This window comes from Hemibagrus wyckioides, linkage group LG22 (assembly GCF_019097595.1).
Source record: "Hemibagrus wyckioides isolate EC202008001 linkage group LG22, SWU_Hwy_1.0, whole genome shotgun sequence".
Classification (NCBI taxonomy): Eukaryota; Metazoa; Chordata; class Actinopteri; order Siluriformes; family Bagridae; genus Hemibagrus; species Hemibagrus wyckioides.
Window position 1 is genome coordinate 7,186,842 of NC_080731.1, and position 142,729 is coordinate 7,329,570.

Genomic DNA, 142,729 nt, shown 5'->3' on the forward strand with positions numbered 1-142,729 from the left:
ACATACCAATAAACAATACTTGTTAATTAATATTTGTTAACACAGCAGGATATTTATAGACACAGGATGTTCTAAATATGATTGGATTGTTAATCTTTTACCTGACATATAAACTTAAACAGTGCTCTCGAATGTTCCAGCAGAGATTTTCCCCTGGTGTGGGATGGATGACTAAGACAGTGAGGTTTGCTTGACCACATAAGGCTAGTGGGCCTCTGGAAGCTGTTGTGTCACACCTCTCTTGTTGTATTAATGAGAATGACAGCGAGTCTGGGTGTTTGGATGGAGAGCTGTGTTTGCCTCTGCAACGTTATGTTCTAAATATGGCCCTGTGATCGAGAAGCAAACAGACGGAGACCACACAATAAAAATGCCTTTATATAATACATTATAAACATTTAGATTTGATCTTTTTCCAACAACTTAAATAGATCTGTTGTTGTCGTCTTTTTTTAATCCATGATAATGTCGTTTCACTTTTATTAACTTCCTCATGTTATTGACCTGATAGGTCTTATGACTCCAGAATTATTGGCACCCTTCATAAGGTTTATTGTATAAAATATGCAATCCAAGTTTTAAACTAATTATTTCTTTCATTATGAAATGAAAGGTTTGGTGAGGGTGATCCCATAAAAACATACTTTTTCTAATATCATAGTAGTTACTGCTTTAGAATGGAAAAAAAGGTGTTATAAAATACCCAAACCTATTTTTTTTTTAAACCTATATAAAACCTTAAATATAATATTTCAAGTATCATCCACCATATGTTAATTTGCTAAATATACATCAATCTGTGTTCATTTTAAATATATAATTATTATATTAAGATTAGTCGAACAGGCTGGGGCCTTTCTATGTGGAGTTTGCATGTTCTCTCTGGGTACTCCGGTTTCCTCCCACAGTCCAAAGACATGTACATTAGGTTGATTGGTAATTCTAAATTGCCCATAGGAGTGAGTGTGTGGTTGTTTGTCCATGTGTGGTCCTGCGATGGACTGGTGACCTGTCCAGGGTGTACCCCTGCCTTTCGCCCTATGTGTGCTGGGATAGGCTCCAGCAGACCCCCGTGACCCTAGGAGTCCTAGGAATAAGCGGGTATAGACAATGAATGAATGAATATTAAGATTACTTTTTTATTTAAAGGTAACTTCTTTTTAATTTTTAATAGTTGATTATTATTTAGAGGTAAATCTGACTATTTAAAGTTTACTTTGACTAGTTTACCCGATTTTTTAGGTACACCCTTTAATGGATACAGCATGTTATGTCAGATATAGTATGATACAGTACAGATAAATATGGATTTGTTAGGGGGTTTGTAGTGGCTAAAGTGTTGGACTACTGATCAGAAGGTCCCAGGTCCACCAAGCTGGGCCCTTAACCCTCAATTGCTCTTGTATAAAATGAGAAGTCACTCTGGCGACTGAAAAACGTAGGGGCGTCTGCCAAATGCCAGAAATGTAAATGTAAATTTGTGTGGTTTGTGTGCTAAGTAATCGTTCTGGCGCTCCTCTGCGCCCCCTGCTGGCGGGTTTCTTTCACATCAGGTACATTTTGTCATTCAATCTATGAGGAACATTGACCTTGTTCCTCTGTACACTCTGTACAGAGGACTGTATATTCCTTTAATACAGAGTGAGTGTACAAACTCAGTATAGTAGAAGTACATAGCAGACTGAATGTGAGGAGTAAAGCTTTGATTAGACACTACACTGTAGCACATGGTCATTCTAAGTGCTTTCTCATTTACATATCCTGATCAAACAAGTATTACAGAGTATTAAATGGAAAGGAAGTAGACAAGGGTCTATTACAAAGCGCCCTTTATCCATTGTAATGGAACGAGATACGATGAATTAAAGTGACGCAGGTAAAGCGATAAGCAAGTAATGAAACACAATATGACAAGATGTTATGGAAAAATAGGTGATCAGATGGTGTGATACCATCCTGATGCAAAAGCTTCACTTTTTGTCTGTATCAGAAGCCTTAGAGCGACAGTGTTAGGTGTCAGACACAGGAGGACCCCTTCCGAAACTAAAATCAAGATTTCCTCACAGAAAAATTCAACATTCACACATTTAATCAACAAAAACACATTCAGATCAGTATCTAGAAATGTTTAAATATGTTTATATGGAGCATGTCCATGTTGTTGCTATAGATATTATAGAATTAGATATTATATTATATTATAGAGTTCTACTGAAATATTATATTTTTAATCTTTCCTGGATGGATGGAGACTTTATGGTTTCCTTCCTTTCTACATAATGGCTATATTCTGGAGTCCTTTCAGTCTGACACTGCATTACTTTAGCATTTATTCGTGACATAAACCTATGGACGAATATCAATTTCTGAAAACTCAGCATTAGCAAGATTTTAAATCTATATTTTAAAGATTTTTTAATATATTATTAAATATAAACCCTTCTCTGTAGTGCAAAATGACCTTTGACATCTTCCATACAGCACACACAAAACAAAATTGCCCTTTTCACCATCACAGCCATATATATATATATATATATATGAGAGAGAGAGAGAGAGAGAACAGCAAACTCCATTTTACCTGCAGATCAATGATGTCCTGAGATTACAAAATCACAGTGTTCAGTGTTAATCCCCAAAATACTACTAACCTACACTGAGGAAAAACACAATATTTAACCCGCATGCCATCCCTGCAGCCTCAGTTCATTACGCCAAAACAAGAAGCACTTGTAAATAATTAACAGCAATCCTTCCCCATAATTGGAACAAGGTGGCTTGTTTTAGGTCCAGCTGCACATTGTACATTTCCAAGACATACCCCCCCCCCACCCCAATTTAGCCCTGTCCAATTCCTAATGACCACAAGTTTTATTTTAAGACCTGTACCGAATGAACTTTTACAGCACATTCATGGATTACATGTGATGTGATCCTGCTTTCTACCATTACAAATTCTCAGCCATCTAACTCTATTTCATTCTCCATTTAATTTACTCTTTCTGTTTGAAACAATCAAGTATAAAAATAAAACCCCTTTCTTTAATCGTGACCGAGTATATAGATGGGAGATTTAAAAAAAAAAAAAAAAAAAAAAAAGGTGGAAAAATATGATGGACCTTTGGATCAGTGAGTTATAATTCAGCCCTCAGGATTTTAGCATTTGTTTAATAACCACTTAAACAAATTAAATACAATTTATTAAATTGTGATAGAACACAATATACACATACTCTGTAGACATCCGACAGTTTGGGGCCATTTTGTGAACTTTATTATTATTATTATTTTTTTTTTTTTTACATTTTCAAACTTGTAATACATATGCTACATTCATAAAAAATGAAGTAATTAGCAATTACTTTCCCCCCCCATTTTGTAATCTTTCAACAGGCTAGCATTAAATCCTGTTGCTAAAGCTGCTTGTAGAGATTGTGAAGTGAAGAATGAATGAAGCCAGTCTACCAGGTGTATTTATTCATTTCAACAGGCCCCCACCAACAGTACATCAGGATCAAGGTTCTGCAATAATAATCCTTTCACAAACCAGAGCAAAATACAAGCAGCTACATGCTTTTTTTTCCAACAGGTAGAGGAGAGAAGAGGAGGAGGATATATATAAAAAAGGAAAAAAAAAACATCAAAGAAGCACAGAGTCCTAAAAATGTGGAATTTATCAGGGTTTCTTTTTTGTACATGGTGGCCTGTACTGAAGAGCTCAGCCATGTGGTCACATTTTTTTTTCTTTCTTCCAAATTATCCGTAAAGGTCATCGTCGTTGTCCTCGTTGAAGACGTTCCCTCCGCTGCCGCCTGCAGAACCTTGGCTTGGTCCACTTCCACCCTGATTACTGGAAGGGAATCTGAGAGAGAACAAAAAAGAGAGGGCTTCTAAATAACTAGAACAGTGCCGTATTAGTCAGACTGCAGCTGAACATCTCCCAATTGCTTGTTCTTCCACTGGTTACTCATGACACCATTTTTAAAAGAATTACTTCTTGCAAATGAACAGGAAAAAGCGTTTTACCTGAAGCTGCCGAAGCCTCTGCTCTGCTGCAGTGTCTGTGCAAACATCTCGTATTTGCGAATGTCGTTGTCACTGACGGAGCGACGGGCGAAACGCATGGCCTCCTCAAAGTGGTCCTTCCTGATCTCAGGCACTGGGTCGTCCTCCTCCACCTCCTGAGTATAAATGACAGCAGAAGAATGTGCATAACTGATAAAAGCCAAAGATGATCAATGAATTGAAATCACCTTTATAGGCGGGATAAAAAAATAAATAAAAATAAAATGTAACCCACCATGGCAGATGGGTTTGTCTGCCTCTCGCGTTCCCTCCTCATCTCGTTCTCGATAGACTCACGGATAGCCAGTTTACAGGCTCTCTGGCAAATTTCTGTCAAGTCAGCTCCAGAGAAGCCGTTTGTCATCTTGGCCAGGAAGTCCAGGTCTACGTCCTGTGGTCAGAAAATGCAAGGTTATTAAAAAATACATAAATAAATAAAATGCACTCTGACGATGTTTGGAAACGAATGCTCAGTTACTGCTACATTCAGGACATCTTTTAATCTTTTGTGTCACACATTATGAATAAAGCCCGAACAGTTGCTGCTGTTTTAATAACCTTGGCGATTGGAGACTTCCTGAGGTTAGCCTTGAGGATGGCCATGCGGGATTTCTCATCGGGCAGTGGGATGTAGATAAGCTGGTCCAAGCGGCCAGGCCTGAGGATGGCAGGATCGATAATATCTGGTCTGTTGGTGGCACCAATGATGAAGACGTTCTTCTTGCTGGACATGCCATCCATCTCGGTCAGGATCTGGTTAATGACACGGTCAGCTGCTCCACCGCCATCACCAACGCTTCCACCACGGGCTTTAGCAATGGAGTCCAGCTCATCAAAGAAGAGAACGCAGGGGGCAGCTTGACGAGCCTGGGGGAAAGAATTTCATAAAAGATCAATTTTACTACTGTTCTCTAAGGATAAAGTAATTTTATTTGAAATGGTTCAGAATAAAGAGTGCAACAGTAAAACACTTATGAGCTAGAATAACAGATTTGGTTAGGGTTAACTGCTTTAGAACACATTTACCCTCTTGATGCAAGTTTCTCACCTTATCAAAGATTTCACGAACATTAGCCTCAGATTCTCCAAACCACATGGTTAGCAGTTCAGGGCCTTTGATGGAAATGAAGTTGGCCTGGCACTCATTGGCAATGGCCTTGGCCAGGAGGGTTTTACCACAACCTGGCGGCCCATAGAACAACACACCCTTGGATGGAGTCATTCCAAACTTCAGGAATTTATCTGGATGTTCCACTGGGTACTGAAAGAAAAAAGAGGAACATTACATTCCCAGACAAAACAGACAAGGTTATGAGTCTTACAAGCTGCAAGCTAGAGGTAAACTGGCATACCTGCACCAGTTCCTGCAGTTCTCTCTTGACATCATCCAGTCCACCAATATCCTCCCAGGTGATGTTGGGCACCTCAACCACAGTCTCACGCAGGGCTGATGGGTTGCTCTGGCTCAGGGCCCACTGCAAATAAACAACAAAATCTTAAGTTAAGTATTATTCAAGTTAACCATTATTAGACAAATTTCTTGATCATAGACCAGACTACAATACACATTTGTAAAATTAATCTTCATACCCTGAAGTCATCCATGGTGACAGCCAAGGAGTTCATGACCTCTGCGTCAATTGTCTCGTCCTCCAAGTCAATGAGGTCCATCTTCTTGCGAATGGCCTGCAGTGCAGCCTCGGAGCACAGGGCAGCCAAATCAGCACCCACATGACCATGGGTCTCATTGGCAACCTGAAAATCGCACATCACTGATTAGCAGTGAAAGCACCAATTATCTATATAAAACACTGAAACAGATCTTACACAACTGGTGTGTTTAATAGGGTCCAACTGTTTATACCCAAATCCAATCAAAAATAAAACATACAATTACATGCTATGTACTAATAGTGACAATTACTGGGACAAGTGGAAAGATTGTAGTGCATGTTCTTTGATTGTGTACAGTGTTGCATATTTTAAAAAAGCAAAAATTAATCCATCCATCATGGTCAAAATGCTCTAATAGAAACTCAACAGATGGTACGAGGTTACAAAAATGGACAATATAAATTATTGCTTTGAACTGGGCTCAGTTTTCATCCGCCATAAAAATGCCATCAAGCTCTTGGCTTTAAGAAATTCCTTTAAATGGTACTTTTGTGCACCACAGTGACTAAAACATAAATGACTACCCAATATATTCACTCCCTCTGGACAAGACACAAACCTGCTCCAGGTCAACATCATCAGCCAGCTTCATGTTCTTAGTGTGGATCTGCAGGATTTCCAGTCTGCCGGTAGCATCAGGAATGCCAATGTCGACCTCTCTGTCAAAGCGTCCTGTAAGAGAGGGGAATAAAAAAATCATTGACACCCTGCAATAAAATGAAAGCGTTCCAAATTAACAAGGCTATAACAAGGAAATTCAATCCTTTAAAACAACAATTCACTTGAACTGCAGGGCTTGGCATTCAGTCAGAGAGGCGTGAACATAATACAATAAAGGGATGAGGGGAATTTCTTAAAGCGACTGGAAAAGGAAGTTCTGAGTCTACAAACAAAATGATAATCTTTTTACAGAAAATATCCAGCTCTTGAGATTTTAAAAATATCACCAAATTGCACCCAACATTTAACTTTGCTCTGATTCTGTAATATTGTACAATTTGTCAGTCTTGGTCCATGGTACGCAAGGTGATGGAAAATCTTCCAGCAAGCTCACCGAATCTCCTGAGAGCTGGATCAATGCTGTTGGGTCTGTTGGTAGCAGCCATGACGATGACGTGAGCCCGCTGCTTCAGTCCGTCCATCAGGGTGAGCAGCTGAGACACGATGCGCCTCTCTACTTCACCGTGAGTCTGAGGAGACGGAGACGGATCAGATTACTGCACCACAGATATGTCCGGTGCTCAATACAGGACCACAAAACCCAGCCCTTTATAGTGACTCAAAGCCAAAAGCCCACAAAACTAGCACATCAAACCATAAAATAGAAATCTAAAATGAATTAATTTGTTTATCTACACACTACTACTGAAAGTACCACGTGCAATACCATACCATGTGCAATATCATTGTGTTCTAGTTTCCTAGCATCTTTTTTCCACTTTGAATACATTTTTATATATAGATTTAATTTATATTTATTTTTCTTGTAATCTGAAGCAGTCTCTAGCAAAAGAACTTCCTTCAGGATTAATAAAGCTCTATATTCTCTCAGTGTTATTACTGAATGTTTATTTCATGAGCAGTGAAGGCAGTAATTAGTCCAACGTTACAGTTTCTCACCTTCTCTCTCTTGGGTGCAATAGCATCCAATTCATCAATGAAGATGATGGCAGGAGCGTTCTTCTCAGCTTCTTCGAAAGCTTTACGCAGATTGCTCTCAGACTCACCAGCCAGTTTGCTCATAATTTCAGGTCCTACGGAGGAGAGAACATAGGGATATTGCGATATCTACAGAAGAAATTCCTTAAAATTAGGACTTCAATGTTCATAATGTTGTACCGTTGATCAGGAAGAAGAATGCTCCAGTTTCGTTTGCGACAGCACGAGCGATCAGAGTTTTTCCAGTTCCAGGGGGTCCGTACAGAAGAATACCACGGGGAGGCTGAATTACAAAATACATCAGTTAATAAAAAAAAATCACTCAAATCCAAGATCGAATATATTTCTTAAAATACTCAATCCCTTACTTTCACACCAATGGCCTTGAAGAGTGCTGGGTGTCTGAGTGGTAGCTCCACCATTTCTTTGATTTGAGCCAGCTGCTTCCTCACACCTCCAATGTCATCATAGCCTACTTCATTCAGGGATTCTTCTTCATCCTGTCGACACAAATCATATTTATATTTAATTCAGCTCTTATGTGCTTTTAAAGATCATCAGAAATGCACATCATATTCCACCACAGCATTGAAAAACAACCTTACCATACATAACACGCAAAAACGCCCAAGAAAAGTACGTGTGTGAATTTGGCAACGATAAGGCCACAGAGATTTAAAAACCTGTGTCCAGATTTGGCTTATCATTTTCAGTTTCCTAGTACTGGTTAAATGTAGCAGTACAATAAAAATGACAAGACAGAGCTGGGTTCAGACCTTTGATCCATTGCCTACCGAGATATATGATCTGGTAGTAGGTGTGTAACCAGTTTCCTGTAAAAGCCCACACCCACAAAGCAGTTCCTACATTATAATATTAAAATCTCATTTGTGCTTAAGACAGATATTGGTTAGACATTCTGATTCAATGAGCCTGGACTACTGTGGTTAAAATACTGTTACTTTCAGTACCAGTAATGTGTTCAACACTGCTCTAAAAAAAAAATCCTTGTGTAATAATATCGTGTGAACATATTTCAACGTTTCCCAGATAAAAAAAAACAAAAAACAGATCTTCCTGCGCAGCATAATGAAATCAGGGATAATTTTTCATTTCCATTTAATGCAAAATGTTCAGATTTGAGACAGTCGAGTACCTGGGGTGCAGTCTAAAAACTATACAGCAGAATCAGCATTACACCAATCTTCAAGCATGAGAATGCCCACACAGAAGAAACTGATGTCACAGCAAATATATATATATATATATAGGTTTTGCGGCATTACACATTTTCCTACCCGTCTTTTTATTATTGGTAATATTTTTCAATACTTTTGTTCTTTCTTACTCATCACTTCTACTGAAAGTCAGAATAAGAATTCCCCACATCTCTCCTAAAAACCACAGGGGCTTTGATTCCAGAAGATCTAATGTTAGATTAAAAAATACTAGATATTAATATTAAAATTAGCTGGATCGGCACGTTTCCAAAATCATCAAGATGTTTTAATACAGTGTTTAATATAGATTCAGATCCTGAACTTGCACCACCCCTTACCTCACGCTTAATAGGCTCTCCTTCACAGTGAATGACAGTGTCTGGAGCCACTATACAGTAAGGGCTAGGGTCAGTCTCCACCACTTTAAACTCAACAGCACGCATGCCTCCTCTCACCAGGAAGATATCACCTATTGGCGGAAAAAACCCCACCAGAAAACATCCGATTGTCAGTGTTATGTTAAGAGAAGGCATAAACTCATTCAAATGTATTAAAAAAAAAACAAAAAACATAAAAACATCCATAACTAATGTTTACCTTTACGGATTGGCCGGTAAGCCTCGAGGAAGTAAGGCTTCAGGTACACCTCAAATAAGTTGCCAGTGATTCCCTCCACTGTGTCATCAATGGGCAGAACATGGATGCGCTTCCCATACTTCACATCTGGGCATGGCTGAATGCTAAAACAAACAAAAAAAAATTTAACAAAAGGTTATAAACCTAGAAAAAATTATTCACTAAAGGTTTCAAGTGTAGTATTACAAAACACTAAAACTTTCTGAAGAATCTTTATTAAGAGACAGCGGGGTTACCTGATGACATCTCCGAGACGAACCCTGAGGTTGTTGCGCACCACCCTGTTCATGCGCACTTTCTCATCAGAGCAGCTATCATCGGACAGTACGATGCAAACCGTCTCCCTCCTTTTCTTGCCTTTCAACAGGACGGTGTCCCCCCTGAAAAGCTGAAGCTCGTCCATCTTGGCCTGCAATTGTGAAACGTTGCATCAAAATCAGATTCTCGGTTAACACCTGGACATCCATCTCAGGTGATATGATCACAAGTGGAAAATTCTTACTGTTTACATTCTGTGCTTTCTCCAGTGACTGACTGATCAGATTTCATGACTAAGCATTCTGGTATTTTGTCTGTGAAGGTGGTTAGTAACGTAAGTAAATTTTAGACTAAATCATACTTTTAACAGTGGTCGAAACGGGTTTTTTACTTTATTAGTAAAGGCAGTTTTACCTCATTAAATTTAGACATGACATTTTTTTGTTCTATTGCTGAATCTCAAATGTTCTATCGCTCATAAAAATCAGCAAAACCATCATATAAATACCATAGTGAGAGAATTTTAGAGATTATTAATTAATATTATTGAGCTAAAAGCCATTAAGGATACTGGCTAAATATGTGGTGCTTAAAAAGAAATATTCCTGCAGATTACTGTGGGCAAAAAAACATTTGCACTACAGTTTATGTTTGAAAAAGTAGTAAAGACTCATTATGGTTCAAAATGGTTGAAATACTTAAGATTTTAATTCTATAGCGCACACTTTAATTCTAAAACAAAGCACTTAATATTTTGTGTGTGTTGTATCTTAACTAAGCTGCTGTAACAAGAATTTCCTATCAATCTATCTATGGTAGAAAAGTAGATAAAGGGATAGTGTCACTGTCATTTACTTGCCATTTTAATGAACAAAGACAATTTTATGGGAGAAAGACTATAGGTTGCATCTCAACATGCAGCGATATGATCCTTGTGCATCTCCAAGATACAAGCATTTGACACACATGCACTCTGCTTGTGATCAGATCATAATACCAGGTTTAATCATTTTGAAATTACGACCAAAACGGATTATACAATTGGTCAAGGGTATACCTGAGAGAGGGAGACCACACTGTTATCTTCATTGATGGACTCATCAACAATCAACCTGTTGGGTCTGTTCTTTTGTTTTAGAATGGCAGTAGAAAGGTCATCGTTTTTAGATCTGTTAGAGAAAGGGAACAGGATAAAATATTATTCACATACTAGCCAAAAAACAAGGATAAAAATAAACAAATTGAAGTAAATAAATAAATTTAAAAAAATAGTGGAACCTGGCAGGATCACCAGCATATTTCACTGAAAACGAAAATGAAAGACACGACTATTTATAAATATATAATTTAACCCTTACGCAGTTTCATTCGTCGTTTCACTAAAATGCACAAGCTTAGGTTCATTTCACACAAAAGCAGCTGCGTGAAATCCACATGTGGCACAAACAGGGCCGTTTCTTTATGTAGATCGTGATCGACTCTAGACGTTTCTACACGAGAACTCCGAATCGTTTCAGTGAATCAGATTCTTTTGCTCGGTTCACCGTTAAGAGCCGACTCCCAAACGGATCACTTCCCTTTTTTTGGCCTAAACCGGGATATTTACGGTTGTTGTTCTTTGCCTAATTATTGCTGCTCATCTTCAGTCTAACCCTAGGCTTGTAGTTCATTAATCACCACAAATCAATTAAAATAATTGTTAAAAAGCAAGACACTATAGGCGCGTGTTCACATATTGCAATATGATCCTCTTTGTTACTGTAAATGGATGGAGGTACGTCAAGCTGGCTCATTCACACAGCAGAAATCCTAACATCTCCAATGTTAAGGAAATTACTGATCAAATTACACCACAAGAATACACATCTGGAAACAAAAAAAACAGCTTATACGTGTAGGAGATCTCGTGTATTGATGTGTCGTTCGGGAGCGAGTCGACTCCTTTTTATAAAGCGGACGTTGGGAGTCGACTCCTTAGTGAACGAAACATGAGTAGTTTTTATAAAGAAGTCCCCTACACACCGGGCTGAATGGCGCAGCAAACCTGCTCGGCCTGTCATGTACAGCGGCTATTCACCGCAATAAATCAGTATTGGGATGGCGTATGAATAAACGTGTAACTTGTGTAAAAGGCATTAAACCGTGTTCTACCATACATTTTTAACTACACGCACACATTTCGTAACAGACCCAGAGGCTTCGAGGCCGCTCTGAACAAAACTGTCAACAGCTAGCCAGTGTTAGCATTAGCTACAGTGCTAACGAGCGCATGAATTTGTCATAAATAGCGTGATGTTATTACAGCAACATGAGCGTGCAAATCCTGCTTTAAATACGGACAATTACACTGAACAAGAACAACGAGACATTTTTAATCTACACGCTATATAAAGCAGTACACCTAGCCGATGTCCGCTGCCCGAATGACACAGCAAATGCTTCGTCTGGAGCCGAACATGAGCTACAGAGGCTAACAATAAAGCACAGTGAGATGGAGAAACACTGTGTTTCGTTTAAAAATAGTTAAAGCCTTTACGCCGTTTTAAGTGAAGGGGGTAATTTCGGTAATTTATCGCAATAATCTTGACGCTAAGGGTCGGCACTAGCTACTTGTTGGTAAGTTGTATGGAAAAATAATACAAACGAGTCGAGGCGAATGAGTGAACAAAAAAAACACAGTCTGTGTGACGTGAATATATTGATCAGAAATCATTAAAAATATAAATATGATATGTTGTTTGCCCATTCGGACACACGGCCAAACAATGACTCCTCGGGCTGACATAAACATGCTTAATGCCGGTAGGCCAAAGCCTTACTGAGAGAATGACTCAGTACGCTCTGCTAGCTAGGGAAAAAGAAGCTAATCAAGCTAGCGCATTAACAACGGGCCGTCGCTATGTTTACAGAGAAAATCAAACTCACAAGTTTTAAAAAATGTTATATATATATATATACAAATATAAAGCTTTATTCTAGGCCCTATTTTATGCAAATTAGCTAGCCGCTTTAATTGATCGGTTCTCGCCATCACCAGCTCCCCCTCGCTAGCTCCGGGTTAGCGGCTAAACTGCTGCGACGGTTGCTAACGAACTTGCTAAATAACAATTAAACTACGCACACAAATAACAACACGCTGATTTAGTCGTGTACTTACTCTACGCCCGAAGCCATCCTCCCTGTGAGACGCTATATAAATAATATGTAGAAAAAAACAGTAGGCTTTCTTATAGAGTCAACTCCAACCTTCCGGACAGCACTTTACCCCTGCACTGAATTTCTAAACGTCAGCTTAGCTTGCTAACATCATCTGCGGAAAACCGTTTGCCCGCCCACTGACTGACAGAACAGCCAATTAGAGACACGAGCGTAAGGGTCAAGTAAGAAGAAAAAAAAGAACCAGCCAATCAGCGCCGATTACAGCGCTGAGCCATCACTGGGTCAAGTTCAGAGTGAGTGAGTGGGGATGAAGGTTTCAGGGTTCGGGGTTCAAACATCGCTGCTGAAACACCAAGGACCTAGCACGAAAATACACTATGTCGGCAAAAGTTTTGGGACACCCCTCCAAATCACTGAGGTGTTGCTTTTTCAGAGGCTGGGCTTGAGCCCTTAGTTCCAGTGAGAGAAACTCTTAATGCTTCAGCATACCAAGACATCATGCTCCCAGCTTTGTGGGAACAGTTTGGGGATGACCCCTTCCTCTTACAACATGACTGCACACCAGTGCACAAAGCAAGGTCCATAAAGACATGGATGAGAGAGTTTGGTGTGGAGGAAGCTGACTGACCTGCAGAGTCCTGACCCCAACCCGATAGAACACCTTTGGGATGAATTAGAGCGGAGACTGCGAGTCAGGCCAAAACTGGGACGTCTGCCTTTACATGCACATGAATGTAATATGGAGTTGGCCCACCCTTCGCAGCTATAACAGTTTCAACTCTTCTGGGAAGGCTTTCCACAAGGTTTAGGAGTGTGTTTATGGGAATTTTTTTTTTTTACCATTCCTCTAGTGCATTTGTGAGGTCAGGCACTGATGTTGGACGAGAAGGTCTGGATCGCAGTCTCCACTCTAATTCATCGCAAAGGTGTTCTATCGGGTGGAGGCCTCAATCAAACCAAACTCAATCATCCATGTCTTTATGGACCTTGCTTTGTGCACTGGTGCTCAGTCATGTTGGAACAGGAAGGGTTCGTCCCCAAACTGTTCCCACAAAGTTGGGAACATGAAATTGTCCAGAATGTCTTGCTGAAGTATGCTGAAGCATTAAACGTTCCTTTCACTGGAACGAAGGGCCCAAGCCCAACCCCTGAAAATCAACACCAGAATTCAATGGAGCAGCGTCCCAAAACTTTAAGCAATATGGTGTATATCTAAAATACAGCTTTACGGTTTAAGGGGCAGCAGATGAATTTTTTAAAGCTAATCTATTATCTCCAACTCACCATCAATAATGCAAATAAAATAACAAGCCTGCGCTTGTACTTTTGTCAAGTTGCCTCTTTTTATACATCTTTAACTTTTGATAGAAAGTACACTATATTGCCAAGAATGTGTGAGGACCTGACCACCACACCCATATTTGTTTCTTGTGCAAAAGTTTATAGCAAACAATTATATATATGATGTCTTTGTGTGCCATAGAATTACAATTTCCCATCAGTGAAAGAGGCTTAAATCTGTTCCAACATGACAATGCCCTATGTACAAATTTAGGTATATGAAGACATGGTTTGCCAAGGCTGAGGTGGAAAAAGATGAGTGTCCTATACAGCCCTGGTCTCAACCACACTGAACCCCAGGCCTCCTCCAAAAACAGTGCCTGACCTCACTAATACTCTTGTGCCCCCACATGCTTACAAATCTAGTGGAAATCCTTCCCAGACGGGTGAAGCTTATTATATCAGTAGAATCTGGAATAGGATGTTCATCAAGCACACATGGGTGTGATGGACATGTGTGCGCAGACTTTTGGCCCTGTAGTGTACGTTTATAACTCACTAGCAAGCGTTTCAGTTTTAATAATAATTACAGATAAATGTCATACGGCCTCCTGTACCAAACATAAACTGGCTACTGAAGTTACTTCATAATAAAGGTATGAAATATACATATAATACTTTATACATACACATAGTAAATAGTAACAATAATTACTAAACAGAGAATGAGGTTCAACTTTTTCCATTTTTGATACAATACTTAACAGGTGATAACCAAAACTAGAATTCTGTCATCAGTATAGACCCTTATGATGGGGTCTGTACATTCTCTGATGTAGTATGACCTTTATTCTAAAACCAACAGCCTGTATTGCAAAGTATTTACAATTTTGAAAATCATATATTCCCAAACCCAGGGCTTGTTCCTGAGCCCCCGAGTCAGTGTGTGGTGTTGCATATTATTTCCACCAACGCATAGGTTTCATTTATATTCTCCAGTTTCATGTTGTTTACCAAAAATATTTGCTGGGATGTAGCTCGGATGCATGTATTTGTGGTGTTCTGTGGATGACCAGGATCAATAATAATCAAGCATTACGAAAATGTTCAGAAGGTATAGAATAATGTAATGCAATGTTACTATGTTGTTACAAAACTATTCTGTACAAATTCGTCCATTTTCTTTTGCAGGCTGCTCAGGTCAAAAGATGTAGGATCCTCTTGCCATGTTTGCAGATACAAGGGCAGATCTCTGAAATACAGAGCAAAAAACTAGTAACGCATTGCCTAACATGAAAGTATCAACAAAAACCCAGTACTAAGTCAGTGTTTCATTATTTTGCACTTATGCACAATGTATACATGCACAAATTAGCTTACACTGGTGCTGACGATTGTGTGGAATTAAGTATTTGCGTCCACATGGCTGCTGCTTCCTGCTTGCGGTCCAGCCTCCACAACATCTCCACTAGCCACATTTCAGTGTTCCTGCATCCTGGTGAAATAATATTATCCTGGTGATAATGTTATTTAGAGGCTTTGCAGTAGTACAATGATTTTAGATAATAATAATATATATATATATATATCATATATAAATCAAAATTCCACACATTTATATTGGACAAAGGGGAACATTAAGCCACAAATATATAATGTAGTGAAATTTCTACTGAATTATTATGATGATAATGTTACATAACCTTCTCACAACAAAATGAAACTGAATGTAACATCAGTGGAATGACCGGTATTTCAGTGGAGGAAGAAGTATCTCACCTGGGGTGGCCTGAAGACTGAGTTGAAAGTCCCTTAAAGCTTCTTTCAACTGCCCCCTCTCTACAAAACACACAGCTCTAAAAGCAAGCACTTTTCCTTTTAGAGCTTCCAGGAACATCACTGTGTGATCAACAGCTCCTTCATCACTTCCTGGGTCTTTCACTGTAAGGAACATTTTTTTTTTTTATCATTAAGTGACTATTTTATTAGAAGAAATCTCGTTCATCAATCACCTTATAATGTACACCGTTCAGGCATAACATTATGACCACTGATGATCTCCTCATCATGGCACCTGTTAGTGGGTGGGATATATTAGGCAGCAAGTGAACATTTTGTCCTCAATGTTGATGTGTTAGAAGCAGGAAAAATGGGTAAGCGTAAGGATTTGAGCGAGGGCCAAATTGTGATGGCTAGACGACTAGATCAGAGCATCTCCAAAACTGCAGCTCTTGTGGGGTGTTCCCGGTCTGCGGTGGTCAGTATCTATCGAAAGTGGTCCAAAGAAGGAACAGTGTTGAACCGGACCAACACAATATTAGGAAGGTGGTCATAATGTTATGCCTGATCAGGGTATATTATAAACACACAATATACATTATAATAAACAAATGAGAATAGTGATTTAAATGGTTTATTTAGATCACTATTTACTGGGCACTCAGAAAAGTGAGCTCCATACTGTAAGAGAAGTTGATGAGCTTACTTACCTTTCTGTTTCATGGACACTTTCACCAATTGATTGATTGCTCTGTGAAGTGAATGCACAAAACACGTCATGAATAAGAGAAGCATGAAGCCATAAATGACACAATAACCTTTTCAAAATATGCTTCACCTAGTAAAATTGGTCAATGCCTCTTTAGTATCTTTGAGCTGTAAATGCGCCTGCCCTTGGAGGAAATAAGCAGCTCCAGACCAGAGCACACACTCCATCTTTTCGTCCAGAGCATCAGCTTCCAGCGTCAGAGGTACGAGTTCTCTGGAAACCGTCACGGACGGTGTGATCAACAATCTCTCTGGGATGAGGTCGACAGTTTTAGTGATGACCTCCTCACAAACGGCAAGGGCATCCCAAACTCGTTTGGCTTTCAACAGGGCAAATGCTGCTTCAAGGTAGACCACTGGAATTCTTGGAAATGACAAGCCATCGTCCGCCGGAATCTACATTGTATCAGATATACTGTATATAGAGCATAACATTCAGAAAAATCATAAATGACATCCCTAGAATAAAGAACTTACCTGATTCGAGTCTGACTGTAAAGAAGCCAAGAGGTCGAGATAATATTCAGCGCCTTCTGAAGTTCTGCTGAAAAATTAGAGAATCATTTATAAGAAGATTAAAGAAGGATTCCTTCCCATTCTCTGGTCTTAATGTTAGTGCACTGACCTGTCACTGAGCACACATCTGTGTCCCAGAGTATGTAATATGTGTAGAGGAGATGGAATTTGGCAGATGAAGCTGATCTGTTTACTACCAAGCAGCATATCAGAAGATATCAACGGCACTGTTGATGGATCGCTCTCAGCATGCAACATTACAGCCTGTAGACAGTATAAATAAATACACAAAGTTTTATCTTTATACTGAAGTCACGTGTATGGTTTATAGTAGTTCATCTGTAGTAAGATCACTTACAGAGTGCAGGAGATTCAAGGCCTCTATTTCGGCATTTGTGTTACCCAGCTGTCTGTATATTAATGAGCTCAGATAAAGGGCCCTGTGGCAATTAAAGTCCACTTCTAAGGTCTTTCTGTAACACTGAAGGGCACACTGGGGCTGTTCCTGAAAATACACAAACATTTCTACCCAGATGTTTCACAAACGTTAAGCAAATCTATGAAAAGTTGGCAATCAAAAACCTTCACAATGGATAAAAAAATCATTAAAGTTGTCTTGTCTAGTTGTCATGGTAACCAGGAAAGATTTCTGGTTAATATAACTCCTTAACCTGCTAACCAACCATCCTGGCTAAAATAAAATGTATCATAATTAACACATTTCTGATGTACTAACCCACTGGTGTAACCATAAACTAGAAATCATTCCTTTAGGAAAGACTGCAGACATTTTAAGAGATTATTCATAAAGAAATAACAGATGAGAGTGGAGATCTGGCAGTATAATAACGTCTTACCAGCTTGGCATAGCAAAAGCCTGTGAGCATGTGAACGTGAGCCAAGAGAGCTCTGGGTGAGGGCTGAGTGCTGGCTTCCTGCAAAGCCTCAAGAGCCTCCATATATTTCTCATCCTTCATCTTCTCCACTCCTAAGATATATACGTATATGTTATTATATACCCATATGAGCAGATTACAATTTCTTCTCAGATTTTCACAAGTGGCCACACAGAGTTCAGTCGACATACCATAAGAAATGAAAGTGCACACGTGCAAAAGCTCCTTGAGGTCTTCGGTTGCTAAAGCGACGAGCAGAGAGACGTCTTCTTCGATAGGGAAGGTGAGGCTTCGAGTTTCTGAAAGAAGATCCCCTGATTGTGTGCTCTGTTTCTGGATGAACAAGCAAGATGGTTAAAATATTGCAAACAACAAACCAAACAAACTCCAAACAATTAAACTAAATTAAATAAAGATCTGCGTCCAAGGTAAAGCTAATCATTATTCGGAAACATAGTCTAGTTTATAAATAATTAGACAGGGACATGATTTTATCCATCATATAAAGAGACGAAATGTAAAAGTAAACATCACATCATGTGTGAAATACAGTAGCAGGATATTTAAGGGTTATTGAATATAAATTTCAGGATGACAGTTTCCTGAAACACCCCACCATGTATTCCATTCATCAGTCATCATTTAGATCACGGGACAGATTTCCCCCTTAAGAACAGAAAAAACTGTCCATAGTTGACAACATAGCAGAGAAAATGATCAGGAAACGACCGAGAGAGCTAAAAATGATGAAAGCATTTTTTTAGATCTTCAGAAAGCCTTCCCAAAATCTCTTTTCCAATGATTTTAACAAGCTTTCCTCTGGGATGTGATTAAAGCTATAGGACCTATAGCTAATTAAAATATTTTGAGGAATGCTTTTATTCCACAAGCTGTTGCTTGGATGCAAATCTGATTTTTAAACAAATGGATTTATTCATAGAGAACAGCTCACTGCACCTAATAAGAGATTCAAGCTCCTTTAATTTTTATGTCTCATTTCCTGTTTTTCTGTTCCGTCTCATTTTGTGAAAAGTGTTTCCATGTGTGTTGGTGTATGTAAGTGTTTTTTCCAGTTGTTTTTTTTTGAGGGGGGGGGGGTTGTTGCTGTAAAGCCAACCACATTTCCCCCCCTAAATGGACAATAAACTTATCAGTACATTTGTAGGTTACTGAATAATCCTAGAGATTATACACCAGTCAGCCATAACATTATGACCATTGACAGGTGAAGTGAATAACGCTGATTATCCCCTCATCATGGCAACCAGTTAGTGGGATTGTCCTCAACGCTGATGTGTTAGAAGCAAGCAAAATGGGCAAGCGTAAGGATGGCTAGACGACTGGATCACAGCATCTCCAATACTGCAGCTCTTGTGGAGTGTTCCCGGTCTGCAGTGGTCAGTATCTATCAAAAGTGGTCCAAAGAAGGAACAGTGGTGAACCGGCGACAGGGTCATGGGTGGTCAAGTCTCAGTGATGTGAAGGCTGGCCCGTGTGATCCGATCCAACAGACGAGCTACTGTTGCTCAAATTGCTGAAGAAGTTAATGCTGGTTCTGATAAAAAGGTGTCAGAATACACAGTGCATGAGGGGTCAGGGCTGTTTTGGCAGCAAAAAGGGGGACCAACAAAATTTTAGGCAGGTGGTCATAATGTTATGCCTGGTCTGTGTATATGTTATATAACAAATGGATGTATATTGTAGTTTAAATGTTATAATGACTAACAGTTAACACTGTCCCTTAATTTGCAATGTGAATGGCCATGTCTTCTGTCTTGCCCTATTGCTGTAAGATCTTTTAATAATACATACTTTGTGATTAACTTCCAGAAACAAATGCAGGATTTCCTCGTAGCGCTGTTCTGAGAGCCAGACTGCCCACTGAATCAGCAGAAGTTTGTGGATCCACGGCTCATGAACCGTACCACTGAAAATCTTCAGCACTGCATGCCATAATAGAACCAAATCATAATCGGGGACCTGACGAGGCTTATGAACAGCCTCTAAAGCTAAAAACCACAGGAGAGAACACAAAAAATTATTCAGAAACATAATTCTATTCTGTACGTTACTTTCCAATGACAATAAATATGAGGTTATTACCTCTTATAAGGATATTGGTGATGTAATCCTTTGTCTCATTTGGTGTGCCACAACTCAGGGAAAATAGTAAACTGTTGTATGTAACGGCGATCTCAAGCTTAAGGTGTCCTGTTTGGGCCGGCACACCTGTTGAAGGAATGAAATAATATGTCGGGTTTTAAACATGCTTAGTATGTTGCTGTGCAGGAGTGTGGCCACATGGGTGGCAAAGGAGGACAGATGCTAACCTGGAAATAATGTTTGACAGCCTAATTGTGACTATACTTATGTGTGTAGTTTAATACTGCTTTGCTATTTAATAGAATTAATGAATCAACTCTATGTTAACTCTCAGTGCCGGTCCCAATCCTGGGATTAAATGGGAGGGTTGAGTCAGGAAGGGCATCCGGCATGAAACCTGTGCAAAATCAGAACAGTCGGACCAAATAAGCCGCTGTGGAGACCCCAAAACAGGGAACAGACGAAAGAACAACAACATAATTAATTAAATTGATTTATATCACTGTAGCGCTGCAGGTGTTTTGAGCAATTCCCTTGAATATTAAGAACTTACAATTATTGTCAATTTATTAACAGCTTACGGTCTTGACATGATCATTAAGTTAACACTGTATTAATGCACTGACCAGGAAACAAGTCAGACATTCTGCAAACACAATCGTCTCGGCTCTACCACCCCATGTAAACAAACAAACAAACACCCCTGGTGTCTATCTAACTAGTTAACCTGTTGGCAATTTTACTAAGAACACTACAGAATATAAAATAAAACTGGCACCTTGAACTTTCTGTTGCAGTTTCAGACACTCCGTATAACACTGTTTCCTGATGTCCTGAAGAGGCTGCTGGTGAGTTTCATATTCCTGTAATGAAACAACATTATAGAGCTCCTTATAAAAGTACTACTATACATATCAATCATCTGTCAACGGACAAATCCAAAATGTCTCCCTAGCAAACATGTATGTACTATATAGGGTAGGAAAAGCCATTGTTTCATGACCACTCTAGTGCGCTGATGTAGGGAGCAAGGAGCAATTTGGCATTCGCCCTAATGCAGTTAGCTGAAAGAGCTAATGATACCTTCCACTTTTTGACGATGTTGTTATTCTCTTCGGCCCATCTGTCAACCAGATTCGAAGGCATATCTTTGCAGAATTATCACGATTCAGCGGCAGACTTTTATATTAAAATCCGAGAGTAAATGCAATCATTTCAGCTCATGATTTGAACTTTCCCTCCACTCCTTATGTGGAGCTTCCCTGACTGAGCTCTACTACGCATGCGTTTACGACTGGCGCCGATCCGTCGCACGCGCATGCGCAAATTCGACACGCGGTTACCACAACACAGAATGCAGTGTTTACAAGATAGTGATATTAACGCCCTTTTTTTTTTTTGCTTCCATTAAAAAAAAAATACACTTACAAATAACGGATTAAAAAAAATGAATAGCTCTTGCTTAATTTGGATTATTACAAAACTGAACAATAACAAAGTAGGCCTTAAAATGTCCTTTATAAATAATAAAATAATACTAGTAGTTGCAAAATAATAACAATTATTGTTAAGAGAACAAAATAATCCGTAAAATAAATACATCAAATACACACATGTAAAAACAAAACACCCCTCATATAAATAAACAAGCAAAAATAAAAACATGCAGAGGATGAATTATTCAAGAGACAATTTCAATAATTTACTAACCTGTAAGGCTTTTTTCTAGCTCTGGTGCATGCCATGGATCCTGGAATATCTGCCCAAAGAGTAAAATTGATCAAAATTAAGCAAAATTGTTCTTGTGCATCTCTCCCCAACTAAAAAATGAAATAGAACTGATTTGCAATGATGTCTAATTATCAAATATTACAAATATTTACATCACACCTTTAATATGAAAATATTGGATCATGAATTCAGTTTTTAGAAAAATCATGATATTGTGGCATACACTGAAACAATGATTTTTAAACATAAGTGTTGCCAAAAGTTTTGGGACATCCTTCCAAATCATTAAATGTTGTTTTTCAGGGGTTGTGATTGGCCCATAGTTTCAGTAAAAGGAACTCTTAATGCTTCAGCATACCAAGACATTTTGGACAATTTTATGCTCCCAACTTTGTGGGAACAGTTTGGGGATGACCGCTTCCTGTTCCAACATGACCGCACACCAGTGCACAAACAAGGTCCATAAAGACATGGATGAGTGAGTCTGGTGTGGAGGAACTTGACTGTCCTGCACAGAGTCCTGACTCCAACCCGATAGAACACCTTTGGGATGAATTAGAGCGGAGACTGTGAGCTAGGTCTTCTCATCCAGCATCAGTGCCTGACCTCACAAATGCACTTCTAGAGGAATGGCCAAAAAATCCCATAAACACACTCCTAGACCTTGTAGAAAGTCTTCCCAAAAGAGTTGAAGCTGTTTTAGCTGCAAAGGACGGGACAACTTCATATTACATTCATGTGCATGTAAATGCAGACATCCCAGTTTTGGAATGGCTCATAGTCTTCACGCTAATTCATCCTAGAGGTGTTCTATTTGGTTGAGGTCAGGACTATGTGCAGGCCAGTCAAGTTCCTTTAACTGGAAATAAGGGGACAAGCTCAGCCCCTGAAAAACAACACCTGAATTCAAAGAATTGGAGTTGTGTCCCAAAACCTTTGGCAATATAGTGTGTCTAATAAAAGCCCAAATGACAATATAAAATCAACTAGACTAAACTAGGCTAATAACATAACACTAGAAATTATTTTATTAGAATTATGAGATTTTAAGGCCAGATAGAATATTGGGCAGGTAACATTGCTGCCTCACAGATCCAGGGTCTGTGGTTCAATCCTGATCTTGGGTTGCTGTCTATGTGTGGACTTTTGCATTTTCTCTCTGTGTCCATGTAATTGACTCTGTTCTCTGGTTTCCCAACAATGTGCCATTACATGAATTGGCTAAGAGCTACACTAAATTATTATGTGATTGCATTGTGCTTTGTGATGGACTGGAGTCCTTTTTAGGATTTATTTCCTGCCTCAACACCTTGTGTTCCAGATATCCACCATAAGCCTGACCAGGATAAAGAGGTTACTCAGTTGAATGAGTGAGAATACAAATCTAGGCTGGAGGTTATACTGGACTGCATTTTTGCTATTGAACTGGGTTTTCAGCCTATGCAATGGAACACCATAGCCTGTTTTCTTTTTTTTCTTTTTTAATTAAATATTATAAATAAACATAATATCACAGACAAAATATTGTTTATTTTTTTAAAATAAAATATATATTTAAATTAATTAATTAATTAATTAATCTATTTGCTCACACATGTAAGATTATGTACCAGTCATGAAAAAATAAATTATACCAAAGAATGCTTTGGTATACTTTGGAATGCTGCATATAATAATATACTCATGATAACTTTCATTAATATTACAATAACTTTCTAATAAACTTTTTAAAGGCTTTCTAATTCATTATAAAAGGGTTAATAATAATAATAATAATAATAATTTTATTATTGTTATTATTATTAACAACAACAACAACAATAATAATAATAATTATTATTATTATTATTATTATTTAATAACTTATTAATAACATCAAATATAGCACGAAAACCTAATATTAAGAAGGACTATTTTAAATAAATGAGTAGTGTCTTATTCCATTATTGGCTCCAAGTGACTTCTATTCTGTCCATATCCATTTGAGGGTGAAGATCATTTTGAGAGTGAAAAAAAGCCAAAAAAATATTGTGTTAAAATAACATACAGTGTCCTTATCCAATTTGGGCTCAAAGTGGAACTCACTTCATATGCTATTAATCTTCCTAGATGGATCATTTTGCGAAGGATGTCAATAATTGCGGAGCTGGGAAACACTTAAACACTGCGCCATCATCTTAGGTCCATATGACTCTCTCCACATGACCGAGTGTGTGTGTGTGCCGCAGCATAAACTCCCATCCGACGTCATTTTCTCCCTCTTTCCCCCCTCGAGTGCAGAAGCGGAGGACCGCAGATCCACAGCCTTGGCCGTCTCACACCGGACAGCCCTTCGCCAACATGGTACTGTCATTTTACTGCAGAGAATAGACTTTATCTAGAACTTAGAGAGAAATGCGTGCTGTTTAGCTGTGTCATGCTAATGATTCCTGGTGTCTGCTCTATTTATTATTTTATTTATTCCAGTGACGCAATAACAACCTGCTAGGTCGGTTTTTTTTTTAATATAAATATATATCTTATTTCGTTCGGGGCTGAATTTAATTGGCATCACACCCAGTCCTGTGACGCAGATATATTTCTGGAGAAACCTTGCTATAAATTGGTTTATTAATTTGGGTCATTAAATGTGGCGATTCATGGTAAATAAGGCCGCGACTGTTAACCAGGCTTAATGGCTCCTTTTGGATTGATTGCGCTGTTATTTTTGTGATATGGCCTTCTACCCACATTAAGCGGCATAACGTTACTTAGCGGCGTTATAAATAACACGTTCACGCCCACAGCTCACTGCGGCGCGCGCGTTCGAGTTTCATTGGCACAGAGCCCGTGAGGGATAGATGATGGGTAACACGCAAATCATTCTTTCTTTATGAACGACTCGTTTAAATGAATCGATTCGTAAACGTGGGGAACTGAATATTCTAGAACATTTGGGTATCAAAAGTAAAGGAACGGGGGGGGGGGGGGGGCAGCTGAGACTCAGATCAGTGCAGCAGACCCAGAATTTTTTATTTATTTATTTATTTATATTTCTCAATACTATGGATCATTAGTGCTGTAGATATTAGCCAAAGTCTTGACCCCCTTTTTGAAGATTACTATACTTTATGTCAGTTTTTTGAAGATTAATAATACATGATGTAAATTGGGAAACTCCAGAATACTCTAGAACAGCAGGAGCCCAGGGGAGATAATTGAAGCGTAGGGATCAGAGACACAGGAAGACGTTTTACACTGGGAGTACTGGAATTACAAGCAGCACCCACATGATGTGCACTGTTTATATTATTATTATCATTTTAGCAGCAGTCCTGTAATTTAGGGGTGCAGCACACCCACTTTCTATGGATCCATTTTTAGAAGATGAACAGAACCTGACAACGGGTCATTGTGATGAACTGGTGTTCCATTTAGGGTGTGATAAAGTGGTTACTGTGGATAAAATGACTAAAAATATTACTGAATTTAATGTCTGTAAAATGTAGGGACAAAAACAGGCAGGATAAAAACAGACATGAGATGAATAAGGTTGGAGGCAGTTATAATGAAGATATGCTAATTGATGTTTTATATATATATATATATGTACACATGCTGTCTTTCTCTCAGGTGAACTTCACAGTAGACCAGATCCGTGAGATCATGGACAAAAAGTCCAACATTAGGAACATGTCCGTGATCGCCCATGTGGACCATGGCAAATCCACTCTCACCGACTCTCTAGTGTGCAAGGCAGGCATCATTGCCTCTGCACGAGCTGGTGAGACCAGGTTCACGGACACGAGGAAGGATGAACAGGAGAGGTGCATCACCATCAAGTCAACGTAGGTGTTCATAGTGGCTTCAAAATGTAGCAGCATCCAGTCAGTTTACCATATCTCAATGGTATCTATTGACACTATTTAAAAAAGGACACTCACAATATGTACAAAATATCAAATATTTTTGCTTCTTCAGGAACTAATGAAGTATTGGCAACTGACAAATTGTTCACTAACAGCATACACGCAATATTTAACATCCAAGTCATGAAACGAAAGTAGCGCAAGCCTATACATTTTAAAAGCCATTGTGTATTATCTTCAATGCAGAGCTATCTCTCTGTACTACGAGCTCAGCGACAATGACTTGGCCTTCATCAAGCAGTGCAAGGACGGATCTGGTTTTCTCATAAACCTGATCGACTCTCCGGGTCACGTGGACTTCTCGTCCGAAGTGACGGCAGCTCTGAGAGTTACTGATGGGGCTCTCGTAGTAGTAGACTGTGTATCAGGTATGATGGTACTGGACTTCAGCAGGTCAAATTGAAAAGGGCATTCACAAATCTGACTCTGAAAATGTACCTACATCATCTGGCACACTGAATGCTTTTTATACTAGAAGAATGATTAACTGCAAGTGGAAATTGCTGGAATGTCAGTATTATTTAAGAATATGAGATTTTCTCTTAAAGGAAAATCAAAAAAAAACTCTCAAAAACTCTCCAGCCTTTATCCCACCAAATGTTGTTAAAAGATTGTGCTTGGTAGCTTCCATTTAACAAGCTTTCAATTGCGAAACAAGAAAACGATTAAAGCCATTACATATTGTTCTTCTGGGATGATATTTCTTCAGATTTTAACAGCAATTATGTGTATTCCTCAGGGGTGTGTGTGCAGACCGAGACTGTATTAAGGCAAGCTATTGCCGAACGCATCAAACCAGTCTTGATGATGAACAAGATGGACCGTGCCTTGTTGGAGCTGCAGCTGGATCCGGATGAGCTTTTCCAGACCTTCCAGCGCATCGTAGAGAATGTCAATGTCATCATCTCCACTTACGGCGAAGGAGAACATGGACCAATGGGCAACATTATGGTAACAATCTGGATTTAGACGTTCCATATCTCATCAGCTGTCATCAGTCCTTATTTGTCTTGTGGTGTCTTTTCCATGTTCTGTATTTGCATCTACTACTCTTTGTAAAGAATCCTTGAGATTTGGAATGCCACTATGTGAATGAGTCTTATTTATTCAAACTAATTTGTGCATACGCTTATTATCTTATGTTTTTTTGACTGATTCCAGGTGGACCCTGTTGTTGGTACAGTTGGATTCGGTTCAGGCCTTCATGGCTGGGCTTTTACCCTGAAGCAGTTTGCTGAGATGTATGTAGCTAAGTTTGCTGCCAAAGGCGAAAAGAAGAAAGGAGATGTCTCACCTGAAGAGCGCTGCAAAAAGGTGGAGGAAATGATGAAGAAGCTCTGGGGAGACAAGTAAGTGGAGCAAAAGTTTCTATTCTGTTCTGATCTTCTGAAAAAACTTTGTATAGTAGAAAGGATGAGATTATCCAAAAAGAACTCCACTGAATTGAGATATAATGTTAGAAGTGTAGTAAATGTGGAAAGGATTATTATGCCGTGTGAAATACGTTAAATATATTGTTTTTGATTCCTCAGGTATTTTGATCCTTCCTGTGGAAAATTCAGCAAAACAGCAACCAATGCAGACGGGAAAAAACTCCCACGCACTTTCTGCCAACTTGTGCTGGATCCAATTTTTAAGGTTAGCTTCAGGGGCTTTAACCTGATCAGTTCAACAAGATACATTAATAATAATAAAATACTGATTACCTCTAAAGACATCTGAAACTGGACACTGTGACGCTTTTGGCAAACGCAGCCAAGAAATGTTTTTACAGTCATGCAATGCGGACGCACTTTCCTGGCACCTGCCTTACTGCACAATATCTTGATGACTGGGTAGAAACTGTTCACTTTCTAATCTTTTTAAATGCTGTTTCAAAAGGTCTTTGATGCCATCATGAACTTTAAGAAGGAGGAGACCCAGAAATTGATTGAAAAACTGAACATCAAGCTTGATGCTGAAGATAAGGAGAAAGAAGGAAAACAACTGCTCAAGGTGAGGTCATTTATGATCACTTCTATAATGATTTGAATATTCTGCACATGTATAGGTATGTTTTCAGTGTGCTTATCTGCCATGTACAGGCTGTGATGCGCCGCTGGTTGCCAGCAGGTGATGCTTTGCTCCAAATGATTACCATTCATCTACCTTCACCGGTCACGGCTCAGAGATATCGCTGTGAGCTGCTGTATGAAGGCCCAGGAGATGATGAATCAGCCATGGGTAAGTAGGAATTCAAATATAAAGATAGAAACTCACGCTGATAATTGAAAAACAAAATTGGAGCAACTAATAACTGTTTTATTCTGTCATGAACTTCTTAGGTGTCAAGAACTGTGATCCTAAAGCTCCACTGATGATGTATGTCTCCAAAATGGTACCAACTAGCGACAAGGGCAGGTTCTATGCTTTTGGACGTGTTTTCTCTGGTGTTGTTGCCACAGGCCAGAAGGTGCGCATCATGGGGCCAAACTATACGCCAGGAAAGAAGGAGGACTTGTACTTGAAACCCATTCAGAGGTTTGTTTCCAGGTTATATATCAAATTATCCACCCAAAAAACCCCCAGACTTTTGGGTGCAATAGAAAAGTGTTTGGCCCATCATCGAGAGATGATCTGTGACCTGTAGTATAGGTTCTGAAAATGGCCATGCTTTCTGGGTGGGAGAAATTGCATGCTTTCTTTCCTTTCTCAGTCACAAAGCACTGTGGTATATGGAAGAGGGCAGATAGCATTTAGCTCTGAAGCTGTTACACTGGCCTGTGATGTAGTATTTCGAGAAAAAAAAAAAAGATTTGAAAGCACTCCCCAGTTGGCAGCCATGTGATATGGAGATCTGGTTGGTAGGAGGGAATTAGCAGGTACCTAGGAGAATTAGAAAATATCTCAAAAAACAGACTATAACGCATGATCTTTTTCACTGCAGAACCATCCTGATGATGGGCCGATATGTTGAGCCCATTGAAGACGTGCCATGCGGGAACATCGTCGGTCTGGTTGGCGTTGATCAGTTTTTAGTGAAGACTGGTACCATTACCACCTATGAGCATGCTCACAACATGCGAGTGATGAAGTTCAGCGTTAGTCCTGTAGTGAGAGTGGCTGTGGAGGCCAAGAATCCAGCTGACCTTCCAAAGCTGGTAGAGGGTCTTAAACGTCTGGCCAAGTCTGACCCTATGGTTCAGGTAAGTTTTGAGGGGTTGTAAAGTTGACTCCTGGTTAGACTGAGATCATAATTAGCTCTGGTCATTAGGTGGGGTGGAATGCAGTTTTTTCCCCAGTTGACCACAGTGGAACCATTTTTTAAAAACATTTAACTGTCCCATTAGCAGAGTTAAAAAACATGTGAGTCTCCAAGCTCCTAGAGAGGTAGATATTGTATAAAAGGCGAAAAATAGCTGTTAAAAACTAGCCAAATTCTTGACAGAAACTGTGGCAGTACTATAACTTACATTTCTTTATGTCCTCCAGTGTATCATTGAAGAATCTGGTGAGCACATTGTGGCCGGTGCAGGAGAACTTCATCTGGAAATCTGCCTAAAAGATCTTGAGGAAGATCATGCCTGTATCCCCCTGAAGGTAATGTGACAAAAATGCAAATAATTTACAAATAAACCGACATACAGTGTCATCTGAGTTAATGTTGTGCATTACTTACTACTCATATCCTAGGGGTGTATTACATCATGGCTTTACTTTTATACTACCTCCATATATTAATCCTAAGGTTCACTATTAGATTCATCTAGCACCAACATATTTTTATATCGGATAATGTTAATTGACTTTTGGGTGTCAATTATTCCTTCCAGAAATCAGATCCAGTGGTGTCATATCGTGAAACAGTAAGCGACGATTCTGACCAAGTATGCTTGTCCAAATCTCCTAACAAGCACAACCGTCTGTACATGAAGGCTCGTCCCTTCCCAGATGGCTTGGCTGAGGACGTTGATAAGGGAGACGTGACAGCTAGGCAAGAACTTAAACAGAGAGCTCGCTACCTGGCTGAAAAGTACGAGTGGGAGGTCACAGAGGCTCGTAAGATATGGTGCTTTGGTCCAGACGGTAGCGGACCCAACATTCTTGTGGACATAACGAAGGGGGTACAATATCTGAATGAGATCAAGGATAGTGTGGTGGCTGGCTTCCAGTGGGCAACTAAGGAGGCGAGTAAACCCTAGAAACAGAAACATCTACAGATGGTATGGAGATTGAGTCAAAGCACAGAAATGGTGCCAGTGCAATTTAGTACACTGTAGAGTCAGATAATACTTCATATATCAGTACAATATTTGGACAATGTGCAATTCCTTATATTTTTTAGGGGGCACTTTGCGAGGAGAACATGAGGGCAGTGCGATTTGACATCCATGATGTCACCCTACATGCTGATGCGATACACAGAGGAGGTGGCCAGATCATCCCTACAGCCCGTAGAGTCCTGTATGCCTCAGTGCTGACCGCACAACCACGACTAATGGAGCCCATTTACCTGGTGGAGATTCAGGTAAATGAAACATTTTGTGTGATGATATTCAATAACGGCTGATACAAAGAATTATTATTTAACTATCACCAATAATTTTCACATAACATTCACTAATTGTTAAATGGGTATCATTTCTTTTTTGACAGCTGCTGATTATTTTGGTGTCAAGGGAAAACATAGCTTGACTATCAACGTTTTAATACCATCGTTTATTCTGTAGTGGTGTACGGTGTTAAAGGGGAGGTTGCCAGGGCTTCTTGAAAAGTGCTATTTTTCCTAAACTAGCCTCAAATTATTATTATGTACAGTATATTGCTATAAAAATATCAACGGATATGAGTAGACCCAAATAATGAATAGAGTAATGCATTGTAAACAGAAAGACCAGAGGAAGTTAGTACTCCTTTTGCCATAGAATTAGTTTAAATTATCAATTAAAATTTGTCATGATGCGAGTGCATTACAAAGTAAACGAATAGAAATAAATCTGTATTAAAAATGTTAGAAACAATGTGTTTTAACATTCAAGTCCTAAATAAAGAGAGCAAAATGAAGCACGTTTTTTTATTTTTCTGCAGTAAATTTCCAGTAATCATGAGACCGCTTAAAGTGCACCCACTCCAGTGTAATAATTACTTGAGCAGTTTAACAATCAAACATTTGCTCACCCCTGTTCCCTGTAGTGTCCAGAGCAAGTCGTCGGTGGTATTTACGGTGTCCTGAACAGGAAAAGAGGCCATGTCTTTGAGGAGTCTCAGGTGGCAGGAACACCTATATTTGTTGTGAAGGCTTATCTTCCTGTAAATGAATCATTTGGTAAGTTTATCTTCTAAATACATATACATCTACTATTAAGATGTGCTACAACATTTTAAATGAAATATCCAGTGGCTTTTTGTACAGTGCCAGTTCATCTCATCTTATTATAAAATATCATGGTTGATTCATCTACAGGTTTCACAGCAGACCTGCGGTCCAATACAGGTGGCCAGGCCTTCCCTCAGTGCGTGTTTGACCACTGGCAAATCCTTCCAGGAGACCCATATGATGCTAACAGCAGGCCCGCACAGGTCATAGCTGAAACCCGCAAGCGCAAAGGCCTGAAGGAGGGCATCCCAGCTTTAGACAACTTCCTGGACAAACTGTAATTTCTCTCAGACAAGAGATTAATGAGCATTTAGTGATTTGTTAGCCCCCATTCTTTCAGTGTTGCATATCTTACAAGCCTATATGGGAAGTATATGGAAATATACATTTACATTAAAATAAATAGGATTTCCACACTGTCGATGTTCACAGCAAATAAAAACTGAGCACCTTAATGCTGTGTAAAGTGTGTGTGTGTGTGTAAAAAAATCAATCACACAGCCTTCTAGGTATTCAGATAGACATAATAGACATCATTTACTGCCTTTTGCTGCATATGTTTAAATGGCACAATTTGGGTCAAAAATAAGCATTTTTAGAGTACAATCATTTTAAATCCATACATAATATCATAAATAACTATACGGAATTGCACCCATCTGTTCTCTTCATTCCCACCATCCGAGACTCAAGACTTTAGTACTAGTATCAGTTACTATAATCTCTAGTACAATAACTATGAAAGCGCTCATTTAAATAATTACAGATCTTGTAACAAAAAAATGAACAAAAAGGGATAACTAGGTATAAAAAAAAAAGTTACATAAAAGGGGGATAACCAATAAAAAAAAGTCTGTGGGTAGCAGAATTAAATCCTCTAATGCTTTTATGGCTTACAGGGTTTTGTACTTCAGAACGAGATTAATTCAGATATCTATGAATTTCTATTAAAAGAAAATCCTGAATACTTTTAAACCAACAGTTATTCGATGCTTTCCAAACATTGTGCTATTTTATATATATATATAATAAATAAATAATATTTCATCTGGTGACAGAAATTCATCCCTCTTTTGTTGTGGATTAACTGCCCACTAAAATTATTACCATCAGACACAAAATCTTGGATAGTGAAGATTATGTTTTAAAACCCACGATGTTTACACAGCAAAGATGGACCTGCTTTGTGCTCAGGATCTTCTTGGCATCTGAATCTGAACCATGTACAAGTAGACAAATAACTTGCTACAGTTGTGCTTAATGTACAGTTTCTATGAAGGTTTACAGATCCACTTGGTGACATTTGTACGACATTTTCACAAATCCCCTTACTTTAAGTGAGGAAGGACTCTCACTATCTAAAGGCAGTGAAATGTTAACTGTTGATATTTCGGTAGACATCCACATCTAGAGCACATTATAATCAAATCTCAGTGCGCTTCAGTTCTTTTTTAAAGCCACACCTGAGACAATCGCGTTAAAAAGAACTCTCATAAAAGAGAAGCATCGAGAAAAATCTTCTTACCCTTTCCTTAGTGCTCAGATTGGCACGCTATCGCTTGTTTGACTAAAAGGTTGGAGCATTTTAGGGTCAAGCAACGATGCAGTGCTGTAAAAAAAAAAAGTGATCATGTGCTTTATTACATATTTGAAGGCAGACGTAATTTACTCCGTTAGAAAGAAGACATGGGATCTGTCAACATTGTTGTTCTCTATGAAAGCAATAGCATGTGGCCATTATTTAAAGAGAATTATACGAAGTGAATTAAAAATGCCAGACAATACCATGACTAGCTAGTACATTGGAGCTGGTGCCACAAATTGCTGCCTTTATTGAGACCTGGGCTATTAGCCCTTTATATGTTGGGGTACACTTCTGAACAAGTCCAAAATGAAAGCTGGATTCAGAAAACCCTAATGAAATCAACAGAACCACATTTTGACGGCAAGAGTCCAAAAGCTTAACCAAACCAGGAAACCTGTTTCGCAGTGTACCCCCTCTGGGCATTAAACCTGTTTTGACCATTTTCTACTTTCGGGTCTAAGCACTGATGTGAAACCGGCTTCTGCAGCGCTGTTTTTCAAAAGAAAACGCAAATGGTAATGATACAAAAACACAGTACAGAGGTTTCACAAGGAAGAAAAAAAAAAAACAAACACAAAACATAAAAGATGTCATTGCATCATGGCTTGATTATGTCTCCACCAACCCGAATGGCCCAAAAATAAATGAATCTAAAAATGCAGCTACAAACTGCAGCATGAAATTGCGACCCATACATTATGCAATAAAACAGCTTCATTTAAACGGATACTGATTTGTATGGTATGCCACTCAATACAAAACAAATTATGTACACTCCTGATTTTTTTTTCTTTCTCCAAATATAAAGGTCATCGTTGAGGTTTTGCGGTGATTAATTAAAAAACATGTGGTTTAAATAGTAAAAAGAGGAAAAAGTTCACATACAAATACACGCAGGTCCATAAACTAGTCCCAATGTGTCTAAAGTTCCAGTCCCTCAGTTTTCTCCCAGGCAGAAAGGCATTGGGTATCAGTCACTGTAAAATTAATTCCTCAGAAACAGAAAGACACATTGCTGGGTTTCTGAAAACCATAAGACGCAACCAACTTTGTTATCCATGTGCATATTGGCTACCATATTAGTAAAGAATATTTAACTGCAATTGATGTCAGATACGTGAGTTTTTTTTTTTAAGAAGCACGGTCCGTGGCAGTTTGTTTAGATGATTGGGGAGACACGAAACCATGACTCAATCTAGCGAGATGATATCTGAAAGAGTTGAGGATCCTCCGGTGATGACTCCTGTTTCGTGGCTGGAGCTTCCTCGGTGTGAAGTCGAGTCGTATTGGACAGATGAGGCCATGAGACTGGAGCTGCTGGTGCCACTCTGAATGCTGCTGGACAGATTCTCCAGGAACACAGGGGTTCGGTAATGCTAAAAAAAAAGAATAGCAAGCAAGTTAGAACTAATGTTCCTGTCTAATAATCAGAATATAACGGGAAAAAATACATTATATAAAAAGTTCCTATTTTAACTGTAAGGGTTGTCAGTCAATCAAGACAAAAACATGATATTGATTCAATTAATATATACTTTTTTGGGATAATAGTTTTAAAAAAAATACAATTTGGTATCTAAACTATTTAACCAATTAATTAAAAACAGATTTTTAGTGGATCTGAAACACGTACCTGAGAATCTGCTTGAAGTAGCGAAAATAAGTCAAGACCTGTAAAAGGAAAAAAAGAGTCGTAGTGAGCCAACAAATTTCTAATACAATTACTGCTACACATTATATATATATATATATCTGACCGGATAAAAGAGACAATCGTATAACCTTGCATATCGGTGGGAATTGTAGACAGTGTTGAATGGTGGAATGGAACTGCATAGTCTGCAATGGAGGAAGTTAAGTAAGAAGTGTCCAGCGGCTGGACGTTTGGCACTCGGACTGTTGATGGCTGATAAGTCAAAACCCTGAGAAAAGAAGAAAAAGGAATGATGGACATCCGTTTTATGCTTATTATGATTATGACGCAAAATCATATTCTGTTTTATCATACATACTATGTTTAAAGATCAACAACCATTTGCCTTCCTGGCCAAAAGTCTCACTGGTGAAACACATTATTTGTTTATTGTGATGTATAATTGGCCATTTTCTAAGCTTTACGTATTCAAATACCCAATTCCCTGAACCGATCGTGTCTTAAATAAAAACCTTTATACCCACAACAAAAATAAACATCGACAAAACATCTGGCTATTCTGTATAACAGCTGTATTTTCTATCTTTCTTTCTACATTTTATTAACTCCCTTTGCATGCGTTTAATAGGAACCCAGTACTCCTGGAATTACTATCATACCTATGGATGCTTTAATAAATGCATATTTTGTTCTTTCTAAACTATCTGCCCATTTGAAATGGTGATGCACGTTTAAAATAAATCAATATATATAATCAACTTATAAAAAGGAAGCACTGAAATGAAACTCCAGGCTTAATTCACTGCATTGAAAAGGTCTGCTAATGTTTACATGAATGTACTCTATTTTTGTGTTATATAATTTCTGCTGGTGGCACGGTGGCTTAGGGGGTTAGCACGTTCGTCTCGCACCTCCAGCATCCTGGGTTTGAGTCTCACTCCTGCTCACTGTGAGTTTGCATGTTCTCCCCATGCTTGGTGGGTTTCCTCCCACAGTCCAAAGACATACTTCTAGGCTGATTGGAGAGTGTCCACAGCAAAAATCCGTTTTCCGTTTCAGAAGGACAAAAGCTACCACTAACCCTTTGCTACTATGCACCTCCTCAGTTTTGGACATGTAGACACATCGCCTTTTCAGGGGAGGGTCCGGCTCTGCTTCTTCATCTGACGAGCTTTCGAGTGTCAGGTCGATCACATCAGCTTTTTTCGTACTGCTGGGTTCTGAGTGAGGAACAACCGCACTCGGACGCACAGGGGCAGTGCCTGAAAAATAAAATAGACAATTTAGTGAGAAAGATTAGATGGGACAACGCATAGCAATAAAATCAGACCATTAATAATACTGTATTTATCAATTTTCACTATTCGACCGAACTGCTCACACGGTTTCTTGCCTTTCCCTTTTTTAAATATTCTCTTTGCCTACATGATCTTTCTTTTCTTTCTCCTCTCAGCATAAATCTACAACAGCCAATCATAAAACAAAAAACAAAAGTAAATGATTGACGATTTCATGATTATCAGCTCTACAAAAATAATCCTGCTTGACTCCTTGATACATTTCATGTATAAATAGATTCAATAAGAAATATAATTTCATGTTATTTCTGCCAGCCAGAACACACAAGGTTAACTAGAAAATACATTTTGATGCATGACTTTAAATAACTACAATTACCACTAAAGATATATACACCAATCAGGCATAACATTATGAACACAGGTGACAGGTGAAGTGAAGAACACTGATTATCTCCTTATCATGGAACCTGTTATTGGGGGAGGTTTTTTAGGCAGCAAGTGAACATTTTGCCCTCAAAGTTGTTGTGTTAGAAGCAGGAAAAATGGGCAAGCGTAAGGATTTGAGCGAGTTTGACAAGGGCCAAAATCTGATGGCTAGATGACTGGAACAGAGCATCTCCAAAACTGCAGCTCTTGTGGGGTGTTCATGGTCTGCAGTGGTCAGTATCTAACAAAAGTATCCTTTAAGTCCTTTAAGTATCCTTTAAGTTGTAACTTACAGGACTTAAATTATATCCTGCTAACATCTTAGCCAGATACCACAAAACACCATCAGGGATCTAGTGGAGTCCATGTCTGGGCGAGTCAGGGCTGTTTTGGCAGCAAAAGGGAGACCAACACAATATTAGGCAGGTGGTTATAATGTTATGCCTGATCAATGTATGTAAATTGCTATTTCTTCACCATACAAAAATGAAGAATGAGGATTTCTGAAGAACTGGTGTAACGGTTAAACAAAAGGAACTTACACTCAATTTTGGGTAAACATGGAGATGACACTTTCAGTGTCTCCTTCTTTGGTCTCATTGGGCACCAGGTTCCGTCCTCTTGGAACTTGATTTCGTCCACGTCTGTGCAGTCATTTAATATTTCCATGAAGAGCCTAATAAAGAACATAAGTTAAAAAGTAAAATTTAACAAGCTGAAACGATCTCAAGCGAGCTGTAAACACTGTATGGTTGGGCTAGGTACAGAGGACCGGTACTTACCCATCGATGATCAGACTGTCATATGCAGCTTTCTTGTCACACACGGGGCAGATCCAGGTGGGCTTCTTCTCATTCATTTGCAGGTATAATGCAGCGTCGAAACACTGGAGATGTGAGCAGGTCACTGCTCGACAGGGCACAGTGAGCCGCATTTTTCCAAGCTGGGTGAAATCACAACATATTTATAAAAGAACGATCGGGGTAAAGTAGCATGACTCTATTAAACATACTTTAAATAAAACATTTTCAGGACTTACTGGGCACATAAGTGAGACACGCAAGCTGGTTGTGGCTATTTCACTGTCCGGGTCTGCAGTGAGCTTTTCTTTTACTGACAAAGAGAAAGAAAATATTTATCGTCATAAATAATTCAATTATTTTTTGCCCTTTTTATATTTACTTAAATAACAACCAATAACATATCAACACAACATGCATACAGACGTTGTGTACAGAAAATAAAATCAGTAAATCACAAATACAACCTGACATCAGCATCAGTTTGTCCATTTACAGTTATACTTGGTTTTGAAGATAATTTATGAAAAGGACGCCACATGGCAGTGAACTTAGACCCAGAACCCTTTAAATTCAGTCCATTTTTTCCAAATTCAGGAACTGAAACACATCTCTGGCCCACTGTTTAAAAAAAATGGGGGAAATGACTGTTTCCAATTAAGTAAAATCAAGCACCTTCCCAAAAGAGAAGTAAAGGCAGTCCAATTCAATTTTTGATAAAGTATTGTTTTCACACACACAGTACCAAAGATGGCAGGATCTGCACAAATATCTTTACAGAATATTCTAGAATAAGGTTGAATAATATGTGACCAAAAAACAGGCAGACTAGGACATAGCCAAAACATATGGGCTAATGTAGCAGGGAACTGCACAGGACACATCTTTACCAGCTTGGTCTTGGACAGATGAAGTGTATACATCACTTTAAATTGGATAAGGCAGTGTCTAGCACAAATAGAAGATCCATGAATTCTATAAATAGCCTCAATCCATTCCTTGTCTCTCAGGCTGATATTAAGGTCCAGTTGCCAGGAATCTCTGTGCAGTTACAGAAGTGGATAATAATGATATAAGTTTTGTACATAAGCCAGAGATGGTTCCTCTTCGTTCTGGGTCATCAGGAAAAAGTTAATCAATAGGGTTTTGTTCAGGAAGGGAAAGAAATGAGGAATAATTCAATTATTTTAATCAATAATCACACAGCCACAAAATAATAATGTTTAAACATGGCAATGATAGGAATCCAACCTAGCTTTGTAATGGTTGGCATTTTTTATTTTTTTTACTACAAAGACTTTCCAATAGAAAAAGCGGATCTCACTAAGTGCTCTTGAGTGGTCTGGGTTTCTGATTCCCTTCATTCGTAATCTCTGTAGTAACAAGGGTGATGTCAGCTGCCGTACCAAATACACCGACATGGAATATGTCTGGAAAAAAAATAATAAGAGCAACGTTAGAAAAATGGTAAGAATGTCATAGACGGAATGAGAATAGTGCTAAAGCCGACGAGGGAAACTTACCTTCCCGATTTCAGGTGCCCAAGTGACTGATATCTGATTGGGGACGGCAGACGATAATCTGACAAGAGAGGTGATGTTTAAAGGTCTGCCTGGTCTCTTCTGCTCTACGCCATTCTTAGGAGGTGGCGCATAACCCTGGAACAAAAATAAGCATCTTATAAATACTTAAGACAAAATGTGCAATACCATGTCATCCTCGTTAAACATTACAGTACAAAACTATTTGCATATTAAAGTATCATACAGTCAAATAATATGTTGAAAATCTCAACCTTGTAATTACTCACCGGCAGAGGAAAGAGCTTCCCATTGACTTTGATGCAAAGACTATTGGGATAGTTGTCCTCTTGAGGGCAGCTCGTCTCTGAAAGGCAAAACCTGGCAACAAACTCAAAAGAGTTACTCCACTGTTACCTTGTAAATTTATTTAGAAATAGTAACAATGAGTAATATTACACCGGGCATCTTACCGAAGTTGTATTTGAACCATGTAATCTCTTCTGCCACCAGGAAGGAAATCCCTTTTAACAATGAATAAAAGAGGATGAGAAACATGTGGACTATAAGAAATCGTGTCAAAAGATTCATCAAATCAGGTTCTTACCGTGAAATGCAAACTTCTCGTACTTGCTGTGGGGTCAAGGCAAAAATAAAGTATTTTTCTTGATGAAATCTCTGAACAGTGCTGGCCCCTGCATATAAAAAAAAATCAGAAAAACAAAAACATTTGGTGAAATCTAATTCATCTTGCATGGGATAAACATTTCATGTTTTAAAATGACTCCAACAAGAGTTGGAGTAATTTTTTTTGTACAACTTACAATGTATGTCCTTTATATAATTAAAAAATGTAATGGATGTATAATAAATAAACTCAACACTTCTTTTCAAATAGGAAGTCCAGGCATCCATGAGCTGAAAAGCATTTGCAAATAAGCTATGCAAAATCTGCCCCAGTTCTTTAAAAAAAAATAAAAAAAGGCAAGCACAACTACCTAAACTTGACGGTTTGATCAAAACGTCCAACACGTCATAAAATGGAAGGGACTTCATCTGGACATCCGGGTGGACGGGAGGCATGAGCGGTGTCGGCTGCTGCATGTTCATCCTGGGTTTTGAGTCATGAAACACGGCCGATTTAACGGGCACCACGTTTCGAGCTGAATCTGATGGACTAACTGCAGGAGAAAGGTCGGGACTCACAACTGTAGATCCTTCTTCAGAATGTAGGTACGAATCTATGCTTGACTTTAGCGCTGTCAGTTCGGCAAGACTGTCTAATGTCCTCGGGTATCTCCGGCGATACAGGTCCTTGATTTTGAGCTGCACGGCAGGGCTACAGTCACTCTTGAGCAAATGCAAAGCCCTCAGCAGGAGTTCATGCTTGCGACCACTCTTGTTCCTTCCAGCAAAACCTAGCAATACCTGGAGCTCCGAGACGCGGAAACTTGATATCATATTCTGGGAAACAAAACACAAAGAGCATGCAAATCAATGTGACGAAGCCAGATGGTAAAAAGAGGGGAAATGCCAGTTCCTGTATCATGTCTGTGCACAATCACAATCAGTACTAAAAGAAAAATAGACACGGGATATTCAATAAAGATTAGCAGCAACGTGAATTTAGACTTTATAGTTTAGAGCTATTAAAATAAACCAGTTGATCTGATTTTGATGAAGCGTGTTGCACTTAAAACATGGCTTCACAAATCTTCACAAACCGCTGATAAAAAACAAAACAAAACAAAAACATGTGCATCATGTGTCTAAACAAGTACAGAACAATGATTCTTTCCGACAGATAAATAGAAATTTAAGAGATTCGGTTTCAATCCAGGTTCAAGCTTAACCTGTTTTTCTGCAACACAATTTGAGATTCCTCAAGTCAACCAACCCTTTAGTATATAACAACTACACTTTAATATTTAACAGTATCTCGAAGACCAAGGGAATAACAACTGAAAATAAAACCTGTAAACACTACACATTGGTATTATTTTAATTGAAAGCACATTAACCACATGATCCACATCAATATATTAGATTACATTAATAAAAAAAATTTAAAAAGTACAGAGAGATCTGAAACAATGGCAAGGGAGATCTTTTTGTCAGATAACTTTTTCCTTTTGTCACTGAAATATTTCAACATTTATCTCGTCTAAGCATTAGAAAGTTAAAGTGATATCAGTCTCTAAGCAGTAAAACATACCTGGTTATAAGCGAGCAATAACAATAACAACATTTCTAGCTAGACCCTGCACAAATTAGCTAGCTACAGCCAACGTTTGCATTTATTATAGTCTCGTATTTACTCTTAGACTACAATACATTATAAAACACAAGTTTTAACTTTCTATATATATATATTGAAAAAAAAATGCAAAAGATTACGTACACATATCTCTAAACAGTGTTAGTTAGCTATCGAGCTAAATGACAATGCTAACAGACAATAACAAAAGATTAACCCCAACATTGGCGTACACCCAAGTTGTAAAGCGTTTCCATAATGATAAAAAAAACATTTAACTGACATTATTTCCCACACCATGCACCATGAGAACCGAGCACTAATATCCCCAAAAACGCAGACTGATAAAGACATGTAGCTGAAGCCCAAGCACCTTGATAGCTAGCGAAGCAGCTGGAAGCTAGCAGGCTAGGTGGCTAGTGCTAGCACTTTAGAACAGGTCCGGGCTTCAGAGTGTCGACTCTCTGGCCTACGACTGGGGAACACATATTGACGCTCTTATGACTGCAAATCGATAAAAAACCGACTGTTTATGGGTTTCTATAAGAAATAAAACGATAACATCTAAAGCCTAGCAAATAAAACTTTGTTTTAGACTCCGTCAAAGTGCAAAGCAACGGCCAGCTATCATAACACTTTCGCCTACCCGTAACTCCTCAATATCCGCCATTTTCTGGCTGCGCTCATCCTGACCAAGCGAGATGTTGACCCACGTGACCTGGTCAAGGCCGAGCTCTTTAATGACCAGGCTCGGGTCACAAACTGCTCTTGACTACTTAGAGAAGTGCACTAAAGTAGTAACTTCTACACCTTGCACCCTACTTTACCCCACCTCCAGTCCACCTTTAAAGGAAAAGTCTATCAAGTCTATGAAACACATTAACTGTCTTTATATTGAAGTATTTCTGACGTGGATAGTGATTCTCTTGCTAATTTGGTGTTTGGTGCTGCATTCATTCATTATTACTGTGTTAATAGATGGAAGTTGGCCGAATGTATGTGGACACCTGACCATCACGCCTTCCCCAAACTGTTGCTACGAAGGTGGATGTTCATAATTCTCTAGATCATAATAAGTCAAGTCAAGCAGCTCAGTTCTGGGGATGCCCCTGGACACAATACAGGAGGTGGGAGAAAGGAGGATGGTAATTAAGCTATCATCCGTGCTGGAGAATGACTCTCACCCCCTGTATAACACAGTTACATCTCTGATCAGCTCCTTCAGTGACAGACTGTTACATCCTAAATGTCTGAAGGAGCGATACAGAAGGTCTTTTCTCCCTACTGCTATTAGACTTTACCATCAGAGCTGCCATAGAACCGGCTGCCATAATAAACAATAATACACACTGTTCATACTGATGGTGTGTTCTAGCTGTGAAATAAAACTGTCATCATAATACACCCTGTTTTGTGATATTCTCAACTGTGAATTACAATAATTATAATCCTGTGCAATACAAGAGTGCAATAACAAAAATTTATGATGTGCATAATCCAAGTGCAATTGTTTGTGTGTTTTTTTAATGAAATTATTGTTATTCCTATTTTTCTTCTGTGTTTATATAGATTCCTTTTTTTACTTTGCTCTGCTGTAACGTGGAAATTTCCCCACTGTGGGACGAATAAAGGTTTATCTTATCTTATCTTATCTTATCTTATCTTATCTTATCTTATCTTATCTTATCTTATCTTATCTTATCTTATCTTGTCTTGTCTTATCTTTTATTGTCATTTCAACCACATATAGCTGACACAGTACATAGTGAAATGAGACAAGACAACGTTTCTCCAGGACCTTGGTGCTATATAAAACAACACAGCAACATATAGCTACAGAAACGAAAACAACAACATGGAGTGTTCCTCTAGCTACAGTTCCTCTAACTAGAGGAACTGTAAACTTTCTTATAATATATATATATTTTGTAAACATATACATAAAGCAGCAATAGGTGACAGTTTGAAGTGTGCAAAAATAGCAGTAGCAGCAGGTGAGTTGAAACATTCCTTTGACTTGAACTAAGATTCCCAAACTCTGTTCCAGCATGACAAGGCCCCTGTGCACAAAGTGAGGTCCCAAACTCATGAGTCAGTGGTATCTGAAGTGGTTAAGGCTTTTTGTTGTTGCTCAGAACATCAGGGTTCAAGCCCCAGCACCACCAAACTGCCACTGCTGCTCACTTAAGCAAGGCTCTTAACCCTCCCTGCTCCAGAGGCCCTGTATCATAGCTGCCCCTGCACTCTGACCCCAATTTCCTCAGCTGGGATATGTAAAGAAAAGAATTCCACTGTGCTGTAATGTATGTATGGTGATAATAAAAGCTTCATTTTCTTGAAACTCAAGTTGCCTCCACAAATCCCACAGCCATGCTCCAAAATCTACTGGAAAGCCTTCCCAGAAGTGTGGAGACTGATATGAGTGGACTGAACCTGATTAAAAAAAAAAAAATCATGTTGATACTATAAATTAAATAAAACAATTTATATGAAATTACTAATAAAACTAAAGGAATGGAAAATCTCTCACATTTCCATGACATGTCTGTCAGGATTTTTTGCAAACACTTGATTTGTCCAGCAGAGGGAAGTATAAGAGTGTGTATTAGACAAGCTTCTCTACTTCTGCTTTGACGTTAAAATGAGCTTTGCCTTAAAAGAAATGTCTAGTAAGTACACCCAAACCAATTACATGTTAAAAAAAAAACCTTATGCTTTGCCCCAATAGTCAATTTAAAACAATTCAGAGGTCTACAAGACTGAAGAAATAAACATTTAGACCTCAGACCTTGCCTAAACCAACTGCTTCTCATATAAATCAAGAAATATAGACAAAAAATAAATATTGTAATATGTTTAATAATTGCTACTAAAGAACTGCACTTCTGTTTTTGCCCACTTTCCTGCATGTTTATCAATCCAAAACTCTCCCTCTGTTCATGTCTTCTGTCTATTTATCGGCTCTGGGTCCAGCATTGTTTTTGTAATGGTCAAAGGGCACAATCCCTCATCCATCTTTGTACAATGAACTTGAGAGGTTTGCTGGTGGTGTTAGAAACAAGATCTCGACCTACCACACAGGTTACTACAAAGTTCAACTTGTACTTAAATGAGGTGTAAAAAATATTTTTCAGACAGTATTTGCAAGAATGACAAAAGAATTCTTTCCATTAAAAAAAAAACAAACAAAACAAAACAGATTACTATTAGTGTCACCCAAATGAGGATGAGGTTTCCTTCTGAGCCTGGCAAGTTTTCTTCCTCATATCATCCCAAGGAATTTTAATATTTTAAAATATTAAATAAAATAGTTTAATAATTTATTTTAATAATTTATTCTTATTTCTAGGTATTTAGTTATTATTATTATTTTTTTTAAAAATATTTTTTATTTTCATTTTTTCCCCTCCCCTTTCTCCGTTTCTCTTCTTTTGTAAAGCTGCTTTGAGACAATGTTCATTGTAAAAGGCGCTATACAAAATAAATTGAATTGAATTGAATATTACAATAGATTATTTGTGGAAATTATACCTAAAATACAATAGATTTTAATGATCAAACAACGATAAAATGTCTGGATCCAATCTTAAAATGATGAGTTTACTGACACTGACCTATATGAAATGAAATCTTGTTTTAATGTCCGTTTCCCCCAAAAAGGTTCTCCCCATTTCTTATATTGGGATGTTTAGGATGTTAGTCCGTTACAACACAAGCACGCATTGTAATGCATAAATCCTGAAAGACAAATAGATACTAATTGCTATTATTATTTTCTAATGGTGGAAAAAATGATTAATAAGCTAGTTTATTCTTTGGAAAAAGAGCATTTTACTGTGCCACAAGAACCAAAGTTCAAAAGCAAAGGATTTTTAAATCTCTCTGTAAATGTATTTCTATTACCATGTCTGTCTTTCTTTGCTACACAAATAATGTAATGAGGACTATCTGTTCAACATGATTACTGCTTACAAACCTATTACCCAGGTCTCAGCTCGGTTATTCAATCAAATCTGCTCTAAATTGTATTCTTGAATGTGTTCACTGCTGTATTCATCATTTTAATTCATAATTGTAATGCTATTATACACTGCAACCATGTTAACCAGTCTTTTTTAGGTTATTACACAATAAAATTACCTTCAGGTAATTAATTCAGTAAGTCATGTTACCGATGATGTTAATGTAATAACTATAATCATTAGTTACAAATATTAATACAAACTAACTGGCAATACAATACTGTAAAATATATATATACACGAGGGGAGTTTTGTAATTTCTCTTGAATGAAATTAGGAACTGATTTATTTTAATATCACTTAAAAAGAATGATTTCCATTCAGACCAGCTTTGAAATAGTATTCAGACAATCCCAAGTTTTGGTTGCCTGTCCATGTTAAATAAAACAGTTCATACTCTAATTGAATTCTACCTGATGTAGAAATATTACATTCTGAAGGTGAAGCACATTCGTTGACGGAAAAAACGGAAAAGAATGGGTTAATATCTGAAGAGTTTCAGGTTCTATATGAACTCATGGAACTCAAGTGTCTCCCTAATGCAAGCAACAATTTCAAGGCTCGAAAGCCATATAGTGATTTGTGGCATTTCTTTATTGAGAAAACCACAGATGTAAAAGATTGTGAATCCTTTTAAGGTTCAAAAGCATTAAAGCTAGTGTTGAAGCCTGGGACAGAAAACGAATCCCAGATCACTGTGCAATTAAAACTGTATTTTGTGCATTAATGGTGCTTGGAAACATTACAATGCATGTAGGCTTTCTCATAAATATCTATAAGCTTTTTGAAGATATAAAGCGTCAGTGTATTATATTTCATTAATGTAGATTATTTATTTATAGTTGCAGTTTTTAAATTCATACTTTCATTTCAGATTTTTTGCCATGAGGACGATCCCTCTGTCTTAGAGAGAAATTTGTTCCCGCAAAACTATATTTCCTAATTAAACATCAGCAAACAAATGTTACTCTTGTTATTCTGTAGAGAGTTTTTATGAAATTTTATAAACTAAATCCTTACAAAATCCTTACAGGAGTGATCATTCAACACATCACCTGCCCCATAATCTGAAACTAGCACAGCATCTTACACAATTATTTAATTTCATACCAAATTGGTTTGTACTGTAATATACGTATATTTCATAGAGCCATTTTACCGAACTGATGATAAGTTATAGATAAGACATACTATAGATATGCATAAATTTAATTTCAGTACATTCAGTACATCTAAAATGTAACTTTATTAGGTAGCTTTATTATTTGGCCAATAATTCTTTTACAGCATATTATTGTGCAGGTTTATTACTTGAATTCTTCAGTTACTACAATGAAACAAACTGGAAAATTGTGAATGAGGAGAGTCTATACACCTGAATATCTTGTTCAAACACCAGTTTGGTCTGTGTGTGGTCAAACTGTAGGGCCATATACTTTATTAAAATTATAACACATGTACCCTCATAACACACAGCATTTACTGTAGTCATATTTCAATTAGTTAAATTAAACACACAACAGTTTGGTACTGCATATCAGCTTTCAATAAAGTAGTAATAGATTTTTAAATCATAAATGATTTGTAGTGCACTTAGATTTTTTTTTAGACCTAACAGTGAAATGCCTGGAAGTGTAAAAACTGACCTGTTCTCCTTTTTCAAGTTTTGGTACAATGATTGATAAGGGCACCCAGTATAGCCATTTAAGCCCACAGCCTGGCCAAAGTGCCAGTGGCATCTAATTACACAACTTCCCCTACATGAAATATCTCCTAAAGAAACAGACACACCTGAGGAATTGCCTATATTAACCTTGCCTTCTGTTATTGGCAGCACTTTGACAGAAACAAGACCCCAATTATTGTTAAAATCAAAGCTGCTGCTGTTAAGCTCAGGAATGAGTGTGTGGAAACCCGTGGCCTTAAAGTGGCTTGTTAGGCCGCTTAGCGCTAACTCTGCCGGGACTCTGCCTGTCAACTACCTGTCTCTGCTGGGGTTGTTATTCGAACATAAAATCGAACGTAAAGCCGAATAAGGTGGTTGTTGCATCAGGCATTTTTGCTTCAGTATCAACAACAGCAAAGTGTTAGTGGTGGTTTTGCCATGTATTTGCTTCCCAAAGTTCTCTTACTGCAAATGTTAAAGTTCGAAGCATATTACCACAGTCCTAAATGAAATTAATAACTGATATAGTTGACTTTTTCATTGATTAAAAAGATTTTCTGTTAAACTCATTGGTTCAGCAGCTTTCTTAATAGACATTTTAGGAAACAGAATTAAAATCCCAATAAAGAAATACAACAGAAATAAACACATGTGGGAACAATTTGGGGATGACCCCTTCCTGTTCCAACATGACTGTACACCAGTGCACAAAGCAAGGTCCATAAAGACATGGATGAGAGATTTTGGTGTGGAGGAACTTAACCAGCCTGCACCTCAACCTGATAGAACACCTTTGGGATGAATTAGAGCGGAGACTGCGAGCCAGACCTTCTCGTCCAAGATCAGTGCCTGACCTCACAAATGCGCTACTAGAGGAATGGTCAAATGTATGTAACAGCAGATGTCCCAAAACTTTTGGCAACAAGTCAAGATTCAAATATCACACATGAAATCTCTGCAAATGTTAAACAAGGTGCTGTATTATACAGCGAAGCATGATTTTACATATTGTGTGCAACGAGTACAATAATGGGTAGTGCTCTATAAGTGTTCATTGTATATGTTTATGCATTGCTTCCTTCATTATGAGGAATGGCAATAAAGTTGAATAAAACACGAATTATTCACATGCCTATATTTTGCATTCTGTATTCTCCATTCAGAAGCTATGGGAGAAACAAACTACTCGACATAGATAAATGATGGATAATTGTTTTTAAAAGGCTCATGTGCGTAATAGCTGTAATAACAGACCTTGTTTTCCTATTCAAATATTTACTTCTACCTCCGAGACTCTTTGCTTGAGATTAATGGGATTTTGAGATGTCTGACAGAGTAACAGAGATTGAGAAACAACAGAACAGTTCAAATGAAAGTAAAAAGGTTGCGTATGTTAATATTAACGTTTCAGTTTTTAATCTACTCTAATGTTAGATCTATACTAAAAATATTAGAGACAAAAGGTCAGCGATTGTTGTTTTATGTGTTATTTGAACTAGCTACTAGAAAGGTCATTAGTAATAAAACATGCAACCTTACATATCTCACATCTTTCAATATTTTCAAGATTTTGAGCCATCTATGCACGTAGTCAACGCATCACCAAGGTTTTCTTTTTTTTAATTTCTTATATTAGCATGGGTTTCTGTACCTTGATTAGTTAGAAGCGGACTATAGGCTGCTGATCAAACCACCATTATGTGGTGGAACCACATCCCTTTGTCATGTGGAAAAGCAGTGACCATGAACAAGGGCTTCTATTTGTAAGGCAAAACAGACACATAAGCAAAGCTTAACATGGGGGCAGCTGTGTTTGTATGGATGTCAGCATGTTTGTAGCAATGCATTCATCACCTAGCCTCGTACCTATGGTCTGGCTTTGTGTGCTTTGGTGAATTTGCATTTTAAATGTTTCATGTCATCCACACAATGGCAAATACTGACCTAGTCTAGGTTTCAGATGCCTGGTCTGGAAAAGTACACTGACCTCCAAAAAGGACATTGTGGAGTGTTTGCTAATTTGATCAGGGCTTCAAATTGATAGATATTTGTCATCTTATAGTCAGGGCTTTATTTTAGGTTATAATGACAAGTACTTTCCGATATGTTGCATGTAAAAGGCAGGCCGAAGCAATCACGCAACATTTTATTTTGTCCAATAAACAGACAGCCACATCACTGTGGGCTTTTAAGCAGAACATATGTTAAAAGACTTAACTATTAACATTCCATACTGACAGAAGCGCTTATGGTGAGGTAAGTTCGATTTATGAATGGTCGATGAAGAGACAAGAGAGAATTTATAGTGAATCTGCAACGATCAATGGATTTGACTACATATTCAGTTACTATGGTATTTGTCACCATAGCAATCAAAGATGATCACTGTGATGGAGCAAGGAAAAAAAATTGAAGAAGTAGACTTATCTTAAAGTGTATATATATTTTCATTGTTATTTTTGAGCAATACAGTAAAAGTATAGAAAAGACATGTATTTATTATTTAAACTGTACGAATAAATAAAAATATTTTTTTCTTTCTTCCTGAACTGTAAAGAGTAAAAACACCAGAAGCCACAAATTGTTCATTTCTGATAATAACGTTAAAATTTCAGCAATTACCACTGTTACTCTGACCTGTCATACAGAAGGTCTTCGAGATCGGACAGTGTCCATACATGATGTAATAAACACACTAATTTTAGAAGTCGGGTCATGAACTGTGACCTAGATAGCCGTCAAAATAAATAATTCCCTCAAATTAATAACAGGAACACACCACACTTATTCCTTCTCCACTCAGACATCTTTCATCAGACTACATTTATATACATCAAACTATTCAACACATGGTAAATGTTTATAGGATTGTAGAGTTGTGAGAGTTTAATAAATGAGTGAGCTTTTGGGAAACAGGTACCCGTAGTTACTTTCTAATGGACTTCTCTTGGGTTTCACCTCACATTAAAACTTTGCATATGACAAACACACGTTGACGTTGTTTAACACACAATCTGCTAAGAGCAGTGCTAGATGTGGAGGTTATTAGCGCTTAAAAGCTCTGAATGTCTAGGAAATTGTCTAGCAAATTATTAACCCTAAGAAACAAGGAACTCTTTTCCCTAAAAGGAAGCTATTGTAGTTTTTCAAATAAAACTTGTCCTTCCAAAAATGTCACCACAAGGTCGAAACTGTCATATATTCTTGTCCTTGTCAGGACATTTTGCCCCACACATGTTTACATAATTTTAAATATACTTTCTTTTACAAATGACAAAAATGCTACATTTATGAACGCAGACCAGAAACACGCACCACATGGCCTTTAAAACTTTTTCTTTTAAACCATGGTCTTTTATTTTTTAATATGATATGTCACAAAAGATACATATGTACAAATACCACATATACATATACATGTAGAAATAATGGAGAGAAGCACCTTGAATTGAATGGAATTTTAAACGCTTGTATGAACTTGTGAGTCGAGAGCCTCTAGTGGTCAATAGTAGTACTGCAGGGAGGCTTTTCTATATACTTTACATGTTAATAAAAAAGGTACATTGTCCAAAATTAAACACCATAATTAAAAATATGAAAGGATTTTAAAAAGAAAAAAAAAAAACTTGTCAGTGGCTGAAAATCTAGCTTATAGATTTTTGTTGCTATTGTAGGAAGGGGCATGTACTCCATTAGGAAAGGTTACACAGCAAGCAACAGATATATTATTGATTTGAAAAACTTACTTTAAAAACTTTCTATCATCTTAAAAAATTGAAGCACTTAGTGCATTCTTGTACATCAATTTAACAACCAACTGCCTCATTTCAGCTTACCCTTAATAATATATATATATATATATATTTTTTTTACAAGCCACAATACCCTTATATCTTTGCCCTTTAAATGGTAAATGTAGTAAAGTAAAGAATTTAGTGTATGGAGCATGATGAATTGTGCTCTCAGGTTGCCTTTGAAGTGCTGCTTCCTTTTGCCATCACAATAAATCTCATTGGTGACTTCATCTGACCGAACGCCCAAGGCAGGGCCAATGGCACGTAAAAGCGACTCGATCCAGGCCGGTTTACTTCTAACCTTTTCTCAGGAAAGCTGTTTTTCATTGCAAAGTAGACATATGAACAAACCTTTAGAATATAAGAGAAATGTGTGTGGTCCACAGACTAATTTGTTTTAGTTCCATCAGGTGACTTTGACACATTTTTCTCAGTGTATTTTACAGACACAGATCATGCATGGAGACTATTTAAATGCATTGACATTCCTGAAAAGAAATATTTACATTTCTGGGAATTTGGCAGACACCATTATCTAGAGCAACTTACATTTTATCCCGTTTTGCTTTACAACGGAGCAAGTGAAGGTTAAAAGGCCTGGCTCAAGGTTCCAGCAGCAGCTTGGTGGACCTGGGATTCAAACTCACAACCTTCCAATCAGTAGACCAACACCTTAATCACTAAGCTAATGTAATGGAGCAGGCAATGGCAGTTTTTTGGAAATGTTCTTTCGGAAAATAAACTATATGCTGTTCCATCTTGTGCCATCAGCTAGCATTGTTTAATGAGGATTGATGAGTATTGGTATTTTTATAAGATTTAGCAATTGAAATGACACTTTTTTTTTTTTTGCAACAACTGCACTGGAATTCTAGCAAGCCAATTTGTCTTCAAAGTATATATATATATATGCCTTTCTGTGTGGAGTTTGCATGTTCCCCCCGTGTCTGCGTGGGTTTACTCCGGGTAGTCCGGTTTCCGCCCAAAAACATGTACATAAGGTTGATTGGTGATTCTAAATTGCCCATAGGAGTGTGTGTGAGTGTGTGTGTGATTATCTGTCTATATGTGGCCCTGTGAAGGACTGGTGACCTGTCCAGGGTGTACCCCTGCCTTTCGCCAATGTGTGCTTGGATAGGCTCCAGGAGACCCCAGTGACCCTAATTAGGAATAAAGCGTGTATAGACAATAGATGGATGGATGAAATATGATACATATGTCGACTAAAGCAATACCATTAATCAATGATAGATTAATGAAAAATGTCCTGACTCTAAAAATAGGTTCTTACTCTATTCTGAATGCTTTATGATATGGAAAGCATTATAGTAAAGGTTCTCTCATATCAACCAAATAGCCCGTGAGGGTTTTACGGTACATATAGAGCATAAAAAAGGTCATGCAATTAAACCGAAAGGTTCGTTTTGTAATATTCTTGCTCTAACACAAAGCAACATAAATTCCATGTCACTCATGAGGAATCAGATTAATCTGATACTTATACAGTACATCACCGTGTATTACCGCTCATGATCATTATTTTTCTAGCCCTTAATCACTCTAGCATTTTTAGAGCTTAATCACAGAAGGTCCAGGTAAACAAAACAATGTTGACTGCTATATGTTGCATCCATAATGAACCGAGAGGCCAATTAATTGCTATGGCTGGCTTATTGCAGCACAGATATATGCTGAAGTTGCTAATTGGTATTGACAGAACATGATCCAGTCTTTTCAGATCAGCTGAGCTAATCACCCCTGACAGCTATGAGGTGATTTTGGTGTAGAATTTTACTCCTGGGGTGAAAGTTCATCGTCTAATCAATAGCATTAAGAAAACAGGAAGAGGAGACAAAAGCAGGTGTGATACTTTTTTGCTGAATTAATTAATACAGACATAAGTTTATATAGTGCATATAATCCAAAAAAAAAATAGAAAAATTTAGGAATTATACAACTAAAGGATGTACATGAAATAATACAGTAAAAATAAAATGCAATAAAATTGTATTGTTACTAGTTTTAAGCAGATATGTTTAAAGATGCACTAGCACTAGGATTTTGGTATTTTATCCACAGTTTTACTCGTGCATTAGGATTAGCAGCTCTAAAATGACCTCAGGCATGAGTAATCTGACCCTATTGTCACATGACCACTTTAAGGCACTGGAGGTCTATTTGGGATGCATGATGGATGTAGTGAGCTACAACCTGAGGTCACTTAGCTATCAGATCATATACACAAAGCTATAAATGAATACTGATGGTCTCGCTTGCATCTTGTGTTCGAGTAGTTGATATCTCATTGATTGTCTAATGGTGCTTTATGATCAAAATGCAATCAGAAAAACAAAGAATGAAGGTTGCAGTCTTATATATTCTATATAGGGTAACTTGGTGAAAGGTGCTGATGTTGTAAAAAAAAAGTAGGTAGGGTTTCAACTAATACATTATCAAGAGGTTAGTGGTTAGTCAATCAAATCACCTTGTCTCATTATTTTTAAGAACTAAGGGCCAGATGTACATAGGTCAGGAGGCACAGCTGAATTTCTGGTGATGTATTGACATTGATGAATGTGTTCCTGATGTATGCGACTAGGGTTTCCAGATCTGTGACAACAGCATCCAGACTGACAAGCAGTATTAAAAGGTGTAGCTTCCCTGGGTAGTTGTTTCACTCATGATCTAAAAGGTTCTTTTATTACACATTTTCTCTTTAAAATTAGCCAAAAAATAAAAGCACACTGACAACAAAACGGCTGGTCTAAGCATAAAACAATGTAATAAATAAATAAATAAATAAATAAATAAATAAAAGATACAAACAAACAAATTATTAAAAAATAAAGAAATATAGTATAGTAATATTTATATTATATTTCTTTATATGTAACTCTTACTACAATCAACAACAGTGATCATAAAATATGTGACAAGCTATAACATGCCTATGTGTGGTATCTTTAGGTGATTCATCGCAAATATTCACTATATACAGTATTACGCTATTATTATTATCATATTGCTATTTTCATTTTGAATAAAAAATCGCACAGCTTCAGTTATTTTAGTGAAGCAGAGTACATGATAGTAAACTTGGGCAGCGTTACTCTAGCTTTCAATTTTTGCTGAGTTACAGTGAAGCTTTGAACCATGGTCACTGTTCTCATGATACTTTTGCCCTCCTTTCCCCCCCTCAGTTTGCTTATCTGCCAATATGGATGCCAATATGAATTGCATATCCACTAACTAGTTCCCCATCACATAACAGACACAAGCCTGGGAAGGTGAAGGTCATCACATGCTGTCTTTAAGACACATGATGCATCACAGGGCAGTGTAACACACTCAGAGTCAAGTGCTATCTGTCCTCTGTTTCATACATGAGCTCTCAGACACCCAAAATTGGCAATCTCTGTGATTGGCAGGTGAGAGAGTAAACTATCAATCCACCGAGAGGGTAAGGCTCATTGCTCATTGAAAACCTATATAATCATACTCTATTCAGATTCACTTTAGCATTATATAAGCATTCTGACACAATATTCTGGTTTTTATGAACAATGTCAGCATCTTTTGTCAGGCTTGACTTCCTTTTGCCATTGTTATCAGTATGTATTCCCAAAAAAATCAGTTTTGCACTTTAAAATACAGTACAATGTGACATCATTGTAAAGATATATTATATTCTAAATATGATTTCAGATTGTTTTCAGGCAGATGATGTATATTACAAAGTATATTTTTACACTGTATTTAATGTGCATTATTAGATGCTGAAACACACACACACACACATGCATAAGATATAACTCATAAAACATATACAGGACTGTTTATAAGCCATAAGTGTTTTCTCATGGCCAGCCAGAACAGAGATTGATATCAGTGCCATCTTTGTGAACTAATGCTTTAGTGCATTAGTTAGGAGTAAACTCTCTTCCAGAAGATAATGTGCTAATTGTAAACTCTACAAACACAGCACCAAAGCAAGAAAAATCTCCACCTCTGCTTGTCCTCAACATGGATTGATGGCCTCCTTACTTTATAGTAGCTATATTGATTGTGACGGTGCTCGTCAGTGGTGCATAAAATTAACACTGTGTTATAGGGCATGGATTTCTGTCAGGGTCTGACAAGATAACCCATTATCGGGCCGACGCTGCTAATTTGTTTTTGTTTATTCCGAAACGTAATGTAACACTGCTTGAGCCCTTCTCTTCCACCCATCTCCCCCCCATGATAACTCTATTACCTGCAAAACTCAGGCAAGATCATTGACAGCCACTAATCTTGGCCTGGCTCCTAATTACATCAGGTTCTCAACCCTTAATTAACCAATCTTTACTCCATTTTAGCTGCTTAATGCTGCACACACGCCTGGCATCATTAGTTTAATTACCAGTGTTTGCAGAGTAGGATTTTGACCTTTGTCCTGACAAGTCATCTCTTTCCCTCCTTTGCTTTTCCCTTTTCAGTAGTAATTGCTGATTTTCCTGCCTTAATGCTCAACACATGTGCTTATGTTTTCACCACTTGCCATTTCCACATGAGCAAATTGGGAATTTAATGAGACATTTTGAATGTGAAGAGATAAAATATAGGATTTTATTGTTGATTACGCTTAATAAACACATGATGCTAAGTTAAGAAAAGGCATGGTTATCGTTTCCACCATTAGACTTTAAAAACATTACAGTTTTTAAACATGACATCTGCCAAAACACTTGTCTGTGTTTAGCAATATTAGCTAAGGCTACATAGCTCATAGTTTCTTGGTTGTTTTTAGCATGGTGCTGTGTTTAGCTGCTTTGTTTCGCTCTCCAAAAATAGAAGCTAGGTTTTCTATCAAAGGAATATTATGAAATGTGATTAAATAAACATCCTAACAAACAGTCTAGGTCAGTTTACTGTGTAAAACAGTAGAAAGTCTGATAGTTAGATATCCTTGTTAGGGGTAACCCACTAGCCAGGTTTAGTAGCATGCTAGCAAACAGCTAAATAGGCAGCTAAACAATTGCTAGGCAGCTAAAAAATTGCAAATAGTTATCTTAGCTAATCTTTATTTGTGTTTTTTAAAAAAAAATTAAATAACCACAACCCTGATAAAGGTAAAGTTGAAGATGAATGAATTAATAAATGAATGAAAAATAAGCAAATAGCTGTATTGTGTTTGTATTTCAGTGTAAAAAGACTAAAAAACACTCGACATTGTGTTATATTCTGGAGAGAGAGTGGAGATTTTCACCTCATGGTCACTCTAACATTACTTTTATACCTCTGTTTCAACCTGTTTAGATTTTTTACAATTATAAATCTTTTTAAAAAATTCCATTGCCATTACAGTCATCGGTTTAGTATGAAGAAGAGCAAGGGATTGCTTTTCTGTCATTATAAGTACCTCACATAGTGGTGTGATATGAATTAAAAATACTTACACTATATCACAATGCTTTTAAATGCTTGATTCTGATTGATCAGAAGGTATGATATATGTAATATAGTCGGAATGGAAATGATAGCACTTTTGTTCTAACATGGTTTTTATAATATAGACAACAATATACAATGGCACAAGCTACAAATAAGAGAAATAAGGACATGAAATTGTCTGTGAGGAGGTTAATTTAGCATTGTTGGAAGGAGTGTCCGGGGTCAGTGCTTTGTAACAGTGTTTTCACAAGTTTTCAGCAACTGGTAAGTACTGAGGACTTTCCGCTTTCTTGGAAAGCTCCGTTGTCATTCTTATTAACTTCCAAGAGAGAAAATAAACAGTGATGACAGACTTGTTTTGCGGATGCCTCTCATTATCAAATATAAAAAGAGAAGCGTACAATGTGTTTGTTTTGTGCTGTAGGAGTGGGTGAAAAGCGCTTTAGAATGCTAGTAAGAATAATCAGTGGTGTGGAAATACATTACATTTCCCTTTAACAGCCACGAAGTGTTTTATTCCTTATGTGATTTAATTGCTAAGTCAACTGTAATCAAAGAAATGTGTCCTGAATAAGTGGAATGAATTACATTCACTTACTATTTTGCTTCAGCTAAATGCTAAATCCCTTAAATCTCATATTCCTGACCAGCATTTATTCCTAACTACGTTGTCCATTAGTATGAGTGTAATAACCGAATAGATCATACTAAATAATATATTTACTGTTCACTTAAAGTATCTATCTATCTATCTATCTATCTATCTATCTATCTATCTATCTATCTATCTATCTATCTATCTATCTATCTATCTATCTATCTATCTATCTATCTATCTATCTATCTACTTACACACAGGTTTTTTCCCCCATTATATTCATATACTTTTATTATGAAGTAACGACTACAACACCCAGTTGCTCGATAAAGTTGAAAGTAGTACTTTATTTCTAATTATGCTACAAGTTAATGGCAAAACAAACAAACAAAATCTTTCACCTGTTTTTTTTTTTTGTACTTTTTTTTTTTAACCCCTGAGCACCACAATCCAGCTTTCCCATAATGCACTGGATTATCCAAATAAAATAAAAAGAGGAATAAAAGAAATGTTTTGAAGGAAAAAAAAAGAGATTCTAAAATCTACCATCATAGCATTGTGTACATATTTAACAAAGTAAACATAGTTTTTTGTAAGCACATGAGTGAACCCTTTTCTTTTTTTTTTCTCCTCTTTTCTTTTTAACATTCAACACAATGATTTCATCTCTGTTAACAAGCTTTCTGATGGTGAAACAGTTTCTTTAAAAAAAGCTTTGGTTTTTTGTTTATTTATTTATTTATTTTTTTACAAGAATCACACTGACTCATGTTCTCGTTTCACAGTCGAACAAATACTCCAGAGTTGCACCCACATCTCTGCAGTTTTAGGGGAGATGCGAAGTGACAGCTACGTGAAAACATTGCTGAGAAAATAAAAATAAGAGAAACGTCTGGTAGAGCACGTCGCACCGTGACAGCCACGTGTTCGGCGTTCCACGTATTCCATTCGGTTTTTTTTGTTTGTTTCTGTATGATTTAAACGATAAGATGTCGAGATCTAATCTGATGTTGTGCTAAATTCAGGACACATTTTTTACATTCTTACGGTTATTTTTCAACCAAGGCCTGAACCGAATATATATATAATCATGTTTACTCTGAGCTAATTTCACAGCAAAAATGTGTATGCAATTAAAGGTGGGGAAAAAATAATCTGAGAATCAATGTAAAAATTATATTTACATTTTTTAAAAAAAATTTGTTTATTTAGTATGCTGTAATTGAAATCTTTAGTCTAATTTAAATGTTTCTAGGGCACTTTCAGCTCTCAAATCCCAAAAAGTCTTTCCAGAGAAAATCTTTTGGGGTTTTTGGTGTGACCAGGATTACTGCAGCCTTTCGCAAGGCTATAAAACCTAGCAAATGCAAAAGCCATCCAAATCTAATGCAAAGTGTGTTGAAATTAAAAAAGATCGAGGGCCAATGCTGTTTCATTTCAAACGAAAGAAGTCGCCGTGGCTATCCTTGCGCTAACCTTGACCGTCTTAAGATTTCCACCAACACGCCTCAGGCGAATCGTTTGAACGTCGTGTCACGTGACCTGCATTTGGAAACCACACTTTTGGTCATCTTTAAAACCAACATAATGTTGTTGTTGTGTATGCAAACAGTGATTCAAGTAAACACTGGAATCGAACGATTACAAGAACTCTGCCGATACCACTGCGCATACAGACAGCTTAAAAATCCGAGTAACGTGGATGTTATCACTCGTAGATTTTTCTCACGAAGCTGCAGCAACAGCGTTTTGACGCAGAATAAAAAATTTGTGGTACACAATGATTCCGTTCATTCATATCATTTACAAGCCCGTCACTATTAAATAGCCCAGAATAGATTGTGTACATATAATAAAATCCTTCTGGCATTGTTCTTTTTCCACACACGTATATATATATATATATATATATATATATATATATATATATATATATATATATATATATATATATAAAATAAAAAATGCCACAGACAAAATTAAACAAGCGATTAAAATTACACTGTGTCCAAGCAGAAGTCTTTTTGTCTATGCATCATGTTTGATGTAGAGCCTTAAACGTTACACTTAAAAAACGGGTGATTGTGGTCAGGTTTGTTGGCACAGTCTACAACAAATGAGGTAGATGCGTATTAATATAATTCCCTTCTTTGGTATTATAATAATAATAATAATAATACAAAATAGGAAAACAAACAAAAAAATGTAAAAAAAAAAAAAAAAATCCAGTGATCTGTTGAAACAAAAGCTTTGATTTTCAAGTGGCTTCACAAGAAAAAGCAATGAAATAAAATGAGGTATACCTTGTAATTCATAATCTATTACACGTATGTACAGGTACAATTGTGAGGTATCTGGCTGCATTTTAAAATAAACGTATTTTTCTTTTTCTTTTTTTTTTTAATTGAACCCTGGAGCCTGCTGCAACGATTCAGCCCCCCCCACCCAAAAAAAATGAAAATTATTATAATAATAAATAGAATTTGAAATTATATGCTTTACAAACTTCTGAAAAAAAGAATAACAAAAAAAGAAATAAGAATATCCTCAAATTTCTCCTTAAAGACAAAACTAAAAATGGAGCAAAAGCAAAAAAGTAACAAGAAAAGTAAATCAGAAATCAGACTCAGCTCACAATAAAAGATATATTCTCAACAACTTCTGTCCATCCGGGGGTGAGTTTTGTTTTGTTTTTTTTCCCTACTAACCACACAGGTATACGTTTTCCTCATATCAGGGAGTTGCATTGAAGTGCTCAGCCATTTTTTCCATAATTAATTCCTAACTACACAATCCCGACACATATGACATGATGGCTAATGTAGCTATGAGAAACCTATATTGACAAGAACTACTATCTTTTAATGATATAAAATTGCATTTAATGAACACTTTAGCATTAAACTGAGACAGAGGAGGTGTGAAAGTGAGATAACAGAATATCACCAAATACCACGACGTCTGTTTCAGATATAACTGACTCTTATGATTGTCCCAATATTTTTGGATTATGTGGCGTTCAAGGGGATATTCGTGTCTAATCTATTTCTTTCTCTTTTTTTTTAAACTCTAAAGAAAGAAGTTAAAGCTAGAATCTGACACAGAAAGTACTTCTTATCTCCCTGACTATTTGAGGCCCCCTGTTAAGCGGAATGTGCTTCGTCTACCACTGATATATTCGTTTGTACTTTAGTTTGATAATCCTTACCATTTGCATATTTCAATTTCTGCACAGGCATCATCTAAACATGACGATACTGAGAGAGTATGTGTGTGCACAGTATCACAATGTTATTCATATGCTCTTTGGTATTTTGGTATTAAAGCTAGTCCGATTCACATGGAAAGGTAAAAGGACGATAAAAGGTGGACAAGGTGTATATTCATGTTTCAACAGCAGATAAATTCACGCAAAATTGTGTCCATGGAATATCGTCTCCCTCATCCTTGCTGTTTTCGTACAGTTTCTTGTCTTCTTGGCACTGTTTTCTGGTGAGTCTTCCAAAGAAGTGAGTCCTCAAAGCCTGTGCACTGTACTTGTGTCGCGTATGCTGCCAGGATGAGACGATTTCTCTTTCTTGTGGAAGTTCAGGAGATCGGCATGGATCGGAGGAGGACGTGAAGAAAAGGAAAGAGTGGGAAGTCACCATCAGAGGATACAAAAAAAAACATACAGTCTGGAGAGTTTAGCAGTCTGCCTTGCGTCTTTTGGGGAAAGGGAGCAGGGTTCCGTAGAGTTTGGTGGCTTAAGGCGAGGCAGCCGGTCCGTGCGAGGAGGAAGAGGAGGAAGAGGAGGAGGAGGAGGAAGAGGACGGCTTGCTGTGGTTGATGAGACCGGGGCTGCTGCTCTTTCCCTGAGAGCTGGCATGAAGGTGAGCTCGCTGGCTAGCTGGCATCACAGAGATGGCTGGCTTACGGGCAAACAGGATCCCTGGAGACAGTGCCATAAAGCGTCATCAAGCAGCTTTACTTTACAAATTTACATTGTCATAAATAAATGTAAATAAAATGCTAGTCATGTAAGCTTCATGACTTAGATATTAATAAATACAAGATTAATAAATATTTTTCAGTTAAATTAAAGTATTAGATACAAAGTAATTAAATACATGCAAAATAAATAGAAAAGTGAATATATATATATATATATATATATATATATATATATATATATATATATATATCTTACTTGTAAATATCTATGACTAAATGCAACTGCCATTAAACAATGAATAGGAATTAAAGACTAAGCTTTTATTACACAGACTTGTTCCACATATATCCATATACATATAAAAGAAAAGCTGCTGTTTTAATCTGAACGGTCATTAAACAACAACAGAAAAAAAGGGCAATCCCTAAGTCCAGGCTTAACCTTTGTCTCTTTTCATATAAACTGAGTTGTGCAAATAATGAAATTTAATGTGTGTTGAAAAACATATCCAACTAAATTAAAATCAAACTTAAAATAGACTTTTTTTTAACAAAATCTGTAGTAACACGAACCTATGTTGACATACTGCCTAACATTTTGACCTCCATTCCATCCACATTGGGTTGGACAGCGTGGCATTGGATGAGAAACAGTGATTGATTCACAAAGAAAGAACCTTTAGCTGCGGTCTTTTGCTTCAATTGAAAAAGCCCACTTTAACTCCATGTCCTTTCTAGCAAAAGTTTCCCAGCACTTATAGAGTGCACTCCAATGGGCCATCTCCAGGTAATTACAGTCACTTGTTTGCCAGGCACAAGCACTGTATCCACCTTAAGCAGGGGCTTCTTCCTTTCAGGCACGAAAGACAATAAGCCCCATCGACCTGGCAGCAGCTGGACGCCAATTTCTAGATATTTAACTTTTTTAACTCTATTGGACTTGCCACTTCATTACGATAGATTTTATAGCAAAGACATCAAATTGTGTGGAGGACTAAACGCACGGGGGTGCTGCTATAACTTATTGAATTTCCTGCCCGCAATTACATCAGCAAACGGCCGCTCTATTTACCTGTGTAGACAACTCCATTTATTTCTATTGACATGTTGATGCTGCTAATGCCGTTGGTAGACAGGTTCAATGCAGTCTCTTGTCTGTCATCTGTCAAGAGAGGAGCCGGAGAGAGCAAGGGTGAGAAAAACTCAATATGAGCATTTATAAAAGGAACACAAGAAGCAAGAGGAGCGCGCCGCCAACTATTGGCGATAACTCATGAGTGACAGGATAAGGAGCAGTTTATTAAAAGAGTCCAGAGGGAAGGAGGGGGAGGAAAAAAAAAAAAATACTCAAAAGCATGTCACATCCATTTGAACTTTTCAGTTATCTCAGGAACAGGTACTACACTGAGGGTCTATATTATAAATCACAGGCCCTTTTGAACGCTGGTCTTACTTCGCCCACTCATTAACAACGTTCAAACATCCATTATGTTTTTGATTGCAACCCTGACCCGAGCGAAATTATTTGTTCCGTCGTTTTTTTTTTTTTTTTGCAGCTACATTAAAGTAGGTTTTAATGTCTATCATTTCTCTCCCGTGTGTCATTACGGGGGGACTCCTAAATGTATTTTCAGACATGGTTTGAGCAAATAACATTTAACAATAATCTTTAAATTGCAGAGTGTTTAACTGCATTACATCAAGCTCAAAACGGCGCTATAGAATTACATTCTATTTTCCTCATCATATGGTATATAAAGCACAGCCTGTCATAATGATACAAAAGGAACAGCCGTGCAGAAATACCGTATTACTCACGAGGGAGAGAAAGATGCCGCAATCTTCGAACAGACTCTCTCATTATGAAATGCGTGACTTGAGTGCTAGCTAGACTCTGGCGTTTTTGTCTGTCGTTTAGATTTGACCTGATTTTGTGCAACGTCAAAAATATATTTGGAATGAATTGTATTATGCGCTGTAACATTGGCCGTTTATTCACATCGCGATCGTCTATCCTTTAATCTGCAGAGTCGGAGAAGTCATTCATTCACCGCAGAGACTCCGTAAAGGAAAGTCTTAGGAGGATAATATTACAGTAAACCTATATGCGTGTGTTTTCTGTTAGAATCAGCTCCTTCTTAGTTCCCTCCTGACTCACTCCATATACAGCATGTGAGATTATATTTAAACCTTAACTTATATTTAAACCTTTTACTCATTCACTGAATGGTGCAGTAACATTTATAGGCCTATATCTAAAAATATACGTGAACAGATAAACATTTTCCTGTTTTTAATCCTGAATCATAACTGATACCCAACTCAGGGTGTCAAACTGTATTTCTGCCACGTCAGCATATCTCTAAGCGGTTGTGAAAGGCCAGAAACGTAGGTGATTATGCTTTTTTAACATATTATTATGAGAGCATCTACTCTCTAATTATGGTCATGAGTCAGGTTTATTTTTGTTTCATAATAATGACATGAATCGTATTAATTCGTACCACAGCTTCTTTGCTCTAGCGGTAAAGATAAAATTAAAAGTGAAGGAAAGTGTCTTTATCTCCCACACGTCTTCTCTTCACTCTCCATGATTTCAGTATTTTTGTAGATCGCCACACTGGGTGATGGAAGTCAGTATTTGGAGTCAATCATTACATGAAAGGCTGTTAGCGCCACACATTATGCCACTTTGAAGTATCAGATGCAGCACATATGCATTCATTTAAAGAAATGTTTCAATCCACAAGAGCTTTGTGAGACACTTTTTTAAAACCTGAGTGAAATCGCTCATGTTTAGTTTGTTTTGCTCTTCATATCTACTTGCTCTCCAAGTCCATAAGATCTTTAATAATAATCATCATCATCATTATCATAATAATAATCATACTTCAGTCATTATGGATTATCAGAATCAACAGAATGATGGTGTTTATTTACAGTTCCACGGTCAGATTTTTAAGTAATGCAAGCACTGTATTGCAACACAAGTATCGCAAACTGACAACATCTAAAGTTTCTCATGCTCCCTCATGTTTCACTGACACACACTATCTGCATGTTAATTGTCTTGGTAATTGTGCTGTCGAGCCGATTACTAAGAATAAAACTTTCAGCCCGATCTCTTGGGTGATCCAGCTCCTGTGTGAAGTGTACAATTCATTATAGTTCTGGTCTGTGTGGAATAAGGGTGTGTGTTGGGGTCACCTACGTTACATTTACATTTACATTTACGCCATTTGGCTGATGCCTGGTCCAGAGCGATGTAAAAGAAAAAGTGCTTTCAAGTCTCTATCAAAGAATACATTAACACTGGTTCGGTAGGTGACAGGTTTTTCTCTCTTTTTAAAGATTCCATGGCAGTGAAAGATTTATTTTGTGACACTGACCGATATCTGATGGCTGGGGAATGCTGAGATCTTTTAGTTGCTGTGTAAATTTACTGAAATTGTACTTTACAAATAGTGTAATTATTGTGAAATATGTACTTGATATTTCATACATTTTAGTCCCCCAAATATCATCTTTAAAGAATAATATGGTATAATTAAACTATGGTTCAATTGTGACTGTCCTTACACACACACACACACACACACACATATACACACCCATGTTGTTGAGCTTGATGTTCATCGGCAGCTGGCTGGCCATAGCGAAGAGGTTATGCTGAAGCGCATGCTGCATGATCCTCTGCTGCTCCTCAGCCATCAGCATCACCTTCTTCTCCGGCGGCTCTCCAGCCTCCAGCTTCTCTCTCAACTGCTCGAGGGCAGCCGCCTGCACCACCGCTGCAGCCTGGGCCGCCTGGGCAGCTTGGGCGGCTTGTGCAGCAGCAGCTGTCCCGTGGTGCCCACCCAGGGGCAGGGGGATGCCCATCCGGTTAGTCAGGCAGCTGGAAAGTATGGAGTCTTCTGTGGAAAAGAGTGAAATCTGATGAAGATTTAGGTCTGACTGTGGCACTGGGTTGGGGTTTTAAAAAACAAAGAATAAACAAAAAAATAAATAAATAGAGAAATAAACTGAGGTGTGTTTCCTGTTTTGAGGGCCAACAGGAAAATTAAAGAGTGATGTAAGTCTACATAAGTTTCTTATAGGCAAATAAATAAAAAACTGTTAAGTTTTCATCTTGTACAAATACAAGAGAAGCAAAATCATTGTGATTCCTTTAATGAAGGAAAATAAAATGTTTAAACATTACATTTTGCCTTATTAACAGAGATCCATTAAGAGACGTCTTTGTACAACCGGATAAAATACTGTATATCGTCTACTATATAAATATCTTCATGCACGTGTTATAAAATATGTCACATGCATTTATAAAAAAGTGTTTGCTCTGTATAAAGAAGTATCATGTGGTCATGGGAGTCAAACGCAAAAAGCATGCCCTGTTCTATTTTAACCCGTGTGGTGACAAGCCTATAAATACTGACTGAGCTTAAAAAAAGGCCTTTGATCCTTTCAGGAATCTGTGCGTGTTTGTGTCTTTTTCCATATGGCCACGTTACTGAATCACGTCTCTCTGCCTTCAAATGCTCCCACCGGTGCAATGCGGAAACTGGCAGCTTGGGCAAGAGGAAGTACTGCAAGCTGTTTCCTGTCTGTACTGATGACCACCCAAGCCACAAAGCGCAACAAGCATGAAGACAAGCAGGACACCTCGGCTGGAACATTAGTTTTCCTTCGATTTTTGATAGGATTTGATGGCAACGGGGACTAACACTTACATTTTATTCATAAGTATAAATAAATAGACACCAAGGTCACATGTGGGTTTACAGGTGCTCATAAACAGCCAGAATTTAATTGTTTGATAAGAAATCCTGGAGAATTTATTTAAGATACAGAATTTATTTATACTCTTCAACAGTGAAAATATATATATATACTCATATGTTCATATATATATATATATATATATATATATATATATATATATATATATACTGTTGTATATATGCAGCAGCTTCAATTATATTTTATAAATCTATAATATTCATTAAATAAATTACTCATAAATCCTCCTGGGACATCAATTGCTGCCAGCGATATAAAATAATCAATAAATAAATAATCAATAAGTAATTAATAATGAATGTTATCAATGTCTTTTGCATTGCACAAACTGTTTACGTAATCCTCTCTTGCACAGAGAACCGCACGCAACGTACGAGAAACATTTTACTTTCGTTTCATTTGTTCTCATGAGAATTTATGCTATGGAAAATCGTCCTAATTTATTTTTTTAGCCCTTAAATTTTAGTCTTATTTGTGTATAATACCCATTTAGTTCATTTTTGTCTTTAATTTTTATATTTAATTCTTCCTCGTCTACTTAACTCGCTTCATTCACTCATTCTCACGATTGCTTTCTTTCTCTGCAAGAACACCCATGTGACATATTTTCTTAGTACACACAAAACCCTTTTCACCTTTCTTGATGACGGGTGTGTGGGCCATTTGGCCTCCGTTGGGGGTTCCTATGCTGATGTGGGACATGGGGAGTTTGGGTGAGGGCAGCAGGGTGGGGGTCCCTACAGGCGAGTAGTTGAAAAGGGCTGAGCCGTAACTCTGTCTGCGGCCCTCGCGCCGGTTGCTGTCGATGGCTGCCTGCAGCTCCCCAGGTGAGCTCAGCCCTCGCTTTTCACATTCATATGGATAGAGGTACTTCATATACCTGAGCAGAAGAGGAAGATTTGATCAGTCTTAGTGACAGGAAACAATGCAAACTTTAACATTTCAAGAGCACTGCTGTTTTCCTATGAGGTGAAGTCATGATCAGGTGCAGGATAGTCCTCACATTTGTTTAAAGAAGGCTTTGTTGGAATATAAGAAAATTTGGTAAGGTGATGCTGATGTAAATCTTTCAGAGACGGAAAATTAAAGGAATTTATTTGAGTCTTCCTGTATACAGCACTGTAACCTGACCTTTTTATTAACATTATAATACTATTTCAAAATAAATAAATAAAATAAAATAAAATAAAATAAAATAAAATAAAATAAATAAATAAGGTATTAAATACAAAGCTAACATGTACCAGTTGGCTTTAATGGACATTAAACAACCTTTTTTACTTATATTTATACCCAAAGTAAATTCTGAGCTGATTGAAATTACTTAATTTTGTGGTGCTATTGTGGAGGATTTTTAAAGGAATAATAAAGTAAACTGTCCAAGGAGTGTGATTTGTCTGGATGCTACAAAATGGCTCAGACAAATGTACTACACTATACGATAAATAGTGAATTTAGGCATGATGCTAGATAAGTATTTTAATAAACAGTATAATATAAACAGTCTATTATTATTATTATTACTATATGAAAGGTGGCTACAATACAAATAGAAAAGGAAAAACACTATGAAGCTTTGCTCATGATATCTTTGTCTCTGTGTTATTTTATCTCTTCCACTCACATCATGTCAGATAAAACCCTCTCTGTACTTTAAAGGCAGATCATTGAATCAGACTCTATGTTCAAGAACTGGCTCTTGGTCATCAGTAATTGAAGATATAGGAGGTTATCACACTCACTGGGTCCGGAGAGTGAAAGCTGCACTGGTAATCGAGGTAGGGAGGTTTAGACCTCTGGTAATCTCGCGCCATATTTTCTTATTGATGACTTCCACTAAGCCACCTTTTTCAGTGACAAGCTTGTAGAGAGTGTAGAGATCCAACACCTGCTTGGCCATGATAGGAATCCGATTCACTGGAGTCCCTACAGGAGTGGGACACACACACACAGAGACACACAATATCCACAATCAATGCCATTAACTCCGGCTTATCGATGGGTCTCTCTGCCGCTTACGAGGCCAATCAGTCTGGCATAAGTAAAATGTCCGACAGCCTCGTTCTCTTGGAAAAAAAAAAATCACTTTTACCGCTCAATCAAAAGTCTCCACTGTCTGGTGGAAATGTACAAAAAAAAATGTTCAGGACTTGACAAGACATCAGTCACCATTTGCAATCTATTAAATGGACCAGTGTTATATATTTATATTTTTAATTTTGTGATCCGAAGTGAAGTGGTGTTGCTTCCTTCGTGAATTCTAAGATTACAGCTTGTCTTGAAGTCTTTTAAAGATTTTTGTTAAAAACAAAGTGACAGATCCTATTTTTCAATTCATCTTCGTTCATGTTATCACTTATTTTGCAGCAATAAACAGTCATTCCCTCTGGTTTACCAGCCCCCTTTTTTGCTTCCTCTTGACTTTACTAGGACAAAACGCAATGCAACTTTTCACATTACAGAGAAACCACAAAATCGTGGGTCCCATGTCAGAAAACCTACAGCTTTGGTTACTGGAGACTCCTTTCAAAAATGCTAAATGTCACCCGTTTTAAATCTGTTAATGTCGACCATCTGCCATAAAAGTACTCATATTGGTGGATACCATAGAAACGTAACCATATTGAAATGAGTGCATTACTAACCAATCAGAATGAAGCATTCGACAAATGGTGCGGTAAATGTAATTTAGTCTTCATCTGAACCAGAGTTGACGAAGTGACAGTAGTACTGTTGCAGATTTCCATAATGTATGTTGTAATAATAATTACAACAAACATTAAAAAACATACATTTCAGTGGCTTTTTAACAAATCAGGTCCATGACCTGGAGAGCAAACTCTAATCTTCTAGTCTGAAGAAAAATGTTTGCTTTAATCAAAAACAACAAGTCAAATAGGAATGCGTTATAAATCTCGCCCTGTCTAACGCAGCTATGCATTTTACCTCCTGATTTCCCGAATACAAAAATCCCCTGTGATAATTTGTGCTCACGATTTAATGCCAGGTCATAAAACAGCGAAGAAGAGCAGTGCTTTGTGTGAATTGGAGAGTGGCTGACCTCCAGATAATTAACCTGTATTTTGCTGATAGAGTTCCATTGTGCCCATCGGATTTACCATAATAGCAATCAATACTCTGAGAAATATAGTGCAAACAACAGCAAGCACAGCGCTGGCTATGAAAAGACAGCGGAGAGTAGAGGAATGGTCTACGGTGGTAAAAACACATCAATTAAGCCTTATAATTACGGCTTCATTTTGCCTCTCTGGCATGTGAACTAAGAGACACTATTTAAGTAAATGATTTATCTGCGCTTGTGCACTGAACAATGATGGAATTACATTTAAAGTAGTAGCACCATCTAAAACAATCAATTGCTATTTCTAACTTCTTACTTCGCCCTGAATTGTCCATACATCACGAGCAAACAACTTTTCTCTCTTATGCATTTTTTTTTCTTCTTTGCTTTTTCTTTGCTTTTTTTCTTTCTTTTTTTATTGATTCAAAATTTCAACAGAGGTGAATGTTATGACAAGTCAGAGATGAGGCCATGCCTGTGTGCTTTGTTAAAGCTACTGTGTTACTTTCCACGAAGTTGCATTCATACCGTATTTATAGATACTCATACAACTATACGGTATTAATTCTTAAGCGGTCGCTCTAATGCGGTCTAAGAGCCGAGCATATCGCCCCGGAGGATTAATTCCAGTCTCTAATTTAAGGGTAGGCTTACAATTAAAAGCAAAGAACATCAAACTCAAGCTCTTCTCTTTATCCTCAAAACTCCTTCATAATACGCAGCACCCAAAGATAATCGTTAAAACAATTATTTATCCACAAACACAAAAGACTAATGTAAACGAGTATAGGGCGATAAATAAAAACGGGCTTGACAAAAGCCAGCATCAGGCTGAATCTAAACCCAGACAAGCCCCTTTACAATGAGATTTATGGGCGCTCGATGGCCAAGGTGATGCATGCGGTCTCTCTGATTCCCTGAAAGAGATACAGCGAATAAAAGCCGTAATGAGCTTTTGTCAAGCCAAGCTACCCGATGTGGCTATGCATCATAATGACAATGAATGATTACATGAAGAAAAAAAAAACATGTTCGACCTGAACTCCATCCCCCACCAACCTCTTGTTAATTGCTGCCGCACTAAAAATGTGGAATTGACGAAGCGGTGAAGGGTTTTAGCGATAGTGGTGGGAGTCGGTCATCTCCTCAGCTTTCTTCATCTGTAATGCATTTTCTTCAGACACTCCAGTGAGGTAATGGAAAGGGGATGGGGGAGATGCGTCTGTGCTTACACGCGCTCCCAAAAAACACAGCGTGAGAAACCACCTTGATTCACACATATACTACAGGAAATTGAGGAAACCAGAGGAGCTCATGAACTGAACAAGTCCCATGTGATTTGAGAACAGAAGAACAGAGAGAGAGAGAGAGAGAGAGAGAGAGAGAGGTTTGCCCACTTCCTGAATTAAAAATGAAATCACTTGACAAAGATTTGGTCACTAGTCAAGCGTCAGCTAAACCGAGACAATGTCAGAGATTTCGTTCTTTCTTTCTCTTTCTTTCTTTCTTTCTTTCTTTTTGAAAACTCTGTGCTGTCAAATAAACAAACAGAAACCATATTGACATTACAGCAGGACTCTAACCGCATTCATTTACCTTTGACATGTACTGTCCTTTGTCCCTTGCCGGACAAGGTTATGAGCTATTGTGGGTATTGTATTACTGACAAATTGAATTTGAAAGAAGGTCAGAGCATGTGGTCGAATTTATTTCACAGCCAAAAAAGAACAAACATGCAGAGATGCAAAGCAGGTGTCCATAAATTCACGCTGAGGAAGTGGAGTATGGGTATTGTGTCAACATTTTACTTGACTGAAAGTCGAGGAATTACTCGCTCTTGTCATGTGCTCAAGACATGAAATATGACAAATAAATCTATCTATCTATCTATCTATCTATCTATCTATCTATCTATCTATCTAGTAGACAATTTACACAGACCAATATTACAATGAATTTATGGATTCCAATTGCCCATTATTATATAAATCCTTAATACTTCCATTATTTACATTTTGCACAAATTGTGTTCCTTTTGTGTTCTAGTGCTACGAACTCAGCTCACTTTTTCACAAAACCTTCCCATGCTAAAAAACACATACATATGTAAACACTTCCTGAGGAATTTTAAACCTTATGTCATTTAAGCCATGTATAGACATTTCCTATGATGATGTAATGATTCTTCCTGAAAGATTCATTGTTTCCTGAGATTCTGTTGCTTACTGCCATTATAATTACTTTTCTTAAAATGTCCTTTTTTCACATCATAACTCTTCTCAGGCCAATAGAATACTGCGTGAGCCACTCAATATGTGGTACTTTAACTATAAAATAATGACAAATAAATTGTTTATTAGGTGAAATTCTACCTACAGGGTGAATCACAGTGACACAAAACAAAGCCAAATATGTATGATGTGCACAAAACAGATCTGATGATCTTATTATCTTATTTCCACATAGATCTTTAAAGGACTAATATCAGTTTCAGTCTAATTGAAGAAATAACACTGTAAGTATAACCCTAACTCTAGGATGTGATGCTTCTTATTTCTATATCAAGTGAGTATGGCTGTACATCTCGATTGCTAAAGACCACTGCTTATTGTTAAAACATCTTTTATTTACATTCCCAGCAGCATGGCATTTCCACTTGTGCAATTCAGCTATATATTTTGAAAATACTACAGCCTGAACTGAAGAAAGGCTCTGAGGAAGGAAGGAAATTAGGGGTGAACTTTGACAAACACGGGAACAGCGTGGACTTTCCTGAATTTTCCCGTGCCACAGCTTGAGGAATTACTCTCTCAGCTTTCAACTAGCTTCGCATTCTCCTGTGTTGGCATTCAGGTAATGCAAAAGGTGTTAAACATTGACTCAACATAAAGTGCTGAGGCGGCTCTGGCTCTGGTCAATTTATCGCTAGTGCCTGGTAGAAATCATGAATCACTTTGGGTATTTAGCAGCATACAATGGGCTATAACACCCACATTGTTCCTATTGCTTAAAGATCAGAAGGTGTAAAAGGGTTCATCGCTCCATTTTGGTGTCATGATTGACGTCTGCATTCTTTAGGGTTTAATCTTAAAGATACCTTCAAGAAAGGAGACAATGTGAGGATTTACATGTGCTGTTCAAACACCTTATTCGTCCACATTTCTCCATAATGTCAGTGGAATCAAGACAGATTGTTAGTTTAAGTAGATGACTAACTACATTACTGCACGCTAAAACATCACGTCATACCTGTATTTTTTTTCTATCCACCCTTTGTGTATATAAACATGGGACAATTAATGGAAAATTCCACTCTTAATATCTTACAGGTCAATATTTGTAACACCTTTTGTAGTGTAAAGTTCTTACATCGGGCCTTTTTCACTCTGGTTAACATTTCCCAACATTACCCACGATGCTATTTAACGACATGCTGACAGTGGCACTGGTATCTAAGAAAGTGATGCAGCAGTGCTTTAGTATATCCAGTATAGTATGTCCAGCTGTCATTTCCTCATCTATACCCTCTGCGGAAATGGATCAGCATCCAAAACTTACATCTTCATGCTAAAATCACCATCAACAACATCACACTCGCCAACTCCAGCTAGCCTTGGCGAATCTCTGCTGCTTGAATCTGAGACTTTGAATCCATTGTTAGCTGCCTCCACTATTTCTACACTGGAAATAATCTTTAATATAGCTGGAAAATGCAGAGAGAGAAAATAAACCTGTTTGTATGTTTCAGTATAAACGTATTTAACGTGTTTCAGAGTGGACTCTACCTTTAATGCTAAAACGTTCACCATAAGTTCTCTCTGGAGGATAAGTGAGTGTGTGCGCCCCCTAAAATCATCACTTAAACACAGATCTGTTTGTGTTCGGCTGCCAGCCATTTTGATTTGGAAACAGATACGGCCATCTCAATCCACAAGAGGCTGCGTGACAAACGAATCGTGTGTGGCAGGTTATGATTGATGATGGCAGGGGCTAAGAGACACTAGGAAGGCGAGTGACCTTTGAGCTAGGGCCAGGTCTACAGGGGCCGATAGAGTAAGTTCACTTTCAAGCCGAACACAGCAGGGGATCCTCCGAACGGCATTGATTTTTGATGTGAACCCGACAAACTGAAGCCGGGGAGATTTTTTAATTTTTTTTTTCAAAGGTTTTCATTTTCATATGCAACCTGGCAGTCTTGTAGCTCTGTCATTCCGTCAAGCTAATGAAAAAAATCTGAAAGGCTGGATCTCACACAGAGGTTTTCTTGGATAGTTGGAATTTGAAGCAAATTAAGTGGATAGTTCATTGCTCGCTCTTTTAGAAAGAATGGTTACTCAAGGCGATCTTTTGGATGGATAATACATTTAGTTCCCTCAAAGGTTTCAGCATCCTGATGGAAAAAAATACCTGGAACGACAAGTTAGACTGAAACATGTTCGTACAAATAACACTTTTCTCCTTCACATCATAGAATATTAGCACTTTATTTAACTTGGTCTGTTCCATCACGTTAAATATACTTCTCATGAGCAGTAGTATTTATTAATTATTTCTAACCAATTCAAAGCTGTTTACATCAACACATTAGTTCTAATGTGATTTATCATAAATACTTGTTTTGCTCTTACAGAAAATTGTAAACTGCAAAAAATTTTTATTCTAAATGTAAATGATAAATTGCTAAAAATCTAAAATCAAATTTAATACAATAAAACTGAAATTTAATACACAGGCTTTCAAGGTGTTAAATTTCCCCCATAACTGCTCTGTCAAGCTATAAAACACATCATTTTGTTCTAGAAATTATAGAAATTCTTTACAGCGTACTGTTTTGTTCTAGCTAGTTCTGCAGTAAAGCCTGCACTTACTGAAATCATCATTCAAAAAAAATAAAAAACAAAATAAAAACCTCTACCTCTTCCTTACGTAATCTCCAACCTAATCTCAATCCATCTAATCTCTATCTACTGCATTGTAGACTATTTATCCGGAGACACAATCAGCTCCCTACACAACCAGGGACTAAATTAGAGGTCGGCTTAAGTGAGCTGAGCGCCTCCATTCTAATAATAATAATTATTATAATAATAAATAATGCAACAGAAATATCAATCAATAAAACAAGACTGAAAAATCCTTTAGCAGATTTCAATTTTGTATTATAGCCTACTTTGGGAACGATCGATAAATTTGTGTAATTTTTTTTATTATTTGGGTTACAAATTGTATGTGTGTTGCAATGCTGTTTTATGTGTTATTTTATTTCATGGACCATTATATTTAATGTAGAGCACTTTGGTCAATGCATGATTAAAATTAAGCCCGTAAGGTTGCAAAAAAACATGCTACAATATAATTTCCCCTAAATCAATATGGAAAACTCTATAATATCAAATAATTCACACAAACTGAACTGAACAGATGTTCAGACATGGTGAGCTCTCATGAAAACAGCTCATTCACCAAGACCATTTAACCCCTGTCTATTGTGTACATCATAACAAGCAGTAATATAATCACACCTTCATGCTTATGCTACTTAGATTACACGCTAAAATGTAGCTTATAGAATGTGATACAGCATGAGATCAGATTTTTGTTGTCTAGGCTTCCAAACAGCAAACCCACAGCTCTATCAGAGTTCATGTGCTCGAAGCGTTGATTCAATAATTCTTTAAAGGATAATTCAACTACTGTGATGTATATTAGCGTTACTTCTCAAAGAGGTAAAGGTATCCTGAAAACTTTAAAAATTCTGAGGTAAAACATTTAGAAATCTGTCATGGTGGAAATGAAAATGTTGCACAGTGAAAATGCAAATGGTTCCTGAACTCTCTCACGTCTTGCTGCTAATTTGGTTGATGCTAATTATCGATCATCTGCAACCCAAAGAGAAAGCAAAAGCACAAACCGAAATCAGGAGGAAGAAATACAGTTGGTACTTTCATTGTTTTAGACATTTTTTCAGCACTTCCCCAGCACTTATTTTTAATATATTACATACTTTCTATATTCTACATATTTTTTTTTATTTTAAAGATAAATAACTGTGTCATGCAATGCCTTTGGGAGGATAAGTAAGAAAAGAAAATTAGACATTTTCAGCAAGAAGACAAGACATTTATAGTGTAGTGTCTGGGTCAATTTAAAAAAAAATATATATATATATATATTTTCAGAATTTTCAACATTTTCCAGATGTGCACATGCAGCCTGGTATAAAAGGGTAAATTTATTTTATTTTATTAATTTTTTTCTATTTTTATTTTTCTTTAGGTTTCTTAAGAATCCATTGTTGGTGTTGGTATTGCTTTTCTGTTTTGCTATTTAAATTTCTTTGAGCATTATACACTTTAACTCTAAACTGATCTCTGATACAACCACAGAAACAACACACTTGCTTTACGGGGTACTGGGTGTGTCTTTATTTTTGCATGTCTATCTGTCAGCTGGCTTCCCATTTGCGTGCATTGTTGGTGTTTTTGCTTACTTGGAATTACCTACTTAATAAATAGAGGTGCTGAAGCCAAACGTTTACACCCAGGGTGGCATGAGAATGTAACAGGACCTGCATCTGGTCCCTGTGTGTGTGTGTGTGTGGAAAACTATTAATAGCCTTAGCCATAGGGGGGGATAGATAACAGTTGTGACAACAGCATACAACACCAACTTATCCCTGATGAAAGTGCTCAGTAGATCACTGATTATAGCAAATTCCTGATACAGGGCTTTAAATAAGAGGCTAAACACAGCTTCAGGTTATATTTCCACTCTGATTTTCTTAAGAAAGTTGTGGGTTTTCCTCTGCAAGGATAGCTGAGCTGAATCGCATTTAGCGAGAAAGTCACACATAACGCTGGGGAAATAATAAGTACTTTAAATAATAAGTACTTTAAGTACTACTAATAATAAGTACTTTCAAAATGTTTTTATAGCACTAGTCTACACGTTTGTTTCAGTTCATTCAGATTTGAGAAAATACAATAAATGTAATTCAAAGCAAGTTAAGATTAAGGAATAAATATATTTTTAAAAAACCCCAAAAACTGCAGGTGTTAATTATACTCAGAAATATTGGCTTGGTAGAAGTGTAGTGTAACTAATACTGGCTATGGTTAATCATTTGAATGTGGCAGCTAATCTTGTTCTGTCACACACATCTGAATTTAGCTTTGCTAAGTGTGGCTAAGTATAGCATGAAATCTTAGCCCACTAGCATAAAAAATACTTATGTTGCCAAAGTAAAAACAAAGTGACTGATGACATTTTGTTTGGTGTGTACTTTCGATTCTCAGTGCACACAACATCCTGTCATGTAAAGTTCATCCAGGACATATTTCTTAACCAGGTAATGTCATGAAGAAAATGAATAGCTTTTTTAATTCTTTGCTCTTTCGGCTTTTCATGCTAATGATTATTACATTGAAATGATGCTGTCACTCAACTATCCACCCACAGTATCTATTCATCCAATGTTACTAATGCACAAGAAAATACTTTATAAATCGTTACAGTCACAAAAATTCACCCGACTCGGCATATTAAAAGATACAGAGGTGAGGTTAAAGTTAGGATTGAGATAGAGTTAATGTTTGTACCTTTTCCTTTTATACAACTTTTGTAAACAGTCTAAGAAAATCTAACCAGACTATCCTTGTTAGTTCAATCATGTAGGAATTTCTCATGAGGAAATAAAACACAAAGTTTGCTTTTAGAGAAAATAAGCAACAATGGAGTAGTAACAAAGCTTATTCTTACAAACTGAAGTGGAATACTTTCCCCATGACATCATGTCCCAATCTGTTTACCACAACAATTACAATATCTACAATATCTAATTAATTAAATAGTGATATATATATATATATATATATATATATATTTATAGTTACATATAATGTTGCAGAATGACACTGAAAGGAGCTCCTGTTATCATTAATCATAATCATCAAAACACCATGGAGATCTCTGGAAGATCAATCATGACTGCCCAAAGATGTGTCACACATTCAGCAGAAAACCTATCAGCATGGGAATAGGTCCGACAATATCAACCAGAGCGCCAAAAACCACATATTTTGGAACCTTTGCTTGCAGTAGAGCATGTTTGTGTGGCTGACACACCTTCAATATAACATTTATCTCCCTGCCAACTGTCACTGCTAGAGTACACACGGGTCTTAATTCACACAAGCCACAAAAAAAGGACAGGGTGAACTCGACACGGGAATGTAGTATTGCATGTCAATAACGAACATCGTTCGTGAAAAAGACCGGCCAGATGGCATTCAGTCTCGCCAAACTCACTTGATAAGCAGGTAATTCGAACAGGATAGTTAGTCGAAACACAGCACGCACATCTCCCATCAATCACGCCACACAAAACAAAATTTTAATCTGCTTCATTCTGAGTTGTAAGACTGTGGAAACAAATCTGGACCTGTTCAATAAAGAGCTAAAGGATGATATAATTCCGCGGAATCAACCAGAACATACAAGTCAGCTTAATACTAAAAGACAATGCAGTAAGTTGGTGTAAATGGGTTTCAGCATGATTCAGTCACATACATTAATCATTCAGCCATGTTGTTCCTGGGAAGCTCAAAAATCAATAATATTAATGGACATATATTGAATATTTAATCTATGATATTCAGCAATTGAAGCAGAGACGAGGATGAAGTAACCTGCAAGTGATAAGGAATATATATATATATATAAATATATATATATATATATATATATATATATATAGAGAGAGAGAGAGAGAGAGAGAGAGAAGAATTATATAAGCAGAAACGAGGATGAAGTAATATATTTATTAGTTGCTCTTTCGTATGTTGATTATAAGTAAACTTCACATTTGTTTCTGAATAAAATTTAGAAACATATATTTTTATAATTTGTTTTAGATATGCTAAACAGCACCGATTCATAATTCTACATAATGCTCCAAGTCTTTATTGGGATTATTTAGAAGTCAAATGTATTGAACTGTTCGCCACATTGTTGTACTAATAAGCTATTTTACCTTTCAATCAATTCAATTTTTTATTTATTTATTTATTTTATTTTTAGTTTGGAACAGCTAATTTCTATAGACGTGTAAAGTCCCATAGAAGCTCTTATTTTGTCTTTCTGCATGACCTGATGTGAAAAGATCTGATCCACTCCCACATATTTATGCCGTGGCATCACTAGACAGAGCGACTCCTAACTGCCTATCTCTCTCGGATTAGCCAGTGGCGAAACAAAAACAGTGTAAGCCATAATAAAACCAAGCCCTGCATGCCTGTCATAAAAAATTTTGCCAAAGCACTTGTTTTTTCACTCAACTGTGCAATATGATTTATACATCACACCTGATTTAGTCATCATTAAAGTATGACTGATGGACTAAATAAGTAAAAGGCTGCCTTCAGCAACAGGTTTTTGATTATTTAATTTTCCTAGAAATATAAACGAAGGAACATGGGCACCACCGTATTGCCATATCTATCAGCTCTTTCTTGTTATACTTTAACTGATTAGGATTTCTTTGTTAAATATTTAATTTTAAAGCAAAAATGTACTTTTAGACTTTTACATCATGTCACAGTAGCACTGTGTTTAGTTTAATTTCTGCAAGTGGTTTCAGATATGAATTACACCAGAAGTATCTTAATCCAGCCTAAGAAGGCCATTAGCATGAAGAGGTAGGAACAATGCAGAAAGCAGACGCACTCTTTAAATTGTCAGGGATACAAAGCTGTCATTAATGGATTAAGTAGTGGGCTTCTCGCCGATCGTTCACCTGAAGGAATTCGCAAGACTCTTTTGTCTAAAGGCACTTACTAAATGCTCACGGATCCACCAGAGAGCCGTGTCGAACATGTGCTGAGCACCTTTTCCGATGAGCATGTCCCAACTGATTCATGTAGCCATCTAAATTTTTATGATGCCTGTCCACAGGTTGTGTCAGAGATGTAAAGAGGAGAAAGAATCTGAATTCCAGCTCGAATGGTAATGCTGTAAAACTAAATCCCTGTGACCTCATTCAGTCACTGAGCTATTTTGTGTATTTGCTACTGTTTTATTGCTACTGGAAACATATAACATTCGTGAGCATGCTTTATGTAAGCAAATACCATGGAGCATGATGTTCAAGGAAAATAATCTCAGATAGGATGGTGGGATGCAGCTTGTAGTGAAACAGACTGACTGCTACCATCCCAAGGTTAATTATTTAACCAATAGCAGCACACACTGAAGTGGTTTATTCCTCTTAACCCACAGCAATGATTACAATTTTTAATATTTTATCATATTATTGTTATTGTTTACATCATTTATTCCATTACCAACCTGTCTTTCTTCTCTCTCTCTCTCTCTCTCTCTCGCAATTATTATAAAGAAGAAAAAAAATCGCCAGCCACAGCTTGTCATGTTACTGAAAGCATGATCTCCTCATTCTTAAAGACTTTCCCATGGCGTGACTGCTTCCATAAAGGTTTAATAAATGTCTCCTTACAGAAAGCTTCACCTTTGGTAAATATCAGCCCTTTTTTTCGTTGTTTATTATGTGAAACACCTGCCATACAAGACCCCCCCCCGTATAGGAGCCGTGACTATGGCAACAAAAAAATATATGAACAAACACGCTAATATATAAACCTGAGGTTTAACACTACTGTCAGGACTGCTGTTAACGATAATTAATCAATGTCCAAATAAACGAGTCAAAATAGCTTTAGATTAGAAAGAGTTTACACTTCATATAAGTTTATACTTATAGTTTATACAATAACATCATTTGCACCTATGCATTTAGGATTAAAGCACATTTTATTCCTTCCCCTGTTGTTTTTTTTCACTCATAGGTTGCGTCCTTTCTCAACTAACGTGCCTTAAAGTGCGTATTTCTCCCGTAAAGTGATTGAAGGTAATGCCCACTGAAGCTGCTATCTGAGATAACAAACTTTCTGACAATGTAGTAATTAATTTGTTCACAGGAAGATAATAACAGGATGTTATCCCTCCCCCAAGGTCTTTCCTTCTGGGGCATTTTTCACGCGATCTGAGTACAATTAAAAAAGCAACACGGTGTGTCTGAGCGAGCGGTGAGACAGTAATGGCAGCATTGTTTTATAGATCTCAAACCGAGGCTCACACAGGAAACACAGACGTGGTGTTTCAACATCATCCTCGAACAATTAATCTGAAGTATCTATTGTTCATTCTAGCTATAAGAATGCGCTGGGAGCACTTTTACGACTCTTTGTTTGAATACTTGATGGTAGTTGATAGTTGAGAGCACAATGAATAACACAGTGTTTTATTGCCAATGTTTTATACCGCAATATAATTTGGTAGTATTTTAGTAACAACTGTAACAAACAGCATAAGGGTTGTTTTTTTTTTATTGTGCATTACAGATAGGACAAACTAGTATAGGTCATGTTTCAGTGCTTTGTTAATATGTACAGAGAGCTTCTCTCATGTTCATAGAGACACAGGTACAGGTCTTACCTCTTTTCTGCATGAAGCTGAAGAGATCATCGAGAAATTCTTTTCGTTTCACGTCATCATCGAGCTCATACAACTGTAACAAACCAACAAAAAACAATATAAGGCTTTTTAATTCACCTCACGGAAAGGACAAAACAGTAAAGGTCATGTTTCAGAGCTTCTGTGATGTTTGATAGTTTGTACAGGGAATTTTTTCTGTGCTATGTAATACTTCACAGGAAGCACTAACCGAAACAGACGTTAGGTGCTTGATTAAACATTTTTCTTTTCTAAGACCTCTGTAACCTTTGATCTACGAGTGCAAGACAATAAGACAATGCATATTTGGCGTTATTAAGTGTGTCTATCTTCACTTGGATTAAAACATACAGTGGGTGTGGCTCAATCTCTTAAGCTTGAAGTGGGTCTGGCTTAACTAGAAATTTTATATAACTAAACCCGACCATTCTCCTCTTTAAAAGCACCGGGACGTTCAAAATGGGTTTTAGCCAAAAAAATATGAGCAGACGTGCTGGGGTAGTGTGTTTTTTGTGGTGAAGATTCTTGTCTTTTAATCCCAATGGAACTCATTTTAGTTCCATTTTTACAAAATGTAGGGAAGGTTGGTGAAACCTTATGTAGGGCAGTGCATACTATATAGATTATTTTAAATAGATGGTACAATGTACTGTGTCATAATCAGATAAAATTATTTGTTTAAAACACCTATTATCAAAATTGTCAGGCATTGCTTAACCTCTTACATTTTTATCCCCACCCCATGACACTTAAGACTTTTTTTTTTACGCGACATTCCTCTCAGTATCGGCGCATCCATTATGTCCCCAATTCTGCCCTATTCAACAAATGGCCACCGAGTCGAAGGATTTTTTTTTTTTTTTAAAAGCTGCATCCTGAAAGAGTGGACTGTAACCTGATGGAAATACGCTACTCAACCTTCACTTTCAATAAGTCCCAGTCCATGTTACCGGGGAGTGCAGGTCGATAGATGAAAACAGAAGGATGACCTTTGAAAACAGCAGGGCACATGGAATGAGGCCCCAGAGATAATAACTGATCATTTAGAAGTGTATTAGCTGTCACCAATCTTAAAGGACCAATGCAATCAATTCCTCTGAGAAAAAAATGGCTTCGGAGAGGTACTTTTCAAAGGTGCGGAGAAAAATAATCAAAGAACGGGTCTTTTTCGGAATATGTTAGCAAAGTGCATCACGTCTTAGCAGAACCTATATCTATTCATCAAGCTTTTTGTCTATTCATCGGCATTCATGCAGAAAACAATAGAGATGGTCTGTAATCTGTGCTTGACGTGTCTCTTGTGCCCCAGGGATCAGTGAACCGCAAGTCGCATAAAGGTAACTTGAAAATCCTGCATGTCTTGTTGCCAATGAATAAAAACATTTTTGGGAAATGACTGATGGAAATACAAGTCTGGTCACAAAGCTTTATGGCCACAAATAAATAAAGATAAATAAATAAATCAACGCACAAACAATATTCCTGAGCATCTTATTGTTTATCCTGTAATAAACAACAAATCTGCCTCCGTCTGATTTCTATATCGCGACTAATATGAGCTTGGAGCCAACAGGAGTTAGTGATATATTATTTATGATGGAGGTGATGTTACAGTGACTCTGTTTTTGAGGACAGCAGTTTGGCAGAGATGAAGTAATTACACCACAAGCTTTCAATCCATGTGTCATAATATGTTGGACCGCAATATCCACAACATTGCTTTAAATATTAACCAGTGGAAAATATTGTACATTAGGTGGCAGCTTCCTCTTTCCAGTATCTCATCACGTTTATGTTAAACCAGTGTGCATGAGCAGCTGAAAGGAGAAGATAAGATATCTTTAAGAAGATATTCTGCTCTATTTGATGAGTTTATATAAATTAAAAGAAGGTGTATCGAGACAAAATTTTACAAAATATATATATATATATATATATATATATATATATATATATATATATATATATATATATATATATATATATAAAAAAGATGTAAGATGTTTATTTAGTCAGAAAAGGTCTGTGCTTTTTACCAATACCCATAAACCCCCTGTCAACTTTAAAAAGTACACAGAACACAACAGGGGCACTTGTATAAGTAACGCTTGAGGGCAGCAGGTCTTGATCCAGTCCGAGCGAGCCCCATTGTGACTTGGCCTGTGTGTGTGTGTGTGTGTTTAGAAACGACAAGGCTTTTAAAATTATTCCTCCCAGTCTCCTTTGTCATGGGCTGCTCACTGTGTCAATCTCCTCCAGCTCAAAACTAAATGGTCATGCTCAGACTTGACCTTGAATGGCTGTTGTTCTGTGCATTTAAAAAAAAGTGCATGTAAAGGAAATGACCGCATTCAGAATGTACCAGTTAATTATTTGTAGTGAAATAATAACTTAAGTGGGATTTAGATGGAGTGCTATCTGCTGTTTAAGCAGGCGCTAGGAAATTTGGGTTTATTGTCATTTACTCATGTTCACCTTATATAAGGAATATATAAGGAATTTTCCTTTCCTTTTATTTTACTTTACTTTGTCATTTTTAATTGCACTCACTACATGCTCATGAGAGTTCTTTATTAATATCTGCCAGGATTTCAGTAGAGGGAGCTCTTTACAATACAATACCATATTTTCCTTCATGTAAAAGTGATTTGTGCAACTAACAGATATCAGGACCCAGATATCTATAAGGAGTAGAACAAGTTCTGTATAATACTTAACACCTACACAAGATCCTAGACCAGGCTTCATATTTTGTAACCTATAAGAGGCTGAGTAAAGTAACAGGGTGACATTCTTGGGCCCAGATTTGTTTTTGCCTGTCAGAAACAACTCAAAGCTATAAAGCTGATATGACTTTGAACTAAGTTCAAGCAAACCTCCAGGCGGTCCGAGCCCATCCTGGAACATATCAAAATGGAGCCTGGTCACTCAACACAGAGGGGCTTGTTAACCTAAAAAGTTGGGAATGCCTTCAATTCCACCGACGACCACCCCGGTTTGGACAAGTAGCAACATGCAGGCTTGTCCAAATGTTCATCCCTAGGCACTTTTAAGACCACAAAGTCTCCAGAAGTCACAGCTATACAGTTCAACTCTGCCTTAGTAACATAAACTGCGTATATAGTTAATAATTTGAGATGCTCACGTCATTATGCCAATTTATGTCTTAACCTTAATGATAAGGCTGCTACTTTTGCCCACTGGCTTCAGAAAATAGCATGCCATTAGTTATCAATCAAAACATCTGAATCATCAGTACTCATTATTTCTAATTTCTACCATCATTACTGTAATTGCCCCATATTTTGTGCAGCTTCCCAAGCATGCTATTTTTTTTTCTTCCAAACATTATAAATGCTCTTATCTTTGCCTCCATCAATGTCTTAGAAGAATTTGAATGAGTGATCTGCTCTGGGCTGTGAAAGAAGCTTATTAGAACATTACTGCTTCTTCAGGTTGAATGGTATTGAGTTTTTCATGAAAAAAAAAACCCTGCTGAAGATGAAGTGTTTAATCTGGTCTGGAATATTTACACTGAGAAAAAAAAAACTATCGATTAAGGTACAATTCAGATCTAAACAGCAATCATCTAAAAATACATGGCTGATAATCTCCTGATTTTGTCTTCCGCAACATTCCAAAGGTTGTCTATGAGGTTAAAGGTCACAAAGGGGTCTGTCCGAAAGGATTTTGTACTGACCAGATGCTTTTTAGATGCAAATCTTTATGAACAAGTGCTTACATTTCTGAACGAGTCGTCTGAAAGGCTTTTTCCCTACTGAAAACCTTCATTGTAGTTTGCTACACAGCATCTTTGAGACAAACTGAAGAAATATTCATTTTAAGATTGAATAAAGAAACTACAACAGTAATCATTTTCACTGTATCTTCTTATGACCTCAGAGGTATTACTCACAGTGACCTATGAGTTTTCCTAAACATGACCTGATTAGGCTACTAACACCTGGAGCATGTTAACTAAAAATGCTTCATATGACCTTTCATATAATAACAACTCGGTGCACGAGTTGTATTACTGGTTGTATGACTAAGAACCTGTAATTATAGTTTCCTCTTCACGAAACTCTACTCAGTGCAATTTTACAAAACCGTTCCAGTCAGTCCTCTTCACCCTGATTGCTAATAAGCATCATTTGTGAACAGCAGCCAAGAGGAAAAAAGCCATGACAGCAGAATCAATATCGCAGCCATACTTTCCGAGTGCGCTTCGTGTGGGGCGCTCCATTGATGTGTGTGTGTCTCTCTCTGACAGAGATCTTCTGGGAAACTGCTGGGCTAGGCGTGTGTGTGCGTGCATGCGTGTGTGTGTGTGTGTGTGGTTCTGGTGTAAGGGGGCAAGAGTTAATTAGAGAACAACACGCCTGGTCATGCTGGCACTGCTCCAACTGGCTGAAAGCCAGCTCTACTCCAATTCTTACACACATTTACACACACACACTCACCTTCCTACTACGCCGTGCTGACATAATGAGATATCTAGACAAATATGAAGTGCTTGGCTCGGCTCCTCCTGATAGGATTTGCCCACGTACTTCAGCTGATGGACTGGATTAAGTGGCAGTGTGCTGACCATGTATTGGCATGTCCAAGTGTTATTTTACCGAGGCTTTACACCATGTGCTGTTTTCTTTATTTTTACACCAGAGGGGCTGCATATTTACTTACAGCTGCTGTAACCTAATACCTGTTATTTTTAGAGCTAAATTTTTACAATAACATCCTGTATTGCAAAGTTTAATCATTTCCAATAATTTAATAATTGTGTTGACGACAGGTTGGACATGATTTTACTGAGATATTAAGAGGTTCATAAATGAAAAAGTCAATCAAAACACAAACTAAAGAGCAATCAAACAAACAATATAATAAAATAAAAATAAAAATAAAACCCAGCCCAACAGAGAAAACATAGATCCTTATTGAACACATCCTAGTTGCAGACTGGACATGGTGTATAATTAGGAAATTGAAAGAAATTGCACTATTTGCACAATTTCAGTCTATTGTCTAGTTAGCCTAGCAAAAACAATTTAATGATTTAAAGTTATTTAGATTTTTAAAAAATGTTTATGTGGACTTTTGCATGTTTTAATTTGTTTGTTTGTTTGTTTGCTTATTTAGTTGTTTGCTTGTTTTTCTAAATGTGTTTTGCATTTATGGACCACTTAGCATCTCAGTAAAATTATGTCCAACCTGGCAACCCAGTTTTATTTATTACTTTCCTTTTCATTTTGATGAGTTTCTGAATTTGAATTTTTATTTATTTATTGTGTGTGTGTGTGTGCAGGCTAGTGTTACCTAGTTCAAGAGGTACCAGGGTTCAATGCTTGCTATTGTTAGCTTTAAATTGGAATTTTAATATGAGGTGAAGCTAAGAACAGATTCAAAGTTAAATATATATATAGTAGCTTGCTATTCTTTCGCAGTGGCAACCTAGCTGCCTTCTTTCTTTTACAGTTAAGTAATATAATTGTCTTACAAGGAAGATTTGATTCTACATTTACTAAGCAGACCTCAACCTCAACCTCACATGGCTGTACAATTTGACACAGACCCAAGACCCGTGTCCTAAAATAGATTTATATACATGCCAAAGTTACGGGTTCAACCATGTGGTACGAGACTGGAAGATCATATTGCAACACAACACAACCGTTGGTCAACTTTGGTCCAAAAAAAAAGGTTTATTATTATTTATTATATTCGTGTCATTTGGAGGTCTTTAACAGAGCTGATGCTTTATATTCTACATAAATCACTGTAAAAATGACCACCAACTTTTTTTTTCTTCGCCAGATTTCAGATTTAGTGCTTAATGTCATGAAGTATCCCTTGCTACAGAGGCTTCTGTCTGCTGGTGAAAGCTGATCTCCTTTAACCCTGCATGGTGTTTCTGAATAAAACACAGCACTGATTTATGCCTATTTTTATAACCATTGTTCATCTTAAACTTTCTTACACCTAAACAAATCAGTGCCTATCATGGTCTAGATGCAGAATGAATTAAATATATGTATTAAGAATAAAACAAATGATCACGTTAACTAGAATCGGCTATTTTCTCTCGTTCCACCCCGTTATCGCATATTTCATTAACACTTGTACCTGGAGTCTGGAAGTGTCATAACACAACCTTATGTCAACAAAAATCTATATCACTTAACTCGGGTGCTGTCAGCTTCGTATCCTCACTGACAAAGTGCTCTTTATGACTAGAAAAAACCTTTATGTCATGGTGTCATGACAGTCTTATGTAGCTATATGGACAAGTAAATGCAGGTTACGCAGGTTCCGGGAGGTTCCCCCAGTGTTCCCCCAGGTTCCTGTAATGAACATTATAACGTCCTGCTTTGCATCACGTAGCAGACATACTGTTTCTAGACAAGCGTTAAAAGCTTATCTATTATGAATAGTTTGTTAAAAGGACACGCAAGAATGAGAATAAACAGGTCCACCTTCGCCTTCTCATACGAGTCGGCGTGAAAGCAAAGCGCTATCTCGAAATCCTTCCGCTCGAACACGCATTTTTCCCCCCGTCTCTCTCGTCCTTCACTGATACACATATGGTTCTCATAAACCGGCTTTACCTTTAACTGTGTTAAGGTTTAATGTAAATCAGATCCCAGAGGTTAGCCTCCAGTTTCACCTCATTCATTAAAAAGAAGAAGAAGAAGTAGAAGAAGAAGAAGAAGAAGAAGAAGAAGGGGGGGAAAAAGAAAGTGGATAATTTGACAAAAAATGAGACACTTTAATAGCATGTCCCTGTAGTGTAATTTAAGGATTAAACCTTGAACTACACAGCACTTTCATTTCACTGTTTAATTAAGGCAAGAAAAACAGCAAATCTGTCAGGGCCACTCACTGTGTGTATTATATGCTGCGTGATTGCAGGCCATTCATTTATGTTTACTATAATTCAGCAGTAAGAAACATCCAGTACATTTTAATTCATTCCTGTTTTCCTTAAAGCAATAAAGCAAATTTTATTTATTTTTTTTTTACTAGTTTCCACATTGACCTCAGCTAATGTTCAACTACAGTTGTGAATTTCGGAGTACACGGTTATAGGTAAAAATCTGACCTTTGATTAATCATTTTTGTAGTTAACCGTTTTAAACAGTTGTACCAACTACCATAATGAACGAATTCCCATATAGTGGTGTGGACTTTAACCTTTAAACGCTGCATTATATAGATGCCTCTTGCAATTCCATTACATATTATCTTGGATTTTAAAATACGCTATCGTCTATCAACCGTGTCTGTTTCAAAATCTAGAGAAAAAACACCCCCCCTGAAAACGGACATTTTTATGACGGGTGTGGGAGAATTGTTTTCCCCCCTTATCATCTTTGCCCTTTGAGGGTCTATAAGACCTGTACAGACAGGTGCTAAACGCAGACATCTATCAAGCCCTGGTATTAGACAGGGTTAATTGTCGTTTCTTCTTAGTAAAGAGAAAAAGAAAAAAAAAAAGAGAGCATGCATACCATAAATCCATAAACTGAGCTGGATCATTTACAAATGGCACTTGTGGGAGGATAGATGGAAAAAATGGAAAAAAAAACCCCAAAACTTATTGGACATAACTGTAATGATGACACTCTAAAACTTGAATATATATCTAGTCTGTATGAAATTTATTGTCTTATTGAAATGTATTGGTTTTTGAAATGTTATCTGTTTAGATTCAGGCATGTGGGTGGGTCTAAAACCACACTAAAACAAAAGAAAAGACAAATTTACTGCTCATCAACTCACGCTGAAATCAAAAACTTTAATTCTCCATCATCTTTAATCATTTAAATGATCGGAAAGGTTAAAGGTTAGAAAACACCAAACTTCTCCCATACACCATTATTTCTCCCCTATTATTATCAGCCTTCAAACTTCTCCAGTACAGCATCAGCTCCCTTAATCTTCACCACTTCAAAGCCACACGCCCTCTGGCCCTATAGTACATACTCAACTCTACAGCAATTCATTTTTGCCAAATCTCTCTACCTTATTGTCTCGTTTTGCCTTTTATCATGGTAGATTCCTTGCCTGATGCCTCTTTTCTCACGTCAGCTCTCTGGCCCTTCCTCAGAATTGACGACCCGAATTTACCGAAGGCTCTTGTGAAACTGAGCTTACAACATACAGGTTCACCTGCCTTTAATTACCTATAGGCACAGACATCTCTTCTTAATAGACAAGAGAGCCTATTTCATGCTATTTCATCTCTCCTTTGGTAAATGGCATTGAGCTTAATTTGATCTGAAGGGATATGAAGCCTCTGTTGAATCTCACTTTCTGAAAAAATATAACCTAGACCTAGACTGCCTGAATCTCCTGAAAAAGAAATGAATATTACATATGGTTTTTTGGGGGGTAAATATTATGAAAAAAGTGTAAGAAATCATTGAAAGGTTTGACAACGGAAACTAGTGAAAAGAATACGGGCGCGACATGTAGAAGCTAAGTACTACAAATTAGCTAGAAGCAATTTTTACAGTCAGACTATACAAAAAAAATGCATACGGAAATTTAATGTAAAGTGACATGTCCATTTGAATATGTATACATAGCAAATCTAGTTTCTATAGGACGTTCTCTGGGACTTTATGGGTCATTTCTTTTGAAAAAAAAAAGATCCATGCAAACAGGGTCACCGAACATCCTTGGACGAAAAGTCCTACACTTTTCAAAGACATAGAGACCTTGCAAACTGTAGAGTAGTATTTTAAAAAGCTAATAGTTGCTTTACCTTCTTAAAAACCCCTGTGTTTATATCTATTCAGGGATAAAGATCTCACCGACTTTATGATTGCTGTTTTAAAATGACACTTAGCTTTTGAGTATAGAGGTGTGAGGAGTCTTGGAAAAAATAAAGGCAGGCTTATAAGAAAATGCAGTAATGTCAATCAATAATCACCTCATGATGTCAAAGCAAAAGTGTAAAGGGAGATCTGGACCATATGGCACGATGGCAGGGTTGATATATTGACCCCCTTGTTGTCGATTTATCAGTGGAGATTAAAATGAGCTCCAAGTTAGTGATGTTGGCTTCAATCAACCAGGTGAAAAGTAGAGCTCTGTATTTATTTATAATGTGGTTTGATGTAGATTTCAAAGCCTTCATGGGAAATAGGTTGCTGTTCCTGGCTGTGGTGGTGGTGGTGGTGGTGGTGGTGGTACATGTCTGTATGTGTCCTGATAACACACAAACAAAGAAGAGGAAGCTGCTTCTACATTCTTTACTCCAGAATAGATTGGGCATATCAGATACGATTTCAACAACAACAACAAACGGAAAATAGTGATGCCTTTATTCGCCAGGGGTTATTGAACCACAGTTGAGTGTGAAGGAATGTTGCCTAAACACAGGAGAACTAATTTGACAACATACACTGGTTCATAAGAATGCAGCCCAGCAGCAAACATGAGACGTGTGATCACTTTACCATAAAAGACCTCACACCCATCAACATTCTCCAGTGACAACTCAAGAACGAAACGTGAAGAATGTCACATTACAAATTTGCCAGCAAGCTTCAAAGCCTCTTAATTCATTTCACAATCAAGACTGTGCTCCTACTATGCGTATATGTTAGCGTAACCCTGTACTGTTTGTCCAAAACACTGAGTGTAGTTGGAAATAAGCACCAAGTACATTTTAATGGAATGTCAATCAATCAATCATCAATCAATAGTTTGTATAATGATAATAACGACCAAGCTAGCTAACGTCTGAGACATTCCCAATGCAGCTAGCTTTAGTCAGAGTTTCCAATCATTCCTTAAATCCTCGGGAGCACAAACTCTATACAAACTCTTTTCCATTTGTGATTCTTTCTTGCACTTCTACTCATACTTTGTGTAGATTGTACGTAGAGATCTTTTGCAATTCAAATTAAGCAAATAATCAAATGCTGTACTTTACCTTTTATTCCCACTAAATATCCGATTCCTGTTTCCTGAGGGAACATCTGTGCCACCTCTGGCTAAACCGAAATATTTACATGGCTGCATGTGTCACTAAAGCTATATCAAATATCGTATATGGTTAAGAGATGTAGCTTAGCTACCTGACCAAACAAGCTCTAGGCTAGTCGTGTCAGTAAGGACATTGCTACATATTCTGTACCACAGAGTGAACATTTTCTCACATCCCAGTGTTTCCTAACACCCTTTTAGACAGTGATACATTTCTCTAGCAGAAGTATACAGTATACACTATTTAATTATTAAGCTATTTGTTTTTCTCTGAACTACCGTCCACCATTTAGCTAGTTCCTGACTGGACCCCTTCCCCCATCCTGCTGTAATTGTATGATGTTTACCCTCTCAGCCCAAGGCCGTGTCTCTAATTATCCCCACATGAAAACTGGAATGTCCAGCACTGTCATTAAAAAAAAGGGGCTAACGTCCAAAGCCCAGCTGACAGTGTAAACAGGTGTGTTGGTTAAATCCCAAGCCTCATTTTTTCTCAATAAAAGTTTGAGCTTTTATTGTTGGGTCAAAGGCTAAAAGGGTTAGCTTTCTAAATCCCGCTCAAGCCGGTGAATAATTCATGGTGTGCTGTGATAATTATTAGACACAATAGTAGGGGATTTTTTTCCCTCCCTGTTATACCACCTACACTATCTTTACATCTAAATAGTTTTATTACATAATCATAATTACATATAAAAAATATCCATAAAAAAGTTGATAAAATGTTACATTTTGATTGCTTTTCTTATAGGAAAAGCAGGTAGCATCCTGGGACAACCTTTCACATGCTTTCATTTTGACATTTTCTATTAGTTTCCTGAGTTGAAATACGTTCATACGTTCATCTTGAACGTTTTGTAAACCCCAAAGTTAAAAAAAACGTCTAAATAGCCTCGTTCCAGCAAAAGGCACTAAACACACAAAACCCATTCCTGTATAGTTATTAAATTTGTATTTAATTTAGCATGTGATAAATAAAATTTCTAAAAGTAATAAAATATAGCCACCTTTTTTTCGTCTAGCTTTTTAACTGCCTATTTTTAATGTTAACACCTTTTTGTCACATTTGTTAAACTGGCTTGTTATCTTCTTGAGGTGATCTTTGCAAAAAAAAAATCTACATTATTTTTGGGGGATTATATATATATATATATATATATATATATATATGGTTTTTTTTGTTTGTTTTTTAAAGCATCAGAGTATATTATAAATGTTTTTTGGAATTAACTTTTTATTGAATTAATTAATTTGGAATTAAATTTTTTTTTAAATTCCAGTAACATTATTATTATTTCTACTTTATATTTTTATAGTAAACAAACAAACCAACAGGAATTGTATCGTTCAGCTTTGATAGTTACATAGTATGTACATTATTAGACTTGCCTACTTATAAAAGTGTTAAGCTTCATTATATGTATAAAAATGAATCCTCATTCAAAATTAGACACAAAATTGATCTATGTAACAGATCAACTTTAACCAGTTCTACAACATTTTCCAGAAGATAAGTAATCTATTGTAGCACACCGGTTTGCTGTCGTTTCCCGGCGAACGTGCACAAGTCACGCTAACATGCCCAGGCTGATTCTACAGTGTATGTCGGAGACTAACAAAGCACACAAATGTTTAATGCACAAACATTACAAGGCCCTCAGTCAGCGGAGTGAGGCCGCCGTCAGAGAACAGTACAAACGCAACCTCAGCAAAAGCGATAAAAGGCCACAACAATGAAGGCGTTTGTGCACGCCAGTGTGGAAGCTGCTCCATAATTCGCTTTTGCTGACGTTTACAGGTTTGATCAAATTCATTTGAGGGTGGAGACATTATCATTCATGGTTTAGTGCAGGTACAACTTATTTTCCCAGCTACAGACGTGGCTCCTATCGCGTGTACGTGTTGTCGCTCTGTATCGTGAACTAATTTGTATGAGGTTATGCGTAGAGACCAAATCAAGGCAGCGTGCCTTTTAGCTTAGCGATCTGAGTCAACAAGCTTCATTAGACCAGTGCTGTTGTTGTTGTGGTCTTAAGGTATATAAATGACTAACTACCAAGAACACTTATGTTAATCAGTAACTGGAATAAACCATTAGGCATTTGATATTAAGATGCTGCTCCATGCTAACCGGCTGTAAAAGAACACTGTCTGAACTCAGTGTTTTTTAATTGTCCTGTTTTGCCTACAGACTATTTCCTGTCCTGGATTAATGTTTAGGAGTTAAAGCTACAAGAAAACCATGTGGTGTCTGGTCAAGTACGGAAAATGTGCAGTTCGCCTTAAAGGACTTCTCGGAATTCTAAAATGAGTTTCCTAAAGAATTATGGCTTTTGTTTGAAATCACAGTTAATAATGAAACATGATGCCACACACAAGTACCCTTGCAATATCAAATGATAGTAATTCTCTTTTTCTTCGAGCTTTCGGGTTCTTACGTTTTGCTAAATATCCTCAAAGTAACTATAAAACCTTTAAGCAAACTTTTAACCAAGCAACCACGCAAACACAAAAAACATTTGTTTACCACGTTATGCTCCCTGACAAAGAAGCAAAGATCGGTCTTGATCTAAGCAACATTAACATTTAACGCATTATTAACAACAGATATCAGGCAAAATGGATGTGTTTCATATAAAAAGTGTAGAAATCAGGAATCATCATGAGGACTCTTCCATAAATCTATGAAAGGAACTCAAAAGACAGAATACTTGAGACACAGGGTCAAACTCTGCAAAGTCTTTTGTTTTGTAAATTTCAGCACTTAAGTCATGAACTTTTACTAACACTACAGCCAAATGAGTAACAAATAATGTACATGGAGAAGAACCATCTCACTTTTTTTTTCTTCTTTTTTTTACAAGGTCTGTGGTATCCATATTTCTGATTACTCAGGAGTCTTTGTGTCTGAAGTGTGAAGGTTAACTGAAAAAACACTTATATTTTCCAACATCTACATCACAAGCGGTTCAGCTATAAGCTAGTGAGACCATGATAGCAGTAAATAGCTTTCGATAATGGCTGTGAAATGAAGAAGCGGGCAGGGAAGTGTCATCACAGCTTTTCATATCATATCTTCATAGTTTTAAATGGTGTTAAAAGTCTGGCAATTTTTTTGTCATCGGTCATTAGCAGATGTCTGATAGTTCATTTGAGCACGTGCAAAAGCAAAAAGTGATGCATCAGGTTATTTAAGTATTTAAGCCAACTGCCAAATACTAGAGCTAGTAGTTAATGCAATAATGCGGCTGGTTAGGGTTATAAACGTACTGATGATACAAAGTGAGATAAGAAAGTGAGAAATAGTGTCCTGTGTATCATCATTTTCACTATACTGACATTATTTTAAGAACAAAACATGAAAATAATCCAAAAATCAACCAAGACCAACCAATCAAATCATTTTCATCACATGTTCTTGTTTTATTCCTCTTATTATCAGTAATTTGTCTGTTATGATAATAAATAGTTACTTAATAAACTTCACATCACACCTTTCAACCATCATTATAGTTCCAGTTAATGTAGTGTCATGTAATGCCACCAACACTAGCTCCTATTACCACTATAAGCACTTCATTCGGCAGCCTCTCTTTACTCTCTCTAATGTTAACAAGAAACCAGAAAACCCTCGGCCATGTAGAAGTTCCTCATAACAGAGAACGTCTTTACTTTCGTTACAACGCTGGAGACGTTAAAGAACAATTTCCTTACAGGAAAATTCACTTATTTTTTTATTGTAAATATGTTTAGCAGTCCCTGAACTATATCTTAAGCAAATGAAGTACTAAAATGAGTGAAAAATGTTATTCTTTCAATGTAGAAAGTGAATCAACAAAATCTGAATTAAGACTTCAACAATCATATTGCTCATTTCTCATCGCCGAACTACTTTTCAACAAAAGGCCCATCTGCCACGGATAAACACACGTATCAAAAGAAATCTTTTCCCATTATATTCCAGTGGAAGTGGATTTATGGTCTAGGAAAGAAAACTTCACCCACAGCAAACACTCCGGTAAGGACAATGTCCACATGTCTGCCGAGGCCAATACAGGCACTCATGCTTAAACAAAGATCAGTTTGTTTAGGCTTGATCTACTTAACATGAATGAGTCCGTACATTTATGTATAATGCAGTGTCATGCGTCTGTTTTCTAAGCCATGGCTCTATCATTTACAGCTGATTTTTCATGAACGCTAAGTTCAGAGTGGGTGTTTTTTTCTGGCTAAAGCTTCAGATTAATTTTCTACATCAAAAGTTATTCATTGCCGCTTAAACTCAGTGACACAGAAGGTGAGTAATGATATCAAAGCTATATTTTGGTGTTCGAGGCCCAGAGCACACAGACGCCCACAGAAATCGCCACCAACGACCCCGACACCCACACACCCACATAACCTGTAACAGAAAAGGGTCTCCATGTTCAATAAGCTGCTCTCATGCAGTCTGAAGCGGTGTTTAATCATCTCATTCTGCGGAAGTCAAGCCAACTTTGTTGCATGATACATCTGGATGATCAGCGGCACATGGATAAACAAAACAAAGAAAATATAAAGATTCAAAACTTTATATCTTTGGCAAGGCCACAAACTGCACCATTGTACATGCTCACACCTTTCCCTTGTTTAATGTGTAACTGTTCCAAATGAGGGACTGGTTTAATGTCCAGTGTTAAAGTAATCATTTATATGCGTATTAATAGAAACGGACCATAAAACCACATGAAAATGATTCGAAGTACACTGTGACCTCCATAACCCGAATAAAATATTAACCATAAGTCACATTTTTGTAATAGACTTAAAACATGAAGTGAACTAGCATTAAATAATATAAAAAAAAGTCATGTCCTCATCCACAGCTAGTCTGATGTGTGGTATCTTTTCCCTGAAATAACAACTAACCTGTTCTATTTTGCAAACGAGACATTTGAGTAACAAATTGTGGGTCAGCTTAAGCAGGACCTCTGAGAAAAATGCAGCCTCGGAGCTTTACAAGGGCATTTCCTCAAGGTGCCTTGACCCATTTTCAAAGACAAAGTCGGTCATGTACGTGCCCTTTACATTTCAAATTCACAGTTGACCTATATAAAACATTCGCATTGTATATCTGAGGATTGTGCGTTCATGTCTCCGTTCATTTATCTAAAAAATATTAATTTTAGAAAACTAAAATAGATTTAGAATTGACGTGACATTTCTAATGTGAATTTCTACACAGTAATTCAATTCGATTTCATTTCATTTATGTAGTGCTTTTAACAAGGGACATTGTTGCAATGTACCTTTACAGGAGTGAAAACAATTCAGGATAAATATTTTAACGTTATTATTGACATTTATAATAAGAACGCCATGTAAGATAGATAGATAGATAGATAGATAGATAGATAGACAGACAGACAGACAGACAGACAGACAGACAGACAGACAGACAGACAGACAGATAGATAGATAGATAGATAGATAGATAGATAGATAGATAGATAGATACTTTATTGATCCTGGAGGAAATTCAAGAAGCAATTCAATAAGAACGGCTTATAAGAAATTTACAATAAGAAACGCATGTGTATTTTATTTTCAGCCTATCAGCCTAAGCATACATAGATTATTTACAGCCTAGATTTGAACCTTGACATCAAGAAAAGGAACCAGGAAAAGATACACAACTACACATCTGTTAATACCGCCTTAACACTAATTACCTCAGATTTCATCCCTCGCTATATATAAAGGCTAAGAATCTTTTCTAGCACAGTATTAAGAAACTACATCCATATCATCTTATCCCTCATCTACCCTAACCCCCCACCCCCTTCTTTATGTAGTGCGCAGATGGAAATTAAATGCAGAGAAAATTTGAAAATTGAATATTGATATATCTACCCAAAGGTCAGCTTAGTCTTCATCCAGCAATGGAGGCAATTAAAAGTGATTCGCTTTGACATTTTCAATTGACATTGGGAATCACACCGGTTCTCATTATGCAGCTAATAACCGATCTCACTACGTTCCTGTCCTCTCCATGTAGATTTAAACCCATACATTTATTTTAAGAAAAGAGTTGTAGATGTTTGAACTACAGACAGGCCGTTATCTGGTGCCGTATCTTCTTAAACACTTTAACATGTGTAGTTTAGCTGCACATTCAAATCCCATCACAGCTAATGTCTTCTGCTGCTGTGCCCTTGATGGAAACCAGTCAACAGTTCTGTCAGCGGAGCACTGTGAGGCAGTAACTCACGACTTAGGACATAGTCACTTGGAAATTCCTCAGTACCGTCTGCCAGTCTACTTTTAATAAATTTACATTCCAGGAGAGAAGGAAAAAAAATCTTCTCTGTGGTAAGTTTTTAGTTTGAACTATAATATGACCTTCCTTCTATTTCTGACATAAAATGAAAGTATTAAGTATTATTTTTGTAATTCTGCAATGTGAGTTCCTTAATTTCAAGGTCTTTACCATACAATAAGCAATATGGTGCAATATCAACCCTGCATTTCCTACATCATCTGATCTACTTTAGCTATCCAACGATACCCAAGGGTGTATGGGTAAAAATATCTACAAAGTTCTATAACAATGTCCACTCAAAGTGTGCTCCTTATTGCTGGGGTTGTACCTTTATCTTTACTACCTTTAATATGCGTCTTTCACCTGGAGACATGTATATGGTACCATTATAAAAAAAAAAGATTTAAAGCACATAATTGGACTGTAATTACCTTTTAGAATACAGCTTTAATTGTACACCTTTTTTTAAGTAAATGATACACACTAAAAGTAGAAAAATGATCCTTGAGGGAAACACCCATCAGTGACCAGGAAAGCTACTGTAAAAAAAACCCAACATAAATTGATAGTATAACTAAGATAAAAAGAAAATGTACATTTAATAAAGATATATGGTACATCTTTTAGAGTTAAAGATACGCGACATGCATCTTTCTAGGTAAATGAATAAAACCGAAGGTCTGAAAGATGCAAAAAGTACAGTTTAGATCCTTTATTTTCTGGGACTACATTGACGAGCAAATGGCCTGAATTGTCCAAAGTACAAAAGACAAAATGTGTCTGATTATGCATGCCGAGTATCTCGCACCCACCTAAACTCTGAATTAGTTGTCGGTCATAAATCTAAAACTTGTGATTATAAGAAGGGAAAGAAACACTAAAAATATCTGGACTGGATTGCGACATAGAGAAATATTTCCTATTTAAATATGTAACACGAGATCATCTTCACTATGCCCAATTATTATAAATTCCTGCTAAATGTCTAGCATTTACAACAAAATGGGAAGTTCTGCTGGAACACCAAATCCCCCCCCCCATTCCCGCCAGCCAAATGGAGGGCATTAAATGGAGCTCACAGGATGAGGCGATGGGGAACTGCACTGTTATAAAGTTCCAAAGCTGTAATCCAGACCAGCAGTTTGGTCAGTTTTCACCATCCCCCCACCCCCCTTACAGCCACACCCTGACACACAAGTCAAAGGCTGCATGCAAGACAGGCATAAACTCTAAACTCATCCCACACGCACGACTGCTCCTCAATGAACGCTTGATCCAACAATGATAATGAAGGTCTCTAAGTTTAAAGGGGTTGTCTTTCTGTCTGGAGTCTTTATGACTCTGGCATTCATTTCATACGATCTGAAGCGACTAGGTGTGTTTTCAGTGTAAATGTTTGGTATTTAGCATTGCACTGCTTTGAGAAACATAATATATTTACTGTCTGCTTTGTGGAACTCATTCAAACTTCCTGATGAAATGACTCTTAGTTAATGGGCAAAGGTGTGCCATGGTTTAGGGGTGGAAAATATAAAACATGTATATGTTACAGTTTATAGTTTTTGTTGCTTGTCTTTCTTTCTATCTTTTTGTTAAACCTCTGGAAAGTTCCAAAACCAAGAAAAATAGAAGACATACCTGAACACCATATAGAAAATCGTGAAGACCTTATGCAACCATTTCACACATGTTCAAACACGATTACTTATTAGAGCCCAATAAAAAGGGGATAAGAGGCCTCATCTCGCCTTACACAGCACTCAACAACACTTCTTGATATCTGATGCTCCATAGTGGCCAAAGAAGTCAAATTATTGGCTCATTGCGAACCAAAATGTTGGCAGAGTACTCTGGAGGTCAGAGGAAAACTAAGAGGAATGATATACTGTCTTTTCAATTCAACCATAACAGGGCGTGACACTCTAGACTCAACATTTCCAAGGTTACAATGCTTCCATTTCTTGGCATACACTACACTACAGTCCAGAAATCTCATTCTGGAAATCAGAATATTCAAATCTCTCTCTTTTTTTATTATAGAAGGCTGACTTCATTTTGTCATGATGATAATAATGTCACAGCAGGATATAAGAAGTTGTTTTAGAAGCATAGGAAAAAATCAAGACTGGAAAATAGGAATGAAATAAATGGGAAACATGAAATGTCGTAAACTCTTCTTGGCTTCCTAAAGAGGTTGGAATAAAAACACTTTTCTTTTACCTAGAAAAACAACCAAATGAAGTAGTAATCTGCTAGTATTTCTTCACAAATGATTTAGATATACAATGCCAGTCTAGTCCAGCATTCTGTCTGGCTATGCCTGCTTGCCCTAAATAATGTACATCTGCCAGGATGAACAGGGAGGACTAAATGTTTTCTTTTGCTACCTATGCTGACACATCCTGAGACAAAAGGAGCCTGTCATGGTGGGAGGTCCCTTCTGCGTAAGTGGCCACTCAGGGTTCTCTGTTGTCAGTGTTGGCGACATGCCCGCTGGCCCCCTGACACCTGGCAATAATGACATTAGAGGAAGGTGGAGGAGACAGGACGTCAATGGACAGATTTGTTCAATTTAACCCCTCTGACCCCAGGCCCAGCCAGCTCAATCTGTCAGCTGGACCCCTCCCCTTGGTGCTAAGTAGCCTCACCGAGAGAAGAGGAGGAGAAAGAAAGAGACCGAATGATGATAAATGATGGAGATGTTCCCCAAAATGAAGGTGTACACCAGTGCATCTGTTTAGGCTGGAGGCAATGCAGTTGTTTGCTTATTAGTTGTTAAACAGAATATTAATACATTAATTATAATGAACAAATAATGTGTTCTACACAGAAACTACTAGATGGCATTTTTACCTTCATGCTGGCGTTAACAAAATTTCAGATATGGAGTTCAAAAGGACAAACAAAGACACTGGACACACAGTTACTGTACACTGTTCATTCATTCATCCTGGTCAGGGTTGTATTGGTGGTTTTAGTTTGGGATATAGAACCAAGTAATTGTGTTAGAAATTAAAGCTGTCAGGTATAAATAAGTAGGTATAATAAATAGGTATAATAAAATAATAGCAAGAAATGGATTTAAAAAAGGAAAAAAAAAACAAAAACGAGGTCCCACACAGACCTGAGGTTGAAATGCTGGGACAAGCAGACCACATGAAGAGTGCAGACATTTCAACCTCTTCCACTGCTTTCCAGTGCTGAATGGTATGGCTCATTATAAACCCTGGTAGTTTATGCTATGTTCACCTCGAGCTTAAATCCAATTCCAGATATAGATATGGGTATGGATATTTAGAGAACTGATACAGATACAGATAGTTTCGTTAGGCTACACCCAAACTCAACATACTCAGTGAAGCAATATAGGCTCAGGCTTGAGACCAAAAACCAATCGTATCCTCCCAGGAAGCTCTTCTGCCTTCAAAGGTTTCCGAGGTCTTGCTAACAAGACAAGATTACATAAGAAATAAAAAAAAAAAGAAAAAGAAAAAATGATGATAAACTATGGAGTGTATTAGCTGAAGCTACACAGGATCAGGTGAACACTTGGCTCACGCTACACTATTTCATTCCTTCAGCCTCAGCTGTCTTTTGCTTTAAAGCATAAATCTCACTCTCTGCTCTCAGGCATCTGTAGCGGATTGTCTGCACGCTGCAGCAGTGGCAGCAGCCAGCTGGAGCCAGGCCAACTAAACGCTGCCAGATAAGTCAGAGGGCCACAAGTGTGAGCAAACATGATGGGGGAGAGGTCAAACAAAGTGTTGCATGACGCAGACCTTGGCAAAAGCCTGGGATAACACAAGCTCGCGGAGTATGGAGGCCTATGCAAACAGAGCTGCATGTTGAATAGGTCTTTCCAAGATATCTTTCTAATTGATAAATTTGCACTTAACTTGACAGAACTTGTCTCCAGCTTGTTTCAAACAGAGGAATGTAACTTCCTTCCTCCAGAAAAAAAGTGACAAAAACGTTAATAACATGTTACACATTGAACAAGATAGAAATACCTTCAGCTTTTCTAATCCCCCACTCCATCCCCATTTGATAATATTATTCAGCCAGGTTTATAGATGATGCTGGCAATCCCATTCACGTTCCCCAACAAATAATGATCCTGTTCATCTGCACATCTGCAGGTTATCAGATGGCTTATGTTTTCATTAGAATTTACAACTACGATGTGGAAAATGCAGGATGAGACTGGATTAGTCATTAGCTGCTCTTTTCTCTCCAGTTGCTCTCTTGGGTATGAACACGGTCAATCCGAGTGCAGGCCAAAGTTGGGGAAGAAAAAAACAAAACATCAACCAACCAATCAATTCACCAGCTTGTCAGCTTGTGCCCTGCAATGTACAATATGCCAATAATGATTTCCTCCATCAGTTGATTAGTTCAAATATATAGGTGATTAGTTCAAATATGTCCATCCTGTAGATAACATTGACCGGCCTGATAGTAATGATTCGATTGGATTTTTAAAGCATTGATTTCAGATGATCCACCTTGGTATTACCAAGATGTGTAAATCAGCAATTTACAAAAATGAATGAATAATACCATGTTTGTGTCTCTAAAAAGATGTACACAGACGTCTGGAGTAAAACTACTAAAGGAAGGTTAATAGTGACTGCCTGGAGAAACAGGAGTGTTAAATGTAAGCTGTGAGTGAGGATGTGTCTATATAGAGGAGGAGCCCTTTGTGACATATCAACAATCTGGCTTCTGTGTGAAGTCGCCTTTTATGGCATTTGACAGCAGGACTCGAGATGGTTACTGTGCCTTGTTTTGAGCAGACTTATTTAGGTCATTTGGTGTACTTCTTTCGTGTTTATATAATTGCATTTCACTTTGTCTAGTCTATACAGTTGTATACAATCTAGTACACACCCTTAATACAAAATAAAGATGAAGAGATTTAATTCATAGCAACTCCAGATCCTTATATGTAAGATTGGAGAACTTTAGTGGCACGAACACAAGCTTCCCGAAATGTACAATGAAATTCTCACGGATGCCGTAACAGAAAATTGGGGACACAAATAATGTATTGGAGGTATTTTTAAAATGTGCACGATATTGTGCAATGTTGAAACAAGATAACAGTATGGCAAAAAAAGGGGGGGGGGCAACAAATCTATATCTAGAGCAGATAGTTGATTTGTTTTTACTTAAATGCTGTATTTAAATGGCATTTACAGTGAGGACAAACTCATAAGAGGAAGAACTTATTAGGAGAATGTCTCATTATTTTTCAGCGCAGAAGTAAACAACTTAATCTGTTCTGACGTTCTCTCGTCTCTCCGCTCACAACCAGTTTGTTTGGTTTCCGCAGCATTTCTGAGACAATGTTTATAGCATTTTTTCCCCCAGTGCTATAGTAAATAACTCCTGTATGTATAACATGTTCGATCATGTGTGTGTATGTGCATTATTTTGAAAAATGCCTTTTTAGGTCTGAAATTCAATATAGATAGGAATCTAGTTTTCCAAATACACACACACACACACACACAAAGCCATTTCTCCTATAACGCCCCCCCCCCCACCTCCATTGCCTGAGTTCTAACTTCATTATGATAACCTAATTTATGTAATAGATGATTATAAATCAACCCATAAATCAGCAGATCCATGGCGACAAGGCATTAAATGACAGGAAATCAGTGGATCCATCTCATCAATTCTCTCCTTGTGTAGCTGAACACACAAAAAAAAAAATCCACAAGGAGGAAAAATCTACAGATCATAACATAAATGTGGGAGACTCGCCGCTCGGTTCGACAGATGTGTCCCTTGTGCCCACTTTTTTGTTGCACTACTCAAGTGTGGCACAACAACAAAAAAAAATCAGGACACCGAATAATTGAAGGAAGGAGGTCAGCAATCCTGGGGAGGGGGTGAAGGAGGGATGAGGCAATGAGGAAGGAGTGGCGAGGAAAAAGGCAGGGAGTGCAGGCTATTAAATTTATGACTCAGACTGCCACATCATCAGTTGGGGATGGGGGAATGAGGAGGGAATAGTGGTGGTGGTGGTGGTGGTTGGGGGTTAAGGGGGGGGGTGCCATTTCCTTCCTGCAGGAGGACGGGTCTGACCAGTATTGTGTAAGCAGATGGTGAAGATATCATGGCAAAAGTATACCTCCACCAGGGCCTCTATTCACGTTCCATCAAAAAAGAAGAACCCTGTGATTGTCATCTAATCCGCTCGGGGCCCACACCCAAATGAAAGCACTTCCCCTTGTTGTTAGCTGAAACACTGCACGGACTCCTGTGCATTAAAAATCAGCCGTTATATAAACAAAACTGGTTTTGGAGAACTGTAACAGACCCCCCCCCCCAAAAAAAAAACCCAAAAGATCTTTTTTTTTTTTTTTTCCAAATTTGTATTAGCGCTAAAAGCCAGTGTTATCACACCCTTATCACAGCCACAACCTTAGCACATCTTGTTTAACCAAAAAGGAGAAGCTTAATTCACATAAGTACATGCTTTCCATTTGGCGGAGTATGTGACACCTATTCATGGAAAGTGCTGCTCTGCAATAAAGCAGCGAAGTTCGTTAGTATAATGTGTGGACGGGGAAACCATATAAGGCATTACACGTTGACCTTTTCGAGCTCAAGAGCACACGATCTGTAGGATATATCTATTATTTATGGATAGAGTAATACATGTGGTTATATATTATGAATGTTATGCTCCATGTAACCGCAAAAGCCCATGATCTCTCCGAAGTCTAATGTACATGCACTGAACTAACACATGTGAGCCCTTTTATGAGTCAGGCTGTATTTTCATGTATACTTATGTCTGAGAACGGCGTTAAATAAGAGTCGTATGGCTTTGCTGTAGATGATGGGAACACGAGTCCGGAGTTACCTGAGAGCACAACAACATTTCAACAGTCCATTCTTACAGCTGCTGACTAACATGTATACTGTATCCAAACGGAAACACGGGTAGATCAAATGATAAACACTATAAAAGGTGTGCCCCGTCCCACAACACTAAACATGTCCAAACTGCTAACATCTATTTTTAAATTGTATCTCAACTCATATCATCATTGCAGATTCATTCCAGTCAACCAATGACTTCCATGCACCACCAGTGATCCTTTTTTTTGCCCCCCCCCTACTTCTTTGATCTTTTAATGATCTCTGACCTAGTATGGAATCTATGAGCTGCGAACGCTGTTTTATGGCGAAGTGGAAGCGGGGGAGGGGGGCTTCAAGTAGGTCAAAGGGCATCAGATTCTGCTAATGCTAAACAGAAACAAAGTGTCAGCAAGCCTATGTTAGATTTCACAGAAGCAAATGCTGATTAAAACGGATCACGTTACTCTGCCATCTTAAAGGCGCAGGCACGTTTTTTTGTTTTTTCGCATTAGTGCTAGCTGCAGTTGTGTAATATCGTTCAGTCGTCTTACACAAACTTTACACCCGTCCTTTTAATCAAACCATTAATGTGACCGAGTCTCACCTCAGGCCACATAAAACTATACATTCTTGCCCATGCCTAAAAGTACCAGGGCTCTTAATTGTTCAGTGGGGTTCCTCAACAAATGACTTCCTCTCTGCTATCTGTTATAAAGTTTTATTGGTCTGCGATCACCCCCTAAAGAGGGGCCAGCTCGAGTGAACTAGCCTTACGCTCCATCTGAATAAACCCATGAACAACCCCAATCCTGTGTGGAAGTGCTGACTTGCTCCCAAACTATACAAGGCACCATTGGATTTCTCTCGCTTTTCTGTCCCCCCCCTTCCAAAAAAGGGTCAATATTGATCTTTCATCTCCCTTGTAATCCTTTTCCTGCTAAAGGTTTGTCACAGGCATTGAGGGTATAAGGGTGGAATTGGGGAAGGAAAACAAATCCATTACCTTGTCAAAATTCTATTTAACATCATTAGGCCTCGTTCTAGAAGATTTCCTCTGTGGATAGGACTGACTGCTTTTTAGAAGCATAGTTAATCATGCTTAACTGAAATGTCTAAAATATTTCTCCGGGACAGTAGTCAAATTCTTGTAGACTTCTTTTAATTGGGACTGAAGTCATTTTCAGACAAAACAGACAAACCTTGTTACTTTCTCTCCTATGTATTTTCCTGTTTTTAAGCAGACAAATGGACAAAAATAAAGTGAGGAGCTGCCATGGCTTGACTGGCCAAGGATGGACCAGATTAGGAGCTGTATCTGGTTTGTATTGATTTTGTGTGGACTTCAATCTAAATTTACTAATTGCTTCCTTGCCCGTATTCGAGGTTGGTGGCAACAAGTAGTGACTGTTTTACCACTAAGATGTCCACGGATATGTGCTCAAACCCAATTAATCGAAGTCCGTGCTATCACTCGGTAACCGGATCTTACTAGCAGACGACTAGCTTAGTATATATGTCATTTAAAATGAGAACGCATTTATTGCAAAGTATGATTATCATAAGATAATCAATTGTATATCTAGTAAAATCACTGCTATTACAATTATTTTATACTCTGTATTATAGTTTAGATTTATCTTTTCTAGCTACTTAAGTCTTAGCATTCAGTGACTACTTTATTAGGCTTATTTATGTACAGCAACAGGTAATAGCATCAAATGACATTGTGTAACTACTGCCATGTAATATTGTTTCTGTAGATTTCCATTGATCACAGGTTACTTAGGTAGTTGACTATTTTTAGCTCATTGCTACAATTGTCATGTGGAGCAGTGATACTGAGATTTCTTTTAAACCATATCAGTAGTCCAACAGTGACAGACATAGTACAGTTACGTTGATAAATTGTGTGTTACCTGTCAGTAATCATGCACATAAAACGTGACCTATATGCTAGATTCATTTGTTTATACTTGATAAGTGTTTTAACCCTGGTCAGGGTTTCTGTGGATCTGGAGCTTGTTCTGCTCGCAAGAGTGGACGTACCTAATAAAATGGCCAGCTGCTGTAGATTCAAGAAGGAGTTATATTTAAATATATAATATTAAAAAAAATCGTATAAAAGAAAAATGTTAGGATGTTAATTCAGTTAAAAAAATGTGTTTTTTGTCTGTATAGTGTAAAATGATCATGCAGAATGAGACACTGTTTTTGCACAAATTGTAATTTTGGTTCTGGTTTCTGAAATAAATTTGCTCTACATCTATGTGTTCTAGTTATAAGCAGTTATAAGCCATCCATCTGAATATGCAGCTGAGGTAATTAAGAAAAAGAGAGACGTGGGACTAAGTAGATTTTAAAACAGTGTCAGTGTTACAGCTACTGTGTCTCTGTTACTGAAGTGCTTTCAGCCATCATAAGTTAACTTCAGTTTTCGTTCGAAATGCATCATTGTTCCCATCAGGCCTGATAAATCATTTGTACAGCTGCTGGAGATGAATGGGGTGCAGGGGTGAAAATCTGTTAAACAAACAGCCCCCAGCTTCTAGTATAGCCTATTAACCATGGCCTGTTTCTCTGCTGGGAAATAGCACTGCCTTCCCCCTGACGCACAACTCTTTTAGCACGTGGGTGTTAGTGTATCCCCGTTTTGAGCTAAACAAAAGTCAATTAGTTCCATGGCAAGAGAATGTTTTTAAGGGTTTTTAAGGAGAACTGAAACGAGATACGACTTTGCCTGGCAATTGCCTGCGGGACAAAAGTAGAGACTGGGATTGAGAATTCTTTTGTCAAGGTAGGGGGAGTGGTATCACATGGCTGTGGAATCCAGACTCTAATTGACCCCTGAATTCATCGGAGGCCATTAAAAACAAAGCGGGCCCTCTCACCTTCATGTGGGCTGAGAACTAAATAAGTAAGACATGCTTGAGGCAGATGAGCTGCAGTAATTCATGATGTCTGGATCCTGGATTTGAACGAGGGATGACACCTGAGCAACTTGATGTATCTTTGTAAAGTTTGGACTTAAATGCATGATATCAACAGAATAGCTTTCATTCTTCATTCAAACAGGTTGAAGTACTGTATATCATCATGCAGAGATTAATTTTAACCTGTTCATTTTTAGTTATTGAGTTGAACCAAGGATTGCTATTGTTAGTTCTCTTGACTGTCACTATGTTAGATGGCTACAACTAGTTAGACTAGTAAAACTTTTCTCATTGTAAAGCAGGGGGTGGGGTGTGAGTGAGACTCAAGTGACAGAAACGGGGAGTGTGACGGGGGATTTTTACTAACCTCCTGAATCAGAGACGACGAGCCACCACCACCACCACCACCACCGCGGAAAGGAACACTTGAATTACCCGCCTCGCTCCCAGGCTGGCTGTCTTTGCCTGACTGAACACATGTCAAGGGCACAGTTGAAATCATGGCAAGTGGTGTTTACTCACAGAGCATCCATATTTGAGCCTTACATACAATATATACACCATCATTTCTGTGTAAGTCCATTAAAGAGCAAATGAAAAAAAAAAAAAACCATAAAAGTGGATAAAAATGCATTTGTTATAGTTTTGTTTTTTATTCTATGGTTACATTGTGCCAAAGTGTGCCATAAAAATGACGCAAAAATGATCATGGTTGCTTTCCTTTTCCCTCTTCCACTCAGCTTCCTTTTTCACCTCCCTCTCCTCCAGTTGCAAAGGGATCAGTTGCTAAACTGAATTAGCAGGCCACTCAATCATCAAAACAAACAGACCTCCTCTGTTAGTGACATTAGCAGCGAGGTAATTCACTTATGTTACACCGGACGGCCCCTCTGCAGCACAGTCAATGCTCTGGTAGATTTGCATTCAAGGTTAAAAAATCCACACAATTCACATCATTCATGCCCTGGATGTTGCAAGCAGCGAAAATGCTAGCATGCACTTAACATCCTGACCACTCTGGAAATTTCCTTTCTGTTAACTATAAGGGTTTGAGCAAAATATAGATTAAATCCAACAAAAAGTAATAGTTACTACTGGAGAGTTTGCTTGTATTCATTTGTAGTCTTTAACCGCGACACATAATGATTTCACCAGTTTGTTTCGCTAATGTGAGCATAGACCTGTGGACATTTCTGAGAACCTGTCCTGGATTATTTTGACATTTAGTATGTGTTCCTAATTTATTCATTTATACGAGCTGCATTTCCAAGAAAATATGTCCAGTATGTCCAAGTGGCTGTTAATTAACATTTGAACAAATATTTGTTAATGATGGTCACTGTGAACTCATTCCCCCTTCACATCCCACCCTCCCACTCTTGACGTTGTTCCGGTGCCTACAGCCCACGCAAACCAATCAGGCTGCTGTAACTCAATAAATTGGTGCGTGTTTGTGTGGGGGTGGTTGAGGAAGCTAATCCTGGAGATGTGAATATCTGATGCTGCCCCTCAGCCTGGATACGCCATGCTTGATTCCTGTCCTATCTTATGTTACCAGTCCTTCCTGTAATTAACGCTGACATGCAGGGCCATATGGAGCGAGACCGATGACATGCGACCTGAGCTCCCTTCTGTATCACTACTGTAGGCATAGGAATGTTTTTATTTATATCATCTGGATATTAAGCAATTTAATGCACATGTTGGGTAGCTGGTTGGAATTTAAAAAGCTCAGCAAGACTGAAAACTTCATATAATAATTGATGAAAAATCCTTTTTGATTAACTAGATTACCAGCACTTAAAAATGTAAAAGTTAAAATGTGGCTGTTTCAATAATCACCATCTCTTTATACCAAATAAGTCACTCCTACTTTTACTGGTTATGTAATGGGCAATGTGCACACATATTAACTTAGATATGGATAGTTTCAGGTTGTACCACACTGTTTGAAAAGCAATAAAAAGGTCATTCTCGGTAAAGAAAAAAAGGAAACCCCATGAGGATGACAAATCTTCAGATCGTCACATGGGAATTCACATATCAAATAATAATGCTGGGATTTTCCCAGAGTTTTCACAGGCGTTGTGTGCACATTTTATTAAAGGTCACATCATAAATACATGGCATTAGCAGGCAGTATGGGTGAGACCATAATAATACATATCCTACAACAATGACATCTTCAGGAGTCCAAAATAGTTGAACTATAATTCCATCGTTGTCATTCCAGTTAAAAGGTTTCGCTGTCATGCAATCTGGCTACTACATCTCTCTGTATCTCAAAGCTATCAGGATTTTTGTCCTGTAAGTGTATGTGCCCAAAAAACTCAACTGAGCATGGTCATTTTCAAAACTAGCCAAGACTAACCTATGACGTCTATAGCACAATGACTTTATGTAAAAGTGGCATTCATTTGCTTACTAAAATCAAAGCAGTGTGTCATCTGATCTCCCTCTGCATTTGTGTATTACTTTGACTGCCGGTGGCCAAAACACCTCTAACTCAGAATAGTTGCGTGCCTAATGGCGTTTTCTCAGGACTAACGCACAATCAAGCTGCGCAACCCCCAATTCAAAGCCACAGCTTTATAATCCCTTGACACCAGGTTAGAGGAAACCACACAGCTACTGTTAAACTCTGACTAACGATGCCATGTGGCCTTCGCACTGCTCAGTATCACACCTCGCTCTCAGAATTAGGGTAGGGATCTGGACATGTGTTTTAAAAAAAAGCACTCCAGACCATTAACTAGACCAGGGAATGAAAATAAAGGTTTCAGTGAAGATTTAAATCATACTTTTAGCCTTTAAATCACATTCAGATTACCAACGGTGATAAAGATTGCAATGAAGTTTTGGGGCCAACTACTTAGTTGGTGAAAACTATTTATAAACTATCTTTTTTAGTGCAGCACTCAAAATCTTTCATGAGGTATAGTGACTTTTTCCCTCAACAACAATAACCAATAAAATATCCAACAAAAAAAAAACAAAACAAGTTTACTACTGTTAGCTATGCTAATGTTAACGCTTCATAAAAATACTTTCTCCTAACTTGTTTAGTAACATTCTGGGTAGTGCTGTTATGTTATAAAAATGTTTTCTGCCCTTAGAATTTTTCATTTATTCTTTTTTTATTTAGTATTAATGGTAGTAGTAGCAGCAGCCTGCTAGTCTAACAGTCCATTAGCTAGTTACAGACCAAACTCAGTGAAGTTGATACTTGTGTTAGAATGGAACGTGATAGTTTATAGATATAAAGCATAACAGAATAAGTAACAAGAGTAAAAAAAAAATAAAAGAAAAGAGTAACGTTATGTAAATGTACCCACTTCCCTATAAGCACAAATGTAGATGTATGATAGCACGTTTTAGCTGACGCAGAGCCTTTTATCAGCCAGGGCATATTAAAGAGGAAGAAAGGGTCAGGAAAGTCAATGTCTAGAAGTTCATTTTTATCGGAAGTGAATGCATTTGCCCTTTGAAAAATTGCGAGAGAAAAAAAAGACTAGTTTTTATTTGACTAAAGGACAAGAAAATAAAGTTCAGGAAAAATTACAACGTGAAAACATCAGGTAATTTTTCATTGTAGTTTTTGGTCAAATTAAATCGCCAGCTCAATTAAATATGACTAAAAAAAGATAAATCAAGACGAATTAACATTGGCTGCAAATACAAAATTGTAGTTAGCTTTACCGTGATTATAAATGTAAGCCAGTCTTTAAAATCTCACACACACACAAAAAGGGGATTGCATAAACTGACCTGGCTGGCCCAGTGACTTCGGGGAGTTTTTGCAATACTGGGCTAGCACAAATAAAAATCTAACACTCACATAGAGGAAGGCTGTTCAAACAAGCCAGTCAGGCTGTGTTTTTAATGAATAAGGAGCCATTTGCTGACAAAACACAAGCGCTTCAATGGCACATTGTGTCCCCAAAGGCGTTTTATTGGCACTCCTTGCTTGAGTTATGGTGAAAAAGTTCCATGCATACTTTCACTGACAGAGCTTGAATGAAGAGCTGGGCTTTGACAAACACAGCTTTAGGACCGAGTGCTCTGACGAGAGGCCAGTCACCCAGCAACAAGCGAGATTTATTTTTTTGCTGCTTATCGATGAGCTGCTGATCTGAGGCCAGTGTTTAAAAACAGTGTCTCGGGAGTGTAGATAATACGGCTTTTGTTTTATAACAAGCAATTTTTCCTACAATGTCAAGAATTCTGATAAACATTGCCATTTATTTTATTTGGAATATGTGCCATCAGTGGAAATGCTTATAGTCAGAAGGCCAGGCTGAGACTCCATAGGACATTACTGCTACTGCTGCTGGGTAAAAAAAAAAAAAAAAAAAATCAGTGACCTCCTCCTTGTCATATAAAAGCTTTTGTTCCTTGCGTATGTTTCAGGCCACATTCTGTGCAGCTTAATGACTTTCTGGACTCTATGGCATGGCCAAAGCTCCACAACCAAACAGAAAAGGTTACCAAAGCTGAACTGGTAAACTCCATAACAAAAATCTTCTGTAATGCGTGTCTGTCCATGTGTGTCTTAAAAAATAAGATGGACTGATTACTTAAAAAATATGACAATACAGAGAATCAGGAGTAAAAGACTGGTCTAGCCAGCTTCCTTCTTCCACCGATCAGCCTCTTGGGTACAAGTGGGTACAGTTTGTCCTGTTATAATCGTACTGCAAAATAGAGGATAGATATTATGAAACTCGTGCGTGTTATCAATGTTTGTTTAATCACAAAGTTTTGGCTTCCTGCCTAAGAAGGAACTTCTCCTTCCTTTCAGTGATTTCACAATTGCCTCATTTCCCTTTTTTTTTTGTCCAAGAAATGTTTTGCTACTATCTTCAGTTCCTCAGGGTGTGAATTAGATCACTGACAGCTGCTTTTATACTGAGGAATCTGTTTCATATCTCAGGAAGGTGTGCAATGAAAGCTACAGCGGGCGTTTTAAAAATGTTCAGGTGGACCGCTTAGATCGTTCTATATACAATTTTATAGAACCGTAGCCATAATAACACATAAGACTACATTACCCTTACAAACAAATACTACCTAGCTTTTAGAGCTAACACTTTCAGAGTTAAGAAGACAGCCATTAGCCCAGATCTGCCAAAGCAAACAAAAGAGGGAAACACAAACCTCTCTGCAGGCTTCTGTAGTGAAATCATACACCGATGCTGCCTACCCATCACCCCTTCATCAATTCCCAGCCCCCTCTAAAGCCTTGTTATGGGGGAAAAAAACATTCTGTGAGTTTTTAGTGTTTGCAAAACATGGCATCAGGATGACAAGGACCATGGGGAGATCTAACCTGAGCCTTGAATCCAAAGGTCAGTTTAGACTGAACAATCAAACAAGTTTCCTGTTCATGGAGGAGAAGATGCACATTCTGTTTTACTGGAGCACTTGTTATAAGCAGAATGATTGTAATGGGATTTTTAAAGGTTGACAGATTAACCTTTTATCACCAAGTTAAAGGGAGGATAGAACTAATCACCTCGTATTGAAAAAAGCATAATGCTTACCAGTATTCGATTTTAGCCCCATGCTCAGAGTGCGCTTTTGAATATAAATATATATAAATATACACTACAAATAAAATAATTCAGCCAATCATAAAATTGGCTTATGAGAGCTATTTGAGTGAGTAAATGTGAACATCTGCAGTGGGTGTTCCTCTTTGTGGACACACACACACATGCGCACACGTGCACATTTGTATGGCTGGATTATGTTGAAGTATGCAGTTTGCTCTCGTTTCGTAATGGCTTGGCTGCTAGCCGACTCACACGCTGCAAGAGACGGAGATTCCAGCATTTTTGGTCAAGAGCCAGACTGGAATGTCACCAACTCTAGTTTTCTGCACTCTTGCCAAAACCTCCACGCAACTTTTCACCTCTTTTTTCGTCACTAACCCCACTCTTTTTTTTTAAAAAGAAAATCAGTCATTATACGGCAGACACTTCCACTTTTGTTTTTGCCCTTTGAGCCTCTCATGGTTTGAGGTTTTTACTAATGTACTGTCTTATAAACTAAGATCAAATCATAATAAAACATAAAAAACCACATATGTATATGTACTCCTAAACTGAATCTGTCTTATTCGTCGTCAATTATTTATCGTTAATCAGGGGGGAAATGACTTAGTGCATGTAGAAAAAAGGAATAATTGATGAGAGATACGACTTGTTTTGTTTAGAACTGTTGTCTTTCCTGCTCAAAAGTCAAACAGTGCTTAATCTCGCAAAGCAAAACAGACAAGCCGCCTTTAGTCCCTGTCATAAATGCAAAGATAAGAAAGGTGGTTACTGTGTGCAATGAAATCCCCCCCTCCCTTAAAGCCACATCTTGTTCTTATTTCAGAGTGTCATTTATTGCCTTTAAATTTGGTTTTCTTGTGCAATGTCAAAAACAGGCAGTATACCGGCTCCACTGAGTCTGCCAAATGTCACAGCCATCGCTTTCATTGTTTGTTTTGTTACAGTATCTTAAATCTGATCAAAAATTGCTTCTTTAAACTACTGTGAAATGTATTATTGGTGCAGTGTATTTATCTCAAATGGAAACAGTTTGCATTTCAAACAGCTATAATTAGGCTTTTTGATATAATGCTTGCTATTTGAGAAGCATATATAAAACCATACAAAAACGTTGTTTCCTTCACATTTAATGTATTAAATCCAACGATTCAACCATGCACTGTATTTTTAATACGGTGCAGAGATTTTTAAATATATTACTCAGAGTAATAAAATACTTTATGCCATATCTTACACATTAGTGTTCCACGGAGAGCTGATTTCAGAATAAGAATAAGAAGAGGGGATCCTACAGCCTCATGTTCCATTATGTGACCCTCAATTAAAGCTAATACTCTTATTTGAATTTCATTTCTACGCTTAAATTACACCGGTGCATACGCTAATGCAGCCCCTAATGTACATTTCTCATTTAGCCCTGGCTGAGGATGATCTGTCATAAATAAAGAATGAAAAGTCCATCCAGGCCCACTCCATATAGATCTGAGTTAGCTTAAGAGCTTGGCCCTTGTTGTATCAATCAAAATTATCCTCAGGGAACACACTTGAGCCATCGTCTAGGGAAGATTAGAGGAGCACTACAGCAGCATGATTTCATGCCATAACTCTGTGTTGTTAGCAGTGCATGCATTCAACTAAATGTATGTAAATATCTCCAGTTTTCTCTTATCAATTTGCAGAATAATTATCAGCAGAAAGGGCCTAATCATTAACAGAGATTAAATACAATGAAACGTTTTGTACAGAATGTGATGCACTGTAAAATGTGGATGTTTAGATAAGGAAAAGCAATAAAGTGTTGGTAGTAATCACTTTGCCACCAAAAAGTTCCTTTTTCAGAAATGTCAAGGATGCAGGAGGCAAAGCAGCCTCTCAGTATAATTCCCCAATGTTCAATCAACCCAAATGGCACTAATTTTTTACAGTACAATAACAGTGTTCAAACTTTTATTGTGTTTTGGTGTGTCCAGCACTTGAAAATGCATAACTGTTGCTTGTTTTTCTTTTGCTGTGCCACTGTTCATGCTGTCTTACCTGTTTAAACTGCTCCTCGTATGTCCACTCGTGGTGTTGAGGCTGCGCGTGCGGCGACTCGGGCTGCCGGACCGCCGTGTATGGAGCCTGAACTCTGGAGAGCGCATGCGCGCTTTTTGGAGACTCGGTTTCCCCGGCCTGGCGAGGCGGGTAGTGCGCCAGAGGTCCGTCGAAGTCGTCGCCGTCATTCGCGCTGTCTTCTCCCTCCATGTCTCTCTCATCTTCGTCATCGTCCAGAGCGGTGCGCTCGTCGTCCGCGTCCGAGTCATCGGTGGCGCGCCTAGCTGCTGCTGCCATCCTGTGCGCCGCCAGAGCTCCTCTCACCGATGCCTGGTAGTGGCGGAAAGCGAGCTCGTGTTGCTGCTGCTCGAAAACAGCCCTGATGTCCTTGTCCTTCTCGGCTTGGCTTCGCAGCTTTTCCTCGAGCGCCAAACGGGCCGCCTGCTGCCTCTGCAGGTTCTCCATGACAGCCTCGAGCTTCATGCCCGCGCCGCCGTGGGGTTGATGGGAGTGCGCGCCCGAGATGTGGCCGTGTGCACCGGGAGACGCCACCAGCAGCGGCAGCGGGGTTGCGGATGAAAAGGTGGCTTGCTGCACAGAGATAAATCAAGAACCTTAACACTAAAAAAAATAAAATAAATAAATGTAGGTAAACAAAACGTATCCAAATGCACGCGCAAACCTCCAAACGCCACCCAAGTTAGGACGGGATGCGCACGTGGAAGAGTCTTAAAAATGTGATTAATAAACAATAAAAAAAAAAAAAATCATGTCCTTTGTGTAAACAAAGGTAGGACTGTACCAAACAGGAAAATGTAGTCTCTTTATAGGCAAAACAGGCGCAAATTGCGACCAAAAAGTTGCAAATCATCAAACCTATGTTTGTATATGTGCGAAAGCAAAAGATTGAGAGTAAAGAGATGTGTTCGAGAATGATTAGAAGATATGAAACACTATTAAAGCTTATTATTTAAAGTCTCACAATGGTCTGATTACTGCTATACAATACTATAGACTTACGAGCAACCTCAAGGTAATGTAGACTACTGAAAACTGACAACAAAGATAGAATAAAGCCAAAACGCCGACCATAGCGCACGCCTAGATCTTTAGTTTGTTTGTTTGATTATTTGTTAAAAAAAAAATAAAAGATCACATCGGATGCTTACCAAGGCAGATTTAGTTGCTATGCTCGTGTTGTCAACCATGCTTCTTCCACCGTCAAAGGCAACGAATTGGCTCAAAACTCTCCCTCTTCAGCTGCAAGTCAGACGTCGCTGTAGTCCTGCTTCAACATCGAGCTGCTGCGATCGCGTGGAAATTTGTTGTGGGGGGGGGAATAACTCTCTTTCTATATATACATACAGTATATCGGATTTGAGTCGGCAGGGCGAGAAGCTTTCGGCAACAAGTGGCAAACTGTAGGTAGAATGACCTCTTGAGGCGAGAGAGATGAGCACCTCCCGCTACCGAGTGCCTTCCAACACGTCAATGAGTGATAAAACACCGAGGGCAGGGTCTAATACAACTAACCCAGGACACACACACACACACACCTACCTTGGTTTACTGATGAGACTCACACACTTGAACATTTGGACCCAAAATGATACTGTTTACAAGTTCGACAAATAATTAATATATTGATGATTAATTCATGCTGTCATTGCAATGGGTAATATTACTGCCTCACAACCCCTGTTTCCCTGGTTCAGGATATTGTCAGTGCATTTTTTACATAGTATTGCATGTTCTCCACACATGCATGCAGGTTTCCTCAGCGTTCTCTGGTTATCTCCCACAAGCAGGTACAGTAGGTGGATCAGCGGCGCTAAATTGTCCATTGTCCGATAAACCGAAGTGAAATCTCCCACCAGTGTTCTACATCCAGAGCGATCCGCTTCATCCAGGATGAAATGGTGAGTGAAGATGAATGAAAGAACAAGGCTTCATAATGCTTAATTAATACATTTCCTCAGTCTTCAGGTATCCAGAAATAACAAGCAACAAACAACAGCACACCCTATTCTAAACCCTAATTCGTGATATAAATAAAAATTATGCATACAATATGATCCTTTTCACCTGTGCTATGAAACATACTATTAATCATACAAAACACCTCTACACACAAATCTGAGTTAAGCCTTAATGACTGCTTTTCCTCTGTGTTTGAAGCCCCTGTGAGATCATCCTACCTATTTTTATAACATGATACCAATAAACCTGGTTGATTTGAATCAAAAGCAGCTTTGGTTTGTATTGTGAACTGCTAATTGTCCGAAAAATCATGTAGTCAGCGTGTTGTGTTGGTTAACTAACAGAATGAGTTAATAAGATGCTAATACTGAATTATTAACCTTATTAATGGCTATTCATATCTGACTCAGAGGCTGTTAATGTGTACACGTCATTATTCCTTGATGCACTAAGGAGAAGTATGTATTAACTCATCACTATAAAAGCATAGTTAAGTATTTATATATATATATATAGCTTATTTGTAGACCTTAGTGTAAAAAGATGCTAGGATTCTTACTTGTTTTAGTAGGAAAATTTTCTTTTAACCTTATTTTTAAAAACATATTGTAGACTATGGTCATAATTTGTATGTTCATGCTTCAGAAGTACACACTGGCTTCTGTTTTAAAGTTCATAACGACTGCCAAAAGCATCACTGCATCACTGCGATCTCTATCATGAGACTCGTTTACCTCCATTTTCAGTGCTGTTTTTGTATTTAAGCCTACTTGCTTCATAGCCTTTTAATCTGTAATGTTGCTATATTTTTCTGGCTTTTCCTAATAGTGCTCCATCATCATGGATGACTTATAGAAGCAAAAAGTGTAGAAACCTGTGCAATAACTCTCATGAACAGATTTTAAGCCATATTGGGGAACCGTTTCAGTATGGTATTGCTCTCTGGGTTTAAATGGTTTTACAGTGCTATTTATTATGCCATGTGCCTTCTTATCCAGGAAATCAAACAAACTATGTGCAAACTGATCAAACTATATTATGAGTTTAGTCAGTTCTTAATCACAGATATTATTATAATGAAGTGAAAGAGACCTTTTTGAGAATTTTTAGATTACTACTTTGTGTTTTTGATGTACGATATCATGATTGGTTGAAAACAAACAAACAAAAATCTATACTGAAATAGAAAAATCACAAAAACTTATAATGATAAACTTAAAATGAATGGCAAGTTTTTCTTTAATAATTTTCTAAAACTTTGATGACTTATAATAAGAACCACTGTCTTATTTAATAATACATAATAATGTAGTATATATAATATAGTATATCATAATAATTTTAATAATCAACCTCCTTGTTATATATTAGCGTTTGACATTAAAGGATCCCACCTAGAGTCATATAAACCGATCAGGCATAACATTATGAGCAGTGAAGTGAATAACACTGATGATCTCCTCATCATGGCATCTGTTAGTGGGTGGGATATATTAGGCAGCAAGTGAACATTTTGTCCTCAAAGTTGATGTGTTAGAAGCAGGAAGAATGGGCAAGCGTAAGGATTTGAGCGAGTTTGATGAAGGGCCAAATTGTGATGGCTAGACGACTGGATCAGAGCATCTCCAAAACTGCAGCTCTTGTGGGGTGTTCCCGGTCAGCAGTGGTCAGTATCTATCAAAAGTGGTCCAAAGAAGGAACAGTGGTGAACCGGCGACAGGATCATGGGCGGCCAAGGCTCTTTGATGCATGTGGGTAGAGAAGGCTGGCCCATGTGATCCAATCCAACAGACGAGCTACTGTTGCTCAGTTAATGTTGGTTCTGATAGAAAGGTGTCAGAATACATAGTGCATGACGGGTCAGGGATGTTCTGGCAGCAAAAGAGGGACCAACATAATATTAGGCAGGTGGTCATAATGTTATGCCTGGTCAGTGTATATGATAAGTGAGGTTTTTCTGATGCATTTATAAATATCTCAACTGCCATTGGCACAATAAACATGAAACATACCTATAATGATATTCATTTTCTTTCTTTTTTTTTTTTTTTTTTGCATTTTCAGCTAGAAATGTTTCATTAGAATTGAAAATTAAATTGAGTTGAAAAGTTTGCTGTGAATTTGTATCTGCGTCACGGTGCTACTGTATAACCAAATCACTTTTATTTGACCTAGAAACCTAATTAAAAAACATCTGTTGCTTTCATAGATGAGGTGATGGAATAAATTGATATATAATTGTGTTGTTTGTGTTTAGGAGGATGTTTATAAAATGATTTTGAGGTCAAACTATATTTAGGTGTGAACACATACAGAAACACTTTGCAGTGAGAACAGCAACATTGAGTCAACTACCTACAGAGCAGGTAATGAGTGAATAGTACAATATTTAATCTTACCCTAGAGCGCCATCTAGTGTTCATAAATATTATTTACATTATATTACTTGGGTTAATTATAATATATATATATATATATATATATATATATATATATATATATATATATATATATATATATATATATATATATATATATATATATATAACACAGAGGATTTTATTTTTACTTTTTTATTTATTAATCTTTTGTTTGTTTACTTGTTTGTTTAATGCTAATAATTTAAGGCTTAAGAATGAAGGAGATTTTAATAAAGAAGGGGTTTTCCCCCCAAGATTTTAAGGAAACGAGGAGATAGACAATTTTACATACAACAACGCCACAATTATTTTCTTTGATTCTTACAGAATGTTTTAAAGGTATTTGAAGAAATTAGGTGAGGCTAAGTAAGTACAATTGGACGACAATTTAAAAAGAAAACTAACAAAAAGTATCAGGCTGCTCGAACAACGACTGTACATAGTCTGTGAACTAGACTGAACTGCATTCCTCCTGATGATATATCCTCAGCTGGAGATGAGATGATGGTGTTGGTGAACACTGTCTAAAGCATCACTCCAAAATCTCAGCTAGGTCTTCAAATGAGTTGTGTATCATAGCATATGATTTATAGCATTTAATCACCAAGAAACAATTCAGTGTGTGTTTAGGCCACATAACGATAGAAGACACACACACTCACTCAACTGTGTGAACTGACCTGTTCCGAACTCGAGACTCCACACCTACATCTATTACTCCACCCACATTATAACTGTTTGTACATGCTTGTATTTGTACATCCTTGTATTTGTAGACTATTCAATTGCTGCTGTTGCTATTTTTGCACATTTCAAACTGCTGCTATGCATATGTTGACAAGCGTATATGTTTATACGAGCCCGCTTGTTTACAGTTCTTCTATTTTGAACATTTTTTGAGCTATTCTATCTATATTGTGCATTTTGTGTATGTGTCCTGTACTGTTTTGTGTTGTTTTTGGATGGTCTGTGTGCACTGTGTCTTTTGTATTGCACTGTTTGTATTACACAAGGTTGCACATATTGCACTTTATGTAGCTAGGAAAAAAAATACTATATAGAAAATACTTTCTGTCCCTAGCTTCTGTCCTTAGCTCTGTTTTGTTGTTTTTGTAGCTATATGTTGTTATGTAGGGTGGCACGGTGGGTTAGTGGTTAGCACGTTTGCCTCTGGGTTTGAGTCCCGCTCACTGTGTGTGTGGAGTGTGTGCATGTTCTCCCTGTGCTTGGTGGGTTTCCTCCCACAGTCCAAAGGCATGCTGATTGGAGTCTCTAAATTGCCCATAGTGTGAATGAGTGTGTGTGTGCCCTGTGATGGGTTGGTGCCTGATGACGCCTGAGATAGGCACAGGCGACCCGAGACCCGAGGATAGATCGGATAAGCGGTACAGACAATGAAATGAAATGTTGTTATGTTGTTTTATGTAGCCCCAGGGTCCTGGAGAAACGTCGTCTCATTTCACTATGTACTGCGTCAGCTATATACTGTATGGTCGAAATGACAATAAAAGCTTCTTGACTTGACTTGAGTTTGATAGGATGAAGATAATCACTCAGAAGATCTGTGTATAGAACTTTAGAGATGTAAGGTGCAAATGGATGAAAAAAAATCTGTACAAATTTCACATTATGTAGATACCAAAATTGACAAAAAAAAAAAAAAAAAGGAATACAGGTGGGGTTTAGTACCCATAAAACATGTACTACAAATAAAGGTGCCAGAAAAAGGGTCTTCAAGGTGACATCACTGTTGAACTAAATTCCTCAATCATATACTGTCTGTCAATCTTACACAAAACATAGTAATCACTTTCCATCAACATGTTGTGGATTTTTAACATAATGATAATAGTTACTGTGGATTTATGCATTTATTTTTATTCTAGTTCTCTGTGGCATTAAAAAAAAATGTTTAAGAGCCCGATAAGTGTTTTTCTGTAACCTCTCTCCCAAGAATCTTTTCTAGCACAGTTATTTTTACTGTTATTACAAAAAAAATAAATTGTACTGCTGGATCTAAAAATAATGTAGTTTTGATAATGCAACCATTTATTCAAAGACTGAAAGTGAAGCTGCCTGATATATATTTGGACAAATATTATAACCAAGTAGTAGTGTATAATATATATGTATTTAATGGCAAATCCTGACAGTATACAAGGTAAACCCTGTAGTGTTTGACAAAGCCTTTTACCATTAGAAGAATGGCTCACAGTCCTCCATGTAGAATACATCAATTCTGCATGTTTTTGACACCGGATATCAGCGTCTCCACTCTGAGCATAAGATAAAGTGCTCAGCTAAGGAAAGAACAATTGATGGAGGAAAGTAAAAGGACAGCAGATGGGGAAATCAATACTGATCAGGGATATTGATCACTGTGTGGAAATGGAAACAGGTTTGTCGAAGGACATTTATCAACTCAGCCTACTAGGAGACGAATCAAGCACATGATAATAGATGAACCACATTATGAACTTTGTTTGCATTATACGTCATGATGTATGCTGATACTAAAAAATGAGGAGAATGAATTTCCAGCAGTGAAATAATTCATCGTTAATTGAGTATTGGTTTAAACATATTTTTTTAACTTGAATTTGCTTCACACTCCTCACAGTTCGAGGTGTTCATATGCTGCACTGGTGATATTTTAATACATGAACAATCAATAATAAAAAGGATAATCATCTGGAATGAATCTTTCCTTTACATTTTAGTCAAACAGGCACAATGTTCTTTACTGTATTAAAAGACAAAGTAAATTGTGATGGCTAGACGACTGGATCAGAGCATCACACCATAACTGCAGCTCTTGTGGTGGTGTTCCCGGTCTGCAGTGGTCAGTATCTATCAAAAGTGGTCCAAGGAAGGAACAGTGGTGAATGAGTGACAGGGTCAAGTGCGGCCAAGGCTCATTGATGCACGTGGGGAGCGAAGGCTGGACCGTGTGATCCGATCCAACAGACGAGCTACTGTTGCTCAAATTGCGGTCAGGACTAGTTTGGCAGCAAACAGAATATTAGGCAGGTGGTCATAATGTTATGCCTGGTCGGTGTAGCACTGTGTATATGATGTAGATGGATGTGTTTCGGGGAAATGGCCAGCAGATGTCGCACATTTTCACTTGTGTAACCATTTTCTCTGTAGAGATTGTCAAGGCACTTCTAGGGCGATGCAGATTTTTTAATTGTAAAAAAAAAAAAAACATGACATCAATATTCACTCACTATCTGCTTTTTTTTACGAACACTATCATCAGTTCTTCATGTGCTTTACAGTTACTCCAGCAGCAGCAGCTAAACTCATAACTAGCTTGACTGCTAGCAATTTGGATCTATGGATTAACAGAGTCAATCATGCCCAGTTCTTTACCAAACCATCTGCATGTCACAGAATCGAGATCATTCATAATTCATCAGAGCAGATGACGGTTTTCCGATCTTCAGCTGTTTAGTTTTGGTTCCCATTGTGGCCTTTGATTCTTGTTCTTGGCTGACAGGACAGCGATGGATAGTTTTGATGGTTATATGAGTTTCTGTTGTCTAAATATCCTCTCAAACCTCCTCTGACCTCTGTACAGGTGTTCCAGGTATACAAGCAGGTGTTTCTGATAAAGTGGCCAGTGAGTATATTTGCAAAAATGCCACAAGCGTTAATACAGTTTATAATCATAAATAAACCAGAATGCTTATAATCACTCTAAAGCAAAAGGTTGTTCTCCTAATAAATAATTCAAATTAATATCATTTAACAGACACGGATATCCGGAACGTGTTTTTTATTCTCTCTCTCTCTCTCAAGCACTAAGCACTAATCTGAGAATACAATAAAGCTCAAACCTTTTAGGAGCGGAGTTAGTGTGGGAGTTGCTAAAGCAAAGAAAATAGAATACAAGTCAAGGATTTTTAAGGTCTGATCTCGTTCCTTGAGTGGTTAGTGAAGATGCAAGTGAAGAGGCTGTTTTCTTTGGGTCATGAGCGATGATGGGTCAACTCGAGCCCATGATTGTGGCTCGAATGGAACGTAGGACAGTATGGGCTTTATCGTGTAGGATGTTGCTGGTCTGTTTTTGGCTTTGTAGTCAAGCATCAGTGATTCATCCTGATGCTCTACTTCAGCTTGGAGCTTCTGTGCTTATGATTCACTTTTTTTTTTTGATGATCCCACATGGATACCTTAAAGATCATCATTTCCAAGAAACAACCTTTCTTCAGTGGTTAACTCATCTGGATACCAAAGACTCAAACCTTTAATCATCTTTTGCTCATCACTACATGCTCATACTGACCGCCATTTCAGCACACTTTGTACTGTTTGTCTTCACTTTGTTGATTTATAGTCTTCCTGTCTAGAGTCACCCAGAAGAGGATGTGTTCTCTTCTGAGTCTGGAAAGGTTTTTTCCCTTGCTACTAACACTTCAGGTGCGATCTTATCCAGAGCGACATACAAAAGTGCTTTGAAGTCTCTACTGATGAATACATTAACACCGGTTCAATAGGTCACAGACTTAGGATACCATCAGCCTGTGTTGGGAAGATGCTTTTTTCTTTATTAAATACATACAACAATGCATAAAACAAACAGGAAAAAATAAGAGCTAGTTTAAGTGTTTCAGTTAGAGGTTACCCGTCCTTTGACATCTAGGGGAAGTTCATTCCACCATCTTGGTGCCAGAACAGAATACCTACCTCTTACCCTTAGAGATGGTGGGACCAGTGGAACATTTCTGTACAGGTGCTTCCTGACGATGTCTATTAATAAGCGTGTTATACAAATAAAATCGAATTGAACTGAATTGTGTCCACACTAGATTTCAATTCATTTCAGTTTAAACTGGATTCTGGAATGTCCACTTGAGAACTGGAAGGAAGGAAGGAAGAAAGGAGGAGAATATGTGACTGTGGCTCATCCGAATAGCGCCGGTACAAATAGCCAAGTTAGGATAAAACTTCACTAGGAATTACACCACTGAACCCCATGACTCATCTGTGGGTACATTCTTCCCTTTCATAGCTACATGCCTTTCCTATTAGTTTCACTGCACTTACTGAATAAGCACCTACGATAAATAACTGAATAAGAAATCATCTCACCGGCCATGACAACGTGCTTCAGTCAATGTAATACCCAAGTAAACATTTAAACGTTAAAAGTTAATCTGTGACTATATGTGATCCAAATGGAGGACTACACCTACTATCAGAGAAAAAAAAATACACTCACAGTTGACAGAATCCTGTGTAATAACGTGCTTAATATTCAAGGCCGTGCTGGATTCCAAAACACTTTTAATGGCCCCATGGGAATAATTTGGGTTGAATGACGTTAACAGGCTAAAGATAACACTTATTAAAGGGCCTGTTCAATAAACCGTGTGTAAGCATTTTGTGTCCACATACCCATAATTACCTAATAGCTTAATGCTCAACAAGTGTCCTGGGTAATCTATATGCAGATAAATTGCTTATTTGCCACAAACTTGGTACACAGTTTAGAAGAGAGACGTGAATGAAATATTGTGCCTTGCCTGGAAAGTGTGGGTGAGTCATTTTCAGTCTGCCACCTTAATGAGGCCTACTAAATCTTTCCATGTTTTCTATCTATGTTGAAATGTTGCACGCTGCCACAATATCAACGGCTTGTATGCAAACATATATCCAAAGCAGGCATATGAAACGTGCTTTATTGATATTTTTTCCCTGGTTTTTAACTTCAGAGTGTTTTGAATCTGGTCCTTTTCTCCAAATCTGTTGTACTGTATTGTATCTTCCACTAGATGCCAGTGTGTAAGAGCTTTTCGTTAGGATGCTGTTCTCGTGGAAAGCAAGTATTCTGTCAGTGTCAAGGGAGACAGTGAAATGATAATGGTGGCCACAAAATGAGTAATAGTCGGTGTGTAGTTTTAGTCTAATTGGAGATGACAGCAGATGTGTAATTAAACGTCTTAAGATTTCTCTTGCACTTGCATGGACAGGCTTTTAGATGGCTCAGTCAAACCTTTTGGCCTACTTTGCATTTTTTTGTGTGTGTGCAGGTGTTTGGTGCATAAACAACAAAAATGAAATGAAATCATAAAAATACCCTTCACGGTTCATACTGATCAAAGAGCTAAATGGCATGTGTTTTATTCCAGTGAAGTTTGGTTATTTTCCACACAGTTCCACACAGAACAAATATTTTGGCTATCTCTCGGCATGAATCAGAAAGAAAAGAGCTCAAAGGCTAAGGAAATAAACAGAGCTGCAATATGCACAGTCAAGGTTTTGAGGTAAATGAGTCACTCAGAGACCTCGTGCTGAAGGTAAGAGAGTGAGTGATACTGTAACTTTAAGAGAGAGGTGGGCTGCGCAGAAATGACGCAGGAATAATAATGAAAAGGATGCTTCAAAATTCCACACACCGACTGCAGCGTGTGTGGTTAACGAGCAGCCCAGTTAATACACACAAACAAGAGGAATCACACAGAGCGCTGGGGCAGTTTAGATGCAGATGTAGAGACTTTTAAGCAAAGTCAAGAAGGGCTGTGTGCTGGAGAGCTCAAGTTAACCTTGCAGAGCATTTTATTCATTCAAGTAAAGAAAGAGAGGAGAGAGAGAGAGAGAGAGAGGGGTACTTTTGACAAGTCAAATTTGTTGGAGAGTTTCTTTTAGTGGAATGATCAATTCCTTTAAATCCTTAGCTGAGAAAGTGACACTTTGTTAGTCTCAGAACATTTACAAGAACCTGCACCATGTTGCGCTTCTCGTGCCTCTGCCTTTTCATTTTGGCGCTCCAGTCTTGCTCGAGTCAAGTGAAAGAGGACGTGGACGTGCTCGTGCTTCTGCCTCGAAACAACTCGTATATGTTCTCGATTGCGAGGGTCACACCCGCCATCGAGTACGCGAGGCAGCTGCTGGCGCGAGGGCCCTTGGTCGGGCTGAATTTCAGCGTGCGCTATGTCACCTCCGAGTGCGGCGTGGATGCGCTGTACGCGCTCGTGGACCTCGCGCGCCACGAGCGCCCCGACCTGATCCTCGGTCCCGTGTGCGAGTACGCCGCCGCGTCCGTGATCCGGGTGGCGACGCACTGGCAAATCCCCGTCATCTCAGCAGGTGCCCTGGCGCTCGGCTTTAGCGACAAGGGCTCCGAGTACGCGATGCTGACGCGCACCGCGCCGAGTTACCTTAAGATGGCCGGGACGTTCGCCACCATGTCGGAGCAGTTTGGCTGGAAGAGCGTGCACCTGATCTATCTCGACGACAGGGAGGAACGCAACTGCTACTTCACCATTGAGGGGGTCCACGCGCTCCTGGAAAGCGATCACGACATTTCCATTTCGATGATGAATTCCAGAGATCCGCTGGCGCATGTGGACGAGATCATCAAGTCCATATACGAACATGAAGGTAGTGACCCATGTACATTATTATTATTATTATTATTATTATTATTATTATTATTATTACATTTAACTTTATGTCCGACAACTGAATTGTAGTCAGTATTTTCTTGATAACAAGTCTGCATTGCTTCACAATACCACAACTTCTACTCAGATGGGTAAGAGGTCATCAGAGACGTACATGTCGGGGGAAAAAATGATCAGAATTTTGACAGAGCAAAAGCTTAGGAATGTTCAATACCAGCTGTATGATTAAACAGTCCCCTGAGCATGCACAGACATTCTCCCCCCTCAACGGTTTGCAGATAACAAGAAGTACAGACATGCAATATGTTGTTCTCCTCCACCAGTGCTATTTGGAGGATTTTAAAGAGACTGTCATGCTTTCAGAAAGGTTTAGCTGTGATTTTATATAAACTAACTACAAAAACTGTTGTTTTCTTTTTCTGCCTGCATCACCATTCTCCAGCTGTAGTAGCTATACCACAAATTCAGTAACTAGAATAAAACTCGAAAGTTATAGCTGGGATCTTCTGTCTTCTTTGCATTATTTGTCATTTTGAAAGGTTGGAATGTAAATCTGCACCTGCAGACATGTGCTAGAAGTTTACTTGTTGATTTTGGTAAACACCCAATTCCTCTACCTGAATACAGGTATTGAGTCCTGTGGTACACAATTATAGCTGGGTCTATAGTGTGGATAACACACCACTCCATGGTGTACACATGCGCAATTTGTTTTTCATTCATCGCCATGGAAAAAAAAAAGAGTTTTCAATACACAAGACACAGAAGGTTGTTGATCTGATGGATAAAAAGTTCACTTTTTTTGGTTTAAACCTCTTTCTTTGACCAGTTGATCTGTGTTCATATATGTTTGGTTACACACAATGCGGTACCAGGGGGAATTAACCCTTGTGTTATCACTGCATACAGAGATGCAGCGGTGCTTTAGTCTTTTAATACGGCCAGCTTACCTAGCTCCTAATCGATACACTCTACTCAAACAGTTCATGCAAATTCTGCCTTCAACACCATCATGCCAACCATAGATATTTAACTACTGTAATTCTTAAAGCTGCATTGAATTCTACATTTACAATCATTAACATGCTGTTTAACTCCCTGGGTGTTTTAAGGAACAGACATTAAAGCTCATCTCTCATATTTGCAACCATTGAATTTTTCTTCTGTTATCATCTCAGGAACAGTGTGATCTCCTGTGACACTGGCATGGCCCACAACTACAAACATGTATAATAAAAAATACAGCACCAATCAAACAATTAGCACCAAAATCACTAAGCACATCACAAATATTTGTAATATTAAGAAATGTAATGTGTATGAAGGTGAACAAGTGTGACCAAACATCACGTTTATCAAGTTATAAACTACTGGATGGAACCTCCAGGACTTCAAGCTGTTTATCAGAGTTGGCATGAAGATATTTCCAAAAAGCACCACTGAAGATGCAGCTCCAGATATCCATTAAAGACAACTGCATGCTGTGGTCAGATAAGATCCAAAACCTGACATTTGGGCTGTGCACATCATCAACATTTTAAGCAACATAAAGGAAGCTGGGTACAATGAAAAAGCACATGATAGCCACCATTTGATTGCTGTTTTTTTTTTTTTTTCCAGTAGTCGTCCAGAGGTTTATAGGCTATTTTTGCCTAACACCAGATTGTCTCTGCCATAAGGTTACAGATGAAACAAATGCCAAATGAAATATCAGTGCGTTACAAAGACCATTCCAGTCCCCAGATTTAATGAAACCGTGCAGTCTAAATTGTAGATGATAGTCCACATACACAAATCTAAGAAAGTTAAGGAGCTTAAAATGTTTTGCATGGAGGTCCAGGATCCATCTGTCTCCAAGGCATTGCAGGAAGACTCTCAATGCCTTTATACTCTCCAGGGAGGGCTTCACCAATTATAAATGATTGGGGTGACCAAAATGATCTGTAAAAATGTCTCTATTAAAGTACTAGCCCCTTACATTTAAGCTAACAGTGTTAATCATAAACTTCAGTTATGGTAAAAAAAAAAAAAGTGCCAATAATTCTACACTGTATTATAATAATAAACTATAATAAGTGGATATCAGATCTGTAAACTACGTATCGACAAATGGGAAAATAATTTGCATTTTTCCCCTGTTGCTTGATCACAATTCAAAAATACACTAAAAAAAACACTTATAAGTTATCAACCCAGGATTTACTCTGAGAACCGCCCACACAGACCAGGAATATCATCTGCTGTACCATGATCCACCGCCCCCACTACATGTCTTACTAGAGCAGAACAAGACTACAGAACAGGCAGAGAGAGAGAATAAACATCAGACCACAGTACTTAGTATTTAGTACAGATCACAGGACATTTTAACGTTAAACTACTGTGTATAAGTCATTTCTAAGCAAATGATCAGATCTACTGATCACCTTCAAATCCAGCATCAACATTTATCACTGATTTGTTTTTTTTGTTTTTTTAAATAGACCAAGTGGAGCTGAATGTTGTGAATCCGTGACCACACTTATATATGAATGTGATGTAATTGTTATGAGGAAATAGTTGACACTTAATAAAAGTGTTTCTCCTATAGCTTACCAGTGTTATCAACAACAGGTACTACAAGGACCGAATATTTAAATAAATTCCATAAAAATTCCAGTCTTTGAAAACCATCCTACAAGATGGCATGTTTACAGTAGTCTCTTTCTGATTGACTCCGCCCCCGTGTACTAGGTTAGATAGCACACTGAAATAGATTGAAGAGTTTGAACATGATGTAAATCCCATGCTGTGGCCTACACAGTCATCACAGACATCTAAACCCGAGTTGGACACCTATGGCAGATCTAGGAGCGACGTATTAGAAAGCTCTTCACCACCAATTGAGAGAATGTCTTTTAGCAGAATGGTCACTAGGCCAGTAGAACTGAAGCCTAGACACACTAAATCAGTTCTAGTGACGCGCAAGCAGCTAATTATTTTTTATCCAGCTTTTGGTCATAATTCTTATGCCTAGTTTACGATTCAGTGGCTTCGTGTTAAGGGATCTGCACAGGCCTGATGGGATCAAAACGATATAATCATAGATGTTTCGGAATCATCGGTCATCAAATCCTGTGCTTAAGAATTGTAAATACTTTTTGATCAGCATCTTTTTTTTTTCAAGCCAAAGCAATAACTATTTTAAAGCAGTCAGAATTTGCACTCTTTGCAAGCTCTGGTTGTACTTTCCATTCATTATGGCCTGGAAATTTTCAGAAAATTATTGTGCAAGCCCAGCTCCAGATATCTTGTCACTGTCTTGTATCATTTGGGTTTTGCCCTGGATTGCATTCCGTTGATAGACACATACAGCGATATTACCCAGACATAACGATTGACAGTGTTCTCATAGAGGCCTCATTTACACAAAAGCCTTTCTATTCCAAATTCAAATGGACAAATCAGGGCGATTAACACAGCATGATTGTCTTAATCATGCGGATTTTGCCCTGGATTCCTTCTGGTAACTTGACTTCACTACTACCAGTGTTCCTCCTACAATAATAATTTGTATTGCAGAATGATGACCGTGAGGAAGGAGTGGACTGGTGATGCCCGTCGTAATACAGTTACAAATTATGGTCCAATTTTGCAGGTCTTATCTAATGGACCGGCCAAGAGTAGATCATCATGACTGTCTTGAGAGATGTGTGTTTCCAGGTAAGACATACAGTGTAGGTGGCGCTATTTTTGGGACTGACAATATCAGCAGTACCATTTGTTTGCTGTGCCTGCTACAAACCCCGTGGACAAAGTGGATGCATTTTTAAGAAAGAAAAATACAGATGTTCCTATAAAGAGGGATCACTGTTCTCCCAGCAATCGTTTAATATCTGGGGTGGATCACCTCCAAGAATGATTATGTAGTTAGCTTATTTCGGGGATAAATATTTACAACTTCTTGGCTAGCCAGCACTGTTGTAGGATGTTAGTCATCTACTTATTCAAACTAATGTTGCTTGTTTCTGCGTAAATCCAGCCTTTAAGCAACTGCTCATTTTCTTTTCCACTCCTTCTGATATGGAAGTGCAAACATTAGCAGCTATCAGTGGTTATCAGTGTTTAAAATGAGAGCCAGCAGCAGGGAAGGTACTGTGCATATTTCCCAGCAACAAGATTTGCAAAATAAGTTTGCATGTACAATATATCAGGCATTTTTCATATATTATAGTGATCTTACCAGGAAACAGGAAGAAAAGGAAGTAGGTGGGTTACTTTAATTTATATATATATATAATCCATCTTATTACATCGATCACAGGACTGAGAGTTCACTGCATTACTTAGGCAAAAGTATTTAACAAATTAATTCACAGTTTTCACCCAATAGGGATCCAAAGCTCAGTGGCAGATTAAAACAGCTATGCTTTCCAGCTGAAGTCTACTCCTCATGAAGAAACTGTTAGCAGTGTACAGTTTCTAAGCAACCCATTACAACCTGTTGAATGTTCATGTCGCCAAATAGATTTTGTTTTCTCTCCTGAATTCATTTTTGTTTTAGACCATTCAGAAATAAGGTGGACGGCTTCAATGGGAAAATGGAAATGGCAGTCTACACTTCTTATGTTTTTAGTCCAAAATCTGTTGCTGTGATTAGAAATAACATTAACAGTCCATTCAAGCAAATCTAATTAAGGAAAATCGTATGTTTTGACTCGTATAAAATGCCTTTTGTTTTTAAATAAATAATGGACAGAACACAACAAAGCATGAAAATATTTAACGGTAGGATTGTCACATGCGGCCCATGGTGCGATGAATTAAAGAGGAACGTCGTACATCTGATCCATTTATTGTTGGGATTTAATTTTAACCACAAAGTTAGTTCCTTTTATTACTTACATTATAGCGGATATAAACAGTCATTCCCTCACCAGCCTCTGTTATTTCTTTCTTTCTTTCTTGGAAATCTGTTTCAAAGCACAGACACGGGTGACTTCTTCCATAAATGCGAAATAAACATCTCATGACAGAAAACCCCTCTATGTTTATTTACACATGTTCTTTCAATTCTGTTTCTTCAATTCTGAAGTTCTTGGGTACGAAGCTACAAGTACAAGCTAATTAATATAAACCCGTGATTTGAATTACAGCCAAATTAACGTGTTCGAGCTGAGAGACAGTAAATCAATTGTTCTCAGCATAGCAGAGACTCTGGCGTGATACTGTATGTTTTTAATAGTATGTGTGTATCATGTGCAAGTGTTACTGAAGTGTTTAACGAGTGTACACATTCCTGGCCAAATTATTAGAGATGCCTGCTCAGTTTGTCCAACTTGTTTAGTACAGTTAGAGACTACAGCTCATCTAGCTCCTCTAACCCGTGCATTGATAATAAAGTGTCCTATTAATTCTCATAATCTATGAGAGTCGATGTTGATGCATGAGGACGTGATAGGTGATAGAAATGGATTATATATTTACCTGTAATTTCGGTGGCTAATTCGGTATCAGTAAATCAACATGGAAGTAAATCGGTAACAGTATCATAGCTCATTCACAGCATCACAATAATAATTTATTCTTATCAATCCAAAGTTGATTATTTTCCTATAACAGCATTTTGGTTAATTGATTAGTTTATAGGGAAATTTACTTGTTGTGATTTCTGCTCTGCTGTTATATAGAAAATGCTCTTGGTAAGAATGATATTTTAGATATATGTACATACACATCATATTTTTGAGATTCTCATTTACATTATGCGCTTGTTGTTGAAGATGAAAAATCCTAAGGAAGATATTTCATATTCTGTAGTCTCCTGCATTGTGCTAAGTAAATATATTTTAAGATTAGCACACATGCACCTATGTAAGATATAGGACTATAAAAATATAGTGTTTGGACGTTTGTGATGCTGAAAATATTCAAGCCTCCCTTTTTTTTTTTTAGACTAATCTAATGATGGTGTGAGACTCTGGATTCCAGCCAGCTCACTTTAAACAATTAAAATGGTCATTTGTTATGTAAGATGATAATTAGGCATAACCAGCCATCTGGGCTTGAGATTTCCAGATACAGTGGATCAAGTGTACTTAATGAGTTGCGTGGAATACAGTGTTGCAATGTTGTTGACAGTGAATGACGTACACTTCATGCCATGGGCTGGCCCAGTACAGGTCTGCTAAGTGGTCCTTGGGGGGGTGTAGACGAGGGAGTTTACTGAGCAGAGATATTATTCCTGAGCAGAGTTATTATATGCATGGTACAAGTTTGCACAGCGGCATCGTACGCATGCGTGCACTGCGCTTTCAGAATGACCCTCAGGCCTGTGAAATGTGGCACGGCTGACAGTAAGCATGCCATGTGCTGCCCCTTACATTCCGCAGCTCATTTGTAACTAGTGTCAGTGGGAAAATCCAGATTTCTGAAATATTGCTGGCTGGGGTTGTACCCCATGGAATCAGCGTCGAGTCAATACAGGGCCTGTAGTGTTGTACAGTCTGTAATTAAAGGGTGCCATAGAGCACGAGTACTGAGGTGAAGTTTGTCCCACACATCGGAGGATATTTCAGGCGGCACGCTACACTGACAGAGTTGTGGGGAGTGTTCCAGAGCTCTGAATCTTCCTATTTATGGGACACTTAAAGATTTTTCGAAAAAATCTGTTTGCATACTTGTTTGTTTGTTTATTTATTTATTTTCGACCTCTTTGCTCCATGGGAAAATATTTCATACACCGAACTTCTTTTTTTTTTTTTTTTTTTTGGTCATCTGTGGAAAAATGAAGCTATTTTGCAACATTTACAAGGCATATGCTTTGCATAATTACTTGTACATGCTGCGTTACCGTGTACACTCCGGCTGACATACATCTGTTCCTGGCGAATTGATTGCTTTGGTAACCTTTGAATGAAAGCCAGAGAATAGAAGTTTAACTGTTTAACAAAATTGGGCACCAAGCACTGTGTCAAGAAGGAGCTCCTTAATGTGCGGTTTTGATTCATGGCCTATAAATCGTTTACGAGAATGGTGTGCTTTATTTTCCTCCTATTTCATGCACATGATCAGAAAAGCACATTTAAACAATTAATCTTAATAAGTAAGGCTGTAAAAAAGCGGAAATGCACGTACACCATCCTGCCAGGACGGCAGGAAAACACGGTGACATCATCATCATCATCATCATCATCATCACATATAAAGACTTCAGCAAGTTGCTAATAAGCTTTTTTTCTTTCCTTTACAGTGATAATCATGTGCACACACACGGATGTGGTGAGGGAGATCATGCTGATGGCCCACAGACAGAAACTGACCACCAGTAGCAGACTCTTCTTCAACATTGAGTTGTTCAACTCCTCATCCTACGGTAAAGCTCTTACACACTTTTTCTAATATGACTTGCTGATAGAGATTGAGAGCTTATCTGCATAGTCCCAAAGATCCACCTGTTTTTCTACTTTGACCCTGAAAAACACAGGGCCAACACCTCCAGCTCTTCTGCTGGAGAGAGATTACATTCAGGAACTAAAGGCTCTAAAGAGATTGTGTTCAGGACAAGGGCTGACTATAGAGAAGGTGTAACTGTTCGTTTAATCATTCGAATGGTATACTTTGGTCTACTGATTTATTTGTGTATATATTTATCCATTTAATAATTCATTTATTTACATGAATACAAAAAAATCTCAAATGTCAACCCCCCCCCCCCCCCCAAAAAAAATCTGCGTGTCTATCAGTGTGTGTTTATCTCTTGTGATTTGTTCGTGCAAAACAAAACCCGAAACAATCCAAAACATTATTTCACAGGCAATGGATCTTGGAGAAGAGGAGACAAATATGATAATGAGGCCAAGGCTGCCTACGCTTCTCTGAACACAGTGACACTACTGAGGTCAACCAAGCCCGAGTTTGAGAACTTCTCACAGGAAATGAAAAAGAAGATCGGTGTGGATGTTTGTGAAGGCTGCAGTGATGTACGTAAGTCTTTCAAACAGAATAGTCGACTGAAACGTCTTGATAGGTTCCACGTTGTTCGTGTTTTTATTCTGTGCAATTATTTCCTCAGCAACCTGAAAAGAGTTTATTTGTCTGGTTGATTGCTGTATTTATTATAATACATATCTTATATAATCTTTTGTGTATGAAGCACCATTTGCCCTCATTTAAAAGGTTTATCACTCACAGAACAAACTGAATTCCTCATTTTCTACCCTCTAAGGGGAAAATGACCAGAACATTAGTATATATGTTTATAGAGTGTATTCTTTTCTGTTCCAAAGAAGTGTTTTCTTCAATTTGATGAAAACAAGTGTCTCTTACTCTTATATTAAAACATAATCTGTTCTAGAAATCTGTATTAACACCATATTTCCAAAAAAATTCAAACAACTTATCCTCCATTCAACCAGCCAGCTCTCCACTAGGATATAACAGTGACCAACTGAGCAGAGATTGAAGCCGAACTCCTGCTCTTGCTGCGTCACAGGGCAGCATAACACATTCAGAGGAAAGTGCTGGAAATCTGCCCTCTTTCTCATACTTGAGCTCACAAATACCCACATTGGCTAGCGTCGCTGTGATTGACAGGGGAGAGAGAGAGAGAGTATCCCATCCCTCCCACCTGGAGAACCTAGCCAATCTTTCTGCTCCCTTGGCTCCCGGCCACCCGGGAGCCTGTATCCTGTTATTTTTAAGTGTTCTAGGACCATCTGGACTTACCCAAACAACTTTACAAATAAAATGCCGCTAATATTATGACAACACATCACTAAAATCGCCAGGGTAACTATGCAATAGATTATTTATAACAACACCAATACTAAGAAGAATATTGATAAGAATTTATTCCATGTTTTTTCCTCAGTATGTCTTCTCAGTGTTTCTCAATTGCAATAAAAGTGTTTGAGGCTCATTAAAAGCTGTTTATCGTGGCAAAAGTGCACAATATGACACAATGACACAGAAATAAAAAAAAAGAAAAATGGGGAGAAATGTATTTTTTGGTCAGTACACTAGCACCACCTAGAGGTAGCTCAATCAGTCTATATCGTTTCCTGCTGAGGAGGTTTAAATGCTCAAGCTGGAACAATATGGATAGCTTTCTTTAATGTAGAATTTATCCTTTGGGATAATGGGAAAGGAATATTTAATGGGGAGACTGAATAGAGATTCCATAAAGGGGTTGTATGAGTCCTGCAAAGTGACACTATTCAGCCAGGCACTTTGAAAAGCCATCAGCGCGTTATCAGGGTGGGCAATAGGAGCTGCCATGTTGAAACAAAACATCTTTGATGAATTGGCTTGCTGAGGTTAATAAGTTCAGCAGGGTCCCTGCCACTTTTAAACTGGCTCACTTTGCCAAATCAGCAGGATCCTCAGAAAGCCTGAGGTGGCCTTTGGTTAGTGACCACAGACTGGTGTATTGCTGTCAAAAACTAACTGCACATGAACAAAGACCATTCTTATTCCTGATACAAATGTCAAGCCTTCAGCGAGCCAAGCACAATTACTTTATTGTATAAGCCCTACACTTTACACCTCCCTAGTGAAAATATGCCCTTAGAGGCCAGAAATCTTAGCTTGATTTGCCAGATCACAAATATGTCAAGAGCTGGTATGCTTGTAGCCGAGGCTTGTAACATCTGTCCGTTTATGCCGAGTCTGGTGTTGTGTCGATGCATACTAAATTACTCGGTATGCTAGAGAATAACCGCTTTATTCATTAAGGGAGGTGATAACTTTTTTTTTTTGGAGCGCCTTACAGTCAGGTCGTGTTCTTTCAGCGAGCCCAGACTGTTTTCAGCAATTCATGCATGCTGCATATGCAAAGCCTTCAACACATATATAAAGCTGCAGGAGGGAAATTTTACTGAATGCTCGCCTGTCTAAATCAAAAAACTTTTTTTTGCATTTATTTATTGAGGTGATCAAGGATGAAATAATATCATAAAAGAATAAAATAAAAGAATAAAAGAGAATGAAATTATTTCAAGAAATTCTGTGACTGCAATGCTAGATTCAGGACGCACCAGCGACACAAAAACAAGTGAGGAAAATCAAAGCTTAACAGTGACAAGGGACAAATCTGCAAACGTTCGCTCTCAGAGGACGTCTGGCTTATAACTGCGTCCCTGTCTGCATTATCTATAAGATACAGCAGGGGTTTTTTTTGGTTTTTTTTACAGCACTAGATGTAGATAAGAGACAAAGGCGGCACTCGTGCTGCAGCTTCAACAAAGCTCTCTAGCTCTCTGCCCACGCATCATTATATAGGAAGCTTTTACAACAAACCCGCTGGAAAGCCGATGAAAATCAAGCCCTACCAGTGAAATAATTATTTAAGTTCCCGAGTACATGGCAAATATTTGTATGCACCGATGACCAGTAGGTGGGTCTGTTGGATTACAACACAGTTATTGGACAAGTGTAATATATTTTATGATTACAGAAGTGTTTTCCAGAAACAAAAATACATAAAAGCTTAGGGAAAAGACTTAGGAATTTAGAAGTGACAACTTCTAACAACAACATTTACGTTTTTGCAAAGAAAAGCCAAAATCTGGTATGTCTTTTGAAATTTATAACCAATGGAACCCTAGTGCACAAATTAGCACCGGATTGACAAGGCTTGGCATGTGTGTGTCTAAAGGGTGGTGATTTCTTTTTAGCATTATCTCAGCCCTTGAATGTGCGTCACTTGCAGTCTGTCAAATTGAAGATTGGCAGTGATATTAATCCTGAGCACTTACATTTTTTTTAATGTAAGTGTTTCTGAGAGACTGTTTAAATGGAAGAGTCATATGGTGGCAACATTATGAACTATAAATCAACGTTTGACTAGACTGCACTGAATCAGACAATGTGCGAACAAAATGCGGTAATTTATAGGACAGTTCTGCCTGATAATGGTTGACTGAGCGTGTCTCCGGAGACACATTCAATGCTGAATTAATCACTGCACTTCCCTTCACCTCAGAAACTGTGCACATAACCATAATACCACTCTTGATTGCCTTCTTCTAGGTCAAAGCATGAACAGATGACTTTATTTACGGGGTGTTAAGGGAATCAGCAGCCTCGTGAGACCTGTGACAAATTTGCGTAAAAGGGAAGGGAAGTCACACACACCCAACATGTATTAGAGATAGTTAATTTGGTCTCATACATCCTGAGCTAAGCAGGGTGTCACCATGTTCAGGACACTCGGTTACACAACGTTGTCTGGACCAGTGAAACCGATCCTTGTTTTTCTTCGTAGTCTATTAGCTACGTTTAAAACGGAGGCTGTGTTATACGGTAGTAAAAAGTATGCCGACACTGGATAATTCTGCACCAGAGCGAGGAAGCTGACATGCGGTTGCTCATTTTGGTGCTTGTTCCAAAGCAAAGGGCTACAGGCTCTTAGAAACACTGAGGCTAATGAGCTTAAAGTATAGGTTTGGTGTGGCTTAAAGTTTAAGAAGCCTGCCGTATGCTTATTATGAACGAACACATAAATACTAAATACTGTTATTTACCCAAAAAAGGCCTAACGACTCAAAAACCAAAAAAGAGACAGAGAGTCATAAGAGGCATAAAAGTGTTTCCTTTCCTTCACAAAAGTAATTTGTCCAGGAGGATTGCTTCATTTAAAAAGGCTGCAATCTGTGAGAGAACAGAGCATAAATCAAGACCCCACAAAAAAGAGTGGTCTCTTTCCAGAGGAGATGTCACCCCTTGTTTTAACATCTCTTTCTTATGACACGTCAGGCTGAAGCTTTGGGTGGTCTCTATGGTTGGCTTTTCCTCAGCAACCTGACTATCAATTCAGTGAGGATTCCCAGGCTTTTGTGGAATTGTTTTCCCCCAAAACTTGGCTACGATATTGTCTGGTCCAAATAGAGGAGGGAGCGAATCTGACCCGGCTGACTGGTTCCATTCTTCCTACCACAAGGCAGGCCATTAAGACAGAGCATTTTTCTCCATATTTTTTGAGAAAAAGCCATAAATTAGGCCCAAATCTGAGGACTGAGACAGAGGCCGTTCACATATGGTGTGTTACTAAAGCCGTTACCAACAGCGCCTGATCTCAAATGCTGGCAGGGTTTATGTTTCACAACGACATATTTCAGATGTGGAATGTCCATCCAAATACATTGTGTTGCTGAATTGCAAACTGCGCTTCCTATGAAAACATTGTGGGCTTCATTATCTGAGTGCTCAGAGCCGTCTATGTGGCTCACACATCCAGAAAAGAACATGTATATAAACAGTCCTATAACTATATCAGCTTTTCCTGCTGTTCCACTCGTGTTAAGCAGTCGACGGTGAACCTAAATACACGGTGATCCCCACCAGTCACTGAATCCTGAAGCAGCAGTCCTCCTAAGCCCTGGGTTTTAGTATTGTTTGCCTTGGGACGCCCACACACAACATAGCGTAACACAGGAATGGACCAATAGGCCCTATCATAACACTTGCAACTATTCATGTTATTCCTTTGGCATTTGAATCTCTTGTGTATATTTCATTCAGGCTTTTATTAGCAGCAGTTAAAGACTTTAGTGCCATCAGCAAACTACTTTTCTCTCATGATTACATGTCATTTCTGTTTCATTCCTCAAATGATCGATGGATAATTTTAGTTCATAGTAATTTGGGCGAAAACTAAAAGTTGTTCATGAAAATGGACAAAGTGTATTTGGTGCATACATGATTACAGTGGCCATAAAGTTTTAGGACGTTCATAATAGGTGAAAGGTGTATGATGGTGCCAGTCTCTTTCCTGAAAAAAATACAAATGTATAATATATACATGTACTATATATAATAGAGATAAATTACTATAGAAATAATACTAATCAATGGTAATCTCCAAACTTAGTTTAGTTCATAATTCTATAATTAAACTTTACAATTTATAAATTTTAAATATATATATATATATATATATATATATATATATAAATTTATATATATATATATATATATATGTATATATAAATTTATATATATATATATATATATATATATATGTATATATATATATATATATAAAATTATTTTTTTATAAAATATAATAAAATATATATAACTTTTATATATATGTTACTATGTATTTTAAAATCCCCTGTAAACTATTTTATAATATTATTTACTGTAAAATAATTTAGAATATTATTTAAATATTTTAATTTATAAAATAATAATATCTTGTAAACCGTCTTTTATCTACCACATACATATTAAACACTAGGTACTTAACAGGTACTAGGTATTTTACTACAACAACAAAAAATGATACCAAAAAAGACTTTTGGCTTCATGTGCAGTTTCTGAAACATCTATCTGTAAGATGTGGAGATTGTATGATGTGCCATAAGACTAGTCCTTATTTTGTTTTATTTTTTGCCATTTTTTCTCGCAGATAAACATGTTCATGGAGGGTTTCCATGATGCTTTACTGCTTTACGCGCTCGCCTTAAACGAGACGATCCACAGCGGTTACAGTAAGAAGAATGGAACGGAAATCACACGCCGAATGTGGAACAGAACATTTGAAGGTAAAGAAAAAAATGAAAACCGACACATCGTGTTGTTTATTTCTTATGATTGTTATGTATGTACTTGGCCTAAGTATGACCTTTTTTAGTGTAAACTGACAAGCACATATTTATATTCCTAAGTGTTTCCTGAAGTACGTGACCATTCAGGAAAAACAGATCTGTCATGGAACCAGATGGGAAAAAGTAAACAGTAGCACGCTGTACAGTTCACATATGAATGAATTTTAGATCTCTATATGAATGGAATTAATAACCACAATATCCCGAAGAGTCTGGGATAAAGCTGTAGATATTCTCGATGCAACTTTTAATTCACTTAAATAGTAAACAGAGTTGTCAAATATTCTTTCATTCATAAGCTTCGCTTTCGAAGTAGGCGATCAGCCGTGTCTGCTGCCCAAGCTGTTTCCATCAACCGCAAAAACCAAAACCAATAACATAAAATAACAATGTTTTGAAGGAATCATCAGGAACAGGGTCATGTTTTCTTGTTAAATGAAATAATATTTTAAAAATGTCAAGAATTTGGGAACGCAGAGGCAGGGATGGAATTACCATTTCTGCAGACCGTGCCAACAAAACCGACGGGAGGCAGATGAGATTTCCTGTTGTATTGGCCGCCTGGAATTTTCTTGACTGTTGCTGGTGTTTTCCTTGGAATGTCTGACTATTTTGGCTAATTAATTTTCACATTCCTTGCATTCTATTGCACAGGGATTGCTGGCCAGGTGTCTATAGATGCCAATGGTGACAGATATGGAGATTTCTCCGTTATAAGCATGACAAACCATGAAACTGGAACGCATGAGGTAAGAGAACTGCCTGATTATGCCTGTAGGGTATGTGGACACAATGTTGTGAATATTATTACACTATTATAATAAATTACAAGTTATTACGCAGTGTCATATGGCAGTTCTAACCATTTAAACTCCCTGAGGACAAGACTACTATTAAATGTAGTTTTTAAAGCGTGCATCCACCAACTGGTGCTTGGATTTTAACGAATTCCTCATCATATTATAGATCCTCATTTGTTTAAAACGTCCCTAAGTTATTAGGGTCGTTGAAATGAACTCACCTGAAGAATAAACGAATGAAAATTCGCAAGAAAGGGAATTTTTATTGACATGGAAATGAGATGAGTCTGCAGCATACTCAGCACTTCACCGTACATACTGTAACCATCAATACATTCTGCAGTCCACAGTCTGTATTCAGGGTTGAGTTACATACAAATAGTGAGGAGTTAATACCAAAATTGCACCCATTGGTAATCAGACCTCAGACATAACTCTACTACTCAGACATTTTCATGGGGGTTGTGCACGCCTATCCTTTAAACCCTAGGCATGCAGAAGGCTGCATCAGATTAACAAAAACATTGGCGATATTCTATTAATTTGACCAATTAAAATAGCGAATTAAAAGCATGATTCAAATTATAATCTAGTATCTCACAGCCAGGAATCATTTTATGGCTTGCTCTAACAGTAGAAACAGTGTTCCGCCTCTGGACTAGATCACCATCCAAACAGTATAATGTGCTGGATCAAGTGCTATTTTATTTTAAGCGTTGGTCTGTGCACTATTGATGAAACCGTATCTCAGATCTCCTGTTCTGAAGTAAAATCAGGCAGCATCAAAGCTATGAACTACCAGCAGGTCATTTTAGTAATTCGTAGCTGTGTAACTATCCTGACATAAAAAATACATATCTTTTAATCTTAAGTATCCGACTCTGAATACGGCTAAAAGTGTTTGCACCGTACAAAACCCTGCACCACTTCTTCAATTTCATGTGTATTATTTTATCTTTGTTTTTTGTTTTTTTTAGACTGTCATGAACTACTTTGGCACTAATGGAAGTTTTCAGGTCCTACCTGGATTTAACAGCGAACGGTTCACACTGCGAGGAGCACCGAGGCAACCGCTCCCAGATCCCGATGGCCAGTCATGTAAATTACCTCTGTTACCTCTGTCTTAATGTATATAGTACGACTATTGGTAGTACTTCTTACTAATAACTTCATTTTCTCTCCTAAGCAGGTGGACTAGGATTATCAGCCGTGACTGGAATCATAGTTGGAGGACTGCTTGGAACAGCACTACTTATGGCATTCTACTTTTTTAGGTAAAAGGAAAATAAACTACATAACGTTTATGACTAACTCTAAAACCATTTCCGGTATACCAGTTCTTTGTTAGATGAGTTGCTGAAAAAGAGAAGAAGTAATTTTAGAATTATAATAAGCCTTTTAATAGGTTACTCGCATATTATAGTACAGTAATTGTTACAGTAATGTGTTTAACAGTTTTTGGTTTGGACAGAGAAAAGTAAACATTGCGAAGATAGCAAAAACGCTCATGTTAGTATTTAGACGTGAGAATCTGAGACCTGAGCCCAGAACAAATCTGTACACATGACAGCTCTCAAGCAAGAGAACAGGTGTAATATAATCCCTCATTCTGCTGCATGTCAAGATTCATGCTGCAGCCTTTTGCACTCTCTAGAAATGGGAAATAGAGCTATTTTGGTAAACCTGATAAAACTGAATTACGCTATGAGCAATTGATAGAACGACGCGGATATACACTACCAGTCAAAAGTTTGGACACATCTTCTAATTCCATGGTCTTTCCTGATGTTTATTTCTTTCTACATTGTAAAACAATGCTGAAGGCGGCCGAAATACACAATAATGTCCTTTGAACAGTTGATATTGAGATATGTCTGCTACTGATGCTCTGTAAAGCCTTCATAACGGCTCTAATCTGAGGTGCTGTTAATTGGTGATTTCTGAGGCTGGTCACTCTAAATGAACTTCTCCTCTGCAGCAGAGGTAAGTTTTGGTCTTGCTTTACTGGGATGGTCTTCATGTGAGCCAGTTTCATCATGGTGCTTGATGGGTTTTGCAAATGCACTTGACAATACTGTTCTTGCAAGAACTATTCCAGAACACCTGACCTCCGTGTCTTAAAATAACAACTGACCGTTTTTTGTTGTCATTACATATGGATTACTGAAGTCCATGTGTGTTATTTCATAGTTTTGAAATCTCCAGTATTGTTCTAGAATGTAGAAAATAAATCCCTAAACAAAAATCATGGAAATAAACGGTGTGTCCAAACTTTCGACTGGTAGTGTATTTCTCAAAGCAGAAGTCGGTACTGAAAATAACAGGACTAACAGGTCTTGACGTAGTTTTTTTTTGATTCCCAAACAGGGACTCTGAAATAATCTGACACATCTTTTATCTCATCTCTTTTCTCAAAAACAAGGATGTTTAGTTTATCATTATGTGGCTCCAGGGAAATGTGCTGCATCTAGAACTTGATGTCCTTTAAACAGTAAAAAAAAAAAAAAGAAAACCTTTGATGGTCAGGAGCGAGGGACATATTAAAGCTGTGTATTGTCCGAGTACTGATAAAAGGTCCTGGTTAACGTGAAATCAGAGCCAGATAGACTGTATTTTTTTTGTATTTTTGTCTGTATAATTATCATCATCAGGCTTCTGTCTGCATTATTTTTTACATGATGAAATAGAGACATTTTGTTAGAGAAATAAATACAAATTTGCAGATATTGCAAAATAGTGTTTATCATGACAAACTACTTTGCAGACTTTCGTTATTTGCTTGCCTAGTTCTATAAATTATATTCTCTTTCTTTTATACTACACTACCAGTCAAAAGTTTGGACACTCCTTTTAATTCAGTGTTTTTTGTTTAGGGATTTATTTTCTACATTCTAGAACAATACTGGAGATTTCAAAACTATGAAATAACACACATGGACTTCAGTAATCCATATGTAACGACAACAAACAACAGTCAGTTGTTATTTTAAGACACGAAGGTCAGGTGTTCTGGAATAGTTCTTGCAAGAACAGTATTGTCAAGTGCATTTGCAAAACCCATCAAGCACCATGATGAAACTGGCTCACATGAAGACCATCCCAGGAAAGCAAGACCAAAACTTACCTCTGCTGCAGAGGAGAAGTTCATTTAGAGTGACCAGCCTCAGAAATCACCAATTAACAGCACCTCAGATTAGAGCCGTTATGAAGGCTTTACAGAGCATCAGTAGCAGACATATCTCAATATCAACTGTTCAAAGGACATTATTGTGTATTCAGCATTGTTTTACAATGTAGAAAGAAATAAACATCAGGAAAGGCCATGGAATTAGAAGATGTGTCCAAACTTTTGACTGGTAGTGTATGTTGCACTGCAGATTTTGCTTATTAAGTGCAGCTAGATTTGCTTTCTATAATC

At 37.7% G+C, this 142,729-nt stretch overlaps 6 protein-coding genes across 12 annotated transcripts in view; 2 read left to right on the top strand and 4 right to left on the bottom strand.

Moving 5' to 3' along the window:
- Positions 1-3,455: 3,455 nt before the first annotated feature.
- Positions 3,456-12,827, bottom strand: vcp (valosin containing protein). The gene is made up of 17 exons (XM_058375182.1): positions 12,670-12,827; positions 10,570-10,681; positions 9,491-9,663; positions 9,216-9,358; positions 8,957-9,087; positions 7,767-7,898; positions 7,579-7,681; positions 7,360-7,493; positions 6,794-6,929; positions 6,299-6,411; positions 5,656-5,820; positions 5,418-5,540; positions 5,114-5,326; positions 4,624-4,932; positions 4,301-4,456; positions 4,027-4,181; positions 3,456-3,862 (listed from the first exon to the last, which is right to left on the bottom strand). The coding sequence occupies exons 1-17, from the start codon at positions 12,684-12,686 to the stop codon at positions 3,757-3,759; spliced, it is 2,421 nt and encodes an 806-aa protein (XP_058231165.1). The 5' UTR covers positions 12,687-12,827; the 3' UTR covers positions 3,456-3,756.
- A 1,308-nt stretch (positions 12,828-14,135) lies between these two features.
- fancg (FA complementation group G) lies at positions 14,136-21,286 on the bottom strand. Of its 2 annotated transcripts, none has more exons than XM_058374881.1 (14): positions 21,098-21,286; positions 20,793-20,877; positions 20,015-20,140; positions 19,724-19,920; positions 18,103-18,244; positions 17,873-18,003; positions 17,374-17,520; positions 17,125-17,279; positions 16,977-17,040; positions 16,570-16,895; positions 16,442-16,482; positions 15,732-15,893; positions 15,333-15,447; positions 14,136-15,204 (listed from the first exon to the last, which is right to left on the bottom strand). In XM_058374881.1, the coding sequence occupies exons 1-14, from the start codon at positions 21,158-21,160 to the stop codon at positions 15,093-15,095; spliced, it is 1,866 nt and encodes a 621-aa protein (XP_058230864.1). In that variant the 5' UTR covers positions 21,161-21,286; the 3' UTR covers positions 14,136-15,092. The 2 variants fall into 2 exon arrangements, with proteins under 2 accessions (XP_058230864.1, XP_058230863.1); XM_058374880.1 differs by having other exon boundaries at positions 16,977-17,043.
- A 2,645-nt stretch (positions 21,287-23,931) lies between these two features.
- Positions 23,932-31,464, top strand: eef2l2 (eukaryotic translation elongation factor 2, like 2). The gene is given in 16 exon segments (XM_058374876.1): positions 23,932-24,033; positions 24,035-24,088; positions 25,358-25,572; positions 25,840-26,021; positions 26,393-26,604; positions 26,815-27,002; positions 27,186-27,291; positions 27,535-27,648; positions 27,738-27,876; positions 27,978-28,173; positions 28,580-28,838; positions 29,125-29,232; positions 29,466-29,819; positions 29,978-30,160; positions 30,826-30,958; positions 31,097-31,464. Coding segments are annotated over 16 exon segments (2,724 nt in total). The 5' UTR covers positions 23,932-23,946; the 3' UTR covers positions 31,291-31,464.
- Positions 31,465-32,623: 1,159 nt separating this feature from the next.
- On the bottom strand, positions 32,624-41,352 carry pias2 (protein inhibitor of activated STAT, 2). Of its 3 annotated transcripts, none has more exons than XM_058374878.1 (14): positions 41,199-41,352; positions 39,294-39,759; positions 38,903-38,990; positions 38,769-38,819; positions 38,586-38,676; positions 38,299-38,433; positions 38,100-38,205; positions 37,015-37,088; positions 36,758-36,918; positions 36,518-36,651; positions 35,330-35,510; positions 34,377-34,516; positions 34,228-34,265; positions 32,624-33,970 (listed from the first exon to the last, which is right to left on the bottom strand). In XM_058374878.1, exons 1-14 carry the CDS (start codon positions 41,220-41,222, stop codon positions 33,785-33,787), a joined length of 1,875 nt encoding a protein of 624 aa, XP_058230861.1. In that variant the 5' UTR covers positions 41,223-41,352; the 3' UTR covers positions 32,624-33,784. The 3 variants fall into 3 exon arrangements, with proteins under 3 accessions (XP_058230861.1, XP_058230860.1, XP_058230862.1); XM_058374877.1 differs by having other exon boundaries at positions 40,836-41,261; XM_058374879.1 differs by having other exon boundaries at positions 40,926-41,260.
- Positions 41,353-57,259: 15,907 nt separating this feature from the next.
- On the bottom strand, positions 57,260-114,580 carry arid3c (AT rich interactive domain 3C (BRIGHT-like)). 3 transcript variants are annotated; one of them, XM_058375467.1, is made up of 9 exons: positions 114,277-114,580; positions 113,108-113,698; positions 105,883-105,984; positions 79,389-79,461; positions 66,541-66,724; positions 65,434-65,678; positions 63,610-63,909; positions 61,071-61,160; positions 57,260-59,996 (listed from the first exon to the last, which is right to left on the bottom strand). In XM_058375467.1, the coding sequence occupies exons 1-9, from the start codon at positions 114,313-114,315 to the stop codon at positions 59,812-59,814; spliced, it is 1,809 nt and encodes a 602-aa protein (XP_058231450.1). In that variant the 5' UTR covers positions 114,316-114,580; the 3' UTR covers positions 57,260-59,811. The 3 variants fall into 3 exon arrangements, with proteins under 3 accessions (XP_058231450.1, XP_058231449.1, XP_058231451.1); XM_058375466.1 differs by having other exon boundaries at positions 63,610-63,912; positions 114,277-114,579; XM_058375468.1 differs by lacking the exon at positions 105,883-105,984 and having other exon boundaries at positions 63,610-63,912; positions 114,277-114,578.
- A 9,314-nt stretch (positions 114,581-123,894) lies between these two features.
- Positions 123,895-142,729, top strand: part of npr3 (natriuretic peptide receptor 3) — a 20,947-nt gene continuing 2,112 nt past the window's right edge. The window contains exons 1-7 of one of the 2 annotated variants that reach the window (XM_058375421.1): positions 123,895-124,896; positions 132,151-132,273; positions 132,714-132,880; positions 138,313-138,448; positions 139,166-139,260; positions 140,289-140,409; positions 140,498-140,585. In XM_058375421.1, coding sequence (XP_058231404.1) covers positions 124,242-124,896; positions 132,151-132,273; positions 132,714-132,880; positions 138,313-138,448; positions 139,166-139,260; positions 140,289-140,409; positions 140,498-140,585 — 1,385 coding nt within the window. In that variant the 5' untranslated portion in view covers positions 123,895-124,241. The remainder of the gene's footprint in view (positions 124,897-132,150; positions 132,274-132,713; positions 132,881-138,312; positions 138,449-139,165; positions 139,261-140,288; positions 140,410-140,497; positions 140,586-142,729) is intronic. The other variant, XM_058375422.1, reaches the window with a different exon arrangement.

Bases quoted from the DNA above. Each gene is read 5' to 3' on its own strand.
- vcp (XM_058375182.1), bottom strand. The intron at 9,088-9,215 runs GTAAACATTAGT...TTCCGCCAATAG, and splicing joins TTACCGGCCAATCCGTAAAG to GTGATATCTTCCTGGTGAGA. The intron at 5,327-5,417 runs GTATGCCAGTTT...TTTTTCTTTCAG, and splicing joins AACTGCAGGAACTGGTGCAG to TACCCAGTGGAACATCCAGA.
- pias2 (XM_058374878.1), bottom strand. From the start codon at position 41,222: ATGGCGGATATTGAGGAGTTACGG. The intron at 38,206-38,298 runs GTAAGTTTCCCT...TTTTTTTTCCAG, and splicing joins GGGCACCTGAAATCGGGAAG to ACATATTCCATGTCGGTGTA. The intron at 34,266-34,376 runs GTTATACGATTG...TTCCTTTTACAG, and splicing joins AATTCCCACCGATATGCAAG to GTCTTGACTTATTTTCGCTA.
- fancg (XM_058374880.1), bottom strand. From the start codon at position 21,160: ATGCCTTCGAATCTGGTTGACAGATGGGCCGAAGAGAATAACAACATC. The intron at 19,921-20,014 runs GTAATAACCTCA...TGTGGTTTTTAG, and splicing joins CACCAATATCCTTATAAGAG to CTTTAGAGGCTGTTCATAAG. The intron at 16,896-16,976 runs GTAAGTTCTTTA...GATACAATGTAG, and splicing joins TACAGTCAGACTCGAATCAG to ATTCCGGCGGACGATGGCTT.
- arid3c (XM_058375466.1), bottom strand. From the start codon at position 114,315: ATGGTTGACAACACGAGCATAGCAACTAAATCTGCCTTG. The intron at 105,985-113,107 runs GTAAGACAGCAT...ACATGTGTTCAG, and splicing joins ACGAGGAGCAGTTTAAACAG to TCAGGCAAAGACAGCCAGCC. The intron at 61,161-63,609 runs GTGTGTATATGT...CTCTCTTGACAG, and splicing joins CATCAAGCTCAACAACATGG to ATGACAGACAAGAGACTGCA.